This window comes from Chelon labrosus, assembly GCF_963514085.1.
Source record: "Chelon labrosus genome assembly, chromosome: 7".
Classification (NCBI taxonomy): domain Eukaryota; kingdom Metazoa; phylum Chordata; class Actinopteri; order Mugiliformes; family Mugilidae; genus Chelon; species Chelon labrosus.
In genome coordinates, this window is record NC_140343.1 from 30,163,472 (window position 1) to 30,307,604 (window position 144,133).

At 41.4% G+C, this 144,133-nt stretch overlaps 3 protein-coding genes across 5 annotated transcripts; 2 read left to right on the forward strand and 1 right to left on the reverse strand.

The window, feature by feature from the left end:
- The first annotated feature begins 4,603 nt into the window (after positions 1–4,603).
- LOC311490822 (uncharacterized protein) lies at positions 4,604–8,759 on the forward strand. The gene is made up of 3 exons (XM_084548540.1): positions 4,604–4,775; positions 4,957–5,019; positions 8,313–8,759. The coding sequence occupies exons 1-3, from the start codon at positions 4,622–4,624 to the stop codon at positions 8,486–8,488; spliced, it is 393 nt and encodes a 130-aa protein (XP_084404666.1). The 5' UTR covers positions 4,604–4,621; the 3' UTR covers positions 8,489–8,759.
- Positions 8,760–14,397: 5,638 nt separating this feature from the next.
- Positions 14,398–77,507, forward strand: rnf13 (ring finger protein 13). Of its 2 annotated transcripts, XM_084547601.1 has the most exons (10): positions 14,398–14,629; positions 18,932–19,173; positions 19,430–19,510; positions 47,950–48,072; positions 62,459–62,546; positions 63,868–63,958; positions 64,645–64,750; positions 66,869–66,962; positions 75,754–75,834; positions 76,145–77,507. In XM_084547601.1, the coding sequence occupies exons 2-10, from the start codon at positions 19,060–19,062 to the stop codon at positions 76,510–76,512; spliced, it is 1,146 nt and encodes a 381-aa protein (XP_084403727.1). In that variant the 5' UTR covers positions 14,398–14,629; positions 18,932–19,059; the 3' UTR covers positions 76,513–77,507. The 2 variants fall into 2 exon arrangements, with proteins under 2 accessions (XP_084403727.1, XP_084403728.1); XM_084547602.1 differs by lacking the exons at positions 14,398–14,629; positions 18,932–19,173; positions 19,430–19,510 and adding an exon at positions 26,011–28,503.
- Positions 77,508–78,120: 613 nt separating this feature from the next.
- On the reverse strand, positions 78,121–85,924 carry pfn2b (profilin 2b). 2 transcript variants are annotated; one of them, XM_084547603.1, is made up of 3 exons: positions 85,260–85,730; positions 82,212–82,404; positions 78,121–79,984 (listed from the first exon to the last, which is right to left on the reverse strand). In XM_084547603.1, exons 1-3 carry the CDS (start codon positions 85,386–85,388, stop codon positions 79,887–79,889), a joined length of 420 nt encoding a protein of 139 aa, XP_084403729.1. In that variant the 5' UTR covers positions 85,389–85,730; the 3' UTR covers positions 78,121–79,886. The 2 variants fall into 2 exon arrangements, with proteins under 2 accessions (XP_084403729.1, XP_084403730.1); XM_084547604.1 differs by lacking the exon at positions 78,121–79,984 and adding an exon at positions 80,002–80,382 and having other exon boundaries at positions 85,260–85,924.
- Positions 85,925–144,133: the final 58,209 nt, after the last annotated feature.

Sequence of the window (144,133 nt, forward strand, 5' to 3'; positions counted from 1 at the left end):
CACTTCACTGCAGAAACAACATCTAAAACTCGACACATTCAGCTGTAAATATATATCAGAATATTTACTGGATCGTTTTTAGAAGGTGAATAATGCGCACTTAGAAGACATCTGTGTTACAACGGGACGTTGTTTATGACCGTTAAAAAGACGTCGAGGTTGCAACGCGACGTCGTTTCAATTTGCCTTTCAGCATTACTTTTAGACCTCCTGGCGACGTGTACGTTTAGACGTTGTTTCAACGTTTATTAGACGTCGAAATGTTTGCAGGGTTGTGTCTCTTAAAAAGAGTGTCCATGGGCATCTTTGCCTTAATAAGATTTTAATAAGAAATAGCCTACTATATTTTGACACACATCTGCATCTGGACCATACGTCTATATACTGCTCTCATATCGAGAGTTGCTGACGCCTATATAAACTACAGGCCTTCTATCTTTTTTATTTATTTTTAGGATTTTTTAACATTACGTTTATAATTTTCAGGGAGAAAGAAGAAGTCTAAATCGAGAATATGAACAAAACAGTTTTACCAAAATAAAAAATGTCGTTGTGCAACAGAATCCAAGTTACAAAAAATGATCAGCATTTTATCAGATTAATGTCGACGATGGAGGGAAGGAAAGACAGCACTCAGTCAAACATACTGAAGTTCATTGCTCTGTGTGACATTTTGCAAACTTTCAAGTCAAGACACCAAATCACAATACATGTCATTCAGGCATTCGGGGCTGTGTGGTTTGTCCCGTTTGTCCTAGTAGTGTTGCCGTACCCTGCTGTTCAACTGGCCAATACGCTCAACCAATTATATTCGGGGATACAATGGTGATTGGCATGCCCCCAGGCCCGTCCCCCTCACTGACAAAAACGCCCACTAAAAGAAATAACTCGCGCGCGAGCAGGGGACAGTTTTCCGCGCGAGGAGAGGAGAGTTTCGCGAGCGAGCAGGGGAAAGTTTTGCGAGCGGACTCTGCGCGCGCGCGAGCTACAAAATAGCTCGCGAGTGCTTGGAAAAGCGCTCGGGGGGCAAAAATGCGCGCGCGGATGTTTGATTTGCGCTCGCGCGAGTCTCATTGCGCGCGCGGATGTTTGATTTGCGCTCGCGCGAGTCTCATTGCGCCGCGCACGATTTATGGCAGCGTTCTAATTCCATATAAGGGCCAGGAAAGCCAATGTAAAGGAATTGGGGGGAGGACGGGACTTGAGTAGAGTCGTAGTGGGCCGCACTGACAATGCATCAGTGGCGCCCCCGACTCTACCTCCATATTGTACAAGTGGTGCTTCACCCCTGTCTCTCGATTCTGCTGCAGTGCAGGCCCTCCAAGCTGTGAAGGTGTGCCCAGACTTGGACTCTCCTCTCCCTCCGGCCAATGTTCAACCAAGACCAGACCAGAGCGGACAGCAAGACCAGCGACCAGAGTCTGCCCAGACGCTCATCCCAGCAGTGTCCCAAGCCATCCGGACTCCCAGCCTCAACCTCGAATATGGAGGACCGGGACGAAGAACCTCACCCATTGTTCGGGTCATCCTCTTTTTCCCCGGTGGCGAGCCGCACCTGCCTTCAGACTGAAATGGGAGCAGCGTTCATTACCCCCACGGTGGAAGTGGCGGGCCCCGCAGGACCTATCCTAGTGTATAGACCGTGGTCCCCCGAGGAAGTAATCCAACACTCTTCTCTCCTTCCTGACCCCACGGATGATGGGAGGAAATATGGCAACGAACTCCAGGCATTCTGCTGGGAATACAGACCCACCTGTGCAGAACTCCACAGAATCGTGGCAAAGAGAACAGATGCCACGGGGCCGCGGACGGGGCAGAGGACCTGGGTCGCGTGGACGCGGACGCTGGATACCTGAGGGAGACCACAATTGTTGTCACCACTGCGGACAACATGGACACTGGAAGCGAGATTGCCCTCAACTCGAAGACTGATCTGGAGGGAGCGCTGGCCAGGCCGATTGAGAGGACAGAGGACCTCCGGGGAGGGCCGCCGGTGAAGCCTTATCTTCAGCTTTGGCTCAGGGAAGTGAGACACCACGCACACCGCTACACCCTTCTTTTAGTCTACAGGTACCTGCTTTTACTGATCCACTTGTTTTGCTCACACAGGCCATCACACACTTAGAGCACAAGCCCACAGCACATTTTTTTATATATATATATTTTTATTGTATGACAGTTCTAATACACAATACATCCAAGAGTGTCACATTTCATTTTTCTGTACATCCCAACACCCACCCCACCCATCTCGAAGACCTTTAGGTTATAATATCAGCAGGTTAATGCACTCAAATCATTCTTACATAACAGCAAGTACTGGTAACAAGAAATAAAAATTAATTAAAAAAAAATGCAATCAAGGATGCGAAAGTTATAACGTTGTCCTGCAAAGATGAGGTTAAAAGTTCATCAGGAGCCACACCAAAAATAGCTATATGTGGCGAAGGACTAACAGATATACCTAGGATATCAGAAACAGATTTTAAAAAAAGATTGCCAATAGTTAGATAGTGTAGAGCATGTCCAGAACATGTGCATCAGATTACAGGGCACCTGGGAGCATCTGTCACAAGCTTCAGTAGTCCTGTCTGGATAAAGTTTGAAGAGTTTGTCCCTGCTATAATGCAGTCTAAAGAGAACTTTAAATTGAATGACAGAAAGTCTGGCACAGCTAGAGGAGTTAACAGCTTCCAACGCTTTTTTCCATAGGGCATCAGAAATACTTATTTGGAGTTCGGTTTCCCAGTCGGTCCTGCTCTTATTTACAGCCGAGTCGTTAGTTGGTGATAAGAGATTATAGAGATATGAGACATGGCCCTTAGGGAGAGATTTAGGGCCTGTCCACACGGAAACGCTTTTTGATTTAAACGCAGATGTTTTGCATCGTTTTGGCCGATCGTCCACACGAATCCTGTAAACGCATTGCCCTAAAACGCACTTTTCTGAAACCGGGTCCCAGGGTGGAAAAATTCGCAAACGCACCTCTTGCGTTTTGGTGTGGACAGGGAAAAACGGCGAAAACGGAGAAAAACGCATACGGGCGTTTCGATGATGTCATTGCCACACCCCTCGAGCAGCCTTCCACCTCTTATATCCCGTGAGACGTCTCATAACAACATCAACAACAATGGCGGACTACATGCTCGTGTTCCTGCTGGAGAAGATATTGAGCCTATTAGGGTTACCAGGGCAAAATATCATTTCTCCTTGAGTTTGGTTTCTTCTAAAGCCGATTTGTAAACAGCGCTCAAGCTTTATGTGCATGCTCCGCCTCTTCCTCTCCGTTTTTGGTGAATTTCTGAAGCTGAAACAGCGCCACCTATAGGCCTGGAATATGAAGTAGTGTTTTCAGTCATGTTGAAATGGATCCGTGTGGATGCAGATATTCTTGAAACGATGCCAGGAAAAACGGAGAGGGAAAAGATCGTTTTCGTACGTGTGGACGTGGCCTTAGCCTGGAGTATTAAGTCTATACAACTGAGGGGTGGGCCTGGGGGAACTGAGGAGAGTACGTTCGTGCGAAGTCACGAAGTTGGAAGAAGCGAAAGAAGTCTGTATTACCCAGTCCGAAGGTTGAGCATAGTTGGTTGAAGCCAGCAAACAGTCCATCTATGTATACTTGCCCTGGCCCGTTTACCTGCCCAGATGAATGTAGATATGATGCTATTGATAAGATTGAAAAATGATCGAGGGAGGTAGATTGGTAGACAATGAAAGAGGTAAAGGTACCTTGGCAAGATATTCATCTTTACTGTCTGCACTCTACCTGCTAGGGACAGTTGTAAACGATTCCATTTTTGAAGATCTTGTTTGACTGCTGCCATCAGTGCAGAGAAGTTTTGTTCCTTCAGTGTGCGCATAGATCGTGTAACCATTATTCCTCGGTATTTTATGCCCATGACAGCAGTCTTGAATGGTATGAGATGAGTTGGGATTTCTGTAGCCAGTTGATGTTTTGGGAGACACTCACTCTTGGAGATGTTCAATTTATACCTGGAGAATACACTAAAAGAGTCCAAGCTTGAGAGAATAGGTGGAATGCTTGACAAGGGGTCGCTTACATATAGAAGTAGGTCATCAGCGTACAACGAGACCCGATGTTCCTCTCCATGTCTCCTTATTCCCTTGAATCCTCCCTCTGATTTCAATGCTATGGAGAGCGGTTCAATGGCAAGCGCAAACAATATTGGAGAGAGGGGGCACCCTTGGCGTGTGCCACGTAAGAGGGGGAAGAGATCGGAGCGCTGTGTATTCGTGCGTACTGACGCCTGGGGAGAGGAGTACAATAATTTGATCCAGGAAATAAAGCAGGTGCCAGGCCCGGAGTGGCTAATTGGGAGGACCGGGACAATTCCCGGTGGGCCGGTCTGACTTTCGGGCCGCGAGGGCCGGTGTTCAGTTATTATTTTTATTTATTTATTTATTTTGGGCCGGTGTTCAGTCATGGCACTGAGTGGGTATCACGTGTATGCTGTTACCGCTGTCGCTGGGCCATCTCCACTTACAGCTCTTTTCTTTTTCTTTTTTTGCAGACGCAGCCTGATGTAAGACGTCCGTGCACACCGCACACTGTCAGTGGTGTTTGGAGCCAGAAGTGCAAGGCCAGGGTGTTTGCAAAATGGAAAATAAAAAGAGCAAGGGTGGCGCAGAAAAAGCGAGAATTAAAAAGAGAAAAGCACTGGAGACAGATGCAGCCAAATGTGCAAAAATCGGCAGCTTTTTCAATAAAACGTGCTCGCGGTCTGAAACGACCAATGAAGACGATGAAACGGGTAAGACAAGATGTTGAACAAAATGCAACTTTACCTGCACCGTTCAAGTTAATTAATTAGCTTATCAAGTCAATGAATTGCGTGGCGTTGTAACATATAGCCTGTCTAACCTAACGTTACATAATTTAAATAATAGTATGATGCGACGCCACATATACTGGCCACAAACTTTGTCTTGTAGCCCCTCAGATGGAAGATGCATCACCAAGCACCAGCCATGAGCCCACAGGTCCAGAGTGTGCAGGTAGGATTGCTCATTAAGTGAATATTATTAGAATGAATATAATGAAGAGTATGGTGTAAACCTGCTCTATATGATAAATGCCCTGAGATAATTGATGATGATAGATGATTCAGCACTACAATAATGAAACTGACTTGAATTTTTGACGAAAGAAGAAAGTTGGTGGAAACAGGTGAGCTAGTGTGTGAACAAGCAAGCAAATAGTAAAGTAATATGGAATAAGCCTGCCTATTTTGCCATTGAACAAAATCTTAATTGATTCAGTCAAAAGTTTTGACTGAACCAATTACACTATTTTAATATAATAGGTCGTGATCTAAAGCGGGCCGGTCTGAGGCATGAAACTCCAGGGCTGAAAATGAGTCCCACTCTGGCCCTGGCAGGTGCCAAACCCAAATCGTTGCAAGGAGGAGAAGAGATAGGGCCATTCCACCCTGTCGAAGGCCTTTCAGCATCAAGTGATATAACCACCTCCGGATCTGCAGGGGAGGATGGAGTGTGAATAACATCAAGAAGTTTTCTGACATTAGAAAAAGAGTCCCACTAATGAACCCCGTTTGGTCTTCCAAGATAATTGAAGGCGCAATGGGCCCCAAGCGACGGGCTAAAATTTTCGTGAGTATTTTCACGTCTACTGGTAGGAGGGAAATTGGTTGGTAGATGCACAATTTAAAGGGTCCTTATCTTTTTTATGGATAAGAGAAATAGAGGCTTGCATTAAGGTGGCTGGTAGAGAGCCATGACTGTATGAATAGTTAAACATCTCCAAAAGTAAAGGGGCTAGCTGGTTAGAAAACTGTTTATAAAACTCAACAGGGTACCCATCAGGGCCAGGTGATTTGCCACTGTTCATTGAGTTTATTGCTTCTTTTATCTCAGCAAGTGTTAAGGGAGCATCTCGTGTCCGATTGTCATTTGGTGAAACTCTTGGTAAGTCTAGTTTTTCAAAGAAGGCGTCCATTTGGGTTTCATCGTTGGGGGATTCAGATTGATACAGGCGACGATAAAATAAATTGAATGAGAAGTTAATTTTATTTGGGTCGGTCACTACTATGTCCGATTCATCTCTAATCTGGATTATTTGGTTGGATGCTTGTCTGGCTTTCAGCTGGTGAGCAAGGAGGCGCCCAGCCTTGTCACCATGTTCATATAGTGATCCACGGGAACGGAGAAGTAGTCGTTCAGCTTCTGTTGAGAGGAGTAAGTCAAGTTCTGTTTTTAGTCTAAGCCTTTCTTTATACAAGTCAGTCCTATGTTCAGCAGTATTTGTTACTGCTAGTGATCGGTCTAAATCTGCAATTGATTTTTCTAGTTCTTCCTTGCGCATTCTGCGTTTTTTATTATCATTTGATGCATATGAAATAATTTTGCCTCTGAGAAAAGCCTTTAGGGTATCCCACAGCAATGAAGCGGAGGTCTCTTTATTTTTGTTGGTATCGCAGAAGACTGTGATTGAGTCTGAAACATAATTACAGAAGTTTTCCTCTGCAAGTAAAAGAGGATCAAGCCAAATCCTAAAATGTTTGGGTTTTAGGTCAAAACAAAGATCTAGCACTGCGGCTGAATGATCTGAAACTGATATTGGTAAGTACTGTACAGAGATAAGTGAGGAGATGAAATTTTTGTCCACTAGGAAGTAATCAATACGGGAAAAGGAGCGATGGGCGTGCGATAAAAAGCAATACTGACGGGAAGATGGGTATGTGAATCTCCAGGGGTCGATGTAGCCAAACTGATCCATAAAGGCAGACAAGGTTTGTGACATTTTTGAGGGTGGGATAATTCGGGAGCTCGATCTATCTAGAACTGGGTCATAATCTTTGTTCGTTTTAATGCAGCATTCAAGCCCCCCGTGTTTAGCGAGATAAACCTTACCGTTTGTCCACCGGTAGCACCTCCATTTAATGAACCTGTCATGTTACTGCGAATGGTAGAAAGGGTAATGGGTCGATTCTAAGACGCAGGCAGCAAGAGAAAAGTAGAACCATAACAAATGATATCAAAAACTTGGCAAACCATAAGACAGAGCAACTTGTCGATACAAAACAAATAAAAAAGGTCCTTTTACCAATCCCTCTACTAACCCCCCTCCCCATCCGTGAAGAGACCTGGTTGCCTTACCGGAGCTGCCTTGGTATATGTTGTGTACTCCCAGTCCAGCCGACTGAGCTAGTTTTGTCTTGGGCTCTGTTTGTAGTTTGATGCGAACGCCGCAGCCTTTTCTGGGGAGAGAAACCTCTTCTTCGTCCCGCCGCTGAGTGTTATTTGAAGGCAAGCCAGGAAGAGTAGTGCAGGTCTCAGAGAAAGGTTGTACAGTTCTGCCATCACCGACCGATATTTAGCACGTTCTTCCACCACCTCCGGAGCATAGTCTTCAACGATCTGGACGGGGGCTCCTTGATATTGTAGTTTCCCTCTTCTTTTGCGGGCCTCTCATATGATTAGGTCCTTAATCTGATAGCGATGCAGGCGGATAATCACCGGCCGCGGCCTCGATCCTGGCTGTGGCTTGGCAGTCAGCGCCCTGTGCGCTCGGTCAAGTTCGGGAGGGGATTCTAAGATTTCCTCCCCGAATAGCTCAATGAACAGCTTCGAGAAAAATATGGTGGGTGTGGGCCCCTCGATTGATTCTGGGAGGCCAATGACTTGGATATTGTTCCTGTGGCTCCGGCTTTCGAGGTCGGACGTCTTCGCCAACAGCTTGGCGTTGCTATCAGCCAAAGCCACACACCTCGCCTCCAGAGAACGAATACGCTGGTCATCCGACTCTGCACTGGTTTCCAGCGAGATGATATGTTGTCCGTGATCTAACACCATGGTCTGCATTTTTTCCAGTCTCGACTCCAGGGCAGCGAAGGAGTTTTTAAGATCCGCCGCGATGCTATCTCTGTGTTTTTCCAGCAGTCCTTCGATGCTAGCTAGGCATGTGTTAGCACAGGAGTTTCATTTTCGCTCTTCTTTGACTGTTTCGTTGCCTTTGACATCATTCCAGGTGGCACGACGTTGTTCTGAGTCTGTAGAGTGTCACTTCTTACTTGGGTCGTTGAGGGTGTAAAAGAAATACGGGTTTTTGCAAAGTTGAGTTGCGGGAGATGGAGACTATGCCGCTCTCACATGCTCGCCAAACTGGAAGTCTCGCAAGCCAACAGCACAAGTGGGGACGTATGCATATTTGGCTTACGAGGCATTTAAACAGTTTCCGGAGAAGGCCCTCTCTACTGAATGTTGTGACAGTGAAATGATTGCGTATTGTCAAAGCGTATTGTCAAAACCTCTCCCACTTCCTCACACAGGCCCGCACAGCGGTGAAAGCAGCACTGCCTACTCCCGCTTCAGGGCCGCTCCATCCTATCAAACCAGGGGACTGGGTCCTTGTAAAGGAGCTCTGCAGGAAGCATTGGAAGGCCAAACGCTGGCAGAGACTGTTCCAGGTCCTGTTGGTCACTCATACTGCAGTAAAGGTCGCTGAAAGAGTCACCTGGATCCACGCGAGCCACTGCAAGCTGTTTCGAGGAACTCCCCCAGAGCAACCAACTGACTAGTTTCTCAACCACAGGGCAGAATAATCCCTGAAACTAGCCTCAGGTAGAGAAAAGTCTACACTCTACCTGCAACTCTTGCACCATCTGGTTCGCCAGTGCCATGTTTCTAGCCCTGATGCTGGCCTGGTGGTGGACTTCGTGGGGGGACCGAAGTCCACCATCAGTCCAGACCAACAGTTCACCTTCCCCCTTGTCTCCAAAAGGGGGGTCTCGTCCTTTCATAACCCTCTCAGAGCACCTTGGCTTAAAAACAAAGTTTGGTATCAAATGGCTAAACCTATCTGCTCGTGGGGTGTCTAATGCTTCTTGTGTTGTGTGTTCCAGCGCTTTTGGTGCCTCTTCCACGGTGGCTGTCCTAAACGAGGACAACCTGTTTAACTGTATTTCCTTCTGTCAACAGAATAATGGCACCTTTAACCCCTCCGTCAATAGTTCTCAGCTCATGCCCGTCCTGCCGTATAACCTGAACGGGACAATTTGTACTATATGTTCATTGCATTGCATGATGCTTGCTTCTCAGCAAATCCTCCTCCCTCCTCCTCCTTCTTCTTGTGAGTATCTCTGGCCTGGAGTTGTGCGTTTCCTGTGGAGCTCTATACTACATCTGTTGTCGTGGTCTCATCAGCCTGCCCAGTCTTCATGGAATCCTGCAGTTATCCACTCCTACCTGAATGAACAATTCTCCAACCTGCCTATGATTCCTCTTACATTTTCAAACTGTCATGTAACATCATCAGTTTGTATCATAAGATTCCACATGTACGCTTTAGTCAGATATGTGTATCTATGACAGATGTATCTTTATCTTGCTGTTCTCTTCTCTTCTCTCTTTGCTGTTCTCTTCTCTCTTTCTTCTGTCTGTACCCGGCTGGCCTTAGGCAGATGGGTCCCTCCATATGAGCTGGGTTCTGCTCAAGGTTTCTTCCTGTTAAAAGGAGGTTTTCCTTGCCACCGTCGCCTTCAGGCTTGCTCTGGGGGTTTCAGGCCGGGTTTTTGTAAAGCGTCTTGAGACGGTTTGTATTGTTATTGACGCTATATAAATAAAATTGAATTGAATTGAATTATGTATATAGCCAAGCTCTGACGTGTGCATCAGTGTAATCGGTGTGGAAATCGTGTACTGACAAAAATTTGCGATGTTTGGAATGCAAACTGCAATTAGAGACAAGAGCCACAAGACAGACTCCATGTCATCTGCTCTGCGACACTATAGATTCACACTGATACTATGCACCAGGGATGGCCAAAGGACAAGTCCAGAACACCAAGTGAAATCAGGCATTTCCAGTTCCAGGAGGAGCTGAGCTAACAAGATGGAGTAGTGTTCAGGGGTGAACGAGCTGTGATCCCTGATGCACTGAGGAGAGACATCACCTAAGGTGTGTGTGCGCTGCGTGCTGGGGGAGGGAGGGGTAAACGAGAGAGGTGGATCATACCACTGGGGGGGGGGTTAAAATATTATTTTTAAACCACGTACTTTCTTCGATTGTGCTATTTTTGTCATCTTATCATAGACAAACCCTTTTAAAATAAAATAAAACAACCAATTTTTATTGCTTATCTCAAGGTGTGCTGGGACAAAACGGGCTAGACACGCCTATGGGCGCAGTGATGGGTTGGGGTTAGGGTTATCATCTTCTGTAACCGCTTGTTCCTGTTAAGGGTCGCGGGGTCTGCTGGAGTCTATCCCAGCTGTCATCGGGCGAGAGACAAAACTGAGAGACAGACAACCATTCACACTCACACCTATTTAGAATCACCAATGAACCTAACAAGCATGTCTTTGGATGGTGGGAGGAAGCCGGAGTACCCGGAGAGAACCCACGCAGACACAGGGAGAGCATGTAAACTCCACATAGAAAGGCCCGGTCGGCCCATGGATTCGAACCCGGGACCTTCTCGCTGTGAGGCATCAGTGCTGACCACCTCGCCATTGTGCCGCCCCATTATAATAATATATAATAATAAGAAGAAGTAGAAGACGCAACTTCATTTGCATGGACCCCTAATAATAAACTGCAAACTTAAAAGGGGGTAGCTGTTTTATATACATACATTTACAATATTGCAGCTGTGTCAATAAAGTGCAAGGTACAGTAATGCAGTGATACTTGAAAGTTGAGTGAAGGCTCAGAGTTGAGCAGATGGATGGTATGGGGATAAAAACTCTTCTTCAGCATCTCAGTTTTTGTCCTCAGACAGCAGAAATGCCGGCCTGATGGGAGTAGGGAGAAGCCCTAGACATTTGTGTAAATGTCCTGCAGGTTGAAGAGACCACCATTTTGAAGGAAGTCCTGCCTGGTGCAGTTTCCCAACCAGGTAGTAAAGCTTCCACACAAGATGCCCTCAGTGGTGCGGGTGTAAAAATTCCTGAGCACCTTGAGAGGGAGCTTAAAGTCTTTGAAGCGTGGGAGGGAGTAGAGATACTTGTCTGGCCTTCTTTACAATGGTGTTCAGATGTTGAGTCCATGACAGGTCCTGTGAGATGGTCACTCTAAGTATCTAAAAGTGTCCACTCTTTCCACATCAGAGCCACTGATAATAAGTGGATGTAAAGCGTAGTTTATCCCTCTGCGGGACATTTATTCTTGTGCATTCATCAGTCTGGCTCACTCTGTAAAAACACCACTCAAAACCCATGCTTCACTTTCAACAATAGCGACTGAAACTTTCACTGAAATTTTGCTGAAGACGAGTCATACAAACATTTGTATCTCCAAACCTCCTCAGTTAACCTTTCCTCGCTGTGTTCCATCTTTATTGATCCAACACAATCAATTTGAAAATTGCTGGAGAAGCAGCCGTAAATACTAAAGCAGAAATACGCTACTACCAAGTGGACCAATCACAGCTCTTGCAGTGTGAGTTGCTGCAGCCTGTAGTTACATTTCTGGGGAGGTAGAAGTAGTACACAGGAACAGAGCTGATGGAGGGTATCGCCAACAGGCCGGTCAATTTGGGAGCATGAGTTCAGTAAATAAAAAAGCACTGTTAGCCTTGTACAAAGTTGCCCACCACATCACAAGGTGCAAAAAAACTCACATGATATCCCAGTGAATCATTTGCACTTTTTTCTGTTTTGAGAATCACACAGACTGAGAGGTCTTGTTTTAATGTTACAAATTGAGTTAATAAACTGACCTTGGAAATTGTTTTAGATGCAGATGTTATCTCAGCTCATTTTATTATTCTATTTTGATAATCAGGTGATTGTATGCAGAATATTGGTGCCAGCAACTCATACAGTGGTTTGTACAGATAAATGGTAAATGGTGAATGGCCTTGCTTTTATATAGCACTTTTCTACCTATTGGCACTCAAAGCGCTTTACAGTCATGGACGCATCTACCCATTCGTTCACACAAGCACACACACATTCACACACCAGTGCACTGGGAGCAACTGGGGGTTCAGTGTCTTGCTCAAGGACACTTCGGCATGTGGCACATTCCGGGGATCGAGCCGCTAACCCTCTGGTTCGTGGACAACCCGCTCTACCTACTGAGCCACAGCCGCCCCCCTAAATAAATAATTAAATATTATCAGGTTCTCAATAGTATTTCAATTCGTGAAAAACAATTCTGTCCCCCTAAGGGGGGCATGACAGAAAATATTGAGAAGCACTGTCGTAGTCCCTCTGCTGTTTCCTGCTGAAGTCCACTATTTGTTCCTTTGTTTTGCTGACGTTCAGTAGGAAGTGGTTTTCCCGGCACCAGTCCTCCAGGTGGGAGACCTCCCTCCTGTAGGCTGTCTCGTCATTGTGGGAGATTAATTCCACAACAGAGGTGTCATCAGCAAACTTGAAGATGATGTTGGAGTCTGACATGGCCTCGTAGTCATGTGCATGTGTACAGCAGAGGGCTGAGCCATGGTGGTGGGCAGTGTGGGCACTAACTTTCAAGGTATTCTTTCACTTACAATACACTGTGCTTATTTGTAACAAGAACCCTTACATACGCATCTGGCCCAATTGCATGTAAAATTATCAACACCAAACAAATACGGCCAACTGAATTATCCAAACCATTTTTTCAGTGAATCGTAGCTAACAATTATGTACAAAAACAGTATACTCAATTACACAAATGAATGTTGGAACCCAACCAAACATGAAAACAACATAAAAAATAAAATAAAAAAATGAGATCTCCATATATATATCTATATATCTATATATATAGATATATATATGGCCGAACAGAGAGAAGGAGGCTGTTATTAGAGCCTTAGCTGCTACACACGGAAAAGGCTTTGGAGATATACTGCTTTATCCCAGCTATTTTTTATATCATTATCATTATATTATCTTACAACACGCTGTGAAGTAATATTAAAGTCATGGTACTGATTTATACCAAATCGATACCCTCCCTTGCTTCCGCCATTGTGGGTTCAAAAAATAGCTATTAAAACGTTAACGGGGACAACAACATGAACCACTAGTTTGGCTTAAATGGAGCACCTCTCTGACCCTCCAATCTGGAGCACACGAAAACTCTGACGCTACCGTAGGCCACAGAGAATACGAACTTGAAATGTGATCGGTTAAAGGAACAGTGTCATTACAATGTGTTCAGCCGCCTGCAGTTTTAATTGTGAAGGCCCAGGCAGATTTCTTTGACTCTGGCAACACATGATGACTGAAATATGATTGGATAAAAGCTCTAATGCAGAGTCATACTGCCAGAAGCACCGCAGCTGTGAGACAGACAAGCCATAAAATGAAACGAATAGGATATTGGGAATAATTTAATAAGATTAATGGGAAAATATTAAAATGTAAGTCAGTGATTTTGATAACAGACATGCTTTGAATTTTTAACTTTAACCTTTTAGTGTAATTTTCCTGAATTTTAGATATTGTTTGTTCTACTCATCCTTGTACTTTCAGCACTAGCTGATAAGGAGGAACACTGCAATCTCCCCATTGTATGGATAAACAAATGAAACACTGAGCAATAAAAATAATCCTTATAATTTACAACAAATGTTTTAATTATGATCTTTGCAATGGTAAATATGTGCTTCTTACTAATGTAAAAGAAGCAATACATAGTAAAAAGGCTGCAAAATGACGACAAGATCTCAATTTCACCATGTGACAAGCTGAAAATATTTACTTTATGTGTTCAGTTTTTCCATATATTCTAAACTTGATAACAGATGCACAATATTTCCTTATCCCTGATTTCTTGTTTGGTAACATTCTTCAGACTCTCTGGGCTGTGGGTTATATGTGGGTTACAATTTCTAGTTAGGCTGTCTTCTTTACGCAACTATATCATGGCAGGTCACACTCAATCCTGCAGTCCTAAAATGAAATGTGCATAACTTAATATACAACATAAATTAGTGTGATGTGCACAATAACTAAGGTTACATTTTTGTTGTTTACACATGCAATGCAATTGCAATATACTGGCACTGCAATATATATTGTCCACCTCCGGTCCTTGACATCTGTGTAAAAAGATTAAAAGTTGTAGGTTGTAATGTTGCAACGGTTGCAACATGCACCCATTTTCTATAGAGGGTGTTAGAGATTTGAAAGTGAGTGCTGTTTTAGAGCGAGGCTAAAAAGATTGACGTAATCAGAAACAGCATATCCGCATTTGCTTTTAAAATACTTAGTTTCTTTAATCGTTTCATTGTGCTGCCACTTTATTTCCTAATGATTTGATGTCTATGTAATAAAAGCTGTAAATGTAGTCTGCCTCGTTCAGTTCATGTGACTGGAAGGTTATGTTTGTGCCATCACGTGGATCTGTTTACGTCCGGAATCATTTCCGGAATGGAAGGATTGACAGATGTTTTGTCCAATCAAAAGCCGAACGTAATGTGCCGCATACGGCGGAAGTTTGAGCTCTCACATGAAAGCAGAAGCTAGCGGGAGGGAATTAACGGTACCCGTTTATGATCTTAGTCTCTGAACCAGCGCTCAAACGGAATGAACATCCAAAATCTTCTCTGTTGAATATGTTTGTTTGCACAACGCTTAGTAAAAGAGAGCAATGTCACTGACAGCTGCCGAATTCATGGACAAGATAGACCTGCGAGCAACAATCAAGGTAAACATCCAAGAGAAACAATTTAGCCACTTATGCTAGGTCCATGCTAACTCGCGTACAGGACGCTGTATTTTTGTAGCTGAACACCTTTTATGGTGTGCACACTGATTTATTGATATGTTTAGCTGCACCCTAATATATGCATCCAGTTAAACGTACTTGACATTACTATTTTGGGAACTGATTTATGTGTTAACTCCTATATTAGTGGTTGTGAGGGTTTTTTCGCTGTGTCTTATCATTTGCAGTGTTTTATCACCAGTCTCTCTGGTAGTACATCTAGACATCTTACTATGATCTCATATAGTTTCTTCATTAAATGTGGTTGCTGTCACTTGATGTTTAATCACAAGCTACGCCCTGCTGTTGGAAACGATGTTGCTTTCATTTCCTCTTTGTGCTTTTTTGTCATCAAGAAGAAAACTATCTGAGCCAGCTTTAAAGTACATATACCTCATCCGCTAATCGTTTTTATTATTTCCATTTCAATTGTAATCTTGTGTTTTCATCAAGACTAAACCCAAATTGCAGGTTGGTAGTTCCTAAAACTCTCATTTTACAATGCTTCATCATACTGACAGATTATGAAAATCCTCTTTAGCGTTGTCCATTGTGGTGATATTATGTATTTGGGCAAGCCAAATCAGTTTGTTTATGCCATTATAGCTTTCTTTTTAATATTTTAAATCAAACAAAATTTAATGTCCAGAGAAAGTAGTCATCATAATGTACATGCACTTGCCACTGCAGTATGTCCATTTGATGTATGCAGTGCTGCTCTAAATCCCCCTTCATGAAGGTTATAATGTTCAGTTTATATTGAAACGCCTTCAAAAAGGTGGTACTTGAACTGCATGATCATTTTGGAATAGTTTGTGGTGGTCTTAAACTGAACTGGACTGCATTAAACACAAAAGTGTTTCTGTTATTTAGGTGCATCGGTACAACACAACACAGTACAATTAAATGTCACTAGAAACCACAGCTACCAAAATGAAAACACAGTTGAATCAACATTTCTCTCTGCTATTTTAAACAAATGCTGAATACCTTAACCTTCCAAGATTTAATGCAGGATTGTTATATTGGTATGCATCTGCCAGTGTTCCTAACGAACTGTCAATTGAAGTCAATAGAAATGTGTCAATCTGTTTATTCCATACTGTTAAAGATAATTATAATATCAGTTTTTAAGGAAATCAGGCCATGCTCTCACAAAGCAGCCTCTGTATGTAAGACATTATTTTATGGGGAAATGGCAACTGCACCATTAGCAGAACAGCAGAAATGATGCCGCACTCCTGATTTATACAGATGTGATTATTTACTGTTGAATAGAGTACTTTTAAAGTGAGCGCATATTTCATAGATAAAGCAGTTGAGTTAATTAGACTTAATTGCTATCAGTGGGCCCATTAGTTTAGGGCAGGTTGATTTACTAGTGTCTAGTAGTGGTTTTTTAGAGGTCCATGCAACGAAGTTGCAGGATCCATATTGATTTTGTTGCGATTTTTATTCTTCGCCTTCTGTTCCTTCTGCCTAGCTAAAAGTGTCTGCCCAGGACAAACTGCAAGGGCGAAACGGATCAAAGTTGCTAAATTGGTAGAGGTCCCAGCATTTCACTTTGCCAAGGTGTCAATACACATGCGTACAGCTAGGTGGCGCTATAATAAGCCAATTTACGTTTTGGTTCATATTGCGAGAACCGTTTGCCCGTGTGCCCTAGAATTCCTCTGATTCCTCTGATGCCATTTTTTTCCACCTTTTTGAAAAAATTGCACCTCAAATCAACTTCTCCTAGCCCGTTCATCCAATTCTCACCAAACTTGGCATGTATCATTTATGGACAAAGATAATGAAAAGTTCTCAAAAGAACTTTAGCAGGGTTATTGATTACAAAGTTAATGGCTAATTAATTTTTACGGCGTGGCACAGTATAACTTCAAAACTAATATTTTGTGAAGCATATACCCAAACTTAATCAAGCTACAGATCATTGATGATAATATGATTCTGTACAAGCACCCCAACTTTCGTGACCCTTGGTCTCTAGGGGGCGCCACAAAAGCAACATTTCAATATCTCGAGAAATGCAAAAGCTAACTTCATGAAATTTGGCATACACAATCTGTAACATATTGTGTAGACGCCCATCAAGTTGCGTGACATTACATCAACAGGGGGAGCTACAGGTGACACGGAAACATTTCATATGACTTTTGAAGTATTCACCCAGTCCTTATGAAACTTAGCAACCGTCATTATAATATGTTTGCACGCAGTCATATTAAGTTTCGTGAAATTCGGGCAGTTGGGGGCGCTACAACGACTACATGTTTGTATGTCAGGACTGGCATAGTCCTGACACTGAGCCACAGCCATTGCTAGGCCTGTCAAATTTGGCTAGACGATATATTGTCCCACAATTTGTTGCCGATAAACGATATTATTGTCAACATTATTTTGAGACCATTGTTTCACTAATGTAATGATGATATGGCATAATAATGCAAGTACACCCTTTCAAAAGCAATAAACTTTAATTTCTCTAGAGTATTTAACATTGTAATTGGAACGCCAAGGACTTTTAAATATCCTAAATAAATAAAACAAACACAAAAAACAAATGAGTGTAGCATTTCTCGAAATGCTGGCATTTCAACTGTATTAAAAAGCTGCGTATCTATTGCGATGTAGCAAACTACACTCTCTGAGAGCGCACACCATTTTGCGCTGTTTCATTTATATTTACTTTGACAACCAAACGTGTTGACTGTCTGGATGAAGGCTCCTCTGCATCTAGAGCTGCAGTTTTTTTTTCCCAGCTGGGAAAACTGGACTGGATGGTTGTGTTTCAGGTGCGCGTACTACTTTCAAACAAATACGACGTACTGGCTCGTCTGTGTTAATGGGCTCACCTTGTTCATTTGGTTTAAATTCGAAATGTTCCCACACTGGGGCTGTTGCATTCTTCTTTGAAATCATCCCTTTTATTCCTACAAATTTCTACTCGCATTACCTTACTCTCTACTTTTCACGAGGCTTACTTGCTGCACTCTTTGTGTGTGTATGCTAGCGGCTCCGACTCCCCCCACTGAGACAATTGACAACAAAGAGACTGGATGACTGACAGGAGGCTTCACTCCATTCATTCCCCTATGGAACCAACGCATCCAGATGCTGAGACTGATGCACAGAGTGAACCCTCTTGTCATCCAGCCTGTTTGGTACAGAGAGACGAGGAAAACAAACACGCATGTACATGGCAATATATCGTGGCTGGCAAAATTATTGAGTCCGTTTTCATTTAATGATTAATTGATTTATTGATTATTGTGACAGGCCTAGCCATTTCAAATTAAAATTTACTCCACATGCTCTTCTGCTCATTTCTTTAGTTTGTGCTTTTTCCAAAGATTCTGTTCTGATTTTGCAGTGTATTTTCTAAAAATTAAAAAGCAGCAGTTGGGAGTTTTGAATTTATACCTGTCTCAGGTATCCTGGAACATACTAAATAAGAACAATGAAAAGAAAGAGCAGCGTTTTCACATTAACCAGTATATCCATTCTGCTTTAGTGCTGTTGGAGAAGATTAAATTTGGTATTAAAAGGAATTCCGCAAACTGAAATTGCTTTTGAATTTGAATTTCACCTTCATACGCGAACACAAGTAGAGTGAAATAATGGAAAGGCACTACATGAGACCGATGTTTGTGCACTGTTGCAGTAAAACATCTGTAAATTTACAGTCCATCTTGTGGATGGAGGAAACCCTGCATTGCTAATTTATTTAAAAAAAAAAAAACTACAAAAAAAACTTTTCTTCACATGCCAACAGTGACAAACACCCACCTAATATTAAATCCTTGTTCTGTGGAAGAACAACCAACCAGAATATACCGTTGATGCAGAATGACAGAAGAATGTGGCAGCTGAGGCTCATTAGTTAGAGTGGGTGGACCAGAGGGTAAGGGGTTCGATCCCTGAACGTGCCACATGCTGAAGTGTCCTTGAGCAAGACACTGAATCCCCAGTTGCTCCCAGTGCTTGGCGCTGGTATGTAAATGTGTTGTGCTTGTGTGAGTGAATAGGTGTGTCTGTGACTGTAAAGTGCTTTGAATACCAATAGGTAGAAAGGCATTATATTAAAAAACAAGGCCAAGGCCGAAGTTTACCTTGTGCATGTTTTACTGCTTGTCTTTGAGCTGCTATCTGTATCCCTTCTAATATTAAATGATTTAATTGTTTAATCTTTGTAAAGCATAAAGGCCTAAAATGCACACACACTGGTGTCTTTTCCAGGTGTGACGACAACGGTCAGTCTAAAAGGCTTCTGCTGCACGCCAGTGTGTGTGTGTACGTTGTTGTGTTTGTTCTGTATGTTTATGAGTGAGTGGCAAAGCAGCTTGAAGTTCTAACGTGATGCCAAGATGCTGCTGTCCCTGGGAATGCTGATGCTGTCGGCCACACAGATTTACACCATCTTCACTGTCCAAATCTTCGCCTTCCTCAACCTGCTGCCTGTTGAGGCGGACATTGCTGCTGTGAGTAATTCTTCACGCAAATACATGTCAAACTTAAAATTACAACAATAATTGTGAAATACAGTTACATACCCGCTAACTGAGAGAAAAACCTTCTTTGTAAGCAGGTTATAATAATAGCAATGTAAAAAGTATTCCAGACCTACATTTCGGGGTTTTACTGCCCTTCAAAATCTGTGAAGGGTGCACTGTGACATATGGAAAATCCTGTCTGTCTAATTTTGTATTGTAGTAAATAAATTTTCCCATCTTTCAGTATTCATTTGACAACAAAACGGAAAACTTTGATGATCTTCCTGCACGGTTTGGCTACCGGCTCCCCAGCGATGGACTGAAGGTGAGTTTAATAGGATCATGACCAAAAAATAAAAAATAAAAAAGTTTATGGTTGGCTGTTTTTCACTCAAAGGCTACCAATAGCAGTGCGTGATAGGAATTTCTAGACTGAGGGCCACAAACTGTGGTTTCTTAAATGACCACTTGATGCTGGCTCAAAAACCAGTCCCCATAGACCTCCATGTAGAAAAACCCTCAAATTTAAAACAGAAGGAATTATTACAATTAAAAACACACTCTTGTCTCTATTGCTAATTTTCCTATTTTCGTCAATGATATCAGGCTTAATGTAATGTTATGATTAACCCTCAAGCGACAGTTTAATTTACTGCCCTCTTGAGTCATTAAGGACAAAAATGTCCACTTCCAAAATATGGCTATAAGCCCTCAACTGAGTAATATTGTTTCTGCTTTTTTCCGCATAAATCTCTTAAACCACTTCAGCGTTCAATCATTTTGAGTATTTTAACCCTTTTATGTATATCATTACTTAAAATCACTGTTGTTTCTTCAAACACAAAAAAAACGCAAAACAAACAAAAAAAGTTATTATTTATAAAGCTATAAAACTTTGTGGTCTGGGGAATTTTTTTCAAATTAGTCTTGGATATGACCAAGATAATCTAAAACATTGGCATTAACGCATTATTAGTTTTTGTGTAGCATCAGATTTAAAATTTACTACCCTCTTGAATCATTGAGGACACACAGGATCACTGAGTTTTGTTGGCTTAAATCTTCGACTTCAGCCCTGATCAAAATATCAAATATTGAGTAAATATCATAATTTTAACTCAGTTGTGTCAAACATACGGCCCGCGTATCTAATCTGGCCTGTGGCATGAATTTGCAAAGTGGAAAATGTGAAGATTACTGGTATTTGGGACGGTTCATTAAGTGTAAGGAATGTCCTATGATCAACATAGTTCCCGGACTATTTTCTTGTGGTGTTAATGTTATGGACAGGCGTCTGTCTGTTTGATTGGCCAATTAGTGATGTTCACGTTAATCTACCGGGTTTCCAGGTGGATGGGACAGAGAGGAAAGAGACAGAGCGAGAAAGAAAATCACAGCTAAAACTTAGTTCAATAAGCTATAGTGTCTTAAGTTGGTGTGATTTAGTTACATGCCTGCCTGCATGACTTGGTATATTTGTTTGCTGGAGAGACTGGACGCTCAGCGGGAGCCTTTTCCATCGGTAATTCTACTTAATTGATGCTAAACCGTGACCACAGTATGGACTGTTGTTAGTCAGCTCCTTGTGCTAGCATTATGAGAGACTTGCGTTTGGGAGACACTTACTGCACCAAGCTGCTGAGAACCTAATGGATGCTTGTGAATGTGGACGGAGCCTGAGGACGCGTTTCTTCACCACAGTGACGGGACACTGCTGAAGGAGGGTTTTGCCATATTATAATCTCTGCATCCCAGGAACTGTGAGCACTGTTAAGAAATGGATTCAAATAGGCTCCAACATGCGTGCCATACACTAATTAACTAAGAATCTATTCAAAATACTTTTTTTTTTTTTTTTGTGATAATGTATTTCCTGGTAACGAGTAGGGAACTGTGGGGCTACAGTGGTTTTGTTAATGTATGGGAGGCTGAGCTCTCATGGCAGCATAGCTGTATATGAAGCTAACCAGGTCTCTCTGCGCCATAGAAAGAGTCATACATTCTAACTGCTGCTATACACATATCCCAAATTTAATACTTTAGTAGACCCGTCATCCGTTCACCTCCCATGCAAAGAGTGATTACTCAGAATAGTTTTGAGGTGGTTTACCCACCCTCCTGTAAAATAAGAGAACAGAGTGCTACAAAAGTAACTGCTATTCCTAATTTATCCACTGTTTTAGTAAGAGTAGTGAACAGAACAAAACAACCTAGAACTAAATGTCAGACAGCAATAAAATTGCATTTTTTTTTTTTAAAGAAATTCCAGGTTGTTCATAAAATGTTGTAAAAGGATAGCTCATTAATTGTTCATAATGTACTTGTTCTTCTTTTCACTAAAACAGAGAAACATTTGGAGTTGTTGTTATTTATAGGTTATTGTACTATTATGTTACTGGTCAGGGCCACTTGAGATCAAATTTGGCTGTGTGTGGCCCCCTGAACTAAAATGACACCCCTGTTTTAGCCCTTTAAATGCCAGTTTGGTTACGTGATGTGAATATTTAAAAAAAAAAAAACAACACAAAATTAGTTATTTTCCATATAACAACTATTGGGGGGCTGTGGGAATTTTGTAGTCGGTCTTAGATATGTCAGAGATTATCTAAAATACTGACTTTAATACATTGTTAGTTTTGCGTAGCATCAGATTTAAAATTTACTACCCTCTTAAGGCATTAGTGGACAAAAATGTTCCATTAAGTCCCATTATAGCCACATTTTTTTAATCTCAAAGCATGACAAAATATAATCATGAACTCTGCAGTCTTAATTTTCACTGTTTTCTCCACAGTGAGGTGCAGTAAGAGAACGGGGCCCATGTTTTTATTTTCCTGAAAGAGTGCAAAAACACATTAAAAGCTATGTCATTCATTGAAATACAGCCTAGCTAATGTTAGATTTATTAGCAACGCCTTAACAGTAGATGCATCTAAGACATACCTTAATGCACTGTTTTTTTCATATCTCCACTACTGTACGCCAGTATGGTCACAGGCATATAAGAGTGCTCTGAAACCAATTACATCTATTCACAAACAAGCTAAAAAAAAAAAAAACACTCCAGTCTCACATCTGTGACATACTCACTAAATCTAAATCTACTCAATTTTGATAATTTAATAATGTACACAGACCTATGTCTGTGATACTAAAATCATTCATAATGCCGCACCTCCACCTCTGAAAAGATTTTTCCAGCCCTACGCTGAAAGAATGGGTAGAACTACTAGGTCCACCATAAGGGGTAACTGTACCGTGCCCTTTCGAGGCACAGCATTTGCACAGTCAGCCTTCTCCTTTAAATGATAATACTTGTGTGTCTATACTTCTGTCTATACTTGTATCTTACCTGCCCTGGGACTGCAGATGGAAATTAGCTATTTGCTAAATCTGGTACAGTGTATCCTCACCCTTTTTAAGTGTTTAATGCATTTTGTACATGGTCCCTGTGAGAAATAAACTAAATAAATAAACTAAAAATAAACAAAAAAGATCTAAAATAGCGTCTTTTTATCATCAGATTCAGGCTGCTGTAGAAGAGATTTCGTTTTTTTAAAGTCAGGGTCACTGTAACCCCAGCCCACACACAACTAAATGAGATAAATCAACAACTTGTGGCCATGCATATATTGCAGCTTTCTCCGTGGTACGCTCCCTTCTTTTCTGATACTGAAATTTATATATTTTTTTCATGCAACATCCATCCTTTTTTAAATGCGCCTGCAATAAACTTTTGCATCTGGTGTTGTACTAAAACTGGCCACGTAAAAGTTTTGAGCCGCAGTAAATCTGTTGTTCGGCGTTTAACATTCTGTGTTAAATGATTGTTTCATAAATACGTATCTGGTAAGGAAGCGGGCACACTTTACAGGAACTCGTGCAAACTGCAGTGATTTTCCAACTGAAAGTGACTCATGGTCATGGTCATGTGTAGAGATTTCACATGCAGTGTTTATTGAGACTTTATTGATGCATCTTGGTATTGTCAGTTAAACTGCAGCTGTTAATGCCCGGATAAGCCTCTGTCATCACAAGGCAGCACAAGCATGTTTGTCTGTGGAGGATTCCCCACAGGAAAGGAGGTTGCAAACAGAGCCTTCCCTGTTTCCTGTTTGCACAACCCGAGTTGTTTACAGTTGACTCAGAGTCTCAAGGCAAGGGTACTGCAAGCCTATACCCCGACATTATGGTACAGTTATTTCTCACATGTGCAGAAAAACGGATCTTGTCAGTATAAAACCTGCAACATACACCAGTCAGTTATTTTTGTATTCTTGTTACGTCCTTACATCTGACAGGATAAACGGCCATTTGGCACTGAGATCATAATGGGATGTTTTTGTCCGTATTAGGCACTGTAGACAAAGCCTGAGCTCCATTTCTTTTGTCTTAGACACTGGCCGAGAATTGGTACGCAACTTGAAATAACTCTGTTCTGTTTTGGCAGCATACTCAGGTTTCAGACTTTACAGTACCCATTTTCATTTCCACAATTACAGGCTGATGTGTAGATGGAATCTGCGAAGAGACGCTTGAGTCTCCGTTGGAAAGTCTTTGTGGTTTGCCTCGTGCAGTAACAAACGTATTATTGTTGTATTTGTATTTGTCCTCCAAACATGGTGTGTATTGTGGCATTCAAAGACTTCAGTTTTGGTCTCATCTGACCAGACAGTATTCACCTAGTATTTCACAGGCTTGTCTAAATGTTGTGCAGCAAACTTTAAACAAGCTTCTACATGTTTTTTCTTCAGCAATGGAGTCTTGCGTGGTGAGCACGAGCACAGGCCATGGCTGTTGAGTGCGTTACTTATTATTAGGGGTCCGTGCAACGTCGTTGAAGGATCCCTATTGATTTTGTTGAAATTTTTATTCTTCTTCGCCTTCTGTTCCTTATATTATATTATTTTACTCGGTACAAAGGTCAGTAACGCGCGTTACAATGCATTTTAACCCGAAATTAAGTGGTGTTTTGTTTTTATACTATCGCCAATAACACCGCGAGATCAGCAGAGGAGAAAAATTCCACGCAAATTGTAAAACGTTTCTTCCTGTACGGCTGAAGCAGGCTCGATGTTGGACAGTACATTTTCGAGATGGACATACTCTCATTATTTTCAGTTTGTTAGAGACAAAGATATGAGGAGCATAGTATAGTATAGCATAGTAGTTAAGTGCACTTTATGTGTGAAACCAAAAGATCTATCTACGTCGCGAAATAGCTCAGGTAATCCAACGAAACATTTAGAGCGGTGCCACGCTAACATTAAGTTAGTGAAAAGAAAGCAAACTGAGGACGAAAGCGGAGACAAAGCAGTTAAAGGTCTGTTTTTAACTAAATCCTGGCTATGATTGTTCCTTGTATTGCATTACGAGCCATCACTGCGCCCATAGGCGTGTCTAGCCCGTTTTGTCCCAGCACCCCTAAACTTTGTCCCAGCACCCCTAGAAATAAGAGTTGAAAAAAAAAAATTGGTTGTTTTATTTTAAGTGGTATGATCCACCTCTCTCGTTTACCCCTCCCTCCCCCACGCACGCAGCGCGCACACACCTTAGGTTTGGCTGACCACCTGAGGGACGTGGCTCCTATAAGTTATCAAACGATCTATTTACTTTATCACTCAGCACCAACACATTACAGTCATCAACAGCCCTAACTTTTACTGTTGTTGTTATTGTTCAGTAGGAGTTTACTAGCTGACTTTTTTTTTTCTCTCTCTGGTAAGCTAATAGTGCAGGTTGTCAATCAACCACTGTCTACAGTTTATATTAAGCTTTTGGTTTGTGCATATGTGTTGATGTTAAAGCCGAGGTTTAAGACTAATACTGCCTATCTACAGAGGACATTTAGAGCTTTTGCAATGGTAACAAATGTAAAGGGGTGGGGCTAAACCACATAATAGCTTTGTGACACAGTAGTTTGACATTAAAGGAAGATGTGTTCTCTCATTTATTGTTGTCTTTCCAGTCTTTGGTGGGGGGTGCTCAGCACCCCTAAAGCTCTGACCCTAGAATTGCCCCTGACTGCGCCTATTACATTCTTCTGTTGTTAGCCTTAAGCCTAGGAGCATAATAAGATACATTTAGAATAAGTATATATATATATTTGCAGTTATTTTGGTGAAAGTAACTTAAAAGTAATGCAGTAGTAGTGTAATGCCTTACAATTCAGAGACAGTAATATTATAATGTAACAAATTACTTTGAAATGACAGTAACAAGTAATACATAATGTATTATGTTTTTGAAGTAACTTGCCCAACACTGCATGTCACTTTGCCAAGGTGTCAATACACATGCCTGCAGCTAGGTGGCGCTATAATAAGTCAATTTACAATTTGCTTCATATCTCGAGAACCGTGTGCCCTGGAAAACAAAATTCTTTCTCCCTCTGATTCTATATATAACCCTGGTTCTAATGGACTAGGCCTCGCCCATTTCCGCCTGCCATTTTTTCCGCCATTTTGAAAAAATTCATTCATCCAATTCTCACCAAACTTGGCTAGCTTCTGTACAAGCACAGCGAGAAAGTCCCGGGTTCAAATCCATGGGCCGACTGGGCCTTTCTGTGTGTAGTTTTGCATGTTCTCCCTGTGTCTGCGTGGGTTCTCTCTGGGTACTCTGGCTTCCTCCCACCGTCCAAAGACATGCTTGTTAGGTTAATTGGTGACTTTAAATTGGCCGTAGGTGTGAGTGTGAGTGTGAATAGACTGCGATAGACTGGCGACCTGTCCAGGGTGTACCCCGCCTCTCGCCTGATGACAGCTCGGATGGGCTTCAGCAGACCCCGCAACCCTTAACAGGAACAAGCGTTTACAGAAGATGAATGAATGAATGAATGAATGTACAAGCACCCCACCTTTTGTGACCCTTGGTCTCTAGGGGGCGCTACAAAAGCAACATTTCAATATCTCAAAAAATGCAAAAGCTGACTTCATGAAATTTGGCATACACAATCTGTAACATACTGTGTAGACGCCCATCAAGTTGCTTGACATTACGTCAACAGGGGGCGCTACAGGTGACACAGAAACATTTCATATGATTTAAAGGCCTATAACTTTGAAAGTATTCACCCAATCCTTATGGAACTTAGCGACCGTCATTATAATATGCTTGCGTACAATCATGCCAAGTTTTGTGACATTTGGGCTGTAAGGGGCGCTACAACAACTACATGTTTATATCTCACAAACCACCACAGTAAACTGCTTAAAATTTGACAATAATAATCTGTGTTGACAATAATAATCTGCGTTGACGCACCCCCAATCCCCCACACCTTAAAAAAAAAAAAAAAAAAAAACCCAAGCTTTTTTTATAGCCATATTAGAGGCAGCATGTTTAATCATGCTCAAGTTACCAGAACACACGTAGAACAAAATAATCACAATTACAGCAACGCGCTCTCGCAATTGAATTAAACTGAAACGCTGTAACATTTTCAATATAATGAAACAAAGTTACGCACAAGCTTCCACTTTTAAGAGCAAAGGGGATGGATGACGGGCTCAGGCTCAGGCTCAGAAGCAGATAAGTTGGGGGAAATATGGATAATATTTTCAGCCGCATTAAACAAAATTGCAGCAACTTTAAATGACCGTGGAGCTAACGCAAAACCGTCATCATAACACAGCTGTTATGGAAATAAAATTAGAACGCCAGTAAGTTGAATTAAATTGTAATAAAGTTAGACACGACCCACAACATAAATAACAAAGAGGATAGGCTCAGGAACAGATAAAAAAAAAAAAAAAAATGAGGATCCATCTGACGATTTTCAAGTGCAGTGCAGCTGGCTCAGTTAGTTGCGCATATACGGTGCGTAGAAGATGATAACTTCTTCTCACTTTGGGAATCTCTGGACTAGGCCATGCCCATTTCCGCCTGCTATTTTTTTTCCGCCATTTTGATAAAAATGCACCTCAAAGCAAAATCATCTCCTCCTCGCCCGTTCATCCAATTCTTACCAAACTTGGCATGTATCATTTATGGACAATGAAAATTCTTCAAAAGAACTTTTTTACGGCGTGACGCAGTATAACTCCAAAGCTAATATACCCAAACTTAATCAAACTATACTAAAATGATTCTTTATAAGCACCCAAACTTTTGCGACCCTTGGCCACAACCGTCATTATAATATGCTTGCGTACAATCATGGCAAGTTTCATGAAATTTGGGCAGTAGGGGGCGCTACAACGACTACATGTTCATATCTCTCAAACCACCACAGTAAACTGCTTGAAATTGGACAATGATAATCTGTGGATGACTCCTTACGAGCCCACCAAGTTTTGTGCAATATGGTCTATAGGAGGTGCCACTGCTGACTTATGCCTCTGCGTCCGGCTCGGGGATGACTTTGCCATGGCATGGACCCCTTCATGATCGCTTGCGATCATCTAGTTTTCTTTGAAACAGTTTTACCTGCTAATTCCAGGTCTTTCTGAAGCTCTCCACAGGTGGAGTCTAACTACTCTGCCAAAAATCTTGCGAGGAGCACCTGGTTGTGGCCGGTTTATAGTGAAATGATGTTGTTTCCACTTCTGGATTATGACCCCAACAGAGCTCACTGGAACATTCAGAAGTAGGGATGCACCGAAATGAAAATTCCTGGCTGAAACTGAAAACCGAAAAATGGAGACCCCAAGGCCGGAAACCGAAACCGAAACACAGAAAGAAATTATTATGACAATTATTAGTACCGTTGCATTTATGGCTGTGACTGTATACTAACCTCACTAAAATCAAGGCATTGCAATTGCATAAATTAATATTAATGTTTCAAAGAATAAATCAATTACAAAATCATGAAAATATTTATTTAGCACATTCCAACAATGCACAATATAAAATAAAATAAAAATTCAAAATAAAATGTTTAACTTGACTCCACTCATGTGTACATTAAATAATAATGGAGCAGAAGCTTTTGCAGCTGGAAATCTGCATCGATCCACTGTGTGGTTAGACTGAGCATATTTGTTTTTATTTTTATAAAAAAAAAAAAGAAAAATTAGAAAAATAGCGCTGTCCCTTTTAAGAAAAAAATTGAAGCTGTGCATGGTGTGGATGTGTGCTGCTGAACGGGCATGTTGCAATAAAAAGTGAAAAAACAAAACAAAAAGATGAACGTTTGTCTTGCTGTTTGTTTTGGAAGTGCAGCAGATAAATGATTAGACTATTTTTTTTTTTTTTCCAATGGCACGCGATCTACCCACACTGCCTTAACGATCTACCGGTTGATCGTGATCGATGTAATGGGCACCGGCACCATCACTGGGAAACTTCCTTGCTTGGATGTTTGGATTTCAGGTGATAAATTAAACCCGACTTTGCAGATGCACGCCTCTTGAAATTTCAGCATCACACATTTTGCAAGTCGCTATCAGTGGGTCTTTATATATTTATATAATACTTAATATATTGAAATACGTGCACGCGGCAGACATGCCCGTGCTGGCTGCGGTTGTTGCTTGTGTCATCACAACATCCTGTTTCGACCGTGTTGTTTCGGCAAGCATTTTCAGCCGAAAATTTTCGGTGGCCAAATATTCGGTGCATCCCTATTCTGAAGTTGAGAAATCCTTCTGTAACCAATGCCATCAGTCTGTTTTGCAACAGTAAGGTTGTGAAGGTCATGAGAGAGCTCATTGGTTTTACCCATCATGAGATGTTTCTTGTGTGACACCTTGAAACACCGCTTTATAAGCCATCAGTTCGAACTGAACCAGCTGATATTAATTTGCACTGACAAGGGGCTTGCTTTCTAATTACTGATCAATTTCAGCTGCCGTCTTGGCCTTTTTGCACCTCCATTTCTTCATGTGTTCAATACTTTTTGCCTGTGCCATTCCATTTTTTAAAACGGAACTTAATTTATGGACATCTAAGGTTTGCTTTCTTTGCATGTGTGGGTTGCATGGGTTGTTAGCGACATCTGGTGAAAATTTCATGTCAGTAGCACCTTTAGCCCTCGTGCTACCCTTGGGGTCTCAGGGACCCCAAGCGAATGGACAGACAGAGAGAGATTATGCAAGAGGGTAGCACGAGGGTTAGAAATATATTTACTGAGAAAAATGGTGACTTGTTCAATACTGATTTTACTTCTGTAATTGATGTTGGTCCAGAACTTAAAAACAATAAAAGCTTAAAAATCCTTCTCTACATCTGCAATTTATGCTCCTAAATTATTATTATTATTATTATGCAAACTGCACTCAGCCAGCAGGGATTCATGAGTAGTGAATCTGTAGCGGATCCGCTACTCATGAGTCTGCTGCGGATTCGCTACTCATGAGTCCGATCCGCTACTCATGAGTCATTGCTTAACCGAGAGCCGGGAGTCAACAGCCACTCACTCGGTCGGCAGAGAAACGAAACTTAACCGACTCAGGGATCATTCTCATCTCAGAGAAATCTTTTGCCGCCTATAGCCAGTGTCAAGACCGAAAAAATTACCATATTTTAAAATTTAGACCATTAATCACAGACAAGAATGTCTGTTTTCTTCTAGTAACGTTATGATACTGAATCTAACTGGAGCCTATGTTGTGAGTGAATTAATATCCTGCTCTGCATCCACTCCACATACATTTTAGACAATAAAAGAAATATTTTAGAAAATAATATAAATAATTTTTAGAAAATAAAATATTTTTTCGTAGTAGTGACCCTGTCCTCATTAATTTTTTTTTTTGTTTTTTTTGTTTTTTTTTGCACAGTATCACAACTGATAAATGGCAATAACAGGTAACTGTAATAATCCTTTATTAGGTGTTTACTATGCTTTATTATGTCTCGAGTGATTGTACTGGAAACACTTTCTTTCACAATTGGGCCATTTTGGGTCAAGTGACTCAAGTGACTCGCAAAACCCAGCTCATATCAGTGAGTGACTCAGACTGATCCGAATCCCTCAAAAGATCCGGGTTTTACACTACTAGTCTCGGTGCAAGTGTGCCTGAAGAATGTCAAGTGGCTTCCCTTTTTTTGGAAAGAAATTGTTCTCCTTTAATTTCTAAACTTTTTGCTATGATATAACATAATTTTAGATGTTTACAGCATAATACAATATACATAATTGTGATAAAAAGTGAAAAAAATAATCATGAGTATAGCATATATTCCTGTAGATATGTATTTTACCACAGCGATAAGGTGCTGGAAATTTTTGAAAATGACCCTTAAATGTGCTTGAATTTGACCATGAAAAATGTGTATGAACCCTGCATATAGTTGGGGCATAGTTGAGGACGAAATTATTAGCCCCCTATGAAATTTACAATTTTGTCAAAATTTTCCCAAGTGCTTTTTTAATAGAGCATGGCATTTTCAACATAGCATTTCTAAACAGACTAGTTTTCTTTAGAAAGCATAAATTACTTCAATTTGCACACAACAACAGAATTGTTCAAAAAAATTAAAAATTACCACGGCCAATATTATTAGCCCCCTTAAGAACTGACCATTTTATTTAGCCATAGCACAAACCAGTGTTGTGCAATGATGTGCTTTGACTTTGTAATGCTCAAAGCTTGTAAAATCAAGTTAAAATTAAGAGTTATCTCCCAATTTACACACAGTATAAATCCTCCAGTAAGGGTTTTGGCTGGCACTTGAGGAAGCATCATGCAAACAAAAGAAATCAGTTTAGACTTGCGAAAGAGAATTGCTCATGCTCACAAAGCAGGAGAAGGATACACAAAGTTATCATAGCGTTTCCAAGTGTCAAGAAGTGGAGTAAGAACCATCATCAAGAAATTAAAAGAGAGCCACATTGTACGGAACAAGCCTAGCGGAGGTAGGAAGCAAAAAATTTCAAAGACCCTGGAAAGAAAACTTGTGAGAGATGTGTCTAAAAACCCCAGAACAACTGCCAAGACGCTAGGGAATGACTTAGCCTTGTCGGGAATTGTAGTCTCAAAGAAGACAGTCACTAGAGTTCTGCACAGGAATGGACTGCGAGGTTGCAGACCAAGAAAAACTCCACTTCTGCAGAAGAGTATGCTAAGGACAACCTGGAAAGAGAGGATGCATACTGGAAGCATGTCCTTTGGTCAGATGAGATGAAACTAGAGCTCTTTGGCCACAGAGATATTGCTTATGTTTGGAGAAAGAAGGGTGAGGTGTATAACCCAAAGAACACCATCCCCACAGTGAAACACGGTAGTGGGAGTGTTATTCTGTGGGGATGCTTTGGTGCATCTGGAACTGGGAATCTGGTCAAGGTAGAAGCAATCATGAAGAAAGAAGGATATGTGAAGATTTTGAAAGAAAATGTCAAGCAGTCAGCATCAAAACTGGGTCTGGGTAGAGCTGTCCCAAACGATTATTTTTCAAACGATTAATCTAGCGATTATTTTTTCGATTAGTCGACTAATCTAACGACTAATTATAAGATTAGTCTTGAGTTGTTGAAGTTGTGTGTGGCTGTGGATGTGTGCCGCTGAACTGTGGGCATGTTGCAAATATAAAGTAAAAACAAATAATAGAGATGCACCGATTTATCGGCTGGTGACCGGAATCGGCCGATTTTCACGTGATCGGCCATGACCGGAGACCGGCCGGTCAGTCTGACATATGCCGATTTTTTGCCGGTCAAATGCACTCGCATTTACATCGCGCAACATCAGCATCACACGCAGGCCAGCTGACAAGTCTTGCCTGGGCCCGGGACGAGATAATCTCAGAGGAACTTCTCTCTCTTCTCTCACCGGTAGCCTTACTCTGTCCCTCCGCTCCGGGACAGCGGGCCCCTCCCGCATCACTCTCTCTGTCTCCTGACTGCAGCTGGATCTCTCATCCTCTCTGACGGAGCTACCAAACTCAACTGTTTCTGTCAAAGATAACGTGTTGTGTCGGGCTTTTATACAAGCTAATGAACGTTAGCATTAGAGCTAGCCTGTTACCTTACGTTACAAGGCTGGTAAACTATGGCTGCGCTGTTTCTAACCTACGTTCACTTTACTAGTCCCAGCTTCACCGTCACCACCTTTTTTTAAATATTTGTTAAGAAAATCTTTAAGGCCTCTATTTTCTTCTCTTTTTCTCTTTTCTTTCCTTTTCTGAGCACCGGACATTTTGAGCGTAATGAACTTCAAATCAAACGGCAACATCAAATTTTGATCAGTGGCCAAACCATTTTTGTGTTGGGGGTGGGGGGGTTCTTGACCACTATTTCAAGGACAAGTAGGAAGAAAACAAAAAAAAAAGCTTTTATGTAACTCAAATATTACATATTTTTTTTCCCCACAAATTGGCCTATTTTATTTTTTATTTTTTCCCCACACCAGGAGTAATTTATATAGTTCTATTTTTATAGTGATAGCGATTATCTGTTCAAAAAACGTTCTATTAAAGAAAAGATAATATTAATATTCTATTAAAGAAGAGAAAATAAATCTTTGTGTGTGTTGTAAAGTGGTTAGAAAAAATGAAATCGGAATCGGCTAAAATCGGTATCGGCAGGTCAAACTCAATGAAAAATCGGAAATCGGAATCGGCCGGGAAAATTGTAATCGGTGCATCTCTAATAAATAAAGATGAACGTTTGTCTTGCTGTTTGTTTTGGAGTTGCAACAGATAAATGTTTTAGACTAACATCTAAAAAAAAAAAAAAAAACGGCGGCACGCGATCTACCCGCACTACCTTCGCGATCTAACGGTCGATCGCGATCGACGTAATGAGCACCCCGTCACAGATCATCTCGTCGTTTCTCTTCTCAAAAAAAAGGAAAGCTCAGACAATGCAGCGCGACCTATGCGTGTGTATGAGTGTGTGTGTGTGTGTGTGTGTGTGTGTGTGTGTGAGTGCGAGTGCGCTCACTCGCGGGCTGGAGAGACCGAGTACACCGGGATGGGCTGACTGACTGTGATTAGAGATGGTGAAATACTGTTTATTATTATTATTATTATTATTATCATCATCATCATCATCATTATTATTTATTTAATTTTTGTAATGATTTTTTTTTATGGTCAAATGAGACTGTGGCGGGCCCAAACGATCGTTTGAAAAATAATCGTTTGGGACAGCTCTAACTTGCTCCTCGCTCCCACTAAAGCTTGCCGCCGCCATTGTTATGTTCTTCTACTTCTTCCGTTTTAAACTAAGGCGTCTACAGCGATTGGCGACTAGCGTTCTGGTGCATAGTTACTGCCACCACTGGACTGGAGTGAGAGTTCATCTAGTAGGTTGTTGTTTGGAACGGCGACGCGTCGACGCAAATTATTCATGTCGACGAATTTATGACGTCGATTACGTCGACTAATCGTCCCAGCTCTAGGTCTGGGTCATCGCTTTGTCTTCCAACACGACAACGACCCAAAACACACATCACTCCTGGTGAAGAACTACCTCCAGAAGACCAAAGTGAATGTTATTGAATGGCCTGCACAAAGCCCTGATTTGAATCCCGTAGAAAATCTGTGGGGTGAACTAAAGACCAAGGTCCATGCCAGAATGCCATCAAATCTGGAAGAGCTTCAGAGATTTGCCAAAGAAGAATGGGCTGGTATTCCTCAGGAGACGTGTCAGGGATTTGCTGAAAACTACAACAAACAACTGCAGGTTGTTATCCAGCAAAAAGGATACACAATTGATAATTAACATCAGGGGGGCTAATAATATTGACCCTGGTAATTTTTGTTTTTTGTGAAATAATTTCATTTCTGTGTGGAAAGTAAAATAATGTAAGCATGCAAAATAAAAGGAGGATGTTTGAAAGACCTGTGTTAAAAATGCTTTGCTCTGTTTAACAGCACTTGGGAAATACACTACTCACAATAAGTTAGGGATATTGTGAGAGACTCAGCGGATGTCATACATACGGTGTTTGTTTCACTTCAGAGATTTTTGGGATAGGGAGGCAATTGTATTGGGGTGATGGACACACCTCATTTTGTGTTTACCACGTAATGGTCTAACTGTGTACAGTGTTCCTTACATATTGGGGCCAATACCAAAAAATACTAAAAGACAACCCTTTTCAATGTGGCATCAATTTCAACATTCTGTGGGTATAAAAAGCTGGTATTGTCAGTAAGTCATTCCAAGTTCGTCATTCAAACAGCCATGAACACACAACGTCACTTAACGGACGAGCAGCGCCACCAGGCCATAGCACGCCTTCGGGTCAGTGGAAGGCAGTCAGATGTTGCTCGTGAACTTGGTGTGTCTCAAAGTGTCATCAGCAGACTTGCATCAAGACACAGAACTACTGGCAGAGTTTGTGACAGACCCAGGAGTGGAGCCCCACGAGTGACCACAACGATGACCAGTACCTAAGGACCTATGCACTCAGACATCGTTATGCAACTGCCACACAGCTGCAGGCCCGTTTACGAGATGTGAGGGGTACTAGGGTTTCCAGACAAACCATTCACAACCGACTCCACCACTTTGGCCTGAATGCCAGACGACCGTTGCAGGTGATTCCACTGACACCAAGACACCGCCGTGAACGTTTGCAGTGGGCACAAGATCATGTGACCTGGACAATGCAGCAGTGGTCTACCGTCCTGTTCACTGATGAGTGTCGGGTCACCTTGCACAGAAATGATGGTCGTCGGCGTTGCTGGAGAAGGCGAGGTGAGCGATACGCCGAGGTCAACTTGGTCCCCAGGGTTCGCTTTGGTGGAGGAGGTGCAACAGTCTGGGCAGGCATCACCAGTCAGCGCAAAACAGATTCGGTTATTGTAGATGGCTCAGTCACTGCACATTCTTACCTCAGAGACATCATAGAACCCATCATCATCCCCCAATTCCGCCAGCACACCCCCAACTTTCTGTTCATGGATGATAATGCTCCACCACATCGTGCCAGAATTGTCACAGCTCGACTTCAGGAAGTCGGAGTGCCTCATATGGTATGGCCAGCAATGTCCCCTGACCTGAACCCCATAGAGCACGTCTGGGACCAGCTGAAGCAGAGACTGGATGATCGTATCCACCCCCACGTGACCTGGCAGAACTGCGTTGTAGCACTTGTGGAAGAGTGGAGCACATTGCCTCAGAACAACATCATGAGGCTAGTGAGGAGCATGAGACGTCGCTGTCAAGCTGTCATTGCGGCAAATGGTGGAAACACCCGCTACTGACATTGTCAATTTTTGTTATTTGGGGCTATCCTTGTTATTGTCTAAATTTTTGGGGTACTAAATATTAAACTAATGAAAATGGTGTTTCTTCTCATTCATTATTAGTAATATCAAAGGGAACTTTTACTTATTTCATTAAAATTCAGACCAAATAGAAAAAGCACTCACGTAAATAACAATATCCCTGACTTATTGTGAGTAGTGTATTTTCAAAAGAATCAAATTTCCATAGGGGGGCTAATAATTTCGTCCTCATCTGTATGTCTGCTTAAACATGCATGTCTGTTGTGTCTTCAGGAAAGAGGTAAAGCATTCACGCTGAAAGGAATATCTCTCGGTTTCTTCAGTGGTTTGTCTACAGAGACTCCTGCGGTTATTTAATGCACCTGCATGAGTACTTTGTCTTGTGCCTGACTTTGGTAATGAACTAAACATCCATCACACCTTTGTGATGTCTGGTAAGGAAGGATTGTATCTGACTTTACCTTTTTTCAATTATGATAATCTGACACGCAAGCAATACAAGGACCACATGTTGTACTTGATATCTTATTTCACTTCTTTCATAAGTGTTCGTAGTCGTTTCTTTGTGAGCAACACTAATGTCTTCCTGGAGAGAAATATGTGGTATTATCCATAAATTTACACGTATTATTACAGGGCCTTGCAACCTGGAATTAAAATGGATTGTTTGGGGGTTTGCATCATTTCTTTCAAAGAACATGCCTACAACTTTGAAGATGTGATGTGATGTGAACCACACAACAAAGTACTGCTTTGTAGAGCCACCTTTTGCGGCAATTACAGCTTGCCGCACATCTAGCCAGAGAGATTTCTGCCCATTCCTTAAAGCAGTGATTCCCAATCTGGGGTACGCGAAGTGACGTAGGGGGTACGCGAAAGAGTTGATTCTGAACTCAACCTGATTACATTTTGAACTGAAAAAACGGATAACGGGTTGTTTTCTCATTTTCTGATTCTCCACCTAAATGAAAAATCAGAAGACTGTTTTTCATGTGAGTCAATTATGTTAATAGCTAGAACAGGGGTGCCCATTGCGTCGATTGCGATCGACCGGTAGATCTCAAAGGTAGTGTGGGTAGATCGCGTGCCACTGAAAAACAATGTTTTAGATGTTAGTCTAAAACATTTATCTGTTGCAACTCCATATCAAACAGCAAGACAAACGTTCATCCTTATTTATTTTTACTTTATATTTGCGACATACCCTCAGTTCAGCGGCACACATCCACAGCCATGCACAACTTCAACAACAACTCAAGACTACGTCTTTCTTAAAGAGACAGCGCTATTTTACTAAAGGTGCAATGCACCAATTTTACTTGATTAAAAAATAAATTATGTCGTCAACAATTCTAATAACTTTCTGTCATTTGAGCTGTCAAGTCATAAGTCTGAGGTGAACTAGGTCGCCCGGCTAACCGCCAAAAATGGATAAATGGCTAAAACGGATAGATTACCCTTCCAGAGAGACCTCAACTGCTACCACCAGTCAGTCCACAAATGTAGAAATGTTTGGTAGATTTCTTTTTTCAAAAGTGAACTGCTGCTGCTCACTGAAAATGCTGGTCAATAAATCTATTTTGTGAGAAATAATTCACTTTAAGATATTTTGTATGTTTTGCATGCTCAATGTGGGTGGTGGGGGTGGCGGCAGGCTCACAGACATTTCTTTTTCTAGCTACTACAAGTGCGTGAGAGTAGGGGGTACATGGCTGGAGGTCAAATGTCTGAAGGGGTACAGGCTGTGAAAAGTTTGGGAACCACTGTCTTAAAGGAATACTGCTCCAGCTCCTTCAAGTTGGATGTGTTCTGCTGATGAATAGCAATCTTTAAGTCTGACCACAGATTCTGGGCTTTGACTAGGCCAGGGATGGGCAACCTAAATGATAGAGGGGGCCACAACTTTTCATCGACACTACCAGAGGGCCACATACCGCACACTTAACCAGATATGATAAAACTGCCATTTTAAATATGTTTGTGTGTGTATAATTAGTATATATTTATATATATATATATATATTTATAATTATATATGTGTGTTTATTGAAGCAAACAAAAAAATAACCACTGTGATTTATTTATTTATTTTATTAATTTGTGCATTTTTACACCAAGAAACAGTTTAACATTTTCCCTGTATACCCTCTCTACCTCACCACTATCAGCAGTGGGCACTGGTAAAAAGCCGCCTTTGTTTGCGAACTTTTGATTTAAGTTCCGCTATGATAGCAGCCCTTGCAGCTTCAGTATACTTCTCGTATTTAGTTTTGTGCGATGTGTTGTAGCGGCAACTTAAATTGAAATCTTTCATGGCAGATAACGTCTCTAAACAGACTAAGCACATAGGTTTGCCTTTACATTCTGTGAACAGATAACCTTCTTTCACCTGAAAGACACAATTTTCTCGATCAAGTTTTCTCTCTCCTCCGCTCTCCGCTTTGCTCAACGTCTCTTCTTCACTGGTAGAGAAGACCCGGTGGAAGCGTGTACGAGGCGTCAGTCACTGTGTCATTACAACTGATTCAGTGCCGCAGAAAAGATGTATAATTTTCAAAAATGAATCTAAGGGCCACGTCGAGTGAGGTTGCCCATCCCTGGACTAGGCCATTCCAGCACATTTAAAAGTTTACCCTTAAACCCCTTGAGTTGCCTTCCTTACTTACTTCCTGCTGGAAGTTGAACCTCCATCCCAGTCTCAAATCACTGGCAGACCGAAACAGGTTTTGCTCGAGAATGTCCCTGTATTTAGCACCATTCATCTTTCCCTCGATTCTGACGAGTTTCCCATTCCCTGCTGCCGTTCTGTACTATGTTCTTTCCATCTAATTATGTTGGATTTGATTGTCCTCTGGGATACGGGATACGAAATCCGGGATTGGACTTTATTTTAATATCCCAAACCTGACTTGTACTTTGTGGTGTTGCAGCGTCTGGGGCCTTTCAGAAAAGGTGTATATATACTGACCACATGTGACATTTAGATTCCACACAGGGGGACTTTATTTCACTAATTATGTGACTTTTGAAGGTAATATATATATTCGTCTCATTTCACTTCACCAGCTTAGAATACACTATATTACCAAAAGTATTCGCTCACCTGCCTTTACTCATTCTATGAACTGAAGTGCCATCCCATTCCTAACTCATAGAATTCAATATGATGTCGGTCCACCTTTTGCAGCTATTACAGCTTCAACTCTTCTGGGAAGACTGTCCACAAGGTTGAGGAGAGTGTTTATAGGAATTTTTGACCATTCTTCCAAAAGCGCATTGGTGAGGTCACACACTGATGTTGGTCGAGAAGGCCTGGCTCTCAGTCTCCGCTCTAATTCATCCCAAAGGTGTTCTATCGGGTTCAGGTCAGGACTCTGTGCAGGCCAGTCAAGTTCATCCACACCAGACTCTGTCATCCACGTCTTTATGGACCTTGCTTTGTGCACTGGTGCACAGTCATGTTGGAAGAGGAAGGGGCCCGCTCCAAACTGTTCCCACAAGGTTGGGAGCATGGAATTGTCCAAAATGTTTTGGTATCCTGAAGCATTCAATGTTCCTTTCACTGGAACTAAGGGGCCAAGCCCAGCTCCTGAAAAACAACCCCATACCATAATTCCTCCTCCACCAAATTTCACAGTTGGCACAATGCAATCTGAAATGTACCGTTCTCCTGGCAACCTCCAAACCCAGACTCGTCCATCAGATTGCCAGATGGTAAAGCGTGATTCATCACTCCAGAGAACGCGTCTCCACTGCTCTAGAGGCCAGTGGCGGCGTGCTTTACACCATTGCATCCGACGCCTTGCATTGCACTTGGTGATGTGTGGCTTGGCTGCAGCTGCTCGGCCATGGAAACCCATTCCATGAAGCTCTCTGCGTACTGTACTTGGGCTAATCTGAAGGTCACATGAAGTTTGTAGCTCTGTAGCAATTGACTGTGCAGAAAGTCGGCGACCTCTTTGCACTATGCGCTTCAGCATCCGCTGACCCCTCTCCGTCACTTTACGTGGCCTACCACTTCGTGGCTGAGTTGCTGTTTTTCCCAAACACTTCCATTTTGTTATAATAGAGCTGACAGTTGACTGTGGAATATTTAGGAGCGAGGAAATTTCACGACTGGATTTGTTGCACAAGTGGCATCCTATGACAGTTCCACGCTGGAATTCACTGAGCTCCTGAGAGCGGCCCATTCTTTCACAAATGTCTTGTTTCACAGTCTGCATGCCTGAGTGCTTGAATTTATACACCTGGGGCCAGGCCAAGTGATTAGAACACCTGATTCTGATCATTTGAATGGGTGAGCGAATACTTTTGGTAATATAGTGTATTTTGTGCAGATCCATTGCATAAAATTCAATTCAGTTCAATTTTATTTATATAGCGTCAATAACAATACAAATTACCTCAAGATGCTTTACAAAATCCAGCCTGACACCTGGCCTGAAACCCCCAGAGCAAGCCTGAAGGCAACAGTGGCAAGGAAAAACTCCCTTTTAACAGGAAGAAACCTTGAGCAGAACCCAGCTCATAAGGAGGGACCCATCTGCCTAAAGCTAGCCAGGTCGAGAGAGAAAAGAGAGAGAGAGAAGAGAGATGTGTAGAATCTGATGAGGGGAGGGAGAGGGACACACAGCAGTTAACATGCTATGCAGTAGTAGCACAGAATTGAATGACTAGTAATAGAGAAGAAATTAAATAAGAAATTGGAGGGCAGGAGCTCAGTGCCAAAAGAAATGAGAGGAAAGGAGTTTTGTGAGACCCCACGACCCTTCACAAGAACAAGCGGTTACAGAAGATGAATGAATGAATGAGTTTGGTGCGAGAAAGAGAAGAGGACATGTGCTCAGTGTATCGTCCCCTAGCTGCCTATGTCTAAGCTTTTTAAAGAGCTATTTGGACAGCCAGACAGTAATGAATTACAGTAATCCAGCCTGGAAGACACAAATTCATGAACTAGTTTTTCAGCATCATTCTGAGACAGATGTTCCTAATTTTGACGATATTACGCAGGTGAAAGAAGGCAGTCCTGGTTACTTGCTTTATGTGCGAATTAAAGGATATATCCTCATCAAATATAACACCAAGGTTTTTCACAGTAGTACAGGAGGCCAAGGTAATGCCATCCAAAGAAACCATGTGGTTAGACAATGAATCTCTGAGATGTTTGGGGCCAAATACCATGACTTCTGTTTTGTCTGAGTTTAAAAGTAGAAAATTATGGGTCATCCAAGCCTTTATGTCTTTAAGGCATGCTTGGAGTTTAACCAGCTGATTCGTTGCATCTGGTTTCATGGATAAATATAGCTGGTTGTCATCTGCGAAGCAGTGAAAGTTTATGCTGTGTTTCCTAATAATATTGGGGAAAGGGAAGCATATATAATCTTACCACAGAACCCTGAGGAACGACATAACTTACTTTTGTATAAATAGAAGAATCATTGTTGGCATGGACAAACTGGAATCTGTCTGACCAGTCTAATGCAGTTCCTTTAATCTTGATCACACTTTCAAGTCTCTGTTGTAAAATATTGTGATCTAGCAGAACAAGTATAGAGACAAGTCCATTGTCAGAAGCCATGAGGAGATTGTAACTTTAACCAGAGGTGTTTCTGTACTATGATGACCTCTAAAACCTGACTGAAACTCTTCAAACAAACTGTCCTGTCTCATTTAAATTGTCACACAACAGTTCTTTTTCTAGAATTTTAGAAATAAAAGGAAGGATGAAAACATGTTAAAAACATTTAAATTAAGTTGTAATGTAACAAAATAGGTAAAAAGGTCAAAAATAGGTAAAAAGCCAAGTGGATGAACACTTTTGCAGGGCACTGTATCTTATTACGGCTCTATATAGACTGAATAGAGTAATAGGATAATCCTGTGTAAGAAGGTCAAGGGTCATTGCCACAGTACCCTGCTACTCAGTGTAGTAAATATCCTATAGTAATATTGATGAAAAGTCTAATAGAGATTTAATGTAATCTATCAGTTTTAATGCACGTTCAGCAGCTGTTGTGGTTGTGGTCGTGCACGGCGTCATGGTTTTTGAGGTGGTTTAAGTTGATTCAGGTGAAACCTCAGTCAGGTTAGAGTGAGTTATTATTTATTCCTTTGTTTTCCTCTAATTTAACCCAGAGCAGAGCTGCAAACAAGCTTATTTGACAGCAAAGAACAGACACAAGAGGTTTTACTGCAGCTTTTGGATTTATACATTTCTCTCTTACATTCAGCTTTGCCAAGAAATGTTATTCGTTAATTCATAGGATTAGATGTTACAATCCCTTGTACAAAGATTCCAGGCAAAACTCATTTGGAGGCCCTGTCCAACTGAGAAAACCTAACAAACCTACAGTCAAAAACCTACAGTCAACCTACAGTTAATTCGAACCTATACGTTTAAGAAATATCAACTAAACAAATGCTGCTGGCTTGTACAGCCCACTCAGCAGCTAAACAAACAAATATAGCTACCAACCAACATGAAGACATCAGATACCTGGCCTAGCCAACAGCAGTATGGAGCATGTCATTGGGGTTTTCAAGTGATCACCCCCCTTCACCGATGTTCCGTTAATTTAGTTAAGTTAGTAAACAGTGAATTCGTCCTGGAGTCACCCCCCTCCACGCTGCCATTGCCCAATCCCGTTTTTCTCACCATTCAGTGACTATCAACAACTAACCTCTCAAGAAATTAACCTAGCCCTTTTATGCAGCAAACAGAGCAAACAATCCGACTTACTTGAAATGTTGATGCAGACTGAACCATGACCCAAAAAAACAAATCTACTGTGATTCATCCCGTTGATGTGGACTTAAATATTAGTGCTGATTTTGGTGCAGGCCGAACTGCCTAAGAATTAGAATTTGTCCCAAAGTACAGACGCACCAAACTCATCAACGAACTAGCAGCAACAAAAATAGACTGATGTCAACTCACGTTCCATGTGTCAGGGCCAAAAAGTTGCACTAGAAAACACTGTAAGAATTTAGTCGATTGTTAGATAGCACATTCTCCTGCATGTAAGGAAACAACGCTTTATACCAGCAGGTGGCAGTAGTCTGTATTCATTATTCAAACAAGTGGAAACCGAATGAGCCAGGAAGAGATACAAACCATTGCACTGAGTTGTTGACGTCTGTATCATGTTGATCAGTTTGTTCGCACTTTGTTCATTCGAGATGATCTAGACGATCCTGTCATTGTGAAAATATTTGTATATTTGATTGTTTAGATCAGATGAAGATGGAAAACGGCAATAACCTTCTGTGTTCCCTTTGAATTTTTATCATTTTGCTTACTTTCATCACTTTAGATTTTTCTTTTTGTGCACTGTTTCTCTAAGCTGAACTGCCAATCAGAGAGTTCTCTCTGACCAAGTTGGTTCACCGGCAATTCAACGCCTAAATGCCCGACAAAAGGCACCCAACTCTAGCCAACAATGTTGGTTGGGTTGTTAATAGCAAATCCAGTCCTTAAACTTTGAGGCCTTAGGTTTCCATTAACTGTAACATATTGCCAGGTACTAAACGACAACTAAATGTCATGTTGATATCTCTTGCTTCTCGAAAGATTTGTTTCCAATTTGTGTATTCCCCAACTTTGACACCTTGGCTAAAGTTCCTTTCATGCAATAATGGGATTTTTTTTTTACTTTTTCTTTACAATGTAAGCATTCTCAAGGAGATTAAGTCTTTAGTCATACATTTAGGAAATAATGTATTGTCCTCCCAGCACTTACTCACAACAGCATTAAGTCATCCTGGCATGTACAAACATGTGTTATTAAAATCACAGTAAATCAACTCTACAGAATGATTAAAAATATGCATTGTTACACTTAAAGAGTCACAGTTTGGAAGTTGGATTCTTTCAGAGGAGTGAACATTTTATTTCTTATGATGTTCAGTGTGGTAGTCTGCCCTACTATGGTCAATCTATTTAGGGTCCCTCCTCCTTCCTCAGTCATTTCCTGTTTCTCAGCCTGTTCTGATCTTTGCACCGCTGACAGATGTTTTTTTTAGATGCTCCACACAGCAGAGGGCGCTCTTGGTGCTTTTTCAAAGCCAGGAGGAGGAATGTGAGGCAGTGGCACAGTGATGTCATTTATCAGCAAGGCTAGGCTGCATTGAAGGCACCCAGAGGTGATGGTTGTGCCCATGCCAGTTGGTTTATTCCTCAGAGTCCACTTGTTCGATGTGAGACTTCATAGATTTCTCTGAATTTGAGCTTCCAACCATCTTATCAATGGTGAATTGAAACCTGACAGTACTCCTAGCTGTAGCTGAGTCTGATATTTTTAAAGAAATGTGATGTGTCATGGGGTAATTTCCCATATGTAGCTTAGCATGGTGAAATATGCTCATTGAAAATAAGTTTGCTGTTAGCTGACACTGGCCTAGTGTGTGTGAGGGATAACGTTGACTTTTTTTTAGTTTTTTAGTTTTTTTAAATAATGGCTTTGTGTGTGTGTTGGGGGGAGAGAGAGAGAGATATGAAAGTAGCAGTCCACACTTCCTGTCTACCTCCGTCGCTCAGACACAAACAGTGTTGTTAATTATACTTGCAGGTTTTGAAATGTCTTCAACATCAGGTCACACCCTCCTTGTATCTTATTTATCTTCAACTCACCATCTCTTCTCCGTTTATCTCTTCTGATTCTCTTTTCAGTCTCTCTTTGTCTTCGCCATTTTATTTTAATCATTCTTTTTTTTTTGCCCTCTTTAGTCTGCAGGTATCAATTCCATGCCTTCATATACACTACCTGGCCAAAAAAAAGGTCGCCACCTGGATTTAACTAAGCGTATACAGTTGATACCAGATGTTTACATACACTGTGTTAAAAGACACATAAACATTTTTTCCTCACTGTCTTAAGTTAGATCAGACTGAACCTCTCCTGTTTTAGGTCAGTTAGGATTACTGAAATTATTTCCATTTGCTAAATGCCACAATAATAAGAGAGAGAATTTCTTAGAGAATTTTTTATTACTTTCTTCAAAGTCAGAAGTTTACATACACCAAGATTACTATGTCTTTAAACAATGAAGGAAAGCCCTGGTGATGATGTCATGGTTTTGGAAGCTTCTGATAGGTCAACAGACAACATTTGAGTTAATTGGAGGGACACCTGTGGATGTATTTTAAGGCTACACCTCAAACACACTGCTTCCTTGTTTGACATCCTGGGAAAATGAAAAGAAATCAGCCAAGATATCAGGAAGAGAATTGTGGTGCTCCACAAGTCTGGTTCATCCTTGGGTACAATTTCCAGATGCTTGAAGGTGCCACGTTCATCTGTTCAAACAATTCAAACACCATGGGAATGTCCAGCCATCATACCGCTCAGGAAAGAGAAGGGTTCTATGTCCCAGAGATGAACGTGTTTTGGTCCGAAATGTGCGAATCAACCCCAGAACAAAAGCTAAAGACCTTGTCAAGATGATGGCTGAAGCTGGTAAGAGAGTGTCATTCTCCACAGTGAAATGAGTCCTGTACCGACATGGGCTGAAAGGCCACTCGGCGAGGAAGAAGCCATTACTCCAAAAGCAACATAAAAAAGATTACAGTTTGCAAATACACACAGGGACAAAGACCTTAATTTTTGGAGACATGTCCTGTGGTCTGATGAAACTAAAGTGGAACTGTTTGGCCATAATGACCATCGTTACATTTGGAGGAAAAAGGGGGAAGCTTGTAAGCCTGAGAAGACCATCCCACCTGTGAAGTATGGGGGTGGTAGCATCATGTTCTGGGGCTGTTTTGCCGCAGGAGGAACTGGTGCACTTCATAAAATAGACGGCATCATGAGGAAAGAACATTATGTGGAAATATTGAAGCAACATCTCAAGACATCAGCCAGGAGGTTAAAGCTTGGCCGCAAATGGGTCTTCCAAATGGACAATGACCCTAAGCATACTGCCAAAGTAGTTACAAAGTGGCTTAAGGACAACAAAATCAGTGTTTTGGAGGGGCCATCACAAATTTGTGGGCATATCTGAAAAGGCGTGTGCGGCCTACAACCCTGACTCAGTTACACAAGTTCTGTCAGGAGGAATGGACCAGAATTCCAGCAGACTATTGCGAGAAGCTTGTGGAAGGATACCCAAAACGTTTGACCCAAGTCATACAGTTTAAAGGCAATGCTACCAAATACTAAGGAAATGTATGTAAACTTCTGACTTTGAAGAAAGTAATAAGAAAACTCTAAGAAATTATCTCTCTCATTATTGTGGCATTTAGCAAATGGAAATAATTTTGGTAATCCTAACTGACCTAAAACAGGACAGGTTTAGTCTGGTTTAACTTCAGACAGTGAGGAAAAAAGGTTTATGTGTCTTTTAACACAGTGTATGTAAACATCTGGTTTCAACTGTAGGTACAAGCCTCCTATTAGATAATTACTGCATGGGCGATTATCTTACAGCTGGCAACAAGTTATTTAACCCCAACAATGTTAGTCTGTTTGAGAAGGGTCAAATCATTGGCATGTATCAAGCAGAGAAAACATATAAGGAGACTGCAGAAACTACTAAAATTGGGTTAAGAACTGTCCAGCACATTATTAACAACTGGAAGGATAGTGGGTCTTAGAGGAAGAAATGTGGTCGGAAAAAAATCCAGAGTGATCGTGATCGGGATGTGCTGGAGAAGGCTTTGCGCAGTGGTCAGACTCTCCAATCATCAATACAAATTAATGCAACACTGGATGGAAATAAATCTTGTGACATTGGAGAAGCTTATCAAAACAATGCCACAGCGAATGTGTGCTGTAATCAAAGCTAAAGGCGGTCCAATGAAATATTAGAGTGTGTGACTTTTTTTTTTGGTGGCGAGTCTTTTCTTGGCCAGACAGTGTATATTCCTGTTTATATATGTGTTCTTCTTCTTTTTATCACTCAGCCAGCTGTCGCTCTCTGTTGCTCAGTCTCTCTCTCTCTGGATCTCATTGTTTCCTACTCATCAGTTACTTCAGGATAGAAAGCAGACCTCATTTGACTAAAACGCCATTTGTGTGTGTCATTGATATTCTTAACTCCTGTGCAAAGTTCTGTATTCATTATGCACGCATTACCATTTTAAATGAATGCCTGTTATGACTGTCTTATGTCTGAGGCTGCAGGAGCTGTCTCCCAGAATGTAGGTGTTTTGTTTTTTGTCCGTGGCTAAGATGGCTGTTGCTAATCTGAGAAAAGGTACTAATATGGTGCTGCTCAGGTCAGGTAGCTGATATTGGATCACTGGATGGAACTGTGTTGTGTTTAAGCCCGTTAACGATATTCAGTGTCACAAAGCAGGCCTTTAAAATCTCTCAAAACAGCTCCCCCCCCCCCAAAAAAAATAAAAAAAAAATACAGAGAAGAGTCTTGCTAGGCTGGAGCTATATTCTTTCCTCATTCATCACACCGTGATATTAGTGCAGTTTGCAGACATGAATCTCAATCACAGTGCACTTGAGTAAGACATAAACGTAAGACGGGGCGGCTGTGGCTCAGTAGGTAGAGTGGGTTGTCCACGAACCAGAGGGTTAGCGGTTCGATCCCCGGAATGTGCCACATGCCGAAGTGTCCTTGAGCAAGACACTGAACCCCCAGTTGCTCCCAGTGCGTGGCACTGGTGTGTGAATGTGTGAGCGAATGGGTAGATGTGTCTGTGACTGTAAAGCGCTTTGAGTACCAAAAGGTAGAAAAGCGCTATATAAAAGCAAGTCCATTTACCATTTACCAAGACATATACGGTAATTTGCCATTTCATTAGGTACACTGAAGAATTGATACAGTATATGTAACTGTAATAATGTTCAGCTTATGTTGAAACAGTGTATTCAACCGCCTATGATTCCTCTTGTATTTTCAAACTGTCATGTAACATCATCAGTTTGTATCATCAGATTCCACATGTACACTTTAGTCAGATATGTGTATCCATGACAGATGTATGTTTATCTTGCTGTTCTCTTCTCTCTTTCTTCTGTCTGTACCCGGCTGGCCTTAGGCAGATGGGTTCCTCCATATGAGCTGGGTTCTGCTCAAGGTTTCTTCCTGTTAAAAGGGAATTTTTCCTTGCCATCGTCGCCTTCAGGCTTGCTCTGGGGGTTTCAGGCCGGGGTTTTGTAAAGCGTCTTGAGACGATTTGTATTGTTATTGACGCTATATAAATAAAACTGAATTGAATTGAATTGAACTGTATGATCATTTTGGAGGATGTAATTTGTAGTGCTGTTTATCACACTTTATCGAATTAAAAACAAAAGTGTTTTTGTTATTTAGCCCTGCCCATTGATTAAAATGAGGAAGTCAAAATAATAGAAACACAGTTGAATCAATGGCTCTTTCAGTTATTTTAAACCAATGCTGAATAACATAATTTTTATCAAGCTTAGATTTAGTGTTAGGCTGCACTAATATAATATAATATAATATAATATAATATAATATAATATGCATGAAAAACTGTTAGAGGTCAGTCATGTGCTCTTAATCTAAAATACACATGTGCAAACTTGTTTTAGCTTCTCAGCCAAAGACTGCTCCTTATACAAGTGATTACTATACAAAAAAAAAATAATAATTTGAAGATTTGCTTAAATTAGGATTTATGGCGTCCATCCGTCTCACCATGTCCACTGATCTCCACAGGGTTTCCTGATTGGTGCTCGGCCAGAAAATGCATGCGAGCCTATCGAACCCCCTCCGAGAGACAACTTGACGGGTGCCTTCATTGTCCTCATCAAACGATTTGACTGCAACTTTGATGTCAAGGTATGACATTTACGCTTGTAGGTTATTACAGAAGGTGGAAGCCCGCCCTGCCTGTCTAGAGGACTAAACACAATAAAACTGAGCATGAACAAAATGACATGCTGCATCTTTGGATACATGCAATTAAGGGTTTTGTTATAGGCATCCGGTGCTTGTCAAGTCGTGTCTGTTTCTTTGGAAACTGTGAATGCACATTTAACAGCACCTGTACATAATGAAAAACGCAAGTTATTTCAGCAGCTGCTATTTAACATGGGCGAGCAGCCAAAACTATAACAGTGTATGTGAAATAATATCTACTTTGTACTGCTTCGCTTTGCTTTTTATGTTGGAAGGTGGTGTTTCAGAGTTAGTTTTTACTGAGAGCTCTTAGATCAGCTTGTTGGGGCAGGAAAACAGGAAGTGTCCATTTCCCTAAACACAATTTCCTGCATCTCATTCAGTTGCCTCTATTTCTTTTCTCCCCGTTGCTGCAGCTTTTTATGTAGGACTTGTGGAGTTGAAAAGTTCAGTTTGCCCAGTAAGTCAGCAAAGTGGCTGAGAGATGGAGAGAGATGATATCCATTAGTCAAGTCGGCCATGAGTAGTACAGAAAGAGAGTCTGGTGAAGGCGGCATAAGTGTGTGCGCGTTTGACGTGTAGCCATGTTCATTACTGTATAAGAATAGAAAGATGCTGACAGGAGAAGCATGTATTAATAATTATGTCTATAGATCTGAACTGTCAATTTAAAACGGCAATAAAAAATTAAAAATGTTACTGTCACTCTCACAGTCACTCTCAGTGAATATAAATTAACCAGAGTTAGAACGGTGTGGAACTGGGTCATAACAATGAGAGCAAAATATGATGCAAAAAATCTTGAGGGTTTTCTTTTAGGGCTCTCAGAGATCTGTATGATAGATTTCCTTTTCATAAAATGAAATGCCAAACGTCTTGTACTTATGCCCACTTCTTCTGCACATTAAGATTCTGTTGTGAGTAGCAAAAAGTTAAATTTGCCACGTGAAATGTTGATAATGTGGCAAGTATATCTTCCATTTGCTATTAATGCAACACCGTCTGCTGACTATTGTGGATGATTTGTGCCAAAAGAGACTATTTTCATGGATTATTTGCCACTTTTGCATGGATAAATGGAAAAAAAAATTCCACATGCGTGGAATCGCAGTAGATTGGTCTTAAATGTTAAAATAAGCAACCGGAGTGGATTCAGATTAAAACTGAGGAAGGAATGGAAAGGAGAGAAGCAGATTAAGAGAGCAAGAGCAAGGATGATTAATGGGGTGAAGGAGAAGAAAGCATGCAGCCTCTTGTAATCTTTCCATCTCTTTGCTCTCACCCTTTGTTTTTTAGTGCTACACTTTCTGTTCTTTTGCCTCACTCTTTTTACGCTTCTCAATACATTCAGTCTCACATTTCCTTTTTTAATCCTGTGTTATTTGCTAATTCTCTCAGTCTCCCTCTTTTGTGACAGTGGAGCTGCCCTATAGCCTTATAAGGAAGGTCTTACTGCTTCTCACACACACTCAGGAACATGTTGACAGAAAGGGCGGTGAGGTGCTCCCTGGTCTAGAGTGTATGTAGAGTGTGACTCCACTCCATATAGCTTTGTGTCGCATACACAATATATACACAATACCCACATTCAGATCTGTGTAAGATTTGACCTCCTGCAGCTGTTTTTACTTGTGAATATTTGCTCCAGTCTTTTTTCTCCCTGGCTGTGGTGGCGATTTGGTTGTAACCTTGCAGCTCTTGTTCTTCCAGTTGCATATTAAATTTTTTTTTGACGAGGAAGAAGAAGAAGAAATAAACTGGCTTGTCCTTATGCTCCTGATGTGCTGTCTTTAAGTGGCATTCAGTTTCTAACTTTTAGAAGGTAATATTTTTAGACACACAACACACTGTGGTCTTTCATCCTTCATGATGAAGACTCACCCTCTGCTGTACGTTTAGCGGGGAACTCTCTCACAAACCTCCATGGTATACTAGCAGTGTTTTTTCTCTTTTTAATCATTTATGGTAACTGTGTGGGACACACCAGAAAATCTAGGGTCACAGACGGCCCAACGTAGTACATTTGCTGACTGTTAGCTTGGTGTGTCACAGCCCCTGCAGTATATTTAAACTTTTCATAAGCGCTAATAAAAGTAATTTGGAAACTTTGTTTCACTCAGCTAAAGTGTGGGTGTTTAACTTCAGTCTCTGCTTTAATGATTGCTCATATCTAGACACATCATCACATGTACACATACTCATGTACAGTTTATTTGCACATAAATATCTCCCCTTCCTTCCTCTTGACAGTCTACTCAAGGGCCCCCCTTCCCCCCAGAAGCTGCAGGGACACAAAGGAATAATAGACAGGGCTAGGACAGGGAACTCGTCTGAGTGTGCGTGCATGTAGGCAGTGCAAAGGTGTCACCCATCAACATGCTTGCTGTTTCGTTCCAATGCCCTCACTCTCTTTCTGTCCTTCTGGAGTCTCCTGCCACTTTTGCATTTAGCCATTAACATTCAATGAGCAACAGTGTTGAGTTTTTATGGATACATGGAAATACTGGACAATAAAATAGACACTCACCACATACCCCTCTGTCAAGCGTTACACACTTCACTAGGGGTGAGGTGCTGTGTGCATGCGTGCGTGCGTGTGTGTGTGCATTCCGGCCGAATTTCGAGAGACTGTTGGACATAGAGAGGGGTGAAGGGGATCAAATGAAGGGATGTTACTAGGCATGCTAGCTCTTTGTGTATGTGTGTGAGGGTGTGTTAGCGAGAGGAAAGGATTCCTCCATGGCTGTTCTTTTTTGAAAATAAATCTCCAGAGAGTGAGGGTTTGCACTTCCTGTACACTGGGATTCTTTGAGGTTGTGAGGTGAGCTCTTCATTGGTCACCTTTCTGATCTTTCTGGTAGGAGAATCGGGAGGCAGTGGGTGGACGGGAAACTCGATACCCTTTTCCTCCCCTTTGCACCCCTCCATTCCTTTTTTGCAATATTTCTTTTGCCAACTATCCATCTGTCCCTCTGATGCCCTCCACTAACAAGCAGTTAATAAAATAATAAAATTTTAATAAAAGTGTCTAATAAAGTAGTAATAAATACTCGGATATGTAGAGCTCTGTGTCACCACGTTGTTTCCTCTCTTTTCTTTCTTATTAGCTGTCTTTCACTCATGCAATTTCTCTCTGCTGCCCTCTATCAGTTGCTGTTTTGGGTTTTGTTGTTGTGTGTATGTGCATCTGGGTTAAAATCAAACTTTAAACCCCAGTGCAGGCATATTAATTCACTTATATATCATTGAGTAATGTTTAATATCAGCTGTGTAAAAGGATACAGTAGACTGTACAGCTGACATGCTTTTGTCTGGTGGAAAACTCCCATTCTGAGACTCAGATCATGTAATGATTTGATCGAACCCTTCGTTACTTTTTTTTTTGTAAGGAAGCTGTGTTCTGTAGCTGACAGAGATAAGAGATTGCACACTAAACAACTGTCTTATTGAAATACATTTACCAGAAGAGTCTGTGACTCAGGTTCAACTGATAAATGTTAGAAATAAATCACATGAAAAATAGATATCTGTGCCAAGGGGAATTTTAGCAATACAAAATCAATCACAGAGAAACACAACAATCTTATAATAACCCATATTCCTCCGTTAGTCAGCCAGATACATAGCAATACAGTTCCACCTTTGTTCAAAAGTGTCCATTTTCAGTTGTACACTTGCAGTCATTCACTCCATTGTGTAGACCCTTTTCAGTCTCTGTACCCACTGAGTTTTGGACGGTGATTTTGGATCCTTCCAGTTGACAGTTATCATTTTCTTAGCAATCATTAAAAGTATCTGTAACATGTATCTTTGATCTGAACTATATGTCTCCTGAGGTATATCTTCCAGTAGGAATATCAGTGGGTCTAATGGAGAGTTCACTTGTAAAATTTTGTCAGTTTCTTCCTTAACTCTCTTCCAGAATCCCTGGCTTTCTGGTCAGTCCCAAAAAATATGTGAATGATCTCCAATTTTTCCACATTTTCTCCAACACAATTCCACATTAGGTTCTTTCACATATGTTGAAATTATGAGAGGTGTGTTAAAATACCTTATTTTTAATATCCAGTCAAATTCTCTCCATAACTGACTATTAAGTCCTTTATGACAATATGTACATATCCCATACTTTATCTGCAATTATAATAAATCACTTTAAAGGATGACATTTTTACTACCAACATTAGGAAAAAATATACTACAAAAATAGATATAAAAGACTCCTGTGATAATACGGCCCAGAACACACTATTTTGACAAATATTTGTGTGTCCACTTAAGTAGCTAAATTGATCTCTTGGAAATTCAGGCTTTTGTCTTATTTACGACAGAAGGAGGTGGAGAAATAAATCCGTAACCATATAAAATCAAGCATAGGGCATCCTGAAAGTGAAACATAATTAACTAGCCAGGTGTTATCGTTGCTTTGGTTGCTTTTCTAACTTTATTATATAGCTTTTGCAATTATTGTTTACACTGAGTGAAATAGGCTATAGAAAGCAATATGCATGCAGTGATGTATGTGTCCTTTTGACAGGTTACATAGTCCATATGTTGCAGCAGAAATCCAAATAAATGAGGGTTAAATTCCCTCCCTATACTTTAAGTGTGGCCCTGCCAGGCTTCTTCTCCAATTTATCATTTATGAATATGTTGAAAAATGTAGGTGTGTTGGGAGTGGTCAGATTAAGTCAGATTAATAACAAATAATGTCATCTGTCCTGTCAGACAAGTCAGCAAGTGTGACTTTGACCAGCCGTAGCCAACGTTTGCCTGGATTTGTTCCAGTGGCTGGTCATTTCCCTGCTAACCTTGTGTGTACGTCACAGCCGCAAGCTACACACACGCACACACACACACACACACACCCACACCCACACACAGGCTTCAGTCTTTATTCAAACAATTATCTAGCTTCCTGCACAAGCTCACTCGGTCTTATGACAGGGTATGACTATGGCTGACTGGATGTATGACTGGCCTGGCTGTGCATGTGTTTTTGAAAGAGTGAGAAAGAGAGAGACATATCTCACATGGTTTTGTCATTCCTCTGAGCTGCCGTTTCGTCTGTTGCAAATTGTTGTGGCAACAAACAACTCAAAGTTTGGCTTATAGGATACAAACACACAGGCACTGAAACACATTTTAATCACGAGTTCTAGTTATTTTAGTTGCATCCTTGCGGACAAAACACCCTCATATACACAACTACTTTGGTTAGATGTGCTACATTCTATTCTATTCTTATTATCTAGATAAATAAGAAAAATATTCAAATTCATTGTAAAAATGAAGCAGGAAGTAAAGTATGTTTACACTTATGTTAATACCACCTGTAATTCAAATATAGTCTCTTTCATCTACAGAATTGCATTGCATACATTGCAGGTGTTCTCTGTTATCAGTGAACATGGGCACTCCCTGCATTTTGCAGTTTTATTGAACTCTTTATCTAATCAACCATCTGGACCTTGAAACTAAAACCCTGCTCTGCTCCGTGCAGCATTCCTCTAACACACGGAGGAGGAGGAAGAAGGGGGAAGAAGGGGGAAGAAGGGGGAAGAAGGAGAAGAGATGAAAATATCAGAGAAGTGGGCCGAGTAGATTTCTGAAGAAGCTGGCAGTTGGGGTGATATAGTGTAGGAGGGAGGGGAAAAGAAGAGAGGAAAAATAAAGAGGAAAGGGTGGCAAGAGGAGAAAACTTGTTGAGAGGCAGAGAAAATGGGGTGAAAGAAGTGCAGATGAGTGGAGAAAAAAAACAGTGAGCAAAGGGCGGAGAGAGGAGAAAATTAGGACTTAATTAGAACCTTGAACCTTAATTAGAAGCTGCTGTTCACACTTAAAGTTCACTACGTATTAGTTTATTCAGATTTATAATACTTGATTGGTCGGTTGGTTGGTTTTAGATGTCTTATCGGGGTGTGTAGCGCTACACAAACTCATTTACACAGAACTGACGTCAAATTTGCTTCATACAAATGTGGGAATTGACCGCAACAGGCTCCATGGTGCTCAATTGTACTGCCTGAGCATCATAGGACAGAATGTATTAGAAAATGAGTGAAGAGGGAAAGAGAACAGTGGGTTAGAGAGGAAAGGATGAGTGAAGGAGATGCCTGAAACTGTAAGAGGACCTATAAGAGGAGGAGAGGTAGGGAAGATGAGTCAAGTTTTAGCTGCAGTACTGCATTAGGAGGCTGCATAGAGTTGGCAGCAAATATGCACACACATAAGATGCAGAAATATTGACACACACACATAGTGGTGATACAGCAGTAGTTAGCAATGCTGTCAGCAGTCTCTTTCCACAACAAAGTCGCAGAGATTCTGTGTCAGTTGTTCAGTTGGAGATGTGGGCTTTCAGTCATCTTATGAGAAAGCTTGATCTACGTTGCAGACTATCATCTAGCATATTTTTCTGCACTGAAGTACTTCCTGCACTCTATAAAACAATACGCAAAGGTATCAAAAACAACTACATATAGTTGGACGACGTTGAGAAGCTACTGAATGGAATATCAAAAGACACTTTGGTGACCTGGCTCGTTAGAGCTGAACCGAACTATAAACCACAAACCGTGTTGAACAATATTGAATTGTTTTGTTGCATGCCTAGAGTCAATATTATTTTCATGTCAATTTCCTCTTTCCAACAGATAAATATGAAATGTAGAGCTAAAGAAAGATAAGTCAACCACACAAACTTGGAACAAACTACACTGTATCTATCCATATAATATTATCCTAATAATTCTCTTAGTTACATCACTATGTATGTTAATCGGATGAATTTCTTCCTCTCCGTTTTAGCCTTTTGATGAAAAGCTCATAAAATTTGTTAAGTTCATTCACAGAGCTAAACATACAAGAGCCAAATTAATTCGAGCCCAATCTGCCTTTTTAAAAAGTCATAATTGGTAAACAGGCCAACTGAAAATAGTTATCAGTGCGCTGCAGAGTGCCACGCAGAGAAAACGAGCTTCCAATGCTTGTTATGCTTTGTTTTGAATCCAAAGCCTGATGGTCCAAAAAGGCAAATAGATGTTGAGTTTGGAAGGCAGTGAAATAAAATGCAACAGAGCTCGAAGATGTAGAGATGCCCTAACAAAAAAAATACTTAGCCTCTAAGGGTGGCTCCTCATTAGGTGTTCAGGTTAGTGTCTATGCATAACTATTTTTGAATTTCTGGGCTAAAATAAAAAAAGGTTTAATGCTACATATTTGTTTTGGTGCTTTCAAGTTCCCCCCACCATATAATCAAGTGTTATGACGTTGATGTGTTTATGTGTTGTCCCTCAGGGATAACAGCAATTAGGAGGTTTAATTACGCTGTTAAAATGACCAAATTGAAAGTTGATGCTATAGCTCAACATGATGGTCTGCAGACAGTTATGGGAGCAACAGATTCTCCAGTGGCAATGCATCATGTGTGTGGTTGTATGAGAGTCTTGTGTGTGTTTCTAGTCACACAAGCTCTTGCATTATTGAAATTTTTTATTCGTAGAGGTTTTACACGTCATGTTCTGCCTCTCACGTGTCTTCCCTCTCTTTCCTCTCTGGAATGCATTGAATGTCCTTATCTTTGCCCATGCAAACACAAGGGTGAGCCAGCAGCAGCTGAATTCCTCTGCAGATCTCAGGCAGACAAACCACACCACACACTGGCATCCAACAAACCTAAATGGCTGCTTTTACTGAAAAATCCCCCTGAAAAGACATGCAACAAAGTTGTAGTCCAGTTAGTGAGCTGAGACGCAAGATATGTGCTAGCAGTATTTTACTGCATGTAGTAAAAATAGATTTAACAATGTATGGCCAAATGTAATGGTTTGAGTTTTGGCAACAGGTTGAAGCCTAAAGATGATGCACAAACACTGTAGGGTAGTCCAAATGGAGAGCAGGGCTTTAAGTAGGCCTGTCACGATAACAAATTTTGCTGGACGAACGTCAAGAACTTTTAAATATCCTAAATAAACAAACACAAAAGACAACTGTTCGTCAAATGTTTGTAGCATTAGCATTTTGCACTGTTTCGTTTATATTTACTTTGTCGACCAAACGCCTCAGTGAGTGTTGACTGTCGGGCGAAGGCTCCTCTGCATCTCGAGCTGTAGTTTTTTTTCCCAGCTGGGAAAACTGGACTGGATGGTTGTGTTTCAGGTGCGCGTACAAGTTGGTTGTGTTGGCTTTTTTCGTTGCCACTACTTTCAAACAAATACGACATACTGTGTCACCTTGTTCATTCAGTATAAATCCGAAATGTTCCCACGTTGGGGCTGTGGCATTCTTCTTCTTCTTTGAAATCATCCCTTTTATTCCTACAAATTTCTACTCGCGTTACCTTACTCTCTACTCCTCACGAGGCTCACTTGCTGCACTCTCTGTGTGTGTGCTGGCGGCCCCGCCTACCCCCAACACGCCCAGGTGCTGAGACCGATGCACAAAGTGAACCCTCTTGTCATCCAGCCTGTTTGGTAGAGAGAACCGAGGAAAACAAACACGCATGCGCATGGCAATATAAAATTATCGGGTTCATTTTCATTTATCGTGCGATTAATTGATTTATTGATTACTGCGACAGGCCTAGCTTAAAGTATTCCTCCTGCCAGATCTCCGGCGCGTGGCGTTTGACTGCGATTTAAAAAAAAAAAAAAACTCGATGTGGGTTATTGGCAGGTTCGAGTCAATTGAGTTCGCTGAACAATGGAATTAGAGGAAACCAGCTTTCGCTCCTAACCAAACTAATATTACTAGCCAATCATAAGTAGACTGCCGGCGGGTCTTGGAAAAGCTTAATTGAGATCTAGCAGCAGTTAATGCTGCTTCCACAACTCGGGAAAAAAACGAGCTCTGAATAGTGAATTGATTGAACAGCGTCAAACTTGAAAAGTACGGGTCGGAAATTACACGCATATTCATCTTTGTCCAAAATAAGCATAAATTGCTGCTGCATATGTTTTTAGTGTTCAGCGAATAGTGACAATATCCCAAACTTTTTTCTCCTCCAAGTTAACCTGTAGCGTGAACGCTATGACTTACCGGCTACTTCCGAGTTGTCTTGAACGTAGCAGACACAATGCAGCAAACCTTTTGGTAGCTAGTGCCAGAAATTAAGAGAGCCAGGTGCTGGTTTCTGTGTGTTGTGCTCGAAGAAGTTAATTTACGCTACTAGCGGCAAAAAAGTTCTACGGCATCACGACGGCGGCTCTCCAACACGCAAGTCATTTAATGGGAGCTACATCCACAGCTGACGTACCGGTGTCAATGACTGATCGTGTTTGTGACTTGAAAATACACTATATTGCCATAAGTATTCACTCACCCATCCAAATAATTGAATTTAGATTTTTCAATCACTTCCAATGTCCACAGGTGTATAAAATCAAGCACCTAGGCATGCAGACTGCTTCTACAAACGTTTGTGAAAGAATGGGTCGCTCTCAGGAGCTCAGTGAATTCCAGCATGGTACTGTGATAGGATGCCACCTGTGCAACAAGTCCAATCATGAAATTTCCTCGCTACTAAATATTCCAGCGTCAACTGTCAGTGGTATTATAACAAAGTGGAAGCAATTGGGAAAGACAGCAACTCAGCCACGAAGTGGCAGGCCACGTAAAATGACAGAGTAGGGTCAGCGGATGCTGAGGCGCATAGTGCGCAGAGTTTACCAACTTTCTGCAGAGTCAATCGTTACAGACCTCCAAACTTCATGTGGCCTTCAGATTAGCTCAAGAACAGTGCATAGAGAGCTTCATGGAATGGTTTCCATGCTCGAGCAGCTGCATCCAAGCCATACATCACCAAGTGCAATGCAAATCGTTGGATGCAGTGGTGTAAAGCACGCCGCCACTGGACTCTAGAGCGGTGGAGACACGTTCTCTGGAGTGACGAATCACTCTTCTCCATCTGGCTATTTGATGGACGAATCTGGGTTTGGCAGTTGCCAAGAGAACGATACTTGTCTGACTGCATTGTGCCAAGTGTGAAGTTTGGTGGAGGGGGGGATTATGGTGTGGGGTTCAGGAGCTGGGCTTGGCCCCTTAGTTCCAGTGAAAGGAACACTGAGCATACCAAGAAATTTTGGACAATTCCATGATCCCAACTTTGTGGGAACAGTTTGGGGATGGCACCTTCCTGTTCCAACATGACAGTGCACCAGTGCATAAAGCAAGGTCATTTACCATTTACCAACACGATTTATCATTGACGATCACTCAACCGCTTGTAGATCTGTGTAAAAAATTAGCTGTTGATAAAAATGCTTTGACAAAACTGTCTGTTTCAAATCAGCATGCCAGTTATATGAACACCCAAGGTATATCACCAGAGTAAGAATCGTCTTTCTGAGAAGCTCGTATGTTTTCTCTTAATGTTGGTGAAGCCACTAGCCAGAGCATGGACAAAGTTCTTAATGTACTGGTTCGCTTTTTTGATGATGATGTGGCCAGAGTGATAACACAACTTCTTGCAAGCAGGAAATTTAATATCAGCAATGCTCCAGCACTTATGCTGGAACTTAAAGATGACCTGCAGTGTTATGGTCGTGAGTGGAAACAAGTAACCAATATTCTACTAGACAATTGGTGCAGCTTTCAGAGGTCATTATTTGTTTTGAACAAAAAACTAGGGATGCACCGATCCGACTTTTTCAGTCCCGATACCGATACCGATGCCTAGGCTTTGTATATCTGTCGATACCCGATACCGATCCGATACCATTGTTGAATTAATAATAAACTGCATACCTTCCACCTTATACCTTCCTTCCACCATGTAGAAGAAACTAAAGGCACCAGACTTTCCTAACTAAACATTACTTTCCTAACTAAGACAAAATAACATAGATGTAATGTATTGAATACTTATTTATTTGTTATTTAAAGAACAATTGTGCATCCAAATCGAAAATAGAATGTAATCAAACTTCTTAAAATAAATTTAAATAAATAAACATTTACTTTGCAGACATTGCAAACAGCCGTCGAACTAGTTGGCGTGGCAAGCGTGAAATATCTCCACAGAGCCGACTCTTTGGCTCACTCCATGTTGCTTAAATGCTCCAACTCCTTCTTCTTCTGTTTATTGGCGGATCATATCTTCACGACATATACCGCCACCTACTGGACTACTACACAGGATCTCCAACTCGTTCCAGCATGCGACACACATGCTGCTAACGAATGACGTAGGATCTGCTGCGACGGAGAAAAAAAAAAAAAAAAAAACCTGGATCGGCCCGTGGATCTGTTAATTTTTCCGATCCCCGATCCAGCTATTTTGTCAATATCGGGGCCGATATCCGATCCCAATATCGGATCGGTGCACCCCTACAAAAAACTGATGGAAATGTTGCAATTTAGAATTGCAATATTATCTACAGTTCACTGTTGCACTGTATCTGATTATAAATTGTTTTTATGTAAATTGTCCTTTACTGATTTAAATGGTTGCTAATTGAATAATTCCTCAAATTAATTAGCCTGACAGAGTTTCACATGCTCTTACAACATTATGACATTTCATTTCTAATGCGTTGGACCCACTGTGCCCCCGCCCCTACTTTAAGCCCTGGGAGAGTCTTTCTTCGTTGTCAACATCTGGCTACTATATTACCCACAATGCATTCCAGCTGTAGATTTGGAGGGTTATGCTTTTGACGGAGAAGCCTAAACTGTCTATAAGCTGAGATGAGCTACAGAAAGCTCTTTGCAATATTTGCTATATTCACACTTGCCGTCTTCAAGCATGATTCCTCCAGGATGAATTAAGTCAGCTCAGGTAAAACTTTGATAATTTATTATTTGCCACATTGCACATTTGTTTTGTGAAATTTGAGTCAAGCACAATATTGGCAAAAAAAAAAAAAAAAAAAAGAAGAGCTTTTACAAGTTAACACAATCAAGAGAGAGCAAGAGGGCAAGTTCTCCACTTATTATATAATAAAATATATTATAACGATCACGTGACAATAACAAAACAAATGCCTCAGAGAAGACAAAGCAGTTAAAGGTCTCAGACAAAGCAGTTAAAGGTGCCATGTGTAAGAATTGAGGTAAAAATATCCAAGTGTCGTAATACCAGTTTCGGCCATGGGAGGCGGTATGCGGGCAACATAACCGCCAGCCAAACTACTGATTCTCACGGGACCTATAATGATCTTTTATGTATATCAAGTTTGAGTTTCATTAGCAATACCTCTTCTAGCAATTAAGTAAGTTATCATTAGTCACCAAAAACATTCGGTCTCATTACACCTTGCAGTGTTTTCCGTTAAGTTTCGTGCGTCCATTTGGGGTTCATTATCATCGAAGACATTTCAAGCTTCTTAGCTAATGTTACATTTTAGCATCAGCTTGGTAGATAGCCTAACAGGTGAAAACCAGATCGGATCTGTGGGTAGAGCTAACTATCAAACGCTAACAGCTACGGTTAGCCATCGCTAACATTAGCACGTTTGCCGAACAGCCTTCGAAACATTTTTATGTTATAACTTCCCGAAAAACTACACGAACATATCAAACAAACTTCTAGCGAAATACTAACAGCATCTTACTTACCAATCCAAAAGAAATGTTGCAAGTTCGGAGTCGAACCTCATTTCTTTCAGTTGTCTCCAGCGATGGAAAGCGCTTTTATTTGTGCTTCTGAGCGCGTTTTTTTCCCTGCAGCGGGTGGTTGTGGTGGTGGTAAGGGTCTCTTGCCAAGGGTTTCAGCCATTCTTCCTCTCTCTTCCCTGAACTGAAATGTAGGCCCAGTAGTGGGCTGTACTTTCCACACGATTGACATCAGGTTCAAGTACGCCCACAAGCCGTGCGAGTTATTCGTGTATTGCAGTTTGGCTGGCGGTTATGTTGCCCGCATACCGCCTCCCATGGCCGAAACTGGTATTATGACACCTGTCGGGCTGTAGCTAGTAATTTAGCATGCTAATTCAGGTTGATATCTCTGCCACTTGCCCAACACTGGCGACTTGTAGCATGCAATCCTTCAGAAACTGCCCCTCTGTGAATGGCTTTTCCGCCTTGGCATTAATTTACTGACCATGCTTCGACTGCAGCATCCATGGCCTTACCAGCTTTGTGGAAAAGTTCTTGCTGGGATAGCAGTCTATCACCCCTGTAGTTGTCATAATGCTCATAATGTCGCTTGAGATTATATTCCTTCAGAATGGCAAGTTTCTCCTTACATATAAGACAGATCGCATTTCCACTGAACTCAACAAAAAATACTCCAATGTCCCTCTTTTTTGAAATTGTCTGTGTTTGTCATCCACTTTTCTTTTACGTTTGGAGAGCGACATCATCGGCTTCTTCTTCTTCTTCTACTACGGTCTAACTTTTCTTCTTCTTCTACACTTCTCTTTCGTGTCGTCAGCACTTCATTGACTGAATTGTTTTTATAATTTAAATTGCAAGCTAAATTATTGTGGAAAACAAGTAATCAAAAGTAAACTTGAAGGGCCAAATTGCATTTCATTTTATACGTCAAGTCGTGGGCTGGATGTAGGGCCGGGAGTTTGAGACCCCTGCCTTAGATGTTTTCTCTGCTTCATGCATGTCAGTGATTTGACCCTTCTCAAATAGACTAACATCTTTTGGGATGTGTCTTTCAACATGGTTGTTTGAGAAATGAGAAGCTACTCATTGCATCAGTTGGGGTTAAATAACTTGTTTCCAGCTGAAAGATAATCGCCCATGCAGTAATTATCCAATGGGAGGCTCGTACCTATTTGCTTAATTTAATCCAGGCGGTGACTTTTTTTTTTGGCCAGGCAAACTAAAAACAATTAATAATGTTTAATCAGATGATTAACAAGTTGTATTTATATAAACTTATATTTGAATTGGTGTTCGTTAGTGCTCTGTTCCTCTGTAAACTTGTCCCACTTAGTTTTATTGGAAGCTTCCTGTTTTGTATCAGACAGTGTTTATGGAGTGGATCGAGCTGCTGCAAACATTTTGTTTATTTCACACACTTTTCTAGAAAACACTCCATTATGTGCAGTTTAATCATGCTGTTCTGCCTTAATGAACCCGTATGTGTGGTCTGGACTGACCTCTTCTGTGATCAAGATTACAGAAATGTTTATTGTCTTGACGAGAATTCTGTAATCAATACTTTGAGTTGGAGCTAAAAGCCTCCAAACAGAAAAAAATCTCTCCTTCTTGACCACTGATTTCTATTTCTGTATTATGGTTAATGTGGGTTGTTTCTGTCCTCTCAGATTGTGGAAATCCGGTCCGATTATTTGGCCCATTATTTGACACAAAACTCCGAAGTGTTTTCCTCCAAAGATGATCCATCTAATGTTTTGTCTCCTCTCAGGTCCTCAATGCCCAGAAAGCCGGGTACAAGGCAGCCATTGTTCACAATGTGGACTCTGATGATTTAATCGGCATGGGATCCAATGATGGCAAGTCAACCCACCATGACCCCGTACACCAACACATAATAAACATGAAGCATCTTGAATGCTTGTGCGTTTCTTTGTTGATGGAGAACATGTTTTTCTCTATCCGTGAGCCTGAGGAAAGATTAGACCAGGCCTGGGCATCTTATAGCCCGTGGCCCACATACGGTCCTCTGGGCCCGCGTGAGGGTGCGGTCAATCCGAATGTGAATGAAAAAAATATTATATAATTCATGCCGTTCATGCTATACAATCGTGTTGCTTTTATTTTGAAAAGTGTGACTTTTTTTTTTATTTATATGACATGCGTGCATATCATGCATCCATGACATGCGTGCGTGAACAGACAAGTGATGCTGGCCTGCAAGACCTCAAAATGTCAGCTCACGCCAAAAAAAGAAAAGTTGATACCGAATGCCGTGTTTTCAACAAGACATGGACTGCTAAATATTTATTTATAGAAGTCAAAGGTAAAGCGGTGTGCTTAGTTTGTGGTACACAGGTCGCTGTGTTCAAGGACTACAATTTGAATTGCCACTTCGTGACCAAACTCAACAAAGAACTTGTCTGATGAAGAGCATGCGAGGGAGTCAAATGCTTGCTAGCTCAGCTGCAAAACCAACAAGGATTTTTACAAATCTTTGCACACCCAGAAATGCGGCTGTCAAGACAAGTTATGTCATAACCCAAAAAATCGCCAGAAAAAGTAAGCCGTTTTCTGACGGAGAGTTTATCAAAGAGTGTTTGGTGGACTCCGCAGCACTAATATGCCAGGAGAAAAAGGGCACATTTGGGGATGTGCCCCTCTCCCGACGCACTGTAAGAAGGAGGGTTGAGGACATCGCAGGGAATCTGGAGTTTCAGCTGAAGAACAGAGCGGTCAACTTTGACTATTTTTCCCTGGCTAATCAATATATAGCTGATCAAAATATATAACTTACTGATTTTTACAATTGGAGAAAATGAATATTGAGCAGAATTAAGTTAAGTTACGTTCTCATTGGTTCGGCCCTCCAACACACTTAAAAATTAATTGCCCACCCCTGAGTTAGACAGACTGCAGTCAGAAGCACATTTCAAATCTCAAGATGTTTTCAAGGAAGGAAGTGATGCCCTCCAGCACTCACTCTGTATGAATCCATATTGTCCCTGCTGCAGCCCAGTTTAGTGATGTGACAGTTTCTGTCAGTTAGGTCTCATCTGCTATGATCTCTTGCAGCATCTGTCATAAATTTGTTTCATCTTCATTGTGTCATTGTCATTTATGTCATGTTTCTTTATTGTTAAGTACAGGTGTTGTTAAGTTTTTCCTTTCCCTATTTAGTGGATATTATGAAGCAGATAGTCATTCCCTCTGTGTTTGTGAGCGAGGAGACCGCCAACTCCCTGAAAGATGACTACATGTATGACAAGGGGTAAGGCTAAACCCATATCTCAGTTTTCTCTCACCATCAGTATAAATAGAAACCACTTCCTGCTCAGCTCTTCTAAAACTGATTTCTTAAACTCTCATTTATCCAGCTGTTTCACTCAAAGCTGTGTTTGCATTCTTTGACTGCCAGCTATGAGTTATATTTGTTTTTAATGTACAATGATGCCTGCAGTAAGCACTGTAGTACATCAAGGAGAGGGTTTTGTCTTGTGATGTGTGGTCCCTGCTGCTGATAGTGTGATAATTGGGTAATGAAACGTCTCTTTATGAACTCAGAGGTCACAGCGTTAGCATCTCAGTGCTCCACCAGCTGATGTGTATGTTGACACCAATTTGACAAATGAGGGTTATTCCCACATCTTTTGCAGCCAAAGGAATAAACGCTAAACACGATGAAGTTTTAACAGTGGTAACAGTTTAGCTGGGGATCAAGTTCTTGAACAATATTAAATGCATACATTGATAGAGGAGCCTTTATGTGAGGCTTAAGCTGCAACTTTATAAACATCACCAAAGGGAATACCCTTAGTTTAGCGTTCCAAAACAATTAGCTGTAACGAAATGCTGCCGTAATGCAGCCTCTGTGTCATTCGCAGAATATATTACTGTGCAAAAGGTTAATGTTCACCATGTGTCCTGTATCTGACAATACTTTGCTTGTTTTTCCAGGGGACATGTGGTCCTCGTGCCAGACTTCAGCCTGCCACTGGAATACTACCTGATCCCCTTCCTCATCATTGTGGGAATCTGCCTTATACTGATTGTTGTTTTCATGGTAGGTATAATTAAAGGTCTCGACACACCATCTCATGGTCGGCCATTTTAGGTGTTGGCCGTCAGGTAGCATCAAAGTTTTAAAATGTTTCTTGCATCATTGGCTCTGGTCAGACTTCAGACGCCAACATTGGGCCTATTCAGCATACTGAATCAGGAGCGTATGATGGTTTGTAGATCCCCCTAGTTTCTTAGCCTCCCAGCTAATAGTAGCACTTCCAGTTTATCCTTTTGAATAACAAATTCTGACTACTGCCACCTGCTGGTATTTATTTTTACGCAGGTGCAGGACATATGTTCAAGCAGGCTGTTGGCTCTAGTTTTTGGGGTGTGATCAAGTGAAACTTTTCAGTACATACATGGGCAACATCGCAGTCAGGCTTCATTGCAGTAGTTCTTTGATTCTGGTTTGGTGTGCCTGTGTCCTCAGGTCTTTAGTAAAGGAACAATTAGGAATATTTAAAGTGATTTAAATCTGCTTTTGTAAGTTTAATGATTGAGAAGTGAAGACTCCACAAAGACTCCATCGACCAATCGACCTCCTAAATATCATACTTTACATCAGTAACACTGTATTATGGAAATAAATCAGTTTCTTTGTCAGGACAGGGTTTCCGCGGAGTCATAAAAAGTCTTAAAAAGTCTTAAATTTGATAATGCCAATTTAAGGCCAATTTAATGTTAAATTACATTTCGTCAAGTCTTAAATCCTTACGTCCATTTACCGCTTCATTCGCATGTCTGTGGCATTCACAGTTAGTTCCGTGTGTTCTGTGTAGTTCTTTTTTAAATCTAACTATTAGCAGTACGCCGAAATTAAACTACAAATGAGACCTGGAAGTGGAATCCAGTGTTCAGCTCGGTTTGGAATGTGTTGCTGCACCGGGTATGGTACGGCCATACGGCGCAGGCAAAGTGGGGAGATTTTTTTCGTCACGTAACGTTTGTTGGCGTTATGGATTTTGACCTCCTTTTGGATTCGATACTTCTTCTGTCACATGAACCTCGTTGTCAACTTGGGAAATGGGCAAAATGTAAGTTTAACGTGAAGTTGGAGAGAAGCTTAGCGACGTTTGCTAGCAGTAAAGCAAGGCAGGAGACGAAGTGGAGGGATGTCCGCACAATACATTTATTAAACAGAACCATATAAAGCCAGGTCTCACGGCATATTACAAAATATAATAAAACGTTTGTGGCTTGTAGCCTTCACCAGCGTCCACATTACAGAGATGGAGGAAGTAAAAAAAAAAACAAAAAAAAACAACCAGACGGATGCAACAAGAGTGACACCTGCTGAACTAATTAAGTGATGAAAACAAAGGAGGCGCCGCCCCGTGGCGTAAACTGGTAATGCTCCATGTAATACTCTGGCTGTTACAGCTTGTACGAAATTATTTCATTGATTAGCTGAAACGTCCTGAACAATCCTTATGAGGCGAACTGCAGACTCTACCGATTCTGCTGCCTCATCATCATAAAGTGGCTGTTTCAATGCTCGAAAATACCACACCTGGGGCATGATAAGGATCCGTGATATATAATCTATTTAAAGCGCGCAGTAAATTCTGGCGGCCTGAAATCACCACTGGCTCTATAAATTTTTCCTCAGTTTTCCTGCCAATATGGCGGTGTCAACAAAAAAAAAAGTCACGTGATGCCCGGAGCTCTATAGCGGTCTACAGCGATGTGTTTCAATGCCATTTAATTCATTGAAATACATTATAAATCTATGCATGACACATTGGATGGAGTTGGGACATGTCTCAGTGCATGTTAAATCACATCCAGAGGGTAGTTGATAGTTGAATGATAATACATTTTGTTATTTTGAAAGTAATTCTGGGTCTCTGATTTTCCTTATTTTTTGTACTTCGAGTAGGTCTTAAATTTAACCTATAATGGTCTTAAAAAGGTCTTAAAAAGTCTTAAATTTCACTTGCTCAAACCTGCAGAAACCCTGTCAGGAACTTCAGCCTGCAACTGAAAGTAGTAATACAATAGCAAAAGGGTAAAGTCTGTCAATCAGTGAGGGCTTAAAATTTTCTTATGCAAAAGCATTTAGACTGAAATCAGAGGTAAAGAATTTTGAATGTTTTCCCTTTTTTTGCTCTGTGACTAGATCACCAAGTTCATCCAGGATCGGCACAGAGCTCGGAGGAGCCGACTGCGCAAAGACCAGCTAAAGAAACTTCCCATCCACAAGTACAAGAAAGGTGGGGAAGAGTCTCAAACATCTGTGATTGTAACAATGAAATATTGATCGTGTCTATTAATTATGATTATAATTATGATATGACTATTAGGTTTATTGTGAATAATCGAAATTAATGGATAATTAATGGATACCAAAACATCTACAAGAAAACGGTGAAACCTTAGATTCAGTTCTCTAATACATTTCTCCTGGCAAAGTTGACACAGAAACATTTTCAAAGAGTCATTGTTCTTCCATCTTGCTTCTCTCATGATTCAGCCCAAAGCAGAAATGTCCTCAAAGCATTAAGACACTTCATTCCTCCCTTGAGCTCTGCTAATCGGATTAATATGGACTTGAGTTTTCTTACAAAGCCACCATGACAGATTAGACCTCCTCTCTGTTGAGATCTTACACATGACTGATGTTTTGGAATGTAGTCTCTGTTGTGCCCAACTTGTTCAGTGTATTTTGGTTTGTAGCACTGAGAGATGAAATATGATAAAATAAGAAGATACTAATGTATCTTTATATGAATTTAAGTATTTGACTAAAAACTTCTGGAGCCTTTTTAGATAAAGTTCTGAGTCCAAGAGTCAGACTGTTGTTTTGAAATGCATATGCTCTTTGTGCTATGGTAAGAAAAGTTTGTCTGAGGTTTTTCTGCTGACTCCGTTTCCTTCGGAAGCGGCATTTTGCAGACTGGAAAGCCCCAGACTGCGGTCAGCTATGCATGGGGAATGGGTGGTGCATAATAAATATCCCCCTTGCAGCACTGCTAATTGAGGGGGTTACGAGCTGTTCCTCCCAACCTGGCTGTAACAGATGCACGTGCTGCACACCAGCGGACAGCACCATGCATTGTCCAAATAACCATTTTTGTAACATCAGGGACAAAACATCTCTGCGGTTTGTGTACTCTTATGGGTGCGTCTGCGCACATTGTGACTCAGGGTTTCCACCAGGCACTGCAGCAGTCAACCCTGGCTGTTACAGTGAGTTCAGATGTCCAGGAACCAGCCTCTGGGGTGGTGTCTGCGCTCCTGTCAGCTGAGTCAGAGCAATTGGCGACACAGGAAGGGGACACCAAATCTCGACTTAATCAATTTTTAAGCCCTGCACTCTGGAGCAATGCTAGCTTGCCAGTGCTCCTGTTTGACCATATGAGTGCTGTGGGACAACAGTGGGACAATGACTCTGTTGTCTAATGCAGTGTATTGTTAGTCAGGTTTTACTCCAGGAAATGGTAAGACTCAGCTCCTCTTAACATTTTTAATCACTATAGTGTTTTTTGTTTTTGATTAGGTTTGAAGTTGCACATCTGTTTACAAGTTTTGGGGTGGATATTTGAACCAAGCAGCATCTGTGACTTCAGAGGGAAGTCTAGTCTGTGTAGTCTAATAAATAAAAGCAATGGCAGTTGGCGCTAGTTGACTTTACTGCTATGCCATGACGCTTTAACCCATTCAGACCGGATCACGCATCTGTGCGTGTTTACCTTTAAGACCGGATCACGCATCTATGCGTAGTTACGGCCGGCAAACGCGTCTCTGTCATTTTGAGCGTTGTCGTCTTTTTCGAGGCACATGGCCAATTATATGCACTGTGATTGGCTGAAATATTCTTGGGGTGAGTGACAGAGATGCTTAGGGATTTTTTTTAAACTCATGTGACTAATAAAACGCTTTGTGATTGGTCGAAATAGGCCTACACGTGGAGTATGTTTTGGTCGAAAATTTTAAACACCGTGCTAGCGATCCGTCATGGCTGACTCAAGTGAAGGAAGTGATATTGACGAAGTAATTGAAAAAATAGATCTTTACTGATTTTCAAAATTTAAAAAATGTTTGGTGTTTATTGATTTTTAAAAAAAATGCATTTGAAGATTATGCCCTAGCAAGTCAGTCAAGTTGAAAGCCAAAGACGTAAGCTGTCAAATGCTTTTTATCTCATGTTTTTATCTGCTACAGAGCCTGAGAAATTAAGGTTTTAGTAAGCGTTGACATATTTTGAAAAACCTCAGGTTTTGAGAGGGGGTTTACAGAAGAGTATTTAGGCCTGAATGGGTTAAGCGGGAAGTCGGTCTGACATGATCCCGGATAAACTTGCCGTCATTGACTCCCCAATCACTGACCATAAACCTGTTCTCTTTAACAACCACATCCAACTATCCAAAGTCAAAGAACAACGGACTATCAACTTCAAACATCAAACACATCAACCCCACAGATCTCACCAACCTGATCACCTGTTACCCCAGCCCTCTCCCATCCTGCTCTCCAGCTGACCTGGTGAATCATTACAACAAATGTCTCTCCTCCTCCCTCACCACCCTGACCCCCCTGAAAACCCGCTCAGTTTCATTCATCCGCACTGCACCCTGGTTCACCCCAGAACTGTGCCAGCTCAAAACCACAGACCGTCGACTAGAGTGACTGTGCAAAAAGACTGGACTCACTGTACACACAGTCCGCAACAAGAGTCGTCTTCTGCACAGTCACCCACCTACCTCAGCCTCCCAAAACCCAAATCAAATTTAGAAGTGTCAGACGGTTGGTGTTTACGGTGTTAACATAGTCCATGGCCGACAGTAGCCTGTGTTCAAGCTTCAGCTTCAAACTTGCAGAAAAGCCTCCGTAGCTTCTTTTGTGTGAAACGCTACAATATGTATTCAGGCCAAGAACATAGATTTCATTGTCAAGCATTCTTCAAGCATTACTTTCTACTGTGTTGTTATGTGGACGTCATCGACTAGTTGGCGTTGACTCAGCTTTCACCACATATTAGTCGACTTAATCCAAAGTCGTTCGACTCCTTGTTGGGATCTAAAATGAAAAGAATCAGGATGTGTCAAGTCAGAAATGAGAGAACTTACCAGACGTCTGTAGCCCACTCTTCTTCTCTGCTTAAGGGAAAGGCTCATTCATGACAACAGTAGCCACTGCTGGCATAACACACCCCAGTTTGTGTTACCAACCAAACTGTACTGTGAAGCATCTATATTACTGGTTAATATCTATATTACTGGTTAATATAGTACAGTATTGGTTAATATACTGGTAATACTGATCAGTGAATAATAAAAATGCCCCACATAATAAACTCGGCAGGATCAGACTGACCTGACTCACTCAGGTCACTCGCACTGATTCAATAATACAATAATATACAATAATAAAATATCAGCATCTAATAGCCATGTAAACGCGTGATCCAATTGTTTATCCCTGGATAGAAAAACATGTTCTTTCTGTGCATGTTTGCCCTACTTTTGCCCCAAGAACAGGTGATATGAGTTTCTGGGAGGTACAAATGCCTGGTGGAAGGACTTAGTTCAAAAAAGTGTTTGAAAAGATAAATGCAATTATTACCTCCATCACTGTCTGTCTTTTTCTATTGAATAAATTGAGTGTTGTCAATAAAATTAGGAATTACGAACTATGTCAGATTCATCCCCTTCCTGTCATTCCTGAAGGGTAGAAAAAGTTCTCTTCCACTTGATGTTTTCGGGCATGTAAACACATATACACTGCCTGGCCCAAAAAAAAAACGCCACCTGGATTTAACTAAACAAATAGGTAGGAGCCTCCTATTGGATAATTATTGCATGGGTGATTATCTTTCAGCTGGCAACAAGTTATTTAACCCCAACTGTTGCAATGAGTAGCTTCTCATCTCTTAAACGACCGTATTGAAAGACACATCCTGTGGTCGTGGAAAAGATGTTAGTCTGTTTGAGAAGGGTCAAATCTTTGACATGCATCAAGCAGAGAAAACATCTAAGGAGATTACAGAAACTACTAAAATTGGGTTAAGAAGTGTCCAACGCATTATTAAAAACTGGAAGGATAGTGGGGGACCATTGTCTTCAAGGAAGAAATGTGGTCAGAAAAAATCCTGATCGATCATGATTACCGAGCACTTAAACAGTTTTTCAAAGTGTCCGATAAAGACGTAAAATTAGCCATTTGTAATGTATGTCTTGCTGAAATCCCTCGAGGTGGAAGCGAGCCACGGCATTTTAGCACCACTGATATGATTAGGCATCTTAGAACACGCTATCATACAACTGAATATGCCGAGTATGAGAAACTAAACCAGCCGAAGCCAACAACATCCTCATCCCTCAATCAGCCGACTGTGATTGATACATTTAAACGACGTGAACCATACACACTCTGCTAGATAAAATAATCCCATTCCCCTGCCATTCTATGATCGGCAGTTATCGGCAATCGGCAGATCATGATCTTGGTGATCGGTAATCGGTGATTGGCCCCAAAAATGCTGATCGGAGCATCTCTAATAATAATAATGATTTCTCTTTTTCTGCGTAGCTAAAGTGTCTGCTCAGGATAAACCTCAAATGCCAAAGGCGTCAAACCTGGTAACTTGGTAGAAGTCCTAGCATGTCACTTTGCCAAGGTGTCAATACACAAGCCTGTAGCTAGGTGGCGCTATAATAATCCAATTTACGTTTTGCCTCATATCTCGAGAACCGTGTGCCCTAGAAACAAAATTCTCTCTCCCTCTGATTCCTTAGATAGCCCTGGTTCTAATGGACTAGGCCATGCCCATTTCCGTCTGCCTCGAAGCAAAATCAACTCCTCCTAGCCCGTTCATCCAGTTCTCACCAAACTTGGCATGTATCATTTATGGACAAAGATAATGAAAAGTTCTGTAGCTAAATAACTGTAGCAGGGTTACTGATTACAAAGTTAATGGCTAATTCATTTTTACGGCGTGGTGCAGTATAACTCCAAAGCTAATATTTTGTGAAGTATATACCCAAACTTAATCAAACTTCATATCATTGATAATAATATAATTATGTACAAGCACCCCAACTTTTGTGACCCTTGGTCTCTAGGCGGTGCTACAAAAGCAACATTTCAGTATGTCCAAAACTGTACACAATCTGTAAAATATTGTGTAGACGCCCATCAAGTTGTGTGACATCGTCAACAGGGGGCGCTACAGGTGACACGGAAACATTTCATATGACTTTAAGGCCTAGAACTTTTGGTACTATTCGCCCAATCCTTATGAAACTTAGCGACCATCATTATAATATGTTTGCGTATAATCATGCCAAGTTTTGAGACATTCAGGCAGTAGGGGCGCTACAATGATTATATGTTTATATCTCACAAGCCACCACAGTTAACTGCTTGAAATTTGACAATAATAATCTGTGGATGACTCCTTACAAGCCCACCAGGTTTGGTGCAATACGGTCGATAGGGGGCGCTACTGGTGACTTACGCCTCTACGTCCCGCTCGGGGGCGACTTTGCCACAGCATGGACCCCTTTATGATCGCTTGCAATCATCTAGTTTAAGTTAGTTTTGACTGAAAGTCATAGTCAAGATGACTTCCCACTAATGAGTGACATTTAGAGTCTTATTTTATTCAGTGCCTTTGTTCTGTGTTGGTGTGATTCATTGGCAAGGAAAGTTAATGAATGCAACATGGTGTGATATCTTTTCTGAGTAAGTGAAGTCAATCTGGGAAGACACTTGCCAGCCAACGTCTTTCTGCTGATGAAGATATCTGCCCACTATCTACCTTCTCTGACAGAAGAGCTTACACCGTCAAAGACATCTGTCTATCACCTAGGCAAACACATTGATTGAAATACTGAGGTTTTTTTTTTTCCACCTATTTTTTTGCTGTCGCTCAGCAGGTAATAAGTTATTTTTAATGTTGGCTGTATACTCTCTAGAATACGCCCTGAAATACTAAATTATTACTGCAGTTCTCCACCTGGCAGTGCTTGTATAGATGTGTGCCAGTGATGGTAGATGTCAAAGTCCACTGACTGAAGTGAATGGTAAACAACACAAAGACGATCTGTGTGGACAGTGCACAATGCCTTAATGACAACCACAGTGTCTGTGTAATTGGTGCATAGTGCCAGTCTGAGCAGCAGCAGCTTGCAACATAACAACATAAGATCTGTGTCAATGTACAGGATTATGTAATAGCAGCTGCCATTGGCTGTCAGTGTACAGTGGTGCTTTGCCACTAACTTGAATAACGCCCTGGTTTTGTTGCAGGGAGTTGCGTCATCTCCACTTAGGCTGTAGGCATGACGTGTGACGGGGAGTTTAAGCCCTTTGGACAGAGAATTTCACCATCACCTGGTGTCTGCCAGAGCCGGAAACCCAAACCTATTGCAAGCTGAACACTAGGAGATTGTTTTTGTGCCTTGATTTGGACTAAAAGGGCATGAACTCTTTCCCTGACCCCTGACCCTCCAGTCTGCACCCTCCCTGCATATGATGAGTCACTCCTCCCATCCCCACAGCTTTCTGCTTCCAAACCAAAGGCAGGGAGCAAAGCACAGACACTGAACAGAGCAGCTGCAGTGTCTCAGCCGTTGGTGTGTGAAGCATTTTGATTTCAGTACAGAGGAGCTCTCTCTGTCTTTTAGTTTTCTGGCCTCGGTACCAGTTGCTCTCATCTGGTTGGCTCCAGCAGTGACAAACTGTGTAGGTTTTGTTTCTTTTAACCTAGTTTTTCTGTCACTCTCTCTTTCTCTCTCTCTCATTTGCTCACTTTAGCCCTGCTAAGCACTTTTCCCCAGCTCATCTGAAGTTCAGTAGGATAGCGTTGTTCCTTTGAGAGCCAGGAATGTTGCCTGGCTGGCTGATTAATGAAAAATACAGAGTATAGGAGTTGTACTGGCTCTCAGAGCTTTTTAACATGTGCCCCAAAACGTAAATGTAAGGGAGTCCCAGCATCTGAAAAGTTGCCAGAAATGAATTGGATGTTTATGAGTGGCTTTCAAACAGATGTTTTTCCTCCCTGCTTTACAATTGGATGATATGACATTGCATGACTTAACTAAACACCTGGCTTTAAGTTGAACACTCACATCACAGTCATGACATTACTACAGCGTTGTTCGGTAGGAGATTCCAGAAATGAGGGGGTGGTTATTTTCCACAGCGGTCTCTTTGATCGGCATAGTGAGTGGGGTAATTTGTTGTCTGACAGGGGATGACGGGACCAGACTGTGAATTATGTTCTACTGCAGAGCTCAGAGCTCTGTGCATTGCTTACTGTGTGGAGCAAAGTGGCTTCTTCGCCCATAGACATTTGTCAGTTTAAAAAGATTATAGTGTGCATACTATACATTTTGAATTATGTCAAATAAAATGAGCCCAGAAGGTGCTTACGGTATGATACCCTGCCCTGTTCGTTATCTCCCCAGAGAAGCCCTCAAGATTTCAGAAATCCACTGAATGTTTTCCTCTCTGCTTCACTCAGGAATTGCTGAACTGTGGCAATAACTGTGCTAATCTGAGTCTATACTGGCACGGATCGTGCCTGCACAAGCGCTCCCTCTCCCTCACACTGACTGCCCAGCACTATTAGTGAGAAAGACAGGAAAATATGGAGGCTGCTCTGGAATATTATCAAGCTTTTAAGAGCGTAGTCTAAAAAAAGATGGGGATGATAGTCATGGTGATGCTTGGGAGGTATAAACAGAGCTGTAAGTGTAAAGAGGAAAAAGGACGACGTTTCCTTAAGTTGAAGTTGCTGACGCTCAGAGAAGAAATAAAGGAGGAGGGAGGAGGGAGTTTGATGTGACTCCCCATCCTTATACGGTCACATGCAGCCCTGGCACAGACACAGAGGCCCAGTCGGGCTTTAGAGCTTATATAAACACACAGGCTCGCAACCCGCCTCCTTCTAGCCCGTGCAGGGGAAGGGAAGGAATAGGAGAAGAACTCTGTGGAATTTGAAAGGGAGTGTGTTGATAAATTCCTGAGCTTTCAGTGTGCAGTGTTACCTCCTTTAACATCAGGAAACGTAGTGCCAGTATTTTCAAAAATAGTTCTGCCTGCAGGCAGAGGAAAACCTCTGTGATTTGGCACCTCAACAACCACATAAAAACAACTAGTTAATTTTGTGTTTAGTCAACACAAACACTAGCAAGAAGTCTCCAAAAAATCTGTGATAGTTCTGTGAGGCCTTATTGCTTGAAGAGCCATAACCACACAGGTCAAAGTGGATTATCTCACTTATACACTGATACTTTGAAATAGCTGATTTTGTATTGTTTAAGGAGCTTTTACACCTAGATTTGCATCCACCTTCCACACACCTTCAACGCTACTTGCTTGCACAAATATTTGTCATAATTTCAATGGGACAAATTGGAAATCGGGAAAGAGTTGCATTAAAAAGGGAGCATCAGCAGCGAGTGTGGGGACTGGCATTCATTGCTGTTTTGTTCTATTCGATCAATTACAGTTACGATGCATAGAAAACATTTATATATATATTATGAGAAGATGGGCTGCTGGGTATGCACTCCTTCAAAGACACATCAGGTAAACTGCTTGGTTTTGGAATTAGAACCAAGACAGTAGCCTGTCTGGCTACTGCACACTGCTGCACACCCGACAGTTAGACTTCTTAAGGCGCCTGTGTGTTCACACATGCAAATGTATTGCTCCAGAGAGCCATTGCAAGCAGGCCGAGACCATCTTTTCTAATCGGACTCATCTGGGTCGATTTGTTCTGGGATTAAGAGTGATTGTTGTTTTTACAGCAGCCCAAACTTTGCTGGGGAGAATGCTCCTGGTTTCACAACAACAAACCAGATGTGAAAGCAGCTTAATAGTGAGATTTAATCATCACCTGACAGTATGAATTGTGCAAACAATACTGTTATCTGAAAATAACGCACTTCCCCAGGCTAATAAAAAAATTAGTATCATCAGTTTTGAGCAAAGCTCTCTTTGCTGTTTCTTTAAAATAGTTAAAGATGAATTTATTTCATCTCTTTGACACAGGGGATATCTATGATGTATGCGCCATCTGTCTGGATGAATATGAAGAAGGAGACAAACTCAGAGTCCTGCCATGTTCTCACGGTAAATCTGAACACTTCTGCACCACGAAACGCAAAATCCCTTAACGCTGGCACACAATGACAAGTTTGTCTAGTCAATGGTCTAGAACAAAAAGATGTTATTTATTTTAACATCATACAAAGCGGCAAATCCTTACAGTTGGGAAGCTAAAAGATTTATGTGAATAATTACATAAAAATAGCTGCAGTGTAATTTAGTGTAACTGATTGAGCAAATCATGCATTATGTGGGGACCTGGGTTTGAACACATTTTCAGAATTAGAGAAAAGGGGAATGCTCATGTTAAAATAGGCTCTCTTGTTGTCCCCAGCCTACCACAGTAAGTGTGTGGACCCCTGGCTAACCAAAACCAAGAAGACTTGTCCAGTGTGCAAACAGAAGGTGGTCCCCTCACAGGGTGACTCCGACTCCGATTCCGAGGAGGGGGACAGCAGCCCTGATGAGAACGAGGAGGTGTCAGAGAGCACCCCGCTGCTGCGCTCCCTGGCCTCGACCAGCGCTCATTCCTTTGGCACCATGTCTGGCACGTCGCGCTCAGAGCATGACCAGGACTCCTCCGAGTATGAGGACGATGAGTTGGACAGCAGCGACAGCGGGGAGGTTACCGTGGAGACTGTGGTGGTGCAGATGCAGCAGCCGTGCTCTGAAAGCAACAAGCATGACCTTCCTCGAGTGTGACTTACCTGTCGCCATGGCCTGATCGGCTGCTATGTCCCCGCCCTCCCCAACATAAGTGACTTTTATGGGGGGCATGAAACAGAGTCATCATCTCACTTTTTCTGTCACTGCTTACAGTACATTGTAATGTTATCCTCATTATGAGTTTATATCAAAGACACAAGTTTTCTTTTCAACTTGATTATGGATTAAAGCACTGAGCTGTGTGTGACAGGAAATCAGTCTGCACATGTTAAAAGCTGCTTAGCCTATTTGATGGGACTGATGACAGTATGTACAGTAGACTGCTATACTGTACAGTGTTTAGTCATCCAGAGGTCCAGACACACAGTTTAGTAAACATACTGTAAAATATATATCTATATGGATATCTATATAGATATCTATATCTATGTATATTTATGTGTGTATATATATATCTACATATATATATATAAATGTAGATATACATATCACAATAAGTTGCATCTTAACCTTCAATTATCTCGTATCCTACATGTACAGACATGGTTGTACATACACCGCTATGCAGCATCCTTTTTGTAAAATACATAATATCAAGACACAGCAATATGATTTTGTCCATTTATTTCTATGCTGAGGTTAGAAGGAGCCTAGCTGCTCCTGTGTTTTGTGCCATAGTTAATTTGTTACAGTGAATCACACAAAGGAAGTGAAGCCAAACCGGTGGCCCATTCAAAGAGGAGAATGTGGTTTCATTTCAATTGTGAACAAAGTGTGTTCACACTGCCTCTGGTGAACTTTTTTTGGCTGCTCCAGACCTTTTACTGTTTAACACAAGCAGTTACCAGTCAGTAGACCTTGTAACATCTCACAGCTGCAACATCTCATTTTAATTCCGTTTATAGTAAATATGCAGGTTTGAATTTTTTTTTGTGTGCGTTGTCAAATCCCTTCTGTTATTTTTTTTCCTCGTCTGTCCTGCTCATTTATGTCTGTTCTCTCTACAAATTCACTTCAATAAAATTGAAATAACAAGGAAACAGATTGACCGTTTAATCTCAACACAGTCCAGCCGCTTGGGCCTTTTAACGTCCAACACTCCATTGAACTTATCAGCCTGTTTGTCTGGCACCGTTCATTAACAAAGTAGAAGTTATTAATCAATCTCACCTCCTCAAACACCATTCAGTAGCCATTCTGAAGCTTATCCACTCTATGATCTTAGCATGGTCAACTTTTGGTTTAAAAAGTTCAGTCTTAAGTCTTGCATACCAAGAGATAAGAAAAACCATTATTTGTCCCACAATGGGAAATTGCAGTTTGCAAAAGCATACAGAACGGGCAGAAAAACTATCAAGAGTAATAAGAGTAGCGTATAAAAGATAATGAAATAGGATTTAAAAAATAAAAATTGCACAGACTGGTTCATCTGGGTTATGAGGTTTTTACACCTCGTGGTGTAACAATATGGCATGTATTAAGAATGTCCATTGTGGAAGCCTAACAGAAGCAGGAAGGAAAGATAATTCTAAGTACCTAAAGAGCTGTTAAATGGACCTTGGATGCATCAAAACCAGCAATGAACCTAAACATCATTTAAACCGATGTGAATAAAAGGTTAAAAACACAGTAAACACTTGTATCTGGTTGGAATAAATTTATTTGATCTGTCTGTAAACAAGGTGATAAATCAATTTATGGCATTTCTTGGTTTTTATGCATATGAAATCAGATGCATTAAAGAGACTGTATCCCAGATGTAAGAAAACAAAAATGGTGAGGAAAGGAAATGAACAAATCGGCAAACAGGAATTGGAATTTTTTTTTTTTTTTTAAATGAGTAAATAGATCCCACAAGGCCTAAACAGTGAAGCTGAAGCAATTTAAAAAAAAAAAAAAAAGTAGTGCCAAAGGAAGTGACTCCTTAGTAGACAGTGGGTAAAAATCCATCTTACAACTGCAACACATATCTCTACGTTATGGCACAGGATACACAGGTTCTGTAGTAATGTTTCAACAAGACGACCATGAGTGTCTTTGAATCCACTAATCCATCTCCCGTTCAGTGTCATTTCTACTTAAGTGTTTTTGTAGTCAAACTTTAAAGTTAGCAGTACTGAGCATGGACAGATCATGTGATACTCCAGAGCTCAGCTGACTAAAGTAGAAGGCAATTCATTCCACAGTATTGCAGTTGTCAGAACAACATGGGTTTGTACAAATCAGCCATTTTTTCTAAACCATAAGGGGGGGGGGGGGGGGGCCACAATGACAGAATTTTGTTCAGATACTGCCAACCTTACCTTACCCATGTAGCTCTACATTTTAAACCATAGTATTACTTTCTGCTTAGGGCTTCCTTCTTCAGAAAAAGTTAGAAATCATCCTTCACGTGATTTAGAACTGTATAAACACCCGAGCCTCGACTACACTTGGTCCTATAGAAAGAAAAGGAAGGAAAACAAAGTCAAACTGGAAAAACTCCAGATGGTTATATGCTGGGATATCTGTCCAAAAATGGCAGCCTTTATTTAAAAAAAAAAAAAAAAAAAAAAAAAAAAAACAGCAGCTGGCAAACAAAACAATATTAAGTGCCTGAGCCGTTGTTACTGTGGAATGTCCATGGTTTTTGTGTAATCATTGAAATCGTGATGCTGGGAGGAGAGGCTACCAGCAGCTGGGTGACAACGCTTCCAAAGCTGGTTCACATAAACTGAGCCAATCCACATACACGCAAACACTAGCCCCCCCCATTTTTTTATTTAAGTATTCAGGAAAGAGCTTTGAATATGACAGGAGTGGTGGGTAGTGTTTTGATGAAAACTCTCCTGAAGTTTGTAGTGTTGCCCGACTTAAGCAAACAGGATGGGGAAACAGGGAGGGGAGGAACTGAAATTTTGGCAAGAGGGATTTGTGAGGATGTGTCGGGTGTGAAAGAAACGACAACAGTCTGAGATATGCATGTAGTCTCCCCTCCCAGACGAGGAGGGAAAAAGAGAGAGAAAAAAAAAGGAAGACATGGTGAGCTGTAACGCTCAAGTGCTCCAAAGGCATCGACTGCTTAGGGAGGGATTAAATCGATGGGCACCGTGAAACAAAAGGATGATCTATTTCAAATGGATGCTATGCTATAGCCTTCATTGTCCAAGTTTTTGCTGGTCTTGGTTAAGTACAGATTTGTCATGACAGCCTGTTAGCAACATGCTCACCTTTGCTATGGATCAACTTAAAAGAGGACTTACAGGGGTACACAGCACAAGTGTGTTCAGGGGAGGGAGGGGGAGACAAAAAGATAAATGGGGAAGAGAGAAGGCAGAGAAAGAAAAAGTAACTACTGACTAGGACTGAAGTAGTGTGAAATGCAACAGGGTGGTATGGGTGATCTGCTAGGTAGCCAGGTACAGGCTGCTTTAGTATCCGGACTTCCTCAGGTACTCAGCCATCTGAAATGCTTTCTTGTTGAGCTGCCCTCCATGGACACCTTCCTTCCCCATGACAATAACCAATGCTGGAGTACACAAAGGAAACAAAACAAAATAAATGAACAGGCATGATGATAGCAGGGCTGGAAAAGAAAACACTTATTTTTACCTCTACTAAGTACGAGGCTACATCGTTGGGGACAGAGCCTAACCCCTGCATTATGTCAGAACGTTCCTGGGTTTTTGATTGGGGCTGCTCGGGGAGGGGGACATGAGCTTGACAGTAATTTGTTTTTTGTACATGTTTTATGTTTTTTGTTTTCCCTTTTAAGTATTTTTTTCCCTCTCTCCCTTAACTACATCACATAAACTACATGAAAACTAAACTAGAACCCTGAATCCCTCAAGTATTTTGCCATCGAGTATGCCTTCTTATTCAATCCGCCTCCATGGACCCCTTCTTTGCCCATTACCAAGACCAAGACTGAAAGAAAAGAGACAGAGAGGGGACATTTAGAGAAGGTGAGAAGATCACAAGTGAAAAGTGAAGAGCACAGAGCCAAAAGCAGCAGGGAGATGAAGACAGCTACATGAGGATAATGGCACAAAAAGTTGAGCAGTGCCTTTGATCTGAAGTTGTGCAGAGCCTAAACATTCATTTTCTTATCAGTGCTGCTGGTAACAAAAGACAACATGTCACATTACAATTAGGAGGACAGAATGGATACATGCAAAGCTGTTTGCCAGCATGTACACTTGGAATGACCAAAACAAGCAGAGGCACAGAGCTGTTAGTGTGTTTATATGTCAACTCCACTTTTATATAACCCGCAAGGGTGAATGCCATGTTTAGAATTTCATCATCTCTTATGATGCAAACCGCTCTAACTTACATTAAGGATCACTACTGAACCAGCCAAAATCACATGGTCAGAACCAGGCCCCAGTGTGTGCCCCACTTCTTTGTGAAGAGCTAAAAGTGCTGTAAATTTGTTTACGTGTATAACCCGTGTAGGTGGGTGCTTTGAAGCTTGGATGAAAGGGGTTGTATGATTAACACTCTGGATAAGATGCAATTTTTAAAGTAGATTCTGTGACCATTTTAGTGGTATTAGTGGAAAACCCCAAACAATAATTGTTGGTTATTGGGGTATGTGAAACTGTAGAGCAGCAAAATCATCAATACCCCAGTGTTCATTTCTGTTCTGTAATTTGTTAATATGTACCATGCCAACAGCAGAGAAGAAAGTGACGTTTCTGGCTAACCTCACTAATGTGGCACACATGCAGACAGACCAGCATGCTAGGAGTACCTCTCCTCAATACATGTGAAAACCCTGAAGTAACCCAGATTTACCAGAACAGAGTGTAAGCGTGTGAGCAGGGGGAACAGATTACCTTGAAAGTAGGAGGTGGTGTGTTTACCAGAAAGGACAAAGAGGCATGCAGTTATAGAAGTTTTTAGGAAATCCCAGCACATAGAGTGAGCCACATGTGGAAAAACAAGAACCAGTTTGTTCAGATACAGTCTCACCTGTAAGCTTTGGTAGCTTCTGGGAAGAGTGGGGGAGGACAGGGCATTGGGGCCCATACAGGCAACATGAAAACTGGCACAACTCTCAGGCCAGTCCCCAAAAGGACTCAACTACAGCTGTGATAAGTGGTTAATTCATAGCCAATGTGCTGTAAGGTCCTAAACATGTGTTATAATATTGTTGTCAAGTTAGTGGTAGAAATGTTTAAATTATGCAGAGCACAAAATCATGTGCCACTTCTGCTGTTCTAGCCGACAATTTTGCGATACAGCTTCAGCTCGACTGAACAACAACGTTTAGTGTTGAACTTTATCTACTTTAATGAAAATCTTAAACCAGGAAAAGGGAACAATTAAATTGTAAGATCAGAACTAAGAATTGAATGAGGAGGCAGCAACGAAACAAAATCCTTCTAGACTACATTATTATATTAAAAGGGAGAAAACTCATGTTTAGTCTGTACCAATACAACAAATGTATACAAATTAAACTGCAATAAAACTATTGCTATAATATCCCTTTTAGTCTAGCTCAGTGAACCTCAGTGTAAGTGCCTGTATTTCCACAGCCTTTTGCAAAGATGCTCTTGCTCCCCTTCATAATCAGCTATCACTGAAAGATATTATACACCCGTTTGTCATATATTGAGGAAAGGTGTATTCAACATCTATTCCACATGCACGCACAACAGAGAAGTTATAAAATAAAATAGCTAAACTAATTGCTCTATATCAAAGCAGGCTACTGCACTACCAACAGCATTTAATGTGGTGCTCACCTTTGCCTGCTCTGCCTACAGAAACATTGTATGTTGGCTCTCCTCCTTGACTCTTTGTCCGGATGTCCATTGTCCAGTCACCATCGATTTGGAGGCTGTCTCTGATTACGGAGCACTTCTTATTGCCTAAGGTCATCCCACTGGTGAAGAATCCCTCCCGGTCCTTCCCTATTAACACGTCGATTTCGTCAGGCTAGTGGAAAGCACAAAGCAGGAAGTCAGGTACAGGTTAATCTAAATGCAGAATATCAATCCATTTAGTCTTTTCTGTTCAGGTTTTCACAATTGCTCTCAAACAAAATTCACATTTACTACTACTACTGGGGCTGTGAAGCCTTGGGATTAAATGCCATACAAAACCCATTTACTTCCTCTGCATTCTTTGTGCTTCCTCCATAATGAACATCTTAAAATACATAACACTGCTTGGGACCTTGGAGTTTTTGAGAGAGAAATATTTAAACTTATTTATAATATTCAAAATGATATTTTTACAAAATACACAGGATTTGCAAAAGCACTTGTCTGTAAGCCAAGTTTGAGTGATGTCAATATCAAATATCTATTTTATGTCTTATTTACTGAGAATCAACTGGATCAAAATCAGTTGTTTCCAAAAAGTGGTAGTAACACTAGTGTTATTAATTTTAACTTAAAGTGAAGGTAGTATTAATGCCATCAGTACACAACTGAAACAACTGCCTTTGTAGACAATAAATGAAATAACTTCTTAACCATTAAAACTTAGTTACAATCAACAACAATCACACTTGTGCACAGCATGATAACTTATACACGGAGCACACACCGATGTCCAGCTATAGGTGGCTTTGGGGATACAAGGCCCTTGTGACAGGAACATTTTCTTTAAGTCATGTCCAGCTATTGCAGCCACTTTACAACTTAGTAGTGCAGCCAAAAGGCTTCATATACATTTAGGCAGACTGTGTCATAACAATGTGGCTCAAGATCCAAAAGATAAATATAAAATAAGATAATCCTTTAATTTTTCCCACAGTGGTGAAAGATATAGTATAATATGAGATCCAATTAAAACATTCAAATGACATAGGTGTGCTTTTTTTTTTTTTTTTTTTTTTTTTTTATAAATGGTGAAAAGCTAAAGTTAATAGACTCTGTTTCTTACTTTGATAAACTTTACTTTTTTATATCTATTTATGAAACTTCTCAGATGTAGTGCCCAACAAATAATTACCCCAAGAAACCTATTCTAAGATTAAATCTAAAACCAGGACTTTACATTATGAGTATACAGACTGAGCATGACAAGATGCAAACTTCTGTTCTTGTTTTGTTTTTAAATGGTCAGCTTAGCATAGGGAGAACTGCGTGTTTTCATAGGAACAGTCTGCCCTGGACAGATAAACGCACAAAGTTAAAGACACAGCCACCTGGATTATCACTGTAAAGTTTAGAAATCTCAGACCAGCTGCAGCTTCAAAAACATAATGCTGAGATATTCTGCAGTGCATTAACCAAACATGGGCTTGGACCAAGCTGCACAACAAAAGGCGTTGCCCTTTAATTCCAGGAACTGCACAGTCATGGCACACACGAAAGACTTCAGGAAGAAAAAGACTGGAAACTCAAAAGATCTCTACTGGCTAGGCTCATGTTAGCATGGCGGCTAACTATGTGCCTGTGCCCAATTACCTAAATTACTCCATTAGTAGTTTTGCCACTAGGAATCAAATTCAGTTCTTCTTTCCCATATGAAACTCTGCCGCCGTTTCCCATATCTCGAGTTAACTTGCAGCATTTCGTTGAAAGGAGTTTGCCAAATTTAATCACCGAATTTAAATAAAGCTGGCTTGTTGGGAACCGGTGAGCAGGTTGTCATTCTAGATTTTTTTTTTTTTCAGACGTCAAGAAAACGCGCTTCAAAACGGAAGCCTTACCCAGCCCTTGCCCAGTGGACACTCCCAAGTAACATTTAGCAGCACACTTATATCGTCTATAGCACCGGCTTATTATTTTATAGTGATACCCTTGGACTGGTCAAAATGGCCAAACTTCAGTTAGCGTACATTATCATGCATTCCCCTTCACTTACAAACATTTCAATTAATGGCAAATATGACAAAATGGATGCTCCAAGAAACGCCGGAGAAGCACATTTAGCAAAACATGTACATGTATGGTAGTTTATATCTGTATGTGCTTAAAATGAATACGTTACATTTTCCACGAAACACTGGTTCGTGGCAATAAATGTAGCTGAGGCCAAACGTCTAAGAGTGCTGCCATGAACAAAATGAATAAGGAACTAGGAGTGTATCCGCCATCTTGGGAAAATACGGGGCGGTAGCGGCAGAGTGATTCACAGAAGCCGTCTAGGGGAACGAAAAAGACCAACAGCATACCAGCACGTCAGGGACGCATGCGAGCGCCGCCAACTATGCGCTTTTGGCGTTAGCTAATAATGATTTTCCAGTGGGGATGACCGGCCTGATTCAAGCTAACCTCGAGTTGTAGTATGCTAAATCAGCGTTAACATAACGTTTTGTTCGGAAATACAACACATAATATTAAGCTCTTAACATGAGTTAAATTCATGATGATTTTTAACTGAGAAGTGCTTTGGATTGAATTATTAAAATCCGCTATGCTTTCCAGAACTTGCTCATCTGACCGGTATCACAAGCAAATGCTGCTAGGTATAGCTGGTTAGCGTGCTAACGTTGCTAAGTTAGCTCGAGTTCGCGGTACAGTTTGTCACTAGCTTGGGCTGCCCCCGGTTGCTAAAGCGGCAATTTCTAAAACAAAAATGCGAAAGTTAAGGGTGCGGAGTGTTGCTAGTTAAATGGAAAAACATAACAATGACGAGTGTTGATGAGAGGTTGAAAAGAAGCGCTGCATGTGTGCTAATGCATCTTGAATGTGGGCACTGGATAGATACCATGTGTACCACAGCGCTGTCTTATCCTCATTCAACAAGGCCTGGCTAAGCAGACAAGCCCTCGAGCAAGCAAAGTGTACACATTCCTCCTCCAAATCTTTAGATATTGACATACAAGTCATACTAACCGTTATGTTGGCAAAGGTACCGCCGGAAAACGATGCCCAGACGTATTTGGCGTCCGTGTACCCAACAATGGCCGCGTCCTGGCAGCTGCCATCAGCCATCAGGTTGTCCACGTAGCTTTGCCAGGACATGTTTGTGAAATTAGTTCTAAGATGAAAAAACAAGTTGGGTCAAGTTAGATCACAATCGTCTCTCGAACAACGAGGAAACTGTATTTCTCGGTGGTTTAGCGGGCCTCCAGCAAGCAAAACCCCCCCGGCTCCGTCACGTCCCGGCTTTCTTCTGGTCTAGGCAACGAAAAGAAGCCGCTGCAATCGGACAGGCGTTTGGGTGTAGTCCTCACTAAATCACTCCGCCTAGGTCGTTCTTCGATTCACTTCCTCATTGCAAAATATACTACGCGGCGGAGGAATATAGTGGTTAATCACGATGGCAAGAAGCAAGCGAGACTATTTTTTTCTTCAGTACATAAAAGATTTGTAAAGTCTGGATATTTTCGAATTTGTGCTGGTTAAACCAGTCAAAATCCAATATTAGAATCATTTTAAAAGCAGAATTGTTATTTTTTCATTTGAATGTAAATTTCAGATTTATTTTTGGTAAATGGTAAATATCCTTGTTTTTATACGCTTTTCTACCTATTGGTACTCAAAGCGCTTTACACCCACAGACACATCTACCCATTCGCTCACACACACACATTCACACACCAGTGCCACGCACTGGGAGCAGCTGGGGGTTCAGTGTCTTGCTCAAGGACACTTCTAACCATAAGTGTGGGGAAAAGGGGACCTTAATAAAAAAAAAAAATCATAACAATTTATCAGCGAGAAGGTTCCGGGTTCGAATCCATGGCTGTGTGGAGTTTGCATGTTCTCCCTGTGTCTGCATGGGTTCTCTCAAGGTACTCTGGCTTCCTCCCACTGTCCAAAGACATGCTCATTAGGTTAATTGGTGATTCTAAATTGGCCCTAGGTGAGCATGTGAGTGTGAATGGTTGTCTGTCTCTCTGTGCTGTTAGCCCTGTGATTGACTGGCGACCTGTCCAAGGTGTACCCCGCCTCTCGCCCGATGACAGCTGGGATAAGCTCCAGCAGACCTCTCGACCCTTCACAGGAATAAGCGGTTACAGAAGATGAATGAATGAATGAATTCTTGTGATAAGATGTGAACTTTTCAGGGAGCCCTGTAACTATACAAGATTAAAACACATAGTGGTCTAATATTTTGTGCAAATGAGCACTTTTGTATCCAACGTGTGGGAAAAGATTCTGCTGTGTAGGGTAAGCTTACGATTATTAAACGAGTATTTAATAATCCTTAAGGAACTTTAGTTATGTGTGAGAGTCTCTGATACTGCACTGTGTTGGAAAAGAAAAGCTGTATTTCCGTATATGTTTACATTTAAAGTTTTGTTCCTCCAGAACGGATTCCAGTGTTGCAGTTATAGTTCATTCACATTTTGTTCCAGTGATTTGCTCGCCATTTTTGTCTAGAACACTTTACTATAATTTAAACTCTTCATATACACACCACTAAGGTGGTGAATAATTTGTATACATTGGGACAGAGCCTCCTATTGGGGGAAACCATGCTTTTCTATGGATTTGCTTGGTGAGTTTACAGTACATAAAAAGCAAACAACACAGAAACATACAGTAACTAGACTGAGACATGAAACAAGTGGTAAATTAATAAAAACAATTAAAGTCTTTTTCAGTTAATGACACACCAGCTATGATGGCAAATGGTAAATGGCTGATGAATCCTGCAGTTACAGTGGTTGGGACCAGAGTATCAACAGCCTCTTATTGTGAAAGCCTTCCTAGCTCTAATACATGACGATCATAACAGTCAAATGTGAGCAGGTTAAACTTCTAAAAATAAAGAAATTTGCTTAAGAGCACCTCAGCAGGATGCATGTCTAGTGTGGAATTAAACCTGTGCCTTTTACGAGACAATATACCACTAGGTCATAATGTACTCACTATGTTTGTGTTAGACCCATTAGAAATGATTAATAAGGCACACCCAAATGATGGTAATAATCTTGCTGTCTCCCTCCTCTTCTCTCTAGTGTGAAGTGACTATAAATGTAACAAAAGGCAACTGCAATATTTCTGTGATGTTAATCTGTACGGTTTTGTTTTTAAGCCTATGCACACTGCTTAACCTCTATATAAACCTGCACCAGTGGAGAACCTTCTGTTGAGCAGTTGTACAACAACAGGTTCAAGTAGAGCACCTTGTTCATTGGCAGACCATTGAATGGAGACCATTAATTAATCAGTAAGGCAACTCAATGACTCTCAGTGAAATGACAAATGTTAACCCCTTGACACCTGATTTGATTTACAATTATATAAAAAAAATTAATTATTTGTGTTTGTGCTTTGAAGCTGATGCTAAATTAAGTGGAGATTGTTCATTTGTCTATAGTAGACAGTATAGATATCATTTTAGGTATGATGCAAATTAGACAACAGGCATGAAAGGTAAAAACGGTAAAACATTTACTGAAATTACAAAATCGATTAGTGTATAGTGTGTAATTTGAATTTGTATTACAAATTCAAATTACACATTATACACTATAACACCAACTATTATAATAGACTTCTAAACTTCAAAACGTTAATTCACAAATGAACTTCCTATTTGTTAGCTTCCATTAACCGGATGTAGTTCCCACTCCGACTGGTCCTACGAGAAACTACTGCTTGCAAAAGGTTCCTAGGTATGTATTGAATGTGCACAAACCGACATTGGAGGATTACATGTGTTATTTCGGCTGCAGTCTGAGCGAAAGCAGTGCGAATTCGCGACACTCGGTGTCAAGGGGTTAAGTGTTGAAGTCCCTCAGAAGGAAAGATTCTTGGTAAGTATGTCAAGCATTTAGAAAAGTAAACTTATCTCAATATTCAGATTTTAGGGAGAACAAAAAGTTGAACATACTATGTAGAGATTACAGAGTAATTTAAAACAGAGTAATTTAAAAAAGAAAACAACTGCTTCAACTGTTCTGTACTTAAAACTCATTAGTTTGTTCTTTTTTTACATGTGCCATGTACACAGCCTCCTATATATGAGTATTTTGCAGTAAGTGACAGTTTTATTTCTATCTAGAATCTTCCACTGAACTTTTTCTCCATGCAGGAGAATTGAGTGCAGGAAAAGTTATTAATTGATGAGGCTGTGCCTGGAACGCTTGTCAATCAGCCAGTTACACCCATATCCTGCTTTGTCATTGGATGCCGACAGTTTCCATGGCCACCTCTGTTTTGCACTTCTGCTTTTTTAAAATAGTACCACACACAGCCAAGCCATTCAGCCTGCACATGAGTCATAGAGAAACAGAAAAGAGCTAACTTTGCTTTAGAAAAGCCTTTGTTTTGGTCAAGGTCGTTTGCACCATGCGTTGTAAACAGCTGGATAACAAGGGCTTCCTCAGCTTCGGCTACTTAAAATGTTTACCTTTGTTTTTTTTCATAAAAAAAGCTGACTCAGGGAACCTTGCACAAGAATTCAAATGTACCTGTACTTTCTTGTACTGTACCTGTGCAAATGGCAATAAAGTCTATTCTATTCTAATTGTTTTCCCTTTATTTTTGCAGATACTTGCATTCCTAGGTAAGCAGGACAAAGATATTCAGTCATTTCAAAAGAACCGATCTAGACTGGAATCCTTGGAAAAACAAAGCCTTAAGTTTCCAGTGTTTTCAGGGTCAGTATAGTGCAAATTCTTGCTCATCACCTGGCACTGCATCCTTTTCAGCAGAGAGGTTGTGCTTAAGCTCTATACATACAGATATTTCTAATAAAATAGCAAATGTTGAGAGTACACAGAAGCAAATGTTTATGGACAGAAAGCAGCAGCATTCATTCATTTATTTTCTGTAACCACTTGTCCTTTGGTAGGTCGCTGGAGCCTCTGTGGAACGGCTGTGGCTCAGTAGGTAGAGCAAGTTGTCCACGAACCAGAAGGTTAGCGGTTTGATCCCCATAATGTGCCACGTGCCAAAGTGTCCTTGAACAAGACACTGAACCCCCAGTTGAATGTGTGAGCAAGTACGAATAGGTAGAAAAGCGCTATATAAAAACAAGGCCAGTTGTCAATAACATGTATGGTCAACTTATCATTTAAACAAAAGTTTAAAAGTTGTCCCATCGTCTTGGAAAATGGCTACAGTCACCCCAATCTTTAAATCTGGTGACAGTTCAAATATAGCCAACTATCTGCGAATCAGTATCCTCCCTGTGGTTTCTAAAGTTGCTGAGAGGTGGGTTGCAAACTTATAAATGAACATTTAAATAAAGGCCACTCTCCTTTTCATCTAATGCAGTTTGGTTTCCGTGAAAATGATTCCACAAAGTTGGCAAACTGTCTGTTTAGAAAAGATTAAACACGACCAGAGGTTGCGCTACACTTTTTCCATTGTCCGTCATTTTGACTGACAGGGTCATACAAATTCCGTCATAATCCGTATTTACCCGTCACTTTATTTTTTAAATGATAATATGACATTCAATAGCGTTTAATTTTTCATTATCAATTAATATTCAGTAGAGGTGGAAGAGCCGAATCTTTGGCCGGCCATCAAAGAGGACTCAAGAATCATGAATCTAGAGTCTATTTAACCGGCTCAGTTGAGTCCTACCACGTTTGATTGATATAATCAATAAACTGCACCATTCAAACATCTTACATCTCACTCGGCAGTCAAGACTTGACCACTTGCAAACTAAGGCACTCAGACACTCACTCGCTTACGCACAATACGCAGAGAAACGAAACTTAACCGACTCATAACCGCTGCTCTGTCAAAATGACAGATTGCCTTCAGATTTTTCCGTCACCGTTTTAAAAAAACGGTCAATGACGGCTAAGTATAGCCTACTTGAAGTTAATTTTATTAAGTATACTTGAGTATAAGTATAACAAGTATACTACAGACCGTGTACTTGTAGCAGCGCCGGAGTGGGACTCATTTTCAGCCCTGGAGTTTCATACCTCATACCAGCCCACTTTAGATCACGACCTATTATATTAAAATAGTGTAATTGGTTCAGTCAAAACTTTTCACTGAATCGATTAAGATTTTGTTCAATGGCAAAATAGGCAGGCTCATTCCATATTACTTTACTATTACTAATGATAAAAGGTATAACGGGCCCCTACTATCATTTGGACATAAAGTGGTTTTATTGGAACTGATGCTTGCTTGTTCACACACTAGCTCACCTGTTTCCACCAACTTTCTTCTTTCGTCAAAAATTCAAGTCAGTTTCATTATTGTAGTGCTGAATCATCTATCATCATCAATTATCTCAGGGCATTTATCATATAGAGCAGGTTTACACCATACTCTTCATTATATTCATTCTAATAATATTCACTTAATGAGCAATCCTACCTGCACACTCTGGACCTGTGGGCTCATGGCAGGTGCTTGGTGATGCATCTTCCATCTGAGGGGCTACAAGACAAAGTTTGTGGCCAGTATATGTGGCGTCGCATCATACTATTATTTAAATTACGTAACGTTAGGTTAGACAGGCTATATGTTACAACGCCACGCAATTCATTGACTTGATAGGCTAATTAATTAACTTGAACGGTGCAGGTAAAGTTGCATTTTGTTCAACATCTTGTCTTACCTGTTTCATCATCTTCATTGGTCGTTTCAGACCGCGAGCACGTTTTATTGAAAAAGCTGCCGATTGTTGCACATTTGGCTGCATCTGTCTCCAGTGCTTTTCTCTTTTTAATTCTCGCTTTTTTTGCGCCACCCTTGCTCTTTTTATTTTCCATTTTGCAAACACCTTGCACAGTAGAGGTTTTAGGCATGGGCGAACCGCGGCATTTTTTCATGACACAAGCACTTGGGAAATAAATAAATAAATAAATAAATAAATAAATAAAATAATAAAATAAAATAAAATCTGGGCCGCTACATGGTTTTCTGTTATCTGTCATATCACTGTGTAGGGAATTGTATGGGGCCATTATTGTAGCAAAAGTATTTGCAAATGTGTAAAAAAAATCCGTGTGTGTAACCAGATTTGCAAATGTATATAAAAAATCCGCAAATGCGTACATTGATCTGTATGCGTAGACAGATCTGTAAATATGTGATCTGGCCTCTCCATTGGATGTGTTCTTACACGTGACTTTTGCTACACTTCTGCCGCGGCAGATCCGCAAATGCGTGTGGAGATTTGCAAATGCTGTGGAGATTTGTGTGTGCGCCTCCGTAGCTATACAGCTACATACCACCAGTGGGCGCTAGGCTAGCACCCAATGATATTAGCTACCGGCTACCTGGGCTGGCTGGTACCACAGACTGTATGGCTGGGACGAACAGTGCAGTGGCGGCTGCTGGTCTTTCAAATAGGGGAAGCCCAGTTTTGTAAAATTGGCCAAATATTACATCATTAAATTTAACAGGGTTACTAATTAATTCTCCTTATATTGTATAGGCCTATGTTTATAGTTATTTACAGTGCATGAAAATGCACTCTACTGTTATCAGAAGTGTTCTTCGTATTATTATTATCATTCTTCTAACCAAAATTAATTTAATTAATTCAGCTTGAATCGTTTAACGTAGAAACTTCATTCAACTTTTAAGCTATCAACTTTTAAACTACAGTGGGTGCAGCTAGCTAGCTGGCTGGCTAGTTTACCCCCTACAATTGCAAATAAACGAACTTTTTAAAACTGAAATGAAAACAAGTAGCAAACTCAATAACGCTATATATTCACGATTTTATTTTGACAGATGGAAATAGTGCGATATATCGCAACAGATAATTAGCAGTAGCTTAGTATTAACCCTGTATTACTGTAACTTCACTCGCCAAATATCCGCATGGGACTGACCTAAAACCCACATAGCAAAGACATGTGGGCCAGATCTGGCTTGAAGCCGGCAGAGGTGGCGTTCACTCGGCACTGGCATACGGCATGTGAGCCGGACATGGCCCAGATGCGGCAAAGGCGGCACTGTCCTGACTCCGGCAGACAGATGTGGGCCACTTGTGGAGTGCCGAATTCGGCCCACATACCAGCTTAGACCTCTGGGCCACATATGTGAGGCCGGACTCATGCCACCCTTAAAGTTATTTTTCGATATTTTTGAGTGAGTTGTTGTTTAACATCACAGATTTAATAAAAATAAATAAGTAAATTAAATATTATTATGATATATTGTCGATGTCAATCAATGTCAACTATCACAATATGGTTCTTGTCGAAACAGGACAGATATCTCAGTTGATCTGAAAATTTAAAGTTAAACTTTGAAACAGCGGCCTTTCAACGGTCAGCCAGCTATCCACTTTTTAAATTCATCAGCCAATCAACGGAAGTAACGTAACCCTCCAGGTGACTGACGCGACCGACGTCACTGTGGACGGAGCTGATGGCTGCTCATGCACTCTGGTGAGACGGACAACAAAGACGTGGTGAGTGAAATGCATCAGTTTTATGTTTACGATAACAATTGTTTTTGAGACAATGCGCTAGCAGTTGGTATACAAAGACAATGTCTGTCTAGAGTCTAGCCTGAATGTTAACAAGGGGCGCTAACGTTTAGCTATGTGGCTAACGGTTAGCTATGTGGCTAACGGTTAGCTATGTGGCTAACGGTTAGCTATGTTTCTAACGGTTAGCTATGTGGCTAACGCGTGGTCAGCGTTAGCTAACGATTACCGTTAGCCTAAAATGCGGCTCAGGAAAGGATGGACTGCACTGTCTTGCTGTTAAACTATCATATTCGTTTTGAATAAATTATATAGACGAACTTAACACAGCAGATGTTTTGCCGAAGGGGTCGTTTTCTTTTTTTTTTCACGTTTTTTCCGGCTAGTTAAACATTAGTGCTACTACCATAGCTTCTGCTAGCTGACCGTTGGCGTGTTTTTTCCGCTGGCAATTGCAGATATATCGTGCTTCAATAAAAAAAAATAGCGTTTAAAAGGGCAACTGTGGACTTGTAGAGTTTTATTTATGTATGTGTTATGTGTTTTTATTTTATTTTTTTGAGAAGACGCTTCACAACTCATCCGAGTAGCTTCTTCAGTTCTAGGGGACTGGTGGGAAGTTTGAGGTTTAGGAACTTATACTGAAACTATTGTTTGTTAACAACCATAAAACGGGTCAGTTTGAATGTTGTGTTTACAAACCTACAGACTCTATTTTCAAGAATCTTAGAGTTATTTTTATTGATTACATACTGCTACTGACTACTCACGGTTTGTGTAACACTGTAAGTCGTTGTTTTGTACATAAATTAAACCAAGTAGATGTAGGGAAAACGCTTATCTGAATATTGTCATCAGGATCAGTTTTAATATAATTACAGTAGCCATATTACCTAATGATACATAAATGTTAATTTCCAATCATTTGTGCTTTGTGTGTGTGTTTCAGCTGCTGTTGGCGTAACTGACTAACATCTGGGGCCACAGACCAGGAAATAGACTGGACCATCAAAAGATGTTTACATCTCTCTCCAGGTAGAGATGGTGGCAGACTGAAGAGGATGAAGAGAAAGCAGGGAATGGACAGCACCATATCTTAAACTCGTGCTGAGAGTGGTGAGAATCCAGTTTTCTCTCTACTGCCGTCAGGTCGGTGTTTCTGATGCCTGAGGACAAAGACTGAAAGGCTGAAGAACAGTTTCTATCCAAATGCCATCCGCCTGCTCAACTCTGAACCTTAACCAGACTTATACCACTGCACTTTACTCACATAGCTGCTCAATACCGTAAATGTGTGTGTGTATATATACAAACTACCCCCCCCCCCCCTCTAAGTTTACACTTGAGTTTTACCATCTATATTTTATTCTGTATTACAGTCTATATTTTATTCTATTTTTATCGGTGTACATTTACACTTGTATTGTTTACCTTGTGTGTTAAGGAATTTACAATTACTACTGTTTTACTGTAGTACTCATTTTTTTTTTACTACTGGCTGCAGGTACAAGAATACATTTCACTGTGCATTGTACTATATATAACTGTGTATGTGACAAATACAATCTTAAACCTTTATGGACATGTCTAGAATCATAAATGTACAGTTTTTAAATTTGTTAAATGTTTGTTAAATGTACTGTGTTGACATGACTAAAAAAAATAAACATTTGCTTATAATACTGTACTTGTTTTTATATATATATATATATATATGAATAAATATGGCACATAAATATAGTGGCTGAGTTAAGGCTGACATCAGGAACCACTTCTGAAAATAGTTTGGCCCACCTTAGGGCCAGATTAGGGCCAGCTCTGGTTGAAGTGTGGCTGAGATGTGGGCCTTATCTGGCACACATGTTGGATGCCGGATGTGGCCCACATAAGGGCCGGAATTCTTTCAGGCATGTGGGCCGAGTGTATGTGGGAGGTGTGGCCCAGAGGTGGGCCACACCAGTTTTGCTATGTGGGAATCCTTCGATGCAGAAGTATAGTCTGGTATAGGCTTAAAGCGCTGTCAATCACGACGAGTTCCAGCCACGTTAACAGTTCATCCAATCATCATACAGAAGCTCAGCGTCCTGGTACATCCCACTGCCCATTCACTCCCTGAGACGCCCGGCTTCCCTGGAAGTGACGATTTTGGAGCGTTTGTCCAATAAATGTCGAGCTTTTTTGCCCTGAGATCGGCCCATTCTGAAGCCCCATTGAAAGTCCATTGAAGCCGAGCCTCAATGGGTTTTTAAACGGACCGTGATATGAGAAAAAAAATCACGATAGACGAACGGCTAAAACTTATTAACGATTGTGTTATTATAAGAAGTAGCCATGAAGTCGATCATGTTCTAGCACATTTTAGTTTGAGTAGTAACGTAAATTCGTAGTATTTGACGAAATTGCCAGTGATATTTTAGGGGAGGCTGAGCTTCCCCTGTAGTCTTAGAGCAGTCGCCTCTGGAACAGTGGTCCCGATCCCGATGCAATGGAGGCTGGATGTCGTGCTGTAACTACATAACAGGGCTCTCGAATGAGACACACACATTCAATAAGTTCACACGCTCACACGCTCACACGCTGAGAAGTGATAAAATTTGCCGCACATTATTAACATAGACTGTTTAAAATGAGTAATCTACGAATGGATGAGGCGAAAGCAGACTCCTCTGCTTGAATCAGCGACCTATCAGCAAGTCGACGGGACAAAATAGTATTTCTAGTCACCAGGTGAAATAGTAGCGCCGTAAATGCGTGCACACGTCAAAGAAGAGCTGGAAGTGGAAGCCCGGGAGGATGAACTTATTTTAATTATTATGTAGTTACAGCACGACATCCAGCCTCCATTGCATCGGGATCGGGACCACTGTTCGTCCCAGCCATACAGTCTGTGGTACCAGCCACCCCAGGTAGCCGGCATAGGCGCCGAAACCGTGGGTGCTCCGGTGCTCGAGCACCCACGGAAAATACTGAGCACCCACGTGTGCCAGACAGGTGGCATTAGGCGTGTTCGACTTCATGCATTCTGCGTTGAACAAGTTCATTTTAACCAATCATATTCGAGGTCTATGAGCATGAACAACCCAGCATGCATCACGTCAAGTCAGATCTGCACAGATCTGCACGAAGTCGAACACGCCTATTGATTCTTAATTTCCCACGAAGCTGATCGCGTTTAGTTCAACCTTTCATCTCCAATCCTGTCTGTGTTTTTGAAGAGTGGGCTGTCCTGAAAAATAGCCTACTTTACGGTTTTAGTATCGACTCTATGCGTGTGTGTTCGTGTCGGCCGCTGTCCATTTGCTAAGGTTTTGAAATGCGAAACGGCTGTTTTTTTTTTGTTTTTTTTGTTTTGTTTTTTTTTAAAGGGCGTGCGCTTATGGGCACCCACGGAGGGAAACATAAATCGGCGCCTATGGTAGCCGGTAGCTAATATCATTGGGTGCTAGCCTAGCGCTCACTGGTGGTATGTAGCTGTATAGCTACGGAGGCACACAGACAAATCTCCACAGCATTTGCAAATCTCCACACGCATTTGCGGATCTGCCGCGGCAGAAGTGTAGCAAAAGTCACGTGTAAGAACACATCCAATGGAGAGGCCAGATCACATATTTACAGATATGTCTACGCATACAGATCAATGTACGCATTTGCGGATTTTTTATATACATTTGCAAATCTGGTTACACATACGGATTTTTTTTTACACATTTGCAAATCTAGTTACACACACAGATTTTTTTTTACACATTTGCAAATCTGGTTACACACACAGATTTTTTTTTACACATTTGCAAATCTGGTTACACACACACAGATTTTTTTTACACATTTGCAAATCTGGTTACACACACACACAGATTTTTTTTACACATTTGCAAATCTGGTTACACACACGGATTTTTTTTTACACATTTGCAAATACTTTTGCCACAATAATGGCCCCATAGAATTGGCAAATTGTCGCCCCCTGCAGCTGCAGATGCCCCTGCTTGCTGAGAAGGTGCCGTGCACACACAGAAGCTGTGTGTGAGAAAGGAAAAGGGGAGGGGGGCGCGGGGGACAGTTCACCTCTGGGTCTCTCCCAAATTGAACGGACGGACGGATGGACGGACGGACGGGGGGGGGGGGCACTGTATACAAGGTCTAAAGTCAGTCAAACCTTGACTTTCTTCCATGATATAACGCACATTTCATTCATAATATTATAAATACAGGCCTATAATTCCTGCACGTTTTTGTTTTTATGAATTGTGTGAAATGGCCAAATAAAAATAGGTAATACAAAACGCAGAGATGGACAGAAAAAGGTCAAAGCCATCATGTGCCCAATTTAGGAAAAAAAGAAAAGAAGAAGAGGAGAAACGAGCAAAATGGTATTGGTAACTTATGTTCCTCTCCGAACAGGGCATTTTGGCCCCATGGGTAAGGGTTACAATGATTAATATAGCGTCTAATGACAGACACTTACCATGTAAGGGCATGTTTATTTAAATTTGCAATTTATGGATGTTTTGTATAAGAGTTATATTGTAGTCTACGGTCTTTTGATGTCAGTTTCAATTGAGTTTATATATTATATAGAGTATATTGAAGTTCTGATAACTTATACCGTTTTGTGCAGAATTGTGTTCATTGTCTTTTGGCAATGTTGGAGGTGGAGATTGTGCAACTTAAAAACTGTGTGTTTCCTGTTGTAATTGCAATAGTTGAATAACTGGATGTGATTTTCAAATGTTCTATTGAAGGATTTGTGCAATTGAGAAATATAAGTTTCTGTTTCACTTATATTGTTATAATAAAACATGGCTTGGGGCGCTCGCAGGGGGTCTCACCCGGGGAGTAATTCAGTGTAGAACCGCCACTGCCCTTGCACTTCTGGGGCTGGAGCCAGGCTCCAAACACCACTGACAGTGTGTGGTGTGCACGGACGTCTTACGTCAGGCTGTGTCTGCAAAAAAAGAAAAAGAAGAGCTGCAAGTGGAGACGGCCCAGCGACAGCGGTAACAGCATACACGTGATACCCACTCAGTGCCATGACTGAACACCGGCCCAAAATAAATAAATAAATAAAAACAATAACTGAACACCGGCCCTCGTGGCCCGAAAGTCAGACCGGCCCACCGGGAATTGTCCCGGTCCTCCCGATTAGCCACTCCGAGCCTGACTATAGTGTACTAGAAAGTATACTAAGTTAATACTTCTTTGGACTAAATTGGAACATTTTTAAGTTTATAGAAGTATACTTTAAGTATACTTCAATAAACTAAAATGTGGACTAGAAGTATATACCTTGTACACTAGTAGTATAGTGTTTGTTGTATACTTGAAAGTGTACTTTTGTAAACTTAAAATGACCTCATACTTTTATAAACTTAAAAAATGTTCCAATTTAGTCCTAAGAAGTATTAAATTAGTATACTTTCTAGTACGCTACAAGTACATGGTCTGTGGTACTGTATACTTGCTATACGTACTTATACTCAAGCTTCAAGTATAGTAGTATACTACTTTTTGCTAAGGGTATATGAACTTAGAATTAGTAAAACTGAAAAATACATTTTTTGCTATTTTACTAATTTACTTGTTATACTATAAAGTATACTTGTAAGTTTGCTTAGCATATTACTTGTAGCATACTATTTATATACTTGAAATATACTTCTTAAAGTATTCTTAAAGTTAACTTTGTATGTACACTAGACTGCAGTGTATTTACCAAATCACAAGACAAGAATGTTGAGAACAAGTTTGATATATTTATAGAGCATTTTAAAACATACCATACAGTGTATTCACAAATACCTGCTTAACTTATTAAAGAGGTGCATTTCAAAAACAAAGAGCTTCTATGAAATCAAGTCCTTCTTTTCTGAAAAAAGGAAGGAAAAAGTGCACATTTACATGTAAAAATGTAAACCAGTGTCTCAACTGAGAACTGAAGTTCTTCCTTGTAAAAAAAATTAAAAGAAAAGTGCACATCTTTGGAACCAAAAATAAACTTGACAGAAACAAAAATATTACTTTTATGACTTCTTTTCAGCGACTTGCTTGGCATACCTTATATCAGGGCTATTCAATTAATTGGGAATAGGGGCCAGCTCATGAAACTGAGGCAAACTAATGGGCCAGAGAATAAAGGTAATCACAGTAACAAATAAAGAAATTACAACAACATACTGAAGGAGTCAATGTATTCTATTTTGTGAATGCAGAACAACATACACAAAGGGTTGCCAACTCCCTGAAAAATAAATAAGGGACACCTCATTGGCAGGGCCAGCCGACCCGAAAGCTTTTTTAAGCTTTTTTTGTGTGTGTGAAATTTTTGAACTATTTGACTCGAACTTGAATTGAATTAGATGCGTATTTTTAAGTGATATGAACACGTGCAAAACAAATTATTCAACAATTTATTTTTAATACAAAATAACAAAATTAACAGAAACCTGTCCTGCTTAAATTAAAATTGTATAAATATAAAACAATAGAAAGCAGAGCATTCCTGTTGCAAAAGTGCAAATAGAATAGAATAGATTTGAAACCAAAAAAGAGATTTGAGAGCAAAAAAGAGTAAGTGGCAATCAAAAATATTTTTTTGAGATCGAAACAGAACAGGTTGCAATTAAAATAAAAATATGAGAGAACATATTTCTTCAACTTCAATCAAAACTATGTTTGTAAGTAAAAACATACGACCATTTTGCTTTTAAATCAGTCCTTTCTGCTTTCAAGTTAAAAACCTTTGTTTGCAAATCAGTCCTCTTCGATTGCAAGTTCTAAAGTTTTGCTTGCGAATTCAACTGCACTTGATGGGCGGGGCCTACGCTGGTGGATGAGAGAAGAGTTTCTATAGGTGGTTTGCAGATGACAGCAGATGGGGGGCCGGAAGTGTCTTGCAGGCAGGATACCGGCAGGACAACGGCAGGAAAATGCTCAAGTTTTGTGTATGGCTGTACTAACCGGTCAAAACCAAAAAGTGTCTTTAGAATTCCCAAAGTGGTAACCCACAAATGAGATCAATTTAAAAAACTGACCGAAAAACGGACTTGACTGAAAAACCTCTTCGGTCCTCTTCGGAGTCCGACAACGCCCGTGTCTGCAGTGACCACTTCGTGGTAAGGCTACACTAATTAAGCTACTTACAGAGCTGGCTAAAACTGTCAAAAATACAGAGCAGGGTATTATAATATTATTAGAAACATAGCTATACATTTGTGATTACCCTTTGGAGTTCGAACTTTGAGCTATGTGGCGATCTCCAGTGTCTTTGTTTTTAGCATTGCTAGCTATGTTAGCTATCACGGCCAGTGGTTCTCAAATTGATGTCATTGTCTATACAGTCTTGGTAGACTGGACAGAATCATCCAACAAAAAAAATATTGTCAGATCTGTGATTGAGATGGCCCTGTGGATTTAATATGAAAACGGTGGAGAATTATTTTATAGACTAATAACATGATGTAAACTACAGTTATCCCTCTTTACTCTCAGTACAGGGTGTTAATCACATTTATTTTATCTAGGCTGCCCAAGTGCTGTCACAGATGTAAACTCTCCAGACTGGTCTCCTACGTTCATCTTGGCTACCAGAGAGGTAAATCAGTGACAGAGGCATAACGTCAACGTGAGGAAAGATTGAGGGCCAGAAAAGCTGATCAGACCAACACTGATGCAGAAGTGACCTGCACCGACACCTCAGATGCATTGCTCCACCTCGGTGAAATACAGAATAATGCATGGAGGTTGCATGTAGCCATGTTACATTAACTGTTTTGATAACTACATATCATACCCATGTATTTGTTTACCTCAGAATTCATGGTTCAAAATTTGGTGTTCACCATCATCATGAGCATCGGTCAGAATGCAGAGCCGAGGTTCAAAGGGTTATAATGCTCAGAAAACGTTTATTTGTCCAAAAGAAAAAGGGGGGTTTCAATAATTAATTCAACACGTTACTTAATGAGACCAAGGAGAACAAACACACATGGGTGAGTGAATCTGAAAGAACGCAAAATTAAGGTTAAAACTCAGAATGTTATATCATGAATGGAATGAAATTTAAAAGACCATATTAAAGAAATAAGGTTGAAAATGAAACATGGACATAAAACAAACTAAAGAGTAAATTAATACAGCTCTTACCAGCACAGCACTGCCGCCCCATGCAAAGGTGAGGAAAGGAGGAGTGAGAAGGAGTGCAGGCCTTAAATAAGGAGTGATCAGGTGAACTCAATCAGGTAAACGAACGAGGGAGTGATGGAAGGTGAGAAGAGCCAATCAGTGATAGAGAAAGAGAAAAGGAAGTGAGGTAAAGGAAGTGATAAAGGTGAGGTCAGAAATGTCAAAATAAAAGGGAAATTAGGATCTTTGCTACAACCACCTTGATGAATACAATTTGTAAATTATACAACTAACCTATCTTTCTCCCTCTCGTCCTCTTTGCCAAATATATTCTATATACGAAACTCCTAAAATGTTTTGAATCTTTTAATACTATTACTTGAGTAAATGAATTTTAATCAATTGAGTTACTTTTCCCCGCAACCCTTAACAGGAATAAGCAGGTACAGAAGATGAATGAATGAATGAGTTACTTTTGTGAGTCTGTTTTTACACAAGTATCTGTTCTTCCAATTGAGTAAAGAATATGTGTACTTTTGGCACATCTGTATATTGTACATGTGTTTTTATATTTGTCTTCTTACAGATAGGTTTTAAAAATATTTCATACTTTGTTTAAACACTGTGTCATAATATCCCAAAATCATCCTGATATGCTTCCAGCGAAAGATGACAGACAATACTGAGTTATCACCCTGCCATACTTAACTCATAACAGTTATTTAAATTGACATCACAAAGTGGCCTTGGCATATTTCAGAAACTCATTTATTTTTTTGTGATAGATAAGATTTTGAACTGTTGTGGTCACATTCTATGAAAACCTATAAGATAAGATAAGATAAGAAAAATCTTTATTCGTCCCACAATGGGGAAATTGCAGTTTGCAACAGCATGCAGAAATGATATAATAATAGATATATTGCACATATTAGGAGTGCTCATTGTGGAGCCTAACAGCAGCAGGAAGGAAATACCTTCTGTATCTTTCCTTCACACATCGAGGGTGAAGCAGTCTGTCACTGAAGCTGCTCCTCAGTCCTGTCAGGTCACCATGCAGGGGGTGGGACTCATTGTCCAGCATGGAGGACAGTTTAGCCAGAACTCTCCTGTCACCCACCTCCCTCACTGAGTCCAAGGGGCAGCCCAGGACAGAGCTGGACTTCCTGATGATCTTATCCAGCTTCTTCCTCTCCCTCTCTGTGATGCCACTGCTCCAGCAGACCACTCCATACAAGATGGCTGATGCCACTACAGAGTCATAGAAGGTCTTCAGGAGTGCCCCTTTCACTCCAAAAGACCTCAGTCTCCTCAGAAGGTAGATCCTGCTCTGCCCCTTCCTATAGAGTGCATCAGTGTGGTGAGACCAGTCCAATTTGGTGTTGAGGTGAACACCCAGGTACTTATAAGAGTCCACTTGCTCAATGTCCATTCCCTGGATGTTCACTGGTGAGGGGAGGGCAGAACGGCGTCTACGAAAATCCACCACCATCTCCTTGGTTTTCCCCGTGTTGATAAGGAGGTGGTTTCGCTGACACCAGTCCACAAAGTTCCCCGTCAGTCCTCTATACTCTGCGTCATCATCGTCTCTGATGAGGCCTACAATCGCAGAGTCATCAGAGAACTTCAGCAGTACACAGCTGTCGGTGTTGTGTCTGAAGTCTGCTGTGTAGAGGGTGAAAAGAAAGGGGGCCAGGACAGTCCCCTGAGGGGCACCCGTACTGCTGGTGAGCAGGTCAGACACACAGTTCCTGCTTCTTACAAACTGTGGTCGGTCTGTGAGGTAGTCCAAGATCCATGTGGACAGCTGGTGGTCCACACCCATCCTCTCCAGTTTGTCCCTCAGAATCACCGGCTGGATGGTGTTGAACGCACTGGAGAAATCAAAAAAGGTGATTTTCACAGTGCTGCCGGGCTCTTCCAGGTGGGAGAGAGCTCGGTGTAGCAGGAAGATAACAGTGTCCTCCACTCCAATATTAGGACGGTAAGCAAACTGTAGTGGGTCCATGGAGGGGCCCACCTTAGAGCGGAGATGTCCCAGTATCAGTCTCTCCAGTGTCTTCATCAGGTGGGATGTTAGAGCCACCGGTCTGTAGCTGCTAAGGTCTTTAGGGTGCGATGTTTTGGGCACCGGTACCACGCACGAGGTCTTCCAAATATGTGGTACCACTCTCAGCTCAAGGCTCAGGTTGAAGACATGCTCCATAACTCCACACAGTTCATCTGCACAGGACTTAAGGAGCCTGGAGCTGATACCATCCGGTCCAGCTGCTTTCCTCACTTCTATCTTCCTGAGCTCTTTTCTCACCTGGTCTACTGTGAAGGACAAGGGTGGGGGATGAGTGACTCCATCTTGGTGAAACGATGTGAGTTCATGGTCTGGTGAGCCAAAGGTGTGAGAGGCTGAGTGAGGAGGGCATAAGCCAGGTGACAGCAAGTGAGGGACTAGCTGCATAGGGGGAGGAGTGGGTGCTTGATCAAACCTATTGAAATGTAGATTTAGGTCGTTGACCCACTGTCGATCCCCCTCAACCTGTGCATGGGGTGTTTTGTAGCCCGAAATGGTTTCCAGGCTTCTCCACACCCCTCTGATGTTCTGCTGCTGCAGCTGCTCCTCCATCTTCCTCCTGTAGCTGGCCTTTCCCTCCCTGATCTTCTTTCTCAGCTCCTTCTGCACAGTCCTCAGCTCCTCCGTATTCCCTGATTTGAAGGCTCTCTTCTTCTCCTTCAGCAGAGCTTTAATCTCAGGGTCTACGCTGGTGGATGAGAGAAGAGTTTCTATTGGTTGGTTTGACCTGGCTCCAGCGCCAGCTACGTCTTCCGCATTACACCCACTTCTCCCTTGTGCTGTGCTGCTTGGAGGTAAGCCTGTTGCTGTTGAAACGTTTCCTATAAGTAATGAATTGCGCTATATATCGTTGGCTACAGCCTGCCACATTCACAACAACAACAACAACGACAACAACAACACAAGTAATGAATTATAATCCCCTGCTGCTGCAAGCACACTGATTAGCAGCAACATGGTTGTCTCTGCTAGTACACAACAGTACTACCGTTGATTACTAAACTACCGCTGAACGCGGTGCCAGTTTCCACTGTGTACCGGCTGCCGCTTCTCCTCCCGGCTCCCGTTCTCACTACAGCTGTTCTAATGTCAACAAACACACGTGGCGAATAATTTAACAAATTCACGCACATTACCAAACTCAGATTTATGTGTCTGTTATATTATGGAATGGATCTACAGATACAGTAGTACTGTTGTGTAGGAACCGTGACGTTTTGGCACCGCGAGTACCATGGAACATTAAATGTTTAAATCACAGCCCTACGTTGTATACGCCTCATTGTAATTCACTCACTCATTAGGCTATACTCTGCTCAGGCCGTGAAAAGCAGAGACAACCATGTTGCTGCTAATCAGTGTGCTTGCAGCAGCAGGGCATTATAATTCATTACTTGTTGTTGTTGTGAATGTACGGCAGACTGTAGCCAACGATATATAGCGCAATTCATTACTTATAGGAAACGTTTCAACAGCAACAGGCTTACCTCCAAGCAGCACAGCACAAGGGAGAAGTGGGTGTAATGCGGAAGACGTAGCTGGCGCTGGAGCCAGGTCAAACCAACCAATAGAAACTCTTCTCTCATCCACCAGCGTAGGCCCCGCCCATCAAGTGCAGTTGAATTCGCAAGCAAAACTTTAGGATTTGCAAACAAACAGGACTGATTTGCAAAAAAAAAAATTATAACTCACAAACAAAGAGGACTGATTTGCAAGCAAAGTTTTTTAACTTGAAAGCAGAGAGGACTGATTTATAAGCAAAATGGTCGTATGTTTTTACTTCCAAAAATTTGTTTTGATTGAAGTTGAAGAAATATGTTCTCTCATACGCGCAATGCCTCAGGACCCGGTCACTGATGTTGTCTGAGCCAGGTGAGCTGCTCTCTCTGGTTCACCTGAGGGCTCTATACATGGGTATGATATGTAGTTATCAAAACAGTTAATGTCTTGCTGTCTAATGAGGTCCAGGGATCTCAGCCTCTCTTCTCTGGGAGACTTTGAAAGCATACATTAGAGGTGAAATTATTTTATACAGCAGCTATGCGAACAAACAAAGGAAAAAAAAATTAAAGGAATTGAGGTTACAAATCTCCCAGCTTGATAATATCTATGCTTCCTCCCCATCCCCTAATATACACTATATTACCAAAAGTATTCGCTCACCTGCCTTTACTCATTCTATGAACTGAAGTGCCATCCCAGTCCTAACTCATAGAATTCAATATGATGTCGGTCCACCTTTTGCAGCTATTACAGCTTCAACTCTTCTGGGAAGACTGTCCACAAGGTTGAGGAGAGTGTTTATAGGAATTTTTGACCATTCTTCCAAAAGCGCATTGGTGAGGTCACACACTGATGTTGGTCGAGAAGGCCTGGCTCTCAGTCTCCGCTCTAATTCATCCCAAAGGTGTTCTATCGGGTTCAGGTCAGGACTCTGTGCAGGCCAGTCAAGTTCATCCACACCAGACTCTGTCATCCACGTCTTTATGGACCTTGCTTTGTGCACTGGTGCACAGTCATGTTGGAAGAGGAAGGGGCCCGCTCCAAACTGTTCCCACAAGGTTGGGAGCATGGAATTGTCCAAAATGTTTTGGTATCCTGAAGCATTCAATGTTCCTTTCACTGGAACTAAGGGGCCAAGCCCAGCTCCTGAAAAACAACCCCATACCATAATTCCTCCTCCACCAAATTTCACAGTTGGCACAATGCAATCTGAAATGTACCGTTCTCCTGGCAACCTCCAAACCCAGACTCGTCCATCAGATTGCCAGATGGAAAAGCGTGATTCATCACTCCAGAGAACGCGTCTCCACTGCTCTAGAGGCCAGTGGCGGCGTGCTTTACACCATTGCATCCGACGCCTTGCATTGCACTTGGTGATGTGTGGCTTGGCTGCAGCTGCTCGGCCATGGAAACCCATTCCATGAAGCTCTCTGCGTACTGTACTTGGGCTAATCTGAAGGTCACATGAAGTTTGTAGCTCTGTAGCAATTGACTGTGCAGAAAGTCGGCGACCTCTTTGCACTATGCGCTTCAGCATCCGCTGACCCCTCTCCGTCACTTTACGTGGCCTACCACTTCGTGGCTGAGTTGCTGTTTTTCCCAAACGCTTCCATTTTGTTATAATAGAGCTGACAGTTGACTGTGGAATATTTAGGAGCGAGGAAATTTCACGACTGGATTTGTTGCACAAGTGGCATCCTATGACAGTTCCACGCTGGAATTCACTGAGCTCCTGAGAGCGGCCCATTCTTTCACAAATGTCTTGTTTCACAGTCTGCATGCCTGAGTGCTTGAATTTATACACCTGGGGCCAGGCTAAGTGATTAGAACACCTGATTCTGATCATTTGAATGGGTGAGCGAATACTTTTGGTAATATAGTGTATATAAAGATCGTCTCTCTCTTCAGGCTGAGTTTGATGTTCATTCTACTAAAGAGGTTGAGGAGCTCTTATTTAAGGCTAAATATTCTTATTATGAATCTGGGGATAAGGCGACCAAACTTTTGGCCCATCAGCTTCGACAGGCTTCCTCCTCTCAGCAGATTTCACAGATTCATACTTCTTCTGGCGTCACAACCGATCCTAAAAAAATTAATGATCAGTTTAAACAGTTTTACTCCTCTTTATATACTTCTGAGGCTGAGTCTGATCTGTCAGCCCTGGATAGTTTTTTTGATTCACTGGAGTTGGTTAGGGTAGATGCTGATACTGCTGAGCGGTTAGGGGGCCCAATCACCATAGATGACCTTAAACGAGCAACATTATCTATGCAGTCTGGAAAATGTCCAGGCCTGGACGGTTTTCCGACCGAATTTTACAAGACCTTTTTTGACAAACTAGCACCAGTTTTGATTGAAATGTTCAACGAAAAGCTTACTCTTTCTAAATTACCCCAGACTCTAAATCAGGCCTCCATATCATTACTCCTAAAAAAGAATAAAGACCCTCTGTCTTGCTCAAGCTACCGTCCAATTAGTCTTTTATCTGTAGATTTAAAACTTCTGTCCAAATTATTAGCTCTGCGACTGGAATCAGTTTTGCCTTTGATAATCTCTCCTGATCAGACAGGTTTTGTCCAGAACAGACATGGGTTCTTTAATCTCAGACGACTTCTTAATGTTGTTTATAATCCTTCTACATCAATGGGGCCAGAATTTCATTAGACGTGGAGAAGGCTTTCGACCGAGTGGAGTGGAATTACCTTTTTTACGCTTTGGAGAAATTTGGTTTTGGCCAGGAGTTCATTTCTTGGATTAAATTGCTCTATTCATCCCCTGTGGCTTCAGTCAGAACAAATGACACCCATTCAGATTATTTCCCTTTGTACCGCTCCACTCGTCAGGGCTGTCCTCTGAGTCCTCTTCTATTTGCTGTTGCTATTGAACCTCTGGCTATTGCGCTTCGTTCAGAGCCGCGCATCACTGGAATAACAAGATATGGTCTTGAACAGAAAGTCTCCCTCTATGCTGATGATTTATTACTATATGTGTCTAATCTGTCTGTCTCAGTTCCGGCTGCTCTTGACATCCTTAGTTCATTTGGTCAGATTTTAGGCTATAAACTAAATTTGGACAAGAGTGAGCTGTTTCCTTTAAATCAAGGTGCCCGAAATGCTGCTCACTGTTTCCCATTCAAAATTGTTCCATTTGGCTTTAAGTACCTTGGTATCCAGATTAGAGACCGATTTGAAGATTTGTTTGAATATAATTTTGCCCCTTTGTTAGATCAGATACAGAAGGACTTTCAACAGTGGTCACTGTTGCCTCTTTCCCTTGTGGCCAGGGTTAATTCAGTTAAGATGAACATCCTCCCCAAATTGTCTTATCTCTTCCAGTGCATACCTGTCTTTCTCCCTCAGTCTTTTTTTCACAAATTGGACAAATCAATCACTGAGTTTATATGGAACAGGAAGGTCCCTCGTTTGCGAAAGGAGCTGTTGCAGAGACCAAAGCTCCTGGGGGGCTCGGCCCTTCCTAACTTGAGGTTTTATTACTGGGCTTCCATCCTTCCAATTCAGCTTTGGATTTCTCTGGAAGGGGCACCAGCTTCTCCTTCATGGTTGAGTATGGAGATGTTTTCTGCTAAACCTGCTTCGTTGACTGCCCTTGTCCATGCTCCTCTCAGCTTTTCTCTCTCCCCTTTTTGTAATAATATCTTAGTTAAATCTACTTTTAAAATTTGGAAGCAATTTCGACACTACTTTGGTCTACAGACCTTCTCTTTCCTAGCACCTTTGTCAGCTAACCCTGTTTTTAATCCTTCCTTAGTTGATGGGGCTTTTTCTTTGTGGTCTGACTACGGCATCAAGGCATTTAGGGACTTGTATATTGCTGGTACATTTGCATCCTTCCAGCAACTCTCCGAGAAATTCCATTTGCCTGGACAGCATTTTTTTAGATATCTTCAAGTTCGTAATTTCACCCACAATCTTAGCCCCAATTTCCCAAGTCTCCCAGAAGCCTCTCTAATTGACTCCTTTTTAACCCCACTTCCTACCATTAAGGGTGCTATTTCACGTTTATACAATCTTATCTATTCTTTGCAACTAGCCCCACAGCATAAAATTAAAACCCAATGGGAAGAGGATCTAGGGGAGGAGATCTCGGAGGAGCTGTGGGATGCCATTTTGCGCCGGGTTCATTCCTCATCTATTTGTGCTAGACATGGTCTGACCCAGTGCAAAATTCTACATCGTACCCATCTCACTCGAGTTAGGCTTTCCAGAATCTATAATGATGTCGATCCCATATGCATAAGATGTCATCAGGCTCCAGCTACCCATGTCCATATGTTTTGGTCTTGCCCTTCACTACTTAATTTTTGGACACAGATATTCAACTCTATTTCTGTTTGTACAAAGGTTCAATTTGATCCAACAGCATTTACGGCTTTGTTTGGGGTTTTACCTCCTACTCTGCAGCTTCCTAAATATAAAGCTGACTTTGTGGCCTTCGTTTCCTTATTGGCTAGACGTTTGATTTTATTGAGGTGGAAGTCTCCTGCGCCGCCTTCTCACTTCTCCTGGATCAGGGACATCCTCCAGTTTGTGAAGTTGGAGAAAGTTAGGTGCTCGATACATGGTTCTCTTGAAAAGTTTAATAAAACTTGGGGTCCATTTTTTGCACATGTTGAGGGATTGATTTTTACGGCTATTCCAGAGTAGCCACGCTGATTGTCTTCTAATTGTGAGTTTTTCTTGTGTGAATTTGTAGCATGCTGGGAATGTTTTTTATTTATCTCTGCTTAAGTGAACATATTAGACATTTATTTAGCAGTGGGTGACCAAGTCCTGTTTTTGTTTTGTTTTGTTTTTATTATTAGTTATGCCGTATCTGATTTCATTTCATTTTTTATTTTATCTCTTATTTATTTATTTATTTTATTTATTTTTAATTTTACTTGTTATACTTGACTCTCGAAATGTCACCTCTTGATTTTGTTATGTCACTGAAAAATCAATAAACAAATGTTAAACAGTTAATGTAACATGGCTACATGCAACCTCCATGCATTATTCTGTATTTCACCGAGGTGGAGCAATGCATCTGCGGTGTCGGTGCAGGTCACTTCTGCATCAGTGTTGGTCTGATCAGCTTTTCTGGCCCTCAATCTTTCCTCACGTTGACGTTATGCCTCTGTCACTGATTTACCTCTCTGGTAGCCAAGATGAACATAGGAGACCAGTCTGGAGAGTTTACATCTGTGACAGCACTTGGGCAGCCTAGATAAAATAAATGTGATTAACACCCTGTACTGAGAGTAAAGAGGGATAACTGTAGTTTACATCATGTTATTAGTCTATAAAATAATTCTCCACCGTTTTCATATTAAATCCACAGGGCCATCTCAATCACAGATCTGACAATATTTTTTTTGTTAGATGATTCTGTCCAGACTACCAAGACTGTATAGACAATGACATCAATTTGAGAACCACTGGCCGTGATAGCTAACGTTAGCTAGCAATGCTAAAAACAAAGACACTGGAGATTGCCACATAGCTTAAAGTTAGAACTCCAAAGGGTAATCACAAATGTATAGCTATATAGCTATGTTTCTAATAATATTATAATACCCTGCTCTGTATTTTTGACAGTTTTAGCCAGCTCTGTAAGTAGCTTAATTAGTGTAGCCTTACCACGAAGTGGTCACTGCAGACACGGGCGTTGTCGGACTCCGAAGAGGACCAAAGAGGTTTTTCAGTCAAGTCCGTTTTTCGGTCAGTTTTTTAAATTGATCCCATTTGTGGGTTACCACTTTGGGAATTCTAAAGACACTTTTTTGTTTTCCCCGGTTTGACCAGTCAGTACAACCATGCACAAAACTTGAGCATTTTCCTGCCGTTGTCCTGCCCATAGATATATATAGAATGACTAGATGTGTTACGTCGGAGTCTAGAGCGTCCGCACAGGTCGGCCATCTTACCACAGGCTGGCTTTCTGGCGGGATCAGTCGAACCTGAGATAAACGGAGGTAACCTGAGGTAAGGTAAGTGACCTGCACAAACGTTAATACTCTTATCTCGCTGAAATCTTGATGGATTTACAAACTGTTTGTTTTCTTAGAAACGTTATTAACGTGGTTATAATTCTGGATGCTTGAACAAGTTGAAATCCCAGCTTTTCTCCTCGGAAAAAAACGACTTAATCGTGCAGTTTACTAGTTCTGTATCACGGCTAGCTAGGTATCCTGAGGTAAGGTGAGTGATCTGCACAGACGTTAATAACGTTACTCTTATCTCGCTGAAATCTTGACAGATTTACAAACTGTTTGTTTTCTTACAAACGTTATTAACGTGGTTATAATTCGGGATGCATGAACATGTTGAAATTGCAGCTTTTCTCCTCGAAAAAAAACCCCGACTTAATCGTGCAGTTTAGTTGTGTATCACAGCTAGCTAGGTATCCTGAGGTAAAGTTAAGGTGAGTGATCTGCACAAACGTTAATAACGTTACTCTTATCTCGCTGAAATCTTGACGGATTTACAAACTTATTAACGTGGTTATAATTCTGGATGCTTGAACATGTTGAAATCGCAGCTTTTTTCCTCGAAAAAAAAAAAACGACTTAGCTAGGCTACTAGCTACCCAGTAATTTGGGGCGAGGCAGAATTACGCTTTCTTTTCAATATAATACACACGATACACATGATTTAACTGAATTTACACATGATTTCCTGTCTGGTCGGTTTGTTAAAACATCTTACATTATGATTTCTATGGTGACATCATGCCTTCAGTGTGCATATTGTATATAGTTCTCTGCAAACCTATGGTGGCATCATGCCTTCAGTGTGCATATTGTACAGCCTGACGAGCCAGACCCACATTAAATGTAGGGTCTGGGCACTCTCCATAGACAGGGCTCAACCGGAGGGGTGGGATAAACGGTTGTCTTTCAAACTCCCTCTGCACGCAATAGGATAGCGCTACAACCAATCAGAGCATGGGTTCCGGTTGGCAAAACTCCAAATACATCCTTCTTTTGTAAGAACGACCTCAGTGCAGTTTCTTGTTCTTTTCTCAGAGAAAAGCTTAACTTCAAGTCTTTCAGAGTGGTGGCCAAAGCCGATTCGAAAGAAAGTTGTTCGCTAGCAGCAGCCATCGCTCTGGTAGGTCTAGCAGGATGGGGAATTCACGCGTAATTCACGGAACTTATGGTCACAGGTCAGTCGTCATCATGTTAAGCCCGCCCACCGACTCGTGATTGGCCCGGTACATCATGGATTTTTCGAAATCTCAAGTCAACGGAGAGTAACTAGACTGTCCCTGGAAGCAAATGTAATTTGCTGCCGCTAGGGGCGCGTCTAGATTCTAGGCTACATATTGTACGTAGTTCTCTGCAAACCTATGGTGGCATCATGCCTTCAGTGTGTCTTGAACAACCACACATAAAAGGTTGCACATATTATATTGGTATTTTATCGTATTTGACTGTAGATAGATTTATGAGTGAAGTTACCAACACAATAGATTGGCCGTAACACACTTACCCATTTTAGAATCACATTCCCTCTCTCTGTCTCTCTCTCTCACTTTCTCACAAACACACATACAGCCACAGGGAGAGAATGTTAAATTGTGTCTTTATTATTTTGTCAGAATGCACCAGAATGCTTCGTTTCTTATGTGAAAATCACAAAAAATTCACCAGCCGCCACTGATCATGAGTTATAGTGATACTAACCCACTCTATTTCTTTCTTCCCCTCTTAGCCTCACTTGTGAGGTAAACCTTTTCCAGTCATCAGCCATCCTTGTATTTGATGTCCCACTGGCCCTCATCGCACCTGAAGTCCCAACCCAACGACTGCCCTACCATCTCTTGTTGCTGTCCCCTTGTCCAGACTTCCTGGCCCGCACAGCCTAGCGACCCACAACCTGCCAACCTATTCACTTATCACTTCATCATCACTTATCAGGCCCAGCAGGATGAGGACCAGAACCAGCACCACCGGGACACTGGGACACCTTGTTACTTGGCTAACTTTTTAATGAAAATGTAAAAAAAAAAAATCCATCAAATGTCTCTAACACCTCTGTCCAAACATTGATTTTAATAAATCTTCAAAAATCTTTGAAAAGTGCCTTTATAATGTCTAAACAAACGTGGTTTACTACCATTTTATGTGTAAAAATATTTTTATTACAAATTTGGAAATATGGCCTTTGGTTCTTCGTGCTGTGTTATTGTTATCTCTGTACAGGGTGGGGATTTCAACATGCAGCGTTTCTTGATGTATATTTGTTAAGGGAAATCTTGTAGGCCTAGTCTACCTATTCTAGAACATTATTCTATTTTTTAGAACATAAGATAATTATTCAAAAGTATTCAGTGTCGTAACTACATCTTTGACGTTTATAATAAACCAAACTGTTTGAAAATCGGTTGAAATTTGATCAAGTTATGGCTATTTAAAAATTACATGTTTTACTATCAACACAATGTTTTGGGTGAGCGAGCTGCCTGTGGTAAGATGGCCGCCATATGCGGACGTTCGACTTCGTTGGCCAGCAACGCGGACGAGACATCTAGTCATTCTATATATATCTATGCTGCCGGTATCCTGCCTGCAAGACACTTCCGGCCCCCCATCTGCTGTCATCTGCAAACCACCTATAGAAACTCTTCTCTCATCCACCAGCGTAGGCCCCGCCCATCAAGTGCAGTTGAATTCGCAAGCAAAACTTTAGAACTTGCAATCAAAGAGGACTGATTTGCAAACAAAGGTTTTAAACTTGAAAGCAGAGAGGACTGATTTAAAAGCAAAATGGTCGTATGTTTTTACTTACAAATATTAGTTCTGATTGAAGTTGAAGAAATATGTTCTCTCATATTTTTATTTTTTTTTTTCAATTGCAACCTGTTCTGTTTCGATCTCAAAAAAATATTTTTGATTGCAACTTGCTCTTTTTTGCTCTCAAATCTCTTTTTTGGTTTCAAATCTATTTTATTTGATTGACTGAAGGAACAAAATTCTCTCCATAACCCTCTTGATCTGGACAACTACTGAACTATTTTTTTATTTTTTTGAAAGTAGAGAGAGATGTTTTGTCTTGTTGGCCAACCTTTGTGTTTGAAAGAAAGAAGTCAGAGCGGTCAGAGCCAGCCGTAGGCCTATATACAATCAGCGCTCAGAGCGTTGCACTCGAGCGCGAACGGCGAACGGCGATTTTGATCCCTCTAAATCAGTGTTGGGCAAGCTACTTCAAAAACATAATACATTATGTATTACTTGTTACTGTCATTTCAAAGTAATTTGTTACATTATAATATTACTGTCTCTGAATTGTAAGGCATTACACTACTACTGCATTACTTTTAAGTTACTTTCACCAAAATAACTGCAAATATATATATACTTATTCTAAATGTATCTTATTATGCTCCTAGGCTTAAGGCTAACAACAGAAGAATGTAATAGGCGCAGTCAGGGGTGATTCTAGGCAGTGCCATAGAGAGAGAGAGTTGCGAAACTCTTTGATGTCGCTGTTATGGCTGTCACGAGGTTCATGTAAACCCAATTAGTTCCTAAACATGCGCTGGCTGTCATGTTCTTCTATGGGACAGACAGCAGCGATTGCATTATTGAACGGTAAATATAAAATAAAACACACACCCAAGTACTTTTTCAGCTGTTATTACATTATTGCATTTTTGTTAATGTCAGTTTTGCAATTGGAGAGGCAGGGTGACAACGAAAAACTTACTTAGATAAGTTTTAGGCTACATGGAGGGAAAAGATTAGTGTTCATGTTCGCATAGGTAGTAGCACTGGCTTTAGAGGCTCTAACTTAACTTTTCCATATCATTCATCTGATGGTAGACGTCTCATGATATTCATTTGAGCACAACTGGGCTGTATTAGGCTATTGATTCCCGTGATTTTGCTTATAAATTCCGATTCCGCTATTAGCCTACCTTCGTGATAACGCAAAGAGGTCTGCCATGGCGGTCCGTTCAGAATTCGCCTAGAAGCTAGCTCACTTCTTCTGATGAGTGGCCACCCCCAGGACCACAACGCCAAACTCGCCAGTCCTAAAGTTCCCGTCATTCCTAATTAAATAACCCTCGCTCAAATCACGAGTCACGACAATGCCTTGACATACCCTGATCACGAGTTCATGGCATGGGATAGCAATCTATCAGCATCTCATCAAGCATCAGCAAGTAGCGCTGGGCAAATTGTACACGTCACATAATGAAAAGTCAGTATATCCCAAAATTCAATTAAATAAAAGTTGCTATAAAGGTGGTAGCAATTCATTACCGAACTACCTTCACAGCAGGGGAAGTCGCGCTGGCTAATTAGCTAGCAGGCAATTCTAGAAAATTGGTTGAAACAACCAAGATAAAATATAAATAATTACGCTGTACATATACAAATGAAGACCAGTATAAGCATCGCAAAGGGCCTCTGATACAATATAGACAGTTGACAATTCAAAAGAGGTCGATATTTCAGCAACTTACCTCTGGAACAACCCGATGCGCAGCAATGTAAGTGAATGAGGTCCAAAATGACAGTGTTTGGAACTAATCCGATTTTCAAATCCCGGAAGTAGGCAGTTAAAAGCGCCGCCATTTTTTAGGATTCAAGGATTCAAGGATTCTTTATTGTCATTACGACACATGTTGGTACATGGGAAGGAACGAAATTGGTTACTCTGGTCCCGATTCAAGCCATAAGTAAAGAAACAAAAAAAACAAAAGTATAAATATAGAATATAGAATAAAAATTTGCTTTCCAAGTATTATACAAAATAGCAGGTATAAAAAAATGTATAAATATAGGCGGTAAAGTGTCAACATAGAATTTAACAGCAATGAATTGAGGTAGTATGCAAATGGAGTTAAAGTGACAGTGCAAACCAAACTGCAATCTGTGCAGGTGTGTCCGTGGGTGGCTGTTGGAGGGGCGGCAGGGGGATGGGGGCTACTTTCAGCGTTCGAGAGTCTCACAGCCTCCGGGAAGAAGCTGTTCCTCAGTCTGGTGGTCCTGCTCTTAATGCTCCGTAGCCTCCTGCCTGAGGGGAGCGGGACGAACAGTGTGTGTGCGGGGTGAGTGGGGTCTTTTCTGATGCAGGTGGCCCTTTTCCTGCATCTGGAGGTGTAAATGTCCGTGGTGGTGGATAGACTGTGTCCCACAGTCTTCTGTGCAGCTTTCACCACCCTCTGCAGAGCTTTCTTCTCTGCCGCAGAGCAGCTGCCGTGCCACACAGTGATGCAAGAGCACAGGACGCTCTCCACCACACATCTGTAGAAGGATGTCAGGACTGAGCTCCCCAGTCCGGCGCGCCTCAACCTCCTGAGAAAATAGAGGCGCTGGTGTGCCTTCTTAATCAGGCAGGAAGTGTTGGTGCTCCAGGTGAGGTCGTCAGAGATGTGGACGCCCAGGTACCTGTAGCTGGAGACCACTTCCACCGCAGACCCTCCGATGTGCAGGGGAGGGGGGAGGTGTCTGCCCCTTCTGAAGTCCACGATCATCTCCTTGGTGATCTTCACGTTGATGCAGAGGTTGTTTTCTCTGCACCAACCCTCCAGGTGTTCCACCTCCTTCCTGTAGTCGGACTCGTCGTTGTTAGCGATGCGTCCAACCACAGCTGTATCGTCCGCAAACTTCACAATCAGACAGCTCGGGTGAATCGCTGAGCAGTCGTATGTGAGCAGGGTGAACAGGAGGGGGCTCAGCACACAGCCCTGGGGGGAGCCGGTGCTGAGGGTGATGGAGGTGGAGGAGACGTCGTGGATCCTCACAGACTGCGGCCTGTCGGATAGGAAGTCCTGGACCCAGTTGCAAAGGGTGGAGCTCAGTCCAACGGAGGTCTATGGGAGTGTCGCAACTCTCTCTCTCTATGGCACTGATTGTAGGGTCAGAGCTTTAGGGGTGCTGAGCACCCCCCACCAAAGACTGGAAAGACAACAATAAATGAGAGAACACATCTTCCTTTAATGTCAAACTACTGTGTCACAAAGCTATTATGTGGTTTAGCCCCACCCCTTTACATTTGTTATCATTGCAAAAGCTCTAAATGTCCTCTGTAGATAGGCAGTATTAGTCTTAAACCTCGGCTTTAACATCAACACATATGCACAAACCAAAAGCTTAATATAAACTGTGGACAGTGGTTGATTACCAGAGAGAGAAAAAAAACGTCAGCTAGTAAACTCCTACTGAACAATAACAACAACAGTATAAAAGTTAGGGCTGTTGATGACTGTAATGTGTTAGTGCTGAGTGATAAAGTAAATAGATCGTTTGGTAACTTATAGGAGCCACGTCCCTCAGGTGGTCAGCCAAACCTAAGGTGTGTGCACGCTGCGTGCGTGGGGGAGGGAGGGGTAAACGAGAGAGGTGGATCATACCACGGGGGTCCTCGTTAAAATATTATTTTTAAACGTACTTTCTTCGATTGTGCTATTTTTGTCATCTTATCATAGACACCCTTTTAAAATAAAACAACCATTTTTTTTCAACTCTTATTTCTAGGGGTGCTGGGACAAAGTTTTAGGGGTGCTGGGACAAAACGGGCTAGACACGCCTATGGTCGCATTGATGGCTCGTAATGCAATACAAGGAATAAACATAGCCAGAATTTAGTTAAAAACAGACCTTTAACTGCTTTGTCTCCGCTTTTGTCCTCAGTTTGCTTTCTTTTCACTAACTTAATGTTAGCGTGGCACTGCTCTAAATGTTTCGTTGGATTACCTGAGCTATTTCGCGACGTAGATAGATCTTTTGGTTTCGCACATAAAGTGCACTTAACTACTATGCTCCTCATATCTTTGTCTCTAACAAACTGAAAATAATGAGAGTATGTCCATCTCGAAAATGTACTGTCCGACGTTGAGCCAGGTTCAGCCGTAGCCTACAGGAAGAAACGTTTTACAATTTGCGTGGAATTTTTCTCCTCTGCTGATCTCGCGGTGTTATTGGCGATAGTATAAAAACAAAACACCACTTAATTTCGGGTTAAAATGCATTGTAACGCGCGTTACTGACCTTTGTACCGAGTAAAATATTACCCTATTTTTTTTGGAATGCCTTACATTACTGCGTTACAGCAAAAAGCAATACATTACAGTAATTACATTACTTTTGTAACGCGTTACTCCCAACACTGGCAAACAGACTGTATAAGTAAAGTGACTTAAGTGCAAATGTAAACAGTAAACAGTAGTTACAGGCATTGTTACAAAATGGGTAATAAATAAAAACAACCAAGAGTCTCTGGTATTTGAGTATGGGAGTGGGCGACAAGGGGGGGTTGACTGTGCCATGGTTGTGTGCGAGCAGGAGAAGCGTCAGAGAGACAGAGAGAGAGAAACACACAGAGAGAGAGAGAGAGAGAGAGAGAGAGAGAGAGAGAGAGAGAGAGAGAGAGAGAGTGTGTGTGGGGAGGAGTTGAGGAGAAGGATGGCTTTGGGGACGAAGGTGGCCTTTCAATAAAGTTGTCTATCTATCTATCTATCTATCTATCTAAAGTCTTATCTTATCTTATCTTATCTTATCTATCTAGTACTCTCTGGGACCTGTTAGTGAGAAAGTCCAGGATCCACAGAATTAACTGGTCGTCAAGGTGGAAGTGGGAGGAAAGTTTTGTGGCCAGGATGTGGGGCTGCAGGGTGTTGAATGCCGAGGAGAAATCAGCAAACAGTAGCTGAAGAGTCGGGGTGCTCAAGATGTTTGTGGATGCTGTCTATGATGAATGTCTTTGCATCATCAACACCTTTGCCTGCGTGATATGCAAACTGGAATGGCTCAATCAGGGGGTCCGTTGCTCTGATGATGTGGTGTTTTATGATCCTCTCCGTGGCTTTTATCACTAGGGAGGAGAGAGCTATGGGTCGAAGGTCATTCAGAGCTTTTGTTTTACTTTTTTTAGGGATAGGGGTAACAGTGGAGTGTTTCCAAAGATGGTCTGTCCATGAAGCTCTGGAACAGGGTGTGAAACATGTCCCCTAGTTGCTGAGCGCAATGCCTCAGGACCCTGTCACTGATGTTGTCTGAGCCAGGTGAGCTGCTCTCTCTGGTTCACCTGAGGGCTCTTACCACGTCCTGTGTGTTAAAGGTGAACACAGAGCCGCCAGGGTTGAGTGTAGATGTTACACTTTCAAGCTGGATGGTGTTGTCTGTTTCGAATCTGGTGTAAAAGGAGTTGAGGTCGTCAAGGAGGGATGTGGGGCTGCAGCCTTCCACCTCGATGGTCCTGGGGATGGTAGCAGCAGTGTTAGCGGACTTTCAAACTGTTCTCTGCACTGACGAGAAGTCCTGTTAGTCCAGCTCTTCATCTCATGTTGAACGTCACAGCAGCCTGACTGGATCACTTTACACAAACAGACATGTAAATAATGTGTGATAACATACTTAATATAACTCTTATCACTGTGCAATAGAGCATCATTTATTTAAGGAAAAAGTCATCATATTACCGTATAACTTCAAGGACTAACTCCAGCTCAATAATATTGTTCTAGAGTAATTATGTCTGGATCCATGCTGTAATATGACATTTAATATTTTACTATAAATGAACACAACTCGACACTTTATATCAAACCGAACCAAGTTTGCCATTAACGTTGTTACCGTAACATTGACTGTATGAAAAGAGTAATGTCAAAAAGACAAATGTTTCCTACTTTACGTGGTGGAATAATATTTTCCAACTTCACACAGATGCGCTTTATTTTAAAGTATCATCCCTCTAAATTCTAAAACTTCAACATTAAGTTTTCACTTAAGTGCCGGTTTGATAACTCTGACAAACTCCCGCTAGCCTCTCGTTAGCCTCTCGTTAGCCTTCCGTTAGCCTTGCTAACACACTGGAGCTATGCTGGAAGGCTACACTAAGGCTAATTCATTAGCCGGCTAATTATCTAATTAACTTCTGCTAACAGGCTAGCTACGTTGGGCACTTAACATAAAAAAAATAATAATCGAAATTCACTTACCGAATATAGTGAAGGAAACATTTCTGGGATGTTCTGGTAGGAGTTGCAGCAAAGCAACCAGGTATTATTTGTATTTAAAATGATCAAAATGGACCAAAACCTCAAACACGGCTGAGAAGTAGTTATTAATTCCTCGTGAGGATCCGGTTTGAGCAAACGAGGTCCATCGCTTTCCGTTGTGTGAATTTTTAGCGCATTTCTGTGCTTGCAGCGCGTTTTTGAACTTGCAATGCGTTTCTGTACTTGCAGCATGTTTCTGTGTTTGCAATGCGTTTCTGTACTTGCAGAGCGCTTTTGTATTTGCTGGTGTTGTAAGTCTATTTGCATGTGTTTTCTGAAGTTGCAGTGCGTTGAGCTCTCTTGGACACCATATCTTGCTTTTAAAAGGGAGTTTTTCCTTGCCACCGTTGCCTTCAGGCTTGCTCTGGACGGATTTTGTCTTGAGACAATTAGTATTGTTATTGACGCTATATAAATAAAATTGAATTGAATTGAAATTAAATTTATTTACTTCAACTCCAACATGAACCACACTATTTAACTCGCCATTGTGTGAAGTGCACAGCCGGCTAGTTGCCACCTAGTTTTTGGTGGAGTAATTACATAACAAAACACATACACCACTGCACACTAGGGGTTGAATGACTTCAGATTTTTTAAAGTCGGATATGTGGTGAAAGGGAGTCGAGCCCAAGAATATGTTTCCTAGCCACCGGTCCTTGACACACACTGGTCTGCGATTCCCAAAGATCTTACAAGATGGCAGATGTGGATTATTGCAATAAAACGCACAAGAAGGAGTGGTGGGAACCCTCAAAAAATGGGTTTCGCTTTATATCAGGTACAGAATCCAGCGTTTTCCAAGTGTAATGTTTTGTTTATTTAGTATGTTTTTAACACAATGTCCAACAGATTTCTTTTCATAAAGGCAAGCTAGGCTAATGTTTATTACGTGTATTACAAATGGGTGTTGCTCATTCAGCACTAAAACTGCTTACAATGAGAAAGAAATTAAACAGTTACTTGTTATTGTAGTTGCATTACTGTCATGAACCTCCTCAGAAAAATTCTTCACTGTATGCTTTCGGTGACTCTCCAGACTAGGACGAAGGAAAGTTAATGAGGTAGCTATGTATATCCGGATATTACAGGTCAGGAACATTGCTGGCTGTTTCAGTGCTCGAAAAAAAGCATACCTGGGGCATGACAAGGGTCTGTGATATAATCTGTCGAGTTTTGCCTTGTACTGGTTAATTTCTATCTGTTTAACGTGCACAGTAAACTCTGACGGCCTGAAATCAGCGCTGGCTTCATTAATTTTTCCTGGCTTCATTCATTTTTCCTGCTTAAATAGTGGTGTCGACAAAAAACTCACCAATGTTCTGGCTAATGTTCTATGGCCAAGTTAGTTTGTATTGTAAACGCAGGTGAAATTAGCTAATGTCCTTACCACTAGCAGCTATTTATAAGACATTGTGTACACTGGCTGGATGAGAAAATAAGCCTAGGTTAGTACTGTTATGTCTTCCATCCCAAACTAAATAGTCTTGAATGTGAGAGCACTTTTTAAAAACCACTCTTCACCAACAATAACAGTAAATCAGTGAGCAGCATTTTAATTTCATTATTAGACTATTATTGTTTGTGGGGTGAGTAGTAGGCTAGCCCAAGGGTAAGCTACTTTTTAGGCCTGGAAAAAATGAGTTGGGGGCAGTTTTTATGTAGCCTAGGTGCCCAAAGACAATGTAGGCTACAATGAAAATCACACTTTTTGACATAATTTTGTTCATTGCCAGTGGTATGCCAATGCAGCTGTGTGTCTGTTTATCAGAGAATCCAATAATTCTTCATCCATCAAACTTTCGGGACATGGAATGTCACCTCTCTGGCGGGGAAGGAGCCAGAGCTTGTGGAAGAGGTTGAGTGCTATCGACTAGATATAGTCAGCCTCGTAGTGTCGAGTCTGGAACCCAAGTCCTTAAGAGGGGTTGGACCCTTTTCTTTGCTGGAGTTGCTCCGGGTGGGAGGCGGAAGGCCGGGGTGGGCTCTTGCTTGCCCCTGGACTCTCTGGCTGTATGCTGGGGTTCTCCCGGGTGGACGAAAGGGTTGCTTCCCTGCGCTTTCGGGTTGGGGAACGGGTCCTGACTGTTGTCTGCGCATATGCGCCGAACAGCAGTTCAGAGTACCTGCCCTTTTTGGAGGCCCTAGGACGGACGCTGGATGGTGCCCCGACTGGGGACTCCATTGACCTGCTGGGAGACTTCAACGCTCATGTGGGCAATAACAGCGTTACCTGGAGGGGCGTGATTGGGAGGAACGGCCTGCCCGATCTGAACCCGAGCGGTGTTCAGTTATTGGACTTCTGTGCAAGTCGCAGTTTGTCCATAACTAATACCATGTTCAAACATAAGGTTGTTCATCGGTGCTCTTGGCACCATGACGGCCTAGGTCGTAGGTTGATGATTGACTTTATAGTCGTATCATCTGACCTGCGACAGTATGTTCTGGACACTCGGGTAAAGAGAGGAGCAGAGCTGTCAACTGATCACCACCTAGTGGTGAGTTGGAACAGATGGCAGGGGAAGATGCCACGCAGACCTGGTAAACCCAAATGAGTAGTGAGGGTCTGCTGGGAACTTAATGCTCACCTGTTCAGATGCGTTGTATGGGAATTTGATGTACCTGGCTGACAAGCGGATAGTTCCGTCCCACATGGCTGTCATGGCTCTGCTCAGGGTCGACCGGCACAGTCCCAATCGGTCGGACTAATTATTTTCACATTTATGACAGTTTCCCAGCATCACCTCTAAGTGTCGTCAATGGATCAACAGCTCTAGAAGCTAGCGTATGCCAGCCATGATGTAGGCACGTAAAAGTTCGAGGACATTTCACTCGATACATCTGAACTTCTCAACTTTTCCGTACGGAACGTTTTTGTGTGCACCCACCCTTCGTACATGAGGCCCCTGGTAACTTGGTAAAAGTCCTAGCATTTCACTTTGACAAGGTGTCAATACACATGCTTACACCGAGGTGGCGATATAATAAGCCAATTTACGTTTTGCCTCATATCTCGAGAACCGTGTGTCCTAGAAACAAAGTTCTTTCTCCCTCCGATTCCTTACATAACCCTGGTTCTAATGGACTAGAACACGCCCATTTCCGACTGCCATTTAATTCAGCCATTTTGATAAAATTGCACCTCAAAGCAAAATCAACTCCTCCTAGCCCGTTCATCCAATTCTCACCAAACTTGGCATGTATCATTTATTGACAAAGATAATGAAAGATTCTCAAAATAACGTATAATGTAGCAGGGTTATTGATTACAAAGTTAATGGCTAATTCATTTTTACGGCGTGGTGCAGTATAACTCCAGAGCTAATATTTTGTGAAGTATATACCCAAACTTAATCAAACCTCATATTATTGATAATAATATAATTATGTACAAGCACCCCAACTTTTGTGACCCTTGGTCTCCAGGGGGCGCTACAAAAGCAACAATATCTCAAAAACTGCAATAGCTAACTTCATGAACTTTGGCATACACAGTCTGTACAATATTGCGTAGATGTTCATCAAGTTACATGACATTGCGTCTACAGGGGGCGCTACAGGTGACACAGAAATATTTCATATGACTTTAAGCCCTATAACTTTTGAAGTATTCACCCAATCCTTATGAAACTTAGTTTCGTGGAATTCGGGCTGTAGGGGGTGCTACAACGACTACATGTTTATATCTCACAAACCACCACAGTAAACTGCTTGATGTTAAGTTTCGTGCAATACGGTCTATAGGGGGCGCTACTGGTGACTTATGCCTCTGCATCCCACTCGGGGACGTCTTCGCCACGGCATGGACCCCTTTATGATCACTAGCAATCAACTAGTTTATCCATTGTTTTAGTAAGAGTAGCGGACAGAACACAACATCCAGAACTAAACGGCAGACAGCAATAAAATTGCACTTTATTCCAGGTTGTTCATAAAATTATTAGTAAAATGACAGTTTATTAATTATAAATATAATGTTCTTGTTCTTCTTTGCACTAAAACAAAGGGAAACATTCAGAGTTGTTATTATTTATAGGTTATTATTAGGGGTTTAATTAATTACAAAAAAATTATCCAACAAAGGTTCAAAAAGGGCAACTGGACTTGTAGAGTTTTTTGAGAAGACATTTCACCACTCATCCGAGTAGCTTCTTCAGTTCTAGGGGACTGGTGGGAAGTTTGAGGTTTAAATAGGAACCATGACCTGGATGACTGAGAACCTTCACAGACATACAAAAAAATGATCGCATTAAAAAAATTGACGCATTTAATAGAAGTTTGCATTCCAAACAACGCGGAACGCTTGTCAGTGCAAGACTTCCTGGTACACCGATTACACTGATGCACACGTCAGAGCTCGGCTAGCCACTCCCAAAATAGAGGAATCAGATGAAAGTATGCCACTAGGACTGATGGAAGGCAAATTTAATTGAAAAAAAAAACTACCTGATGGAAGCATTGATAAAAGCATGATTTTGTGCAAATTGTGCAAAACAGAGTTTGCATACCACGGAAGCACTTCAACCCTACGGTACCATCTAAATGCAAAGCATGTTGCAGTCCACAGTGGCGGTTCTACACTGAGGGCGTATTCACACCAGGAAGGTCCGTTAGTTCACTTGCTTTGGTCCGGACCAAATTTTTTTTTCTTTTTTTTTTTTTTTTGTGCGGTTCGCTTTCACACTGTGATTAATTGCAACCGGACCAGAATTTATAAACAAAAACACATGTGCTAAGGTCGTTCAGCCATTGGCTGGTAAACGTATAGGCGGGGTAAAGAAGGAAGCCAAATGTCCCACGTAAATAGGCTACAATGGAGACTTTGCGTACTGTAGGTCTACTTAGGCATATAATCCTACATGCTGAAATAGTTTCCATATTGGTGGATAGCTGAAATAGGGTTATTTTATTGCAGTAAAATGTCAAGTTAGAATCTTCCTACATAGCTATAATTTGCAGTGGGAAAAACACCAAAGGGCAGGGAAGTATTAGGCCTAGCAGAAATATACCCATGATGATAAATTATACTTTCAAACACAATGACATAGCCTATATAACGTTAATATCTCGTACACTCACCAAATCCACCAAGTTCAACATCTCCGGAGAGGTAACTGGAGGAAGGAGATGGTGAATGGCCTTGCTTTTATATAGCGCTTTTCTACTACTACTACTTTTTCTACTATGGCTAGCATTAGATGATGTCTTGTCTGCGGGGCTGGACTCGACGATATCCACGGGGCAAACTGTTGGTCTTGTTCCAAGGATTTTATCGAGTTCGTCGAACCATGGACATTTATCTTTTTCCTCGCCGGAACTTCCACTCTTACTTAGGGCATCTCGCACTTTAATATAATTCTGGCGAAGTTTTTTCACTTTAACACGGCATTGTTCAGCTGAGCGCTGGAATCCCCTCTCTCTCATTTGTTTACTAAAAATCTTATATACTTCTGCATTTTTATGTGTTTTCTCCAGCATTTGAGATATCTGGACATCTGCCCAGATATCTAGGAGGCAGCGTGTCTCCTCAGAGCTCCAGGTTAAGCCACGGCTCATCTCTACCTAACCTACCTGCGTTTGTTTGCTTCACGTGTCTCTCTCTGTTGTGTGTGTCACTGGGCTATCCTACATTTCCCATAATGCGCGAAAACTACGGGAGCTTGTCAAATCCAAAAAGGTAGATTTTTGCAACTTGGGTCGGATCGAGGTCGGGCTGCTTTCACACCATAAAGGAACCGCACCAGGGTTCGGTAGGAACCGCTCCGAGACCACCTCCTCAGCTGGGTCTCGGTCCGCTTGTTTGGTCCGCACCAGAGTTCGAGTGATTGTATTCACACCAGTCAAAAAGGTCCGAACCAAGCAAGGAAACGAACTTGAGTTCGTTTTAATCGAACTAAACAAGGCAGGTGTGAATACACCCTGAATTACTCCCTGGGCGAGACCCCTTGCGAGCGCCCCAAGCCATGTTTTATTATAACAATATAAGTGAAACAGAAACTTACATTTCTCAATTGCACAAATCCTTCAATAGAATATTTGAAAATCACATCCAGTTATTCAACTATTGCAATTACAACAGGAAACACACAGTTTTTAAGTTGCACAATCTCCACCTCCACCATTGCCAAAAAACAATGAACACAATTCTGCACAAAACGGTATAAGTTATCAGAACTTCAATATACTCTATATAATATATAAACTCAATTGAAACTGACATCAAAAGACCGTAGACTACAATATAACTCTATACAAAACATCCATAAATTGCAAATTTAAATAAACATGCACTTACATGCTAAATGTCTGTCATTAGACGCTATATTAATCATTGTAACCCTTACCCATGGGGCCAAAATGCCCTGTTCGGAGAGGAGCATAAGTTACCAATACCATTTTGCTCATTTCTCCTCTTCTTCTTTTCTTTTTTTCCTAAATTGGGCACATGATGGCTTTGACCTTTTTCTGTCCATCTCTGCGTTTTGTATTACCTATTTTTATTTGGCCATTTCACACAATTCATAAAAACAAAAACGTGCAGGAATTATAGGCCTGTATTTATAATATTATGAATGAAATGTGCGTTATATCATGGAAGAAAGTCAAGGTTTGACTGACTTTAGCCCTTGTATACAGTGCCCCCCCCCCCGTCCGTCCGTCCATCCGTCCGTCCGTTCAATTTGGGAGAGACCCAGAGGTGAACTGTCCCCCGCGCCCCCCTCCCCTTTTCCTTTCTCACACACAGCTTCCGTGTGTGCACGGCACCTTCTCAGCAAGCAGGGGCGTCTGCAGCTGCAGGGGGCGACAATTTGCCATTTCCCTACACAGTGATATGACAGATAACAGAAAACCATGTAGCGGCGCAGATTTTATTTTATTTTTTTATTTTTTATTTTTTTTCCCAAGTGCTTCCCTTGTGTCATGAAAAAATGCTGCCCCGGGCGGCTGCCCGGTTCGCCCGTGCCTAAAACCGCTACTGGCAGTCCAAACTGTTACTGTTATGTTACTGGTCCGGACCACTTCAGACCAAATTGGGCTATATGTGGCCCCTGAGCTAAAATGAGTTTTACACCCCTGCTCTACAAGCACAGTAACAGTGTCATTCGGCAGTGTACTCTATATAAATTGGCACTGTCAATAGCATTTAATAGTACTCCACAGCATGTTGTAAGATAATATAATGTAGCCCGGATAAAAAAAAAAAGAAAAATATCTCTGAGGGCTTTTCCGCATATAGCAGCTAAAGGTCTAATAACTTTAGACAATTAAATTCACCAACAAATTGTTGACATGCAGCCTCCTTCTCTCTGTTACTGCAGAACCTTTGGTGAAGTTGTTAACTAACTGCTGTTAAAAGGATTTGGACCGTAAGCGGATGCCTTTTCAGATGAGTGTGTAACGCAGTAGTACATTCGTTGTATTTCAAGGATTAAAGGATTCTTTATTGTCATTACAACACATGTTGGTCCATGGGAAGGAATGAAATTGGTTTCTCTGGTCCCGATTTCGTTCCGATGAGTGTGTAACGCAGTAGTACATTCGTTGTATTTCAGGGCTGACTTACATATTCTGCATGCCACAGTAGAATGGGCTTTATCTTAAGTATTTCCACACGCTTGATGGTGACTGACTGGGCTCCTCACCTTTTCCGAGGCGTCCGTGTTGTTATTGTCACGTGATCTGCAACTAGTTGACTTCCTGTTTAAAGTGTCGTGGCACAGCAGTAAAGTCGACTAGTTGGTACAACCCCTAGTGCGCACAAATGCTTTTGACAGTGTAAAATGTGGTTTATACTTACGCGGGAGGTAAACACTGTAACTTACACATGCAGCCTGCGCAGGTGCAAGCCATTTATACCTGTGCACTTTTTATTTCTATTCCTGCTTCACTTTCCACTTCCTGCTTCACTTTCAACAATTGCGACTTAAAGTTTCTCCAAACTTTTGTTGAAGACGAGTCATACAAATGTTTGCATCTCCGAACCTCCTCATTTAACCTCTCCTCAGTGTGTTCCATATTTATTGATCCAAAACAATTAATTCAAAAACTGCAGAGATGGAGAAGCAGCCGGAAATACTAAAGCAGAAACATGCAACAACCAAGCAGACCAATAACGTAGAGTGCAGTTTGCCTCCTTCAGGAGTGATTTTGTGTTTTTGTTTTCTCAAGCTCTTTTGAGAAAGTGTTTTTTGAAACAAAGAAAACCTGCCTTTTTTGGAACCGTCTTTGCGACTTAGTCCTGTATTGTGTCCAGTTCTGACACAAACGTCCTGTGCTGTAGTCTGTACTACAACACAGGACGTCTGAGATTGGAAATTTGGTACCTTGTCTCGATTACGATTGTCCATGCTCCTTTAAACATTAAGTGCCCTCCGCACACATTTGTGTTATTTGCTCAGCTAAATATCCCACTGAAAAAGAATATTTCCAACACCTCAGCAATCACCCAAGGAGTCATGAATCAAAGTACAAATGTTTTTTATTCTGTACATGTTACGTTTCCATTTTTAAGCAGAAACAATAACGCTGACAACATAGAAATAACTCAGGGAGGACAGGAGGCAGTCAAAATGTGTGTGTGTGTGTGTGTGTGTGTGTGGGGGGGGGGGGGGGGGGGGGGGATAGGGAACTGTGGTGATTGTGACAAAGTACAATAAAATAGGGCCTAGCCAGAGGTTGCGCTAGACTTTTTCCATTGTCCGTCATTTTGACTGACAGGGTCATACAAATTCCGTCATAACCCATTTTTACCAGTCACTTTATTTTTTAAATGATAATGACATTCAATAGCATTTAATTTTTCATTTTCAATTAATATTCAGTAGCGGTGGAAGAGCCGAATCTTTTGCCGGCCATCAAAGACGACTCAAGAATCATGAATCTAGAGTCTATTTAACCGGCTCAGTTGAGTCCTACCACGTTTGATTGATATATAATCAATAAACTGCACCATTCAAACATCTTACATCTCACTCGGCAGAGAATCAAAACTTACTACCCGACTTGACCACTAGCAAACTAAGGCACTCAGACACTCACTTACGCACAATACGCAGAGAAACGAAACTAACCGACTCATAACCGCTGCTCGTGGATCCCTGCTTAACCGAGAGTCAGCAGCCACTCACTCGGCCGGCAGAGAAACTAAACTTAACTGACTCTTACACTACGAATCAAGTGAGACAAGAGACAGTTAATATGCTCACTCGCCACCAAGTGGTCTGGGGTGTGAATTGCAATTCTGATTTTTAAAAAAACTGTCAATGACGGAAAATATTCGGTTAACGCGACCCCTGGGCCTAGCTCAACCTGTGAGGAAAGAAAAGAAACAAAAGGCCTGACTCTTATCTACAAAAGTGTCTGAACAGAACAAAAATAAATCGGTGGCAACATCCCGTACAACAACACTAGGTTGTAATAACTTCTTCCTACGTGTGAATGTACAGGGTACCCCAGCCTTACCTCAGTTCAACTTCCCCACTACCAACTTTCCTAGACAGCAAAGCAATGAGGAGAGAGAGCAAAACAAGAGAGAGGCTTTTTAAAGGATGTCCTGCATCTCTGATTGGCTGATTAGCTGGAGGGTGGGCCAATCCACAGCTCTTCTGGGGCTCACAGGTGGTGGCAGCCTATAGGCGCGTTCGACTTCATGCAGATCTGAGCAGATCTGACTTGACGTGATGCATGCTGGGTAGAACAAGTTCATTTTAACCAATCATATTCGAGATCTATGAGGATGACAACCCAGCATGCATCACGTCAAGTCAGATCTGCACCATGATCTGCACAGATCTACATGAAGTCGAACAGTCGAACGCGCCTAATCTTCCACTTCTCACCTGCAGAAGAAAGGGAGGAGCGAGCGAGAGAGAGATTTTATTGTTTTTTATTATTATTATATTATTATTATTTTATTTTATTGTTAATAAAAGTCTTATTTGAGGATTTGTTGAGTTCTGTACTTTCTGGGCCATAGACTAGTTATTCCTAAAATAGAAGAATATTTAGATTTAATTCATTGCATTGATTCAATTCAAATCAATGCACAGATTAATGCAGATGATTATTACTCAATTATATATCACTGAAAGAATTAAATTATTTTTTATTAGTACTGTTTACACATTAAAGAGTTTTTCCTTTTTCAAATAACTCAATATTTTTGATTAGACGTTAATTAATTCTGTATCGTCTTCTATTCAAATCTACTCATATTAAACGGATAACTATTAAGGGTCTCATGTAATTAATATTTACTCAGTACCAAACATTGTGAAATCTAATTAACAATATTGCTTGTAATCTGTTGCTTCATTGAGTAGATATGGTGTATCTTTTCTTACAGTGTAGGGGGTTACGCCGTCCAAAGTATATAGGTATACCTGTTTGTAGTGCGTCAGTATTATGTAATTACGTTGAGTCTTATCCACCCCCACTCCCTGGAATGACTTTACATCATCATGGAGGTCACACTCTCATGCAAATTAGCTCTAAAAAGCACACACCCACATTTTTTCATATGAACAGACCTGTAAAATGTGGCTATGCAAATATACACAACTCAAGAGTCCCCGCACACACGCAACAGGTGAGCTTAGGTTAAAAAAAAAAAAAGAACCTTGGGCACTGTGGGGGCAGTGGGTTAGTTTGGATTTGAATAGTGATGATGTGGCAAACAAGGCCTCGCCTGCAACAGAAGATAGAGAAGGACACAAGTAAAACTAACAAATAAACTGTGGTGAGAAATACAGATGAATTATCTTCTTTTTCATTTGATTTGTGTAATTTTGCTATGCCAAGAATATGTAGTAAATAGAAGAAATCTGAGAAACTAATCACTTAAATCTTACACGTATGCTCAGAAATAAGAAGTAAAGGGCCTTCTTCATTCCTCAGATGCCCTTGTATGAAACTCTGTCTGCCTCACTGCTTCCTGTTTCTTCCCTTTTCTATTGCCCTCTTCATAATAACGCTTGAGGAATGTGCATCAACCAAACACCCATATTTTGTTTTTCTTAAAGGTCAGTTACACTAAAAAGAGTTCCTCTGATTGTATTTATACGTTTTAAGGGAATAACTATTTTGTTCTTTAATTAGATGTAAAAATAAACCCCAAAAATTGAATTAAACTCACACTTTTAGGGAGCACTGTTTAGCATTGTTGTTCTGCATGTGAAAGTCACTGCATCCAGTCCTGCTTACACTGAATGCCATGGTAATGTACAGAGTGGATATAAAGCCCCACTGTTCTGCACGGATGAATAGACATGATTCATAACGAAGCATGAAGTGAGTCATATTCTGGATGGATATTTTCATGCTTAGATCAGCTTCCCTGTTTTACAGAATCTCAATCAGAATTTTAACTTTGCATGGAGTTTGCTCTTCTTAGTGCTAAAATAAGGTGGCTGAGGTGTTTCATCAGCATGTGAATCTACACAAAGTGTTTCAGTGATATTTGGATTAGCCATGTCTAGAAACAAAAAAATAATTCATGAACCCCTTTAAATCTAGCAAATTACAATAGATACGGATACATGTCTTAGATTAGCTCAGATTTCCCTGAACTGTATAGATCCCTGCCAGAAGTTTGACTAACTGAAATGCAAGTATGTTGTTTAACTTTGGTATGCAGAGTGATGTGGTCACCTGTGAGGTCTGAATTATTTTGGTTTTGTCTCCGTGTTTTGCGGTAATGTGCTTTGGTGTTTCTGCACAGCACCATCAAGAAGTCACTAGTTTGTTAGCCAAACTTTGTGTTGCTTTCCAGTGATTTGTTCTCTTTGTCTTTTAGGTTATAACTGCTTCATCATACATTTATCCAAAACAACCTGAAAATGTAAACTGCAGCACAGTTTCCAGGGAAGATTTACTGTTTAGTCTGCACTGGGTCTGTTTTGCCAGTTGGGTTAATTTTTGTTTCTACTTTCTGCTTCATTTTCAGTGATAAGCAGGTAGAAATATGCTACTACTAAGCGGACCAATTACAGCTCTTGTGGTCTGTGTCACCGCAAAGCGTAGTTGCATTTCTGGGGAGGTGCACGCCAGGCTATGATGTTAGGGTCTGTGTAGGGTCTGGACCGTCGTAAATTGACGCAGAAGCATAAACCGTGCATTAAAAGGGCAGGGTGAATCAGTACTGACATTGTAGTCAGTCTTTACTATTATTTTTTTAATGTGACAGTGTGAAGAACATTCTATAAAGCTGTGTTTGGCTGTATATCTCTAACAGAAAGTGAAATAACATTTAAAGCCAATACATGCAAAGTTTTTGTTTCATAGAAACTTTCAAACTATTCCAAGGTACGAAAGTTTCTAATTGTGCACAGTGAGGTTTAAAGTTGCATTCGATACATTTTCATCTGTGTAATTTGACATTTCTGGTGTTGAAAAAAAGCTAACAACACAATATCACTGTTTGTTTTTTTTCCGTTTTGGTGAATTGAATGCACCGGAGTTGACACTTCTTACACCTTTAACCTCCCACATCTTTATGAACATCACTGAATTCACTGGCACAGCTGGAAAAGATGGCACAGACTGTAACCATGTACCGTTGAACATATCGAGGCCAGTGAAAAATGTAATCTTCTGATTTCAGTCAGTAACCTTTAGAGCAGCTCTTAGCTGGATTTTCAGCAAGATGGAAAAGAAAACATGTCAGTTTGAATGAGAAGAAATCCCAGAAACCAAAACTGTGGTGTCAGTGTGGCGTGTTTGCATTGTTTGCATTGCTGCTTATTTGATTACCTCAGTTGTAAAAATATATGCATATGCATATGCATTCGTACATAACTCTGAAGGTGACCATACTAGACTTATACTGTTCTTGGTTTTTTTTCTTCTGTTGCCTCTGAGCTGAACCCAGAAGCAGTGAGTCACATTTTAATACCTAGTTAGTCCTTTGACCACCGCACCTACTGATATGGATATGTGTAAACACGTCATACATGGAACAGCCACAACTACCACCCACAGCTTCAAACAAACACCTCTCACAACCACCACGACCACTGTGAAAGTCTTTGTAAAAAAACAGCTGTCATTTGCAAGTCAAATGAACAATAAATAACAGAAGTGTGTTTGTGCGTGTGTATGTTTGTGTGACAATGTAGAGTTTTGTCTACTGTGTGTTTTTAATTTTTTTTCTGTATCTATAATGCCAGAAATATGAACCGACCTCTGAACTCTTTATTACAGTGAACTGGTAAAATACATCTTTTCATATGAAGCAATCTTTTTTTTTTTTTCAATTATAAATGTTCAAACATGTGTTAACATGATTTATCATAGTATACTACTCACTAATATTCGTGCCACAATAAAAGAAATACACAGAGAGGTGGTATATACTTGGCATTTTAGCAGAGTATGGTATCTGCAGTGCCATTTCACTGCTCAGTGATGACCCCTTGTGGCCGTGACTGCTTTCTACAGCTTGGATTCATGAGCAGGAGAGACATAGAGAAGAGTCATGAGGTCAGCCTGACCCAGATGGAGTTCTGCAGCCACTGGTAAGAAGAACTTGGGAGGTCAGAGCAAGAACCTTAGGCAAGAGATGTAAACTTTCAAAGCCAGATAGTTTATGACAATTGAAAATTCCACTCAAACATCTTTCATTATGTCAAAGTGAACGTTGAGAACTTTGACTTTGAACGTTGAGACATGAGCTGCCTTGAAACACCCAAACGGTATACGGTAAATTCATGAGGTTTCTGCCAGCAGATCTTTATCTAAAATGAGAGCGTTTTAAACTGTGCCAAAAAATAAACGACATAATATCAGTTAAATCATCCTTGATAAATCTCCAGACCTTTCAAGACTTAAGAGAGCTTAACTGATAAAACATGCGTCACAACTTGACACTTGTGGCATACAAACTAGTGGATAGGCAACATGGATCTAAAGTTCATTAAAACAGATTAAAAAGCTGCTATTCTTTATAAACTGATGCTCTAATCAAATTTCACTGAGCTGCCAAAACAAGGACTGAGTTGTTGCTTTCATAGGATAACAGTAGATTTTAAAGTGTTTTTAGAAGTTTTTTAAGTGTCAAAATAAACCCACCTAAGATGTCAGTTTTCTTTCAGCTTGCTACTGATTGAGATTTTCATTCACACTGGCATTTTAAAATCTATGTATAAAACTACATCACAAAAAAGTAATTTTTAATTTGAAAGAGCATCTAATTCTGGTGGAAGTTTTAGACTCTGAATCAAACAGCTTCATCCAACAAGCTTTCTGATATTTTTGCTGAAACACTATTTAGAGCAGTCATAAAGATGAAATGTGCTGCAGTTCAAGATTTTCAGAAATGATTACATGATGACTGCATCCAGTCGCTTTTTGAAATCTTCACTTAATCCTTTCACATCTCAAAACAGCATTTTCATTCACGAGATCATGTACGTGCAGCAGTATGGTTTGCAAGCTCACAAAATTGGTGGCATGCCCCTTTAATCTAACAAACTCCAGGAACTCACTTTCATTTAAAGTGGTATCAATCAGTCTGTCTTCCCATGCACACTGATTACACTGTATCCATCTTGTTTATTCATGTCCATTGCTTGCTGGACATGTTGCCACCCACCTCTCACCTCACACTAAGCCTCCTGATGGCCGTACTGGCCTTTGAGACTCCCGTAAAACAAACATAATTCTCTACAAACTTGGCAATTAAGAAATTAAGTTGCTCAGGATTTGGAATACAATGAGACGATTAAAAAATGGAAGCACACCTTCCATAAACAGTAGGGGATATTATCACAAGTCTGGTCGAAAGTTGTACAGAGTCCAATAAGGTTGATAGGGACTAAGGAAAGATAGGTAAGATAGGTAGGACAGATGAAGGTGTAAAGATGTTTTTCTGGCATTGATAAGGACTGAGGTTATACTTGGCTAAGTTTAAGAATCATGATGATCATACTTTTCACGGTGGTTATTTTTCTACTACAATACTTTTTCGTTTAATATTGAAATGTAAATTACAGTAGCAGAGCAGTAGTTCCTCCTTAACGGCATATCTCACATGGAAATCTAGCATGCAAAGACAACTTGCATTTTTGTGCTGCAGGCAAAACTTTGAGTCACAGTGGGTGGTAATGACCCACATATCAAGTGTAAGCACTTCCATGTAGACACACATAAAAATGCTCAAATGCAATTTCTGTTCAAATATATGACACAGACCAAAATAATTAAGCTCTGAGAGGAATGACACAAAAGCTTTCCTTTTCACAAATGTAGGCGCACAAAATAAATATTTTTGTAATGCAAAGCCAAAATCAATAAATCAGACATTTTATTGAGTTCAAAATTTGATTTATAAACTAGATTAACTGTTGGAAAGTTTGTAGTCTGACTTTTTAAAATGGTAAATGACCTTGCTTTTATATATCTCTTTTCTACCTATTGGCACTCAAAGCGCTTTATAGTCACAGACACATCTACCCATTCACTCACACAAGCACACACCAGTGCCACGCACTGGGAGCAACTGGGGGTTCAGTGTCTTGCTCAAGGACACTTCAGCATGTGGCACATTACGGGGATTGAACCGCTAACTCTCTGGTTCATGGATAACCTGCTCTACCTACTGAGCCACAGTCCAAACTGGATGGAATAGACGGATGGCTCTGCAAGATGGCCAACTCCGTTGAGGCTAGCCGTTTTAGCCGTTTTAGCCCGTTTTAACCATTTTTACTGTGTTTTTACTCTCAAATCGACGGTGTTTTAGTGGATCTTACTCTCTCTTGTATAAACGAAGAAGAATTCATGGACTCCATGTATGCTGCCGCAACTGCAATAACCTCAAATGATTCTGTTGTCATCGTGGGCAAGAAGTCTGTTCCTGTATCCACCGAGGAACTTGAAAAGACTGTCCCCGCAGCTGCCCCTGGTGCACCTGCTGACCACTGGGATCACCTAGGAGCCATGCCGAAGGTCCTTCTGGGACCTACCTCTACCCCTGGGGAATGGACCGTTGCAGGCAGGGGCAGACATGGTGGAAAACTCCTTAATCGTCCCCAACCACCTAAAGCCCGAAATTTGTCCACGTCCAACATGTTTTAGAGCTTAGAGGAGCAGGACCCTCCTCTGCCCCCATCATCTATGACCCTGGAGTCCGTTGGTACCTCTGTGGTGCTTCCACTCCCCTCGGTCAGTCCCGGCTTTCCCAGCAATAATACACTTTACTCCTTGCCCCAGAAATGTCTCACCGTCTCGGCCTTTGTCATCTGAACGTGCAAAACCACCCTCACAAAATCACCCACTGTTGTTTTGGTGTGTTTGTGTTTCTCTCTCCCAATCTCCTCCTCCAGGTGATCGCCCTTCTTCCGACTAGCAGCCGTTTCCACTCAGGTAATCAGCTGATCTTGGTTAAAGAGTGGAGGAGAGGTGTGGCCCGGAGAGAGAGAGATGGTGGACCACAGTGGTGGAAGTGTGAGGTTGGCTTTGTTTGTTGGTAATCGTAACGGTGAGGTACTGACTAATATTTTCTGTGGAAAAGACAGTATTAATCTTTCTTGGTTTTTGCCTGTGTCCTTTTCCCCCCCAGGTGTGGTGCCGTTTTTGGTTCGTTTTGTCTTTTTTCTCCCCAGGTGTGGTGGCGCTTTTAGTTTGTTTGTGGCTGTCGGTTCTGGTCTGTTGTGTTTAGTTTTTTGACCGACATTCTTAGTTATCATTAGTGTTTTGTTTTTGAATAAAGAAACATTCTTTTGCACACAGTTATCAGTCTCTGTGTCGCTTTCCTTTTCCCCGGGAACTATTTTCTTTTGTTCTCCTCCCCTCATCCCCTGGTTACATACTCAGGAGGTAACAAAGTGGGTGCTCGTCCGGGATTTCTTAGCGAGAGACATCTTCCTTTAATGTCAAACTACTGTGTCACAAAGCTATCACTTGGTTAAAAAAATAAAGAAAAGAAATTGCATTTAAATGAGAAGATGAGGTAGGAACAATAAGTGCAAAACAAACTTAAGGTCAATAACCGTCAAAAAAGCAACCCCTAGCAGGCTAACCTCCTGACTACCAGGAAAATAAATATTATCCAATCACAATTTTTGTTTAATTCCCCAATCTTTGTAAGGTAATTAAAATGCTGAAAAAAAAAAAAAAAGAGATTTCATATAACTGATGGACGACATTGTCCTAAATGAGAAAGAGAAAGGTACCAAAGTTCCACCCCTTTACATTTGTTAACATTGCAAAAGCTCTAAATGTCCTCTGTAGATAGGCAGTATTAGTCTTAAACCTTGGCTTCAACATCAGCACATATGCACAAACCAAAAGCTTAATATAAACTGTAGACAGTGGTTGACTGACAACCTGCATTATTAGCTTACCAGAGAGAGAGAAAAAAACGTCAGTTAGTAAACTCCTACTGAACAACAACAACAACGACAGTAAAAGTTAAGGCTGTTGCTAATGTGACTGTAATGTGTTGGTGCTGAGTGATAAAGTAAATAGATCATTTGGTAACTTATAGGAGCCACGTCCCTCAGGCAGGGGCGGACTGGGGGGTAAAAGTGGCCCGAGAGTCATTGACAGACCGGCCCACTTCATGCGCGGCATGGGGAGCCAGCCAGCCAGCCAGCAACAACAGTTTCATGTACCTTGATGAAAAAAACTGCATTTGATGTTTTGGACCATAATCACATAGTAATCATTAACCCGAACCCTTAAGTAGCCTACAGTAAAATAATTACAGCAGTATAGTGATTTTACAGCGTGTAGTGATTTTAATGCAAATAGGTCATTGATACAATCAAATTTAGCCGACCAATTTGCCAGGCTGTTAGAAATGAATGACACTGAGTGTCTATACAAGGGGTGGGCAATTATTTTTCCCAAGGGGCCACATGAGAAACCGTAAATATCTTGGAGGGCCGTGCCAATAGGCTGAACTCAATTCTGTGCCCGCAGCATTGGTATGTTTTATTTTGTGCTGGTGTTTTTAGTAAAGGGATGATCAAGAAAGCAATTAGTCATACTTAAAGCTTGAAATGCTTTATTAACAATGAACATATTCTCTTATAAAGTGCAGTTAGTTAAATCTTAAATGAAATCCGTACCAATCAACTTTTAAAATATAAACAAGTTTATTTATTTATTAACTGTTAATCTATTAGTATGATTCGTTTTTTTAAATGACCATATATAATATGGCCATGACAGACTGCATTACAGGCTACATCAACTTCTGCTTTGAGAACACCGTTCCCTCCAGGGTGGTACGGTGGTTCTCAAATAACAAGCCGGGGATTAACCCTGAGATTAAAGCTCTGCTGAAGGAGAAGAAGAGAGCCTTCAGATCAGGGAATAAGGAGGAGCTGAGGACTGTGCAGAAGGAGCTGAGAAGGAAGATCAGGGAAGGAAAGGCCAGCTACAGGAGGAAGATGGAGGAGCAGCTGCAGAGGAAGAACATCAGAGGGATGTGGAGAAGCCTGGAAACCATTTCGGGCTATAAAACACCCCATGCACAGGTTGAGAGGGATCGACAGTGGGTCAACGATCTAAATCTACATTTCAATAGGTTTGATCAAGCACCCACTCCTCCCCCTATGCAGCTGGTCCCTCACTTGCTGTCACCTGGCTTATGCCCTCCTCACTCAGCCTCTCACACCTTTGGCTCACCAGACCATGAACTCACATCTTCTCACCAAGATGGAGCCACTCATCCCCCTCCCCTGTCCTTCACAGTAGACCAGGTGAAGGACCGGATGGTATCAGCTCCAGGCTCCTTAAGTCCTGTGCAGATGAACTGTGTGGAGTTATGGAGCATGTCTTCAACCTGAGCCTTGAGCTGAGAGTGGTACCACATATTTGGAAGACCTCGTGCGTGGTACCGGTGCCCAAAACATCGCACCCTAAAGACCTTAGCAGCTACAGACCGGTGGCTCTAACATCCCACCTGATGAAGACACTGGAGAGACTGATACTGGGACTTCTCCGCTCTAAGGTGGGACCCTCCATGGACCCACTACAGTTTGCCTACCGTCCTAATGTTGGAGTGGAGGACGCCGTTATCTTCCTGCTACACTGAGCTCTCTCTCACCTGGAAAAGCCCGGCAGCACTGTGAGAATCACCTTTTTTGATTTCTCCAGTGCGTTCAACACCATCCAGCCGGTGATTCTGAGGGACAAACTGGAGAGGATGGGTGTGGACCACCAGCTGTCCACATGGATCTTGGACTACCTCACTGACCGACCACAGTTTGTGAGAAACAGGAACTGTGTGTCTGACCTGCTCACCAGCAGCACGGGTGCCCCTCAGGGGACTGTCCCTGTCCCTCGTCTTGAGACGATTTGTATTGTTATTGACGCTATATAAATAAAATTGAATTGAATTGAATTGTCCTGGCCCCCTTTCTTTTCACCCTCTACACAGCAGACTTCAGACACAACACCGACAGCTGTGTACTGCTGAAGTTCTCTGATGACTCTGCGATTGTAGGCCTCATCAGAGACGATGATGACGCAGAGTATAGAGGACTGACGAGGAACTTTGCAGACTGGTGTCAGCAAAACCACCTCCTTATCAACACGGGGAAAACCAAGGAGATGGTGGTGGATTTTCGTAGACGCCGTTCTGCCTTCCCCTCACCAGGGAACATCCAGGGAATGGACATTGAGCAAGTGGACTCCTATAAGTACCTGGGTGTTCACCTCAACACCAAATTGGACTGGTCTCACCGCACTGATGCACTCTATAAAGAGGGGACAGAGCAGGCTCTAGCTTCTGAGGAGACTGAGGTCTTTTGGAGTGAAAGGGGCACTCCTGAAGACCTTCTATGACTCTGTAGTGGCATCAGCCATCCTGTACGGAGTGGTCTGCTGGAGCAGTGGCATCACAGAGAGGGAGAGGAAGAAGCTGGATAAGATCGTCAGGAACAGGGGTGGAGCAGCAATTTTGAAAGTGGGGGGGTTCTAGGGGTGGCACATGAGCACTGCAACCATATTTGGCCCCTGTTTCAGTCTCTTTTTGTCATTCCTAACACAAAGAATAATGATAATGCTGAATAATATCAAAATCAGTGGGCTACTTACCATTAACTTTACTGGGCTTGCATTAACTTTGTTTGCCACCTGGCTTGCTTAATATCAGCTGACATGCCACAAAGCAAGACATAGTTTAGTTATTTACAGAGAAAATTCTACATTATTAACTTGTTAAATCACCATTTCATTCTTCTGCTCTGTTCGCTGTCTGTGGCAGTGATTGACTTCAGCTCCGTGTTAGCATGTAACTGCTTACTTTCACAGGACTAGTGGGTTTGGTCAAACGGCTGTGAATGGCTGGATCGCTGTCAATCAATCTAACTTGACCAATGGGTTTTCATGTCTGAGGGACTGAGGTGTGCTCCATTTCAGTACGCTGGTACACTGCCAGGGCAGGCAAACGGTTTAATACCTTAAGGAAAAGTGGGAGGGATGAAATCACCTTGTTGAAAAAGTGGGGGTGCAACACCCCCATCCCCCACGGGTGGGACGCCCATGGTCAGGAAGTCCAGCTCTGTCCTGGGCTGCACCGTGAGTGCGGTGTGATTGACAAGTGACAGCTGCAACAGCACCTGAAAAAGGTAGAGGCGGACACTGCAGTGAGCCGAGACCTGGAGTTGAAAAAGTTAGAGGCAGATACCACAGTGAGAATGCGAGAGCTAGACCTAAAGGCTAGGGCTAGCCCTGTGTCGGTAGATATGTCACAGTCATCTAGCACAGGTTTTGATGTTGGTAGAAATATTCCCCTTGTTCCTGTGTTCCGTGAGACGGAGGTTGAGACTTATTTCAGCACTTTCGAGCGGATCGCGACTGTGCTGGGCTGGCCGCAGGATGTGTGGGCACTGTTGCTACAGTGCAGATTGAATGGCAAAGCCCAGGAAGCCTGCGCCTCCCTTTCCAGTGCAGACAGTTTGAGTTACGAAAAACTCAAAAGTGCTGTTCTGCAAGCTTTTGAATTGGTGCCAGAAGCGTATCAGCAGTGGTTCAGGGGTCTTAAGAAAAGCCAGAGTCAGACTTTCAATGACTTTGCAAGGGAGAAGAGTCTCCTCTTTGACAGATGGTGTTCAGCTTGCAAAGTGTGTGATATGACTTCACTAAGAGAACTGCTGCTAGTGGAGGAGTTTAAAAATTGCCTGCCTGAACATATAGTGCCTTACCTCAACGAGCAGAAGGTGTCCACCTTACAGCAGGCTGCCATTTTAGCCGAGGAGTTCACGTTGACACACAGGAGCAGTTTTGTCCGGCATGACACATCTTTCACCTGTAGCTCACCTCAGAAGCCTAACTGCCCACCTGTTAGCGCTCCCAGCATTAGCGCTCCAGTACAGCGGTGAAAAGGCGAGAAACCATGTTTTTATTGCTTGGCACTCACATCAGATCTGATGAAGACACTGGAGCGGCTCTTCCTCAAGCTCCTCAGACCTCAGGTGCAGCACGCTGAGGACCCTCTACAGTTTGCCTACCGGGCAGAGGTTGGTGTAGACTGGATGCCGTCCTCTACCTCTTGCACAGAGCCCACTCGCATCTGGACAAGGGAAAAGGCACTGTCAGAATTACCTTCCTGGACTTTTCGAGTGCCTTCAATACAGGATGCCACAGAGCTGAACGCAGGTGGAAGAAAGACAAGCTGCAGGTTTCTCTCCAGATCCTGAAGGACCGCTGGTGCCATTACCAAAATACTGTCAAAGAGGCCAAAAGGGAACACCTGGCAAAAAAAAAACGTCGCAAACCCGTCGCAACCCACGTGTTCTTTTTAATACCATTGACACTATTCTTAATGCCCCACAACCAGGGGATGTTTGCACTGAAACATCCCCTGAAATAGCTTCCTGAACTTTTTTATTGATAAGGTTGTTGCTGCAAGGGCTCTCATCTCAGCTCCTGCATCTGATCCCTCTGACCCTGTTCCTTGCTCTGCTATGTTTGATAAGTTTGAGCTGGTGTCATGGTTGTTTTTAGAAGATGTGGTTAGGGTGTGCCAATACAACGATTATTAGATTCATCACGATGTGACACATGACGATTCGATTACGATTCATAAATGTTCAAAAACAATTATTAATAATAACTAATAGTGTAAAACCTGGATCTTTCGAGGGATTCGGATCTTTCTGAGTCACTCACAGATAGCCGAGATGAGAACGGTGCTTCACTCGCCCACTCACTCGGCAGAGAAACGAAACTTATCCCTGCTCTCGGTTAAACAGGGATCCACGAGTAGCGATTATGAGTCGGATAAGTTTATTTTCTCTGCCGGCCGAGTGAGTGGCTGCTGACTCTCGGTTAAGCAGGGATGCACGAGCAGCGGTTATTTGTCAGTTAAGTTTCGTTTCTCCGCGTAGTGTGCATAAGTGAATGAGTGGCTGAGTGCCTTAGTTTGCGCTGCTTGCTAGTGGTCAAGTAGCCTACATTTTGTTTCTCTGCTGAGTGAGATGTAAGATGTTTGAATGGTGCCGTTTATTGATTATATATCAATCAAATGTGGTAGGACTCAACTGAGCCGGTTAAATAGACTCTAGATTCATGATTCTTGAGTCGTCTTTGATGGCAGGTTATATGAGCCGGATCCAAATCTTTTTTCCACCGCTAATTATAACTAAATGACCTGCTATTACAAAAATCTGTGAAAACCTCTAAGGATTTTGATTAAAAGAAGTCTTATTTATTTCTAAAGTCACTTTGTTATTTGTTTTCCTGAAAATGTGGAATTCATTCCACCAAAGTTATTTTTTTTGTAGCTACTATTAATAGAGAATTCTATATTTTGAAAAGTATTGCTTGTGATACCGCAACTGTTTTGCACTTAAGGAAGGTAACTGGCAATCTTAATTTGTTGTGAATAAGAGCAGCTTTTTGTTGTATAGGCCGCTGCTAAAAGCACACTATTTTCCTGTTGGTTCCAAGGTGGAAAATATGTTGGATCATTTGGTGGTTTTACCTAAATAAAAGATAATGGAGATAAATTTGTTTGGTTACTTTAATTAATGGATACAAAATACCTTGTTTAAAAGTATGAAGTAGCCACAGAGTGAGAAAAATAGAAATCCTGAATGGTGAAAAAAAGATGCAACGATAATCGCGATAATCGTGATAATCGTTGAATGATCGAATCATAGCACCCTGAATAGTAATCGAATAGTGAGGTGCTTTAGATGGCACACCTCTAGTGGTTGTCCATATCAAGCCATCAGACTCTCCCTGTGACACTGTCCCTCCCTGCTTCTTTAAGGAGGTCTTTCCGAGTATAGGGCAGTTAGTTCTGGCCATTATTGACATTATTAATAATCCAATTTACATTTTGCCTCATATCTTGAGATCTGTGTGCCCTGGAAACAAAATTCTTTCTCCCTCTCATTCCTTAGATAGTACTGGTTCGAATGGACTAGGCCAAGCCCATTTCCGCCTGCCATTTTTTTCTTCTATCCACGTCCAGCACCATTTATTTTTAAGCCCTTTATCAGTTAGGTCTTCCCCTGGCTTCATGAATTTATTCTCCATCTTTCGACTTCGGTGAAACCGTGTTGTGTCTGCTGCGTTCAAGACAACTCGGAAGCAACTGTTAAGTCATAGCGTTCACGCTACAGGTTAAGTCGGAGGAGAAAAAAGAAGTTTGGGATATTGTCAGTATTTGCTGAACACTAAAAACATATGCAGCAGCAATTTATGCTTATTTTGGACGAAGACGAATATGCGTGTAATTTCCAAGTTTGACGCTGTTCAATTCATTTTTCACAACTCAGAGCTTGTTTTTCCCCGAGTTGTCAATGCATCATCAACTGCTGCTGGATCTCAATTAAGCTTTTCCAGGACCTGCCCCCACCCTACTTATGATTGGCTAGTAATATTAGTTTGGTTAAGAGCAAAAGCTAGTTTCCTCTCATTCCACTGGTCAGTGAACTCAATTGACTCGAACCTGACAATAACCCACATCAACAATTTATTTATTTATTTATTTTAAACAAACGCCACACGCCGGAGATCTGTACCGGAATACTTTAAGCCCTGTGAATGTCCAGACAGTGCTGCAGAATCAAGACAAAGGCGGTTTGCATTAGAGGGTGACACGGGAATCAATTGTCGCTCCCATCCCATCCCATCCCGAGCCCACAAAAATACTCCTGTCATGTCCCGATCACGTGACTGCCCCCCCCCCCAAAAAAAAAAAAAAAATCCTGTCCCACAAAATCCAGAGAGAAAGACTCCCAAATCCTGTCCCGCTCCCTATGTTGTTGTCTAAAGTTATCAGACTCTGTTGCCCAACTTGCCCCCCTGTAGCATGTTTGGTTAACAAAGTTAGGCTACACTTAGGCTATACATGCATTACCTGGAGGCCTAGGCGATTTCATTACGTAATTCCTAATGGAGATTTTGCTGTGTGTAGTCGCTGAAGCTGATTGATTGATTTGTGAACAGGGCAGCTGATTTGTCTTGCTCTGATAGGCTACCAATCAACAACAAACGTATTGTGGGTTGTAATTGGTCCGCTTTTCTAAAACAAAATGCCTCACAATCTTTGTGCGCACTCACCACATTGCAGCGTCATTTTTTAATTTAATCTATACTCATTCCGCGAATATGTATATATATGCGAATATATGGTTGCCAACTCCCTGAAAAATAAATAAGGGAAACCTCATTGTCAGGGCCGTTTGCCTTCACCCATGCTGGTGTGGTGAAAATTTTTAG

Excerpts from the sequence above, each read along its gene's own strand:
- LOC311490822 (XM_084548540.1), top strand. The coding sequence starts at position 4,622 with ATGGAAAATAAAAAGAGCAAGGGTGGCGCAGAAAAAGCGAGAATTAAA. Across the intron at positions 4,776-4,956 it reads CAATGAAGACGATGAAACGG|CCCCTCAGATGGAAGATGCA; the intron begins GTAAGACAAGAT and ends TTTGTCTTGTAG. Across the intron at positions 5,020-8,312 it reads CACAGGTCCAGAGTGTGCAG|GCCCGCACAGCGGTGAAAGC; the intron begins GTAGGATTGCTC and ends TTCCTCACACAG.
- rnf13 (XM_084547601.1), top strand. The coding sequence starts at position 19,060 with ATGCTGCTGTCCCTGGGAATGCTGATGCTGTCGGCCACACAGATTTAC. Across the intron at positions 19,174-19,429 it reads TTGAGGCGGACATTGCTGCT|TATTCATTTGACAACAAAAC; the intron begins GTGAGTAATTCT and ends CCCATCTTTCAG. Across the intron at positions 63,959-64,644 it reads GACTACATGTATGACAAGGG|GGGACATGTGGTCCTCGTGC; the intron begins GTAAGGCTAAAC and ends TTGTTTTTCCAG.
- pfn2b (XM_084547603.1), bottom strand. The coding sequence starts at position 85,388 with ATGTCCTGGCAAAGCTACGTGGACAACCTGATGGCTGATGGCAGCTGC. Across the intron at positions 82,405-85,259 it reads GTACCTTTGCCAACATAACG|CCTGACGAAATCGACGTGTT; the intron begins GTTAGTATGACT and ends GCTTTCCACTAG. Across the intron at positions 79,985-82,211 it reads TGTAGGCAGAGCAGGCAAAG|CATTGGTTATTGTCATGGGG; the intron begins GTGAGCACCACA and ends TGTGTACTCCAG.